Source organism: Rhinoderma darwinii, chromosome 2 (assembly GCF_050947455.1).
Source record: "Rhinoderma darwinii isolate aRhiDar2 chromosome 2, aRhiDar2.hap1, whole genome shotgun sequence".
NCBI classification, from domain to species: Eukaryota; Metazoa; Chordata; class Amphibia; order Anura; family Rhinodermatidae; genus Rhinoderma; species Rhinoderma darwinii.
In genome coordinates this window covers 112,076,342-112,198,237 of record NC_134688.1, presented here as the reverse complement: position 1 = coordinate 112,198,237, position 121,896 = coordinate 112,076,342, and the positions used below count along the sequence as shown (strand labels likewise).

Genomic DNA, 121,896 nt, shown 5'->3' with positions numbered 1-121,896 from the left:
ATCTCACCCCAGTGCTGGATTCACAGCTACACTTTTCAGTACTGCTGTATAATGTCCTGCATGCTGCTCTCTGTGAGCGGTGTACGGGAGACATCATAGCCGCAAATCCCACGCTCTCTTGAGCAGAGTTTAGGGAAAACTGAGAATTAGACTTAGAGCATACTTAGAGCGGTGAAAAATGTATGATACAAATCAAATAATGGGCAGAAATATTATTCTGATTAGTCACCTGAAACGACCGCTAGTAGTGAACTTTTCACCCTACACAGAGCGTACTTAGAATAGCCACTTAAGTTGCTATCAAGTGAAACAACCAATTTCAAACTCCTGTTTGCATTTAGTCTCTTGAAGGGCAACGTTGGCAGGTATGTTAAGCAATGAGTGAGCAAAGCGCGTTGCCGTCTGATTAGTCGGACCGCTGGCCTTACTGCCAGTTAAAGTAGTTAGCAAAACCAGGCTAGGGAAACTATCTTGAGCTTTATATTGGGACCTCTTTTCTGTCCCTGACTACTTGCTCGGGTTATTCCCTGCACCGCATACTAGGCTCTGCTGGACCCTGGATTGCCGGAGGTCCTCTTAACTACTGCTGCTATAGCACGCAACCAGCTCTGCTAAGTTCAGCCAACCAGAACACTGAACTGCTTGACTCTAAAACGTGACTATCTTGGTACGTGTGAAAGACTTTGAATGCGGTTACCCATAGCAACCGTATCTCCAACCTCCCAATCCTTTGTCTGGTTCCCATTTAGCGGATGTAATCTAGAGAATCAACAACCGGGCTAGAAAGAGGCACCGAAGTCTGGGAGCCAGCTGAGTACCTTCAACCCTAACTGAAGTCGTGAGGAAAGCAGGGTGATGTAGCTAACTTGTGCCGCCAGGCTGTTTCTTTTTCTTGTTATCGCATGAACCAGACCGTAAATGTCATTAAAATTTTTGTACATTTAGGATTATAAAATATTATATATATATATATATATATATGCAGAGTTTTCCTTTAAGCTTCTTGGATTTGGGCTTTGATGCAAATAATGTGCAGTGAACAGAAAATGCGCATATTATTTATGTCGAGTGAAATCATAATTCATATCCTACGTTAGTGGTGTTCAGCAACAAAAGCCAAACTACTGACACAGTAAGACCATTTTATTGAATAATATGTAATAGTCCAGGATGAATAACAATTTGCTAATGGAACAAACAGTGTACAAGCATACATAAAAGTACAGATAGTGCAAATGTTGCTTATCCTTCTCACAGCTGCATATTAAAATTATATTTGTGCAATACAAAATTAAATGAAAATATATAAAAAAAAATAAAAAAAATGTTGGCTTTTATTTTAATGCAAACAATTGGATAAGACTGTAAAACAGACCCAAAGCATGACCAGAATTCACAGCGCATGATTTTCAGGCTACTCGCATATCAGCTGCTCCATTTACTAATGTGGTTTATGGCAAATTGGCTTTAAAGGGAATGTGTCTCTAGAAATTTATTTTTTTTAGTTAAACAATTTGTATTTAAGTGATTACACATTTTTTCATATGTCAGGAAATATTATAAATTAGATTCTAATTTATAACATTTCCATGTGCTGGCCACTAGAGGGAGCTGTTCCCAAAATTGCAGCATGGTCACTGTGGTAAAGCAACCTCATTGATGTATGCTGCAAATTTGGGGTGGACACACTCTCCTCTAGTGTCCTCACACAATCCCCACTCCCTTCTTCTGGCTGGTGCCAGGAGAAGGAAGGGTTTGAATGTCTTCAAATCTCCTACACTGTGTGCCGCCATTTTCTGAGCGACTGCACAGTGTAGGATTAGATAAGACGAACATAATACACACGAACATAAATTACCTGCTCCTGCCGCCGCCTCCGCTGGTCTACGCTACTCTGCCTTGCGCCTCGCTTTGTTGAACATATGGCCAGAAGCCGCGGCCGGAAGTCGTCATCTTACTGTCCGGCAGCGACTTCTGGTCCACATGAAAATGGTGCCGGATATCGCTCTACGAACGAGCTTCGTTTTGGTCTGTGTGGGAGCAGCGCATGCGCCGTTCCCACACAGACGGCGTACGCTATAGTGAATGGAACGGCTCCAGTTCGCATTCTCTATGGGGTTGTATGTGCCGTATTCCATCTCTGTATGTGTCGTTAATCGACACATACAGAAATGAAAAAAAAATAAATGGCAGCCCCCATAGAGGAGTAAAAGTCAGAAAACATAAAAAAGTAAAACTTGAGAACACAATTTAATAACATTTTGGAAAATATTACATCAGAAGCAATATGATAAAAAAAAATTCATGACACCTTCCATTTAAGACCAAGCAAAATGTATGGATGTTGTTTCTAACTAATGTAGTACATATCAGGTAACAGAGTAAAGGGCCTTTTACACCGGCCGACAATCGGCTGGTGCAGAGAACGCCGATCAACGGGACATCGGAGCTATGGATGGGAACGAGCGGCTGTTACTCTGATCGCTCGTCCACCATACATTATCATCACGTGGGCAGCGCATCTCCCTGTTTACACAGGGAGATGTGCTGCCGACAACGATAATCTTTCTCTTTTTTAAAACGATACAATCAGCAAATTATTGCGCGTTTGCTCGTTCATCTGCTGATCGCTGCCCTGTTTACACAGGGCAAATATCAGCAACGAGCGTTATACGAACGCTCCTCTGCACGATAATCGGACAGTGTAAAACCCCCTTTAGACCCCATGCATAAGACCGCAAAAATTGTCCGTTACGAACCCGTAAATTATGGAAAACGCGGGCGTGATTACTGGCACGGCCGTGTGCACGGGCCTAATTGTTTTCAATATATTGAATTTTCTACAGCTCTGTAAAAAAAAAGCGGCCTGCAGGACGGACCGCTATTTAGAAGCAGAATTGGCAATGCAAGTGATTTCGAAAAAAAAACCTATTATTGAACACACTCTTGCACTATAATCGTATTTTCTATGTAATTGGCGCTACACTTTAAGAACTTTGCTAAAACAATACTTATCCATATGGTGCTTTAGTGGATGTAAAGGCGGACATACATTAAACATAGCAGTTTGTTGTAAAAGCAGGTATTGTCCCCACTTAAAACATGCATGCTTGGATGGGCTAAACATGCATGTTTACTGCCATAGGCAGGGATAACCCTCTGCCAGACACCTGGCAGCGCTTGCAACTTGGGGGAGTGGGCATGTTGGCACCTAGTGTGGCACTTTTCAGGGTCACAATGCTATCTTATACATTACGTTGTTGTCAGATCACACTAAAACTGTCGGGATCTATCTAATGTGTGTGGCCAACTCAACTGTTCATGAAGCATCACCACTTGTGATACTTAGCAGGGTCCTGGCTATCGTAAAATGGGATCTTTGTTAACCACTTCTTCGATTCTTGTATCTCTCTTCAGCAGAACAGGAGGAGGAATGATTTGTTTCATCTGACAGCTAATGTGTATGGCCACCTTAAAGGGGTTAATTACTTTTTGTTATAAGGGTCCCCTGACAATAAGCTGATCACAGGGTATCACTGCTGGAACCTCCGGTTATCAGCTGTAATCTGTGGGGGAACTCCGCAGCAAGTGTTCGACTTCCATGCATCACCATCACAGTAGAAATTAAGCATTAGACAGTTTCCATTTAAATCAATGGGTTGACTGTGTAATTCGCAGAGCAAGAGACACTCTTTGTATCCGCTGTCTGCTCGGACTACTAGATGAGGTCGTGAATGGTAGACCCCCCCCCCCACCTCTAAACTCATATCCTTAAAGGGTGTTTGAAAAACTATTTTAAAACTATTCCAAATGATATTTACTTAACACAGAAGTTGAGTTTGAGAGGATAGTAGAACGGTTAAGTAACTAAGATTTAGAGGAGTCACAAGTAGCATTGGCAGAAGTTATCATGTAGTACAGGGAGCCTTTCATTTCCGAATACATGCACTAGGCATCAGCTTGCAGTCTATGAAGCAATAAACCAATAATTATGACCCGTAGACATATTTGTCTCTTGACCTGCATGGAACATCCCACAATGGAACTTGAAAACAGACGATTCTAAATCAATATAAATAAAGTTATAATATGTATTCCAGTATTTTCATTGATTCGCTGGAATATGGATGGAATAGATCACTTAACTAAACCTGGAGTTCTCCGCCTTGAACGGCGATCCTAATTAAACAGCAGCGACTTATACACCAGTAAAGATTAGATCTTAGCATAAGATAAAAAAAATAAAGATATGTTGGTGCACAATAAGAAAATTCACTGGAATGCTTTGCTATGTTATATAGCCGGCGGATTGTATTACAACATGATGAAGCACGTGAGGCACTAGTTTGCAGTGGATGGAGTATCTAAAGCTTATTCTGTTACAAAAACAAAAATTAAACATAAAATATTCAATAATGTAACACTGAAATGTTATGAGGACAGAAAGTAGCTAGAACGGGTAACTACCTATGGCTAGGTTTACATCACGTATGTCTTTTTAGACTTCAGCTCAAGGGAGAGAGGAAACATTCCCTAAAAACATCCTTAGGGGATCCGGCCCGTCTATCGTGGTGCATATTCGATGCTATTTTTTTGTGTTAAAAGACATGCATGAGGGATGGATCTCCTGAACGGGATGTAAACCTAGCCTAACTGGTAAAAGGGAATTATATACCTTTATACAAAAAATAAAAAAATAAGAAGACCGTTAAAAAAACATACCAAAAAGCTGTTAAAAAGTAAAAAGCTATAAAAAGGGGTAAAGATGCAAAACATTAACACAGTATGTAAAAGTGGGTGTAACTGGGGTATATTGAATGGGGTTTGAAAACATATGAAATGATCTTACGTGGGGGCGTTGGAACACATGTAACATGATATGAAGTATTCCCGCCTGAAACCACATAAAATAAAATGGAAAAAAAATAAAATCAAGAACATCCGAGTCTGACAGATTCCCAGCTGCCAGTATGTCTACATATACGGAATACTACTTTCAAGTGGATGTTCCTTTTTGTAAACTGAAAGTAAGCACTAGACCCTTGTACTAGAATTCACCAGACATTTTAATAAGGTGGTCTTCATGGTCTTCCTTCTTCTCCCCACCTGTTCTATAGCAGTAACACCTACACTTACAATTTCTATGACAGAAAGGATTAGCAGACGGTCCTACATAACTTGGGTTTGTTCCCATGTGATATCAACAGGATCAGTATCCCAACAACAAAATGGTCCCATCCTATCTTAAGGTGAAGCAGACCCCAGCAATGTCCTCGCTTTTCTTGTTATTAAGAAACGTTCTTTTCTGCTAGAGATGCCGTCAGATTGTCCATCACTCTTCCTTGTGGTGGGTGATGTGGTCAGCAGGTAACTTCTCTCGGAAGACAACGACGACTCACCTCATTTTCACTGAAGATATAGTTTAGACACTTGTCCTCTCTCCCTGCAAGTCATACCTGACAAAAAAAAAAAGAGTTTGTTAAAAAAAAAAAAAAAGGGAAAGTAGATAACATGGTGGGAAGCGGGGAGGCAATAGAAGAGAACATATACGGTTTGCCCTGAGTATTCCATTACAGTGGATAGGACTTTTAAACATAGTATCGGAAAACTCTTACAATCTTCTTAAAGGTTAACTTCACATATGCAGTTTTTGGTGTTTTTTTTTTTTTTTTCCCAACATAGAAATGAATCCAAAATGGAGATCAAGTACGCAATTCCTTTCTTTTTGGATTTACTCTGGGCTTTGACTAAAAAAATTACACATCAAAAACTGCATGAGTGAAGGAAACCAGAAGGTGTTTACATACTTCACTTCCATCAAATATCCAAAAAACAAGGATATCAATGTTCCTTTATGTCCCTGTAACCAACTATGCGTCCAAAACAGCTGGCATATTGTATAGATACAATCTTTAGGCACAGAGCCATTTATATCAACCTGCTTACAACTGTTTCTGGTTTTTTAGGCTTCATCAGTGCAAGATATGGAAACTTTAACTTTTGTTATCAGACTATGCAGGTTGGGACTGGTCCGCTCTCCTATCAGCCCAAATGGCACAATAATATGTTGTGCCTTTCAGCTGATAGGAGCCATCAAAGACCACAGCAGACTTCCCCGCCTCCTCCCTCAAGCAGTGATTGACAGGCTGCTGTGTATCGGCATCTAGCCTGTCAGTCACTGCTGCCAAAAAGGGGAGGAGACGGGAAGAGTGCTCCCCTCAGATAAAGGGGACTCAAGACTATGACTAAATGTATTCTTCAATAGCCCCTATTAGCCATTAAAGGGGTTTTCTTTTTTCTATTTATAAAGAATAAGAGGGATTTCCCATTGTATGTTTTATATGCAGCGGTGCTCATGTCAGTGGGTACCGTAGAGAGATCGGACATATTTTTAAAACCTATAATGGGAAAAGTGCTCGTATTTTTCATGAATAAGAGGGCTAGATAAAAGAAAAACCTGGAAAATCAGTTTAAATTCCTGCATTCTTGGCATTACAAATATAGCAAGCTTGTATATGTGCTATATAGCAGGTGTTCAGGATGCATAGTGGACCAACATGGCGCACAGGCACAACTAACATGTCCTTATGATCAGTAAATGGGGATTAATACACTTGTTTTTTTTATTGTTTCTTTTAGATATGTGACTACCTTTAAAGTAGTTTTCCAACTAAGCACATTTATCACCTATCCACAGGACAGGTGATAAATGTGTGATTGCTAAGCGCCCCATTACTGGGACCCTCACCGATCTCTAGAACAGGGGTCCCAAACCACCATTTCCTCCTCACTGCTTGACCATAGTGAAGAGAATTTTGAATGGAGGGGTGGGCAACCATGCACGCGGCCACTCTATTCAAAGTCTATGGGAATTATAGAAACAGCCGAGTAGTGTTCAGCTGTTTTAGTCTAATCCATAGACATTGAATGAAGCAGCAGCGTACATGGGTGACCAACGCTCCATTAAAAATCCTCCTCTCTCCGGTCGAGCACTGAGGAGAAACGGGGGTCAGTATTTATACTCTAGTAAATCGGTGGGGGTCCCAGTGGTCCGGTTGATATGTAATAAATGTGCTTATTGGGAAAACCCCTTTAAGGCGGCCTGCATTCTACATAGTATTCCATGAATTCTAACAAATTTATTTGCAAAGTAAAATAAAAAGTAGTGTTTGGATTTTTTTTTTAACCTCCCATTTAGAAAAACAATTGTCCAATTGTCCAGTGATCTGATACTTAAACTTCATTTTCCATTACTTGTTATCAAAATATCAAGGTTTTAATTTGCACCCAGGTGGCATATACATGACAGCAACTCAATAACAGCTATCTGTAATCTGCAAAGTCTCAATTTCCCCTGGCACCACTGCAGATTACCGCTGGAAGCATTCAAAGAGTCAGAACGCTTGCACCTGGGAATGAGACACCTATAACAGGACACGGCATGGCATGGAAAGCTTAAAGAGGATCTGTCACTAGTTTATTAATTCCCTATCTCCTCACTTATCTAATAGGCGCTTTGCTGCTGATCACTACAGTGTGATTTGTTGATTTCAAAAACGTTTATTATTTGCCAAGTTATGAGCATTTTTCTAAATATGCTAATGTGTCTATACTTGCCAAATGGGAGGGGACTCTTTCTTTTCACTCTGGGCGGTGTAATGTTTTCTGTATGACGCTGTCCAATCAGAATACAGCTTCTCCCCCTTCCCTGCCCAGCAACACAGAGTGATCATATAGCATACAGCTTCCATTCTTGACTGTGTTTTCAACTGGCGATCTCTCCGGTTGTTTCACAGCTAGAACTGCGATCCCGGGGTCATATGAAAGGTATATGGCTGTTCAGTGGCGCAGCTATAGGGGTCATATGAAAGGTATATGGCTGTTCAGTGGCGCAGCTATAGGGGTCGCAGCGGTCTCATTTGCGACCGAGCCCCTAAGCCTGGGGGGCCCACGGGCACCCGTTGCCATACAGCATGCTTGTTAAATACATTTTCTGTGCCGTGAAGCCGGCACTTCCTGGTTACGGTCACATGGTACACTTCGTGTACCATGTGACCGTGTTGTCACATGACATGTCTTCCAGCCAGTGCAGTGGGAAGACTCCAGGTGAGCTGCAGTCTGTATTGTGTTGTGTTGTATTGTGTTGTCTTGTAATGTAATGTATTGCGTTGCCTTGTATTGTAATGTAATGCGTTGCCTTGTAATGTGTTGTATTGTGCTGTTTGCGGTGGAGGGGGGCCCCGTTAAATTACAGCCCCCCTCCTCTCTCCACTGCAAACTGCACAATACAACACAATACATTACAAACTGTGGGTCGCGTCCCCCTGGGTGGTCGTGTGAAGACCCCAGGGGGGGTCGCGAGTCACTCACCGAGGTCCCAGTTCCATTCAATGCTGGAGCAAGGAGCGGACGTCTTCTTGCTCCAGGATTCACTCTGCCCTGAGCGGCTCGACGCAGACAGGCGGGATGTAGCAACATCATCGTGCCTATCTGCGCCGAGTCACTCATAGCACACACCGGAGGAGGCGAAGGAACGGGGATAGGTAAGTAATTATGCTATTTTTCTATTATGCACATATGGGGGCATTATCCTGTATGGGGGGCTGATATGGGGGGACATTATACTGCATGGGGGGACATTATACTGCTTTGGGGGAATTATACTGTATGGGGAGCGGATATGGGGGCATTATATTGTATGGGACGCTCATATGGGGGCATTATACTGTACGGGGGCATTTTACTGTATGGGGCAGCTATGTGGGGCATTATACTGTGGGGGCTGATATGGGGAGCATTATACTGTATGGGGGGCATTATACTGTATGGGGGCAGCTATGGGAGCATTATACTATGGGGGTTGTTGGGCAAGGGGTCTGGGCATAGGCGCGCGCAGGGGTCTGATGATGGTGGTGTTGGGGAGGGGTAGGAGGGCCCAAGCCGAATTCTTGCACCCACGCCCATGAGCCTTTAACTACGCCCCTGTGGCTGTTTAAAGTGATCACCCTTCCCTCTAGCCTCAGTCTCTCACGCTGTGTGAAGCAGCTTCATGCTGATAGGACAGGGTCAGAGGCTGTGAGGAGGCTCCACCTCAGGAGAATCTCTGCTGTTACCTCCCACTTGTCTAGTATAGCCTCATTTACATATTTAGAAAAAAAACTCATTTTACAAATAAACGTTTTGCGACACAATTTTCACTCGCATTATCAGTGTGACAGTGTCGATCAGATTAGCTATGAGATTGGGCATTACTAAACTACCGTAGTGACAGATCCTCTTTAAAGGGGTTGGCCACTTTGTAAACATATTAGCATATGCCTTAACATTAAAAATGATAAGACTTCCTTAACTTAAGTTGTGTTAGTAAGTTCCCCGCCTGATCTGTAAGGGTATGTTCACATGCTCAAATAAAAACGGCTGAAAGTTATGGAGCTGTTTTCAGGGAAAACAACCTCTGATTTTCAGCTGTTTTTGAAGCTGAAATCCTTTTTTTAACAGGTTTTTCTATCGACACAAAACAGCTCCAAAAACAACGCAAGAAGGGACGTGCTCCTTTTTACGTGCCGTTTTTCTAAAAAACGCCTTGTCTGAATGAAACGAAATACGCCTGAAGACACAGCGTGTGAACATACCCTTACATGCACTGCATGATAGGGATCATGTAAAAAATTGTGGCGGCGGTTATGAAGGCGGTGGTCACACGATGTATCACATGACCACTGCGTCCATAGGCAGAGGCAGGGGATGCTATAGTCTAAATTTGTTTACTTTCTCCCCCATCCTGTATGGCATGTTACAGATTGGGCAGGGAACGCAGAGCTTAGGCTACAGTATGTTCACATATGCGTTGGAGGCTCCTTAGGTTCTGTCAAAAATGCTGGAGAAAAAGGCAGAATGCTGCGCTTATTTTTCTGGTAAAATGACAGACTATGACAGAAACCCAACAGTACCCATTAAATTCAATAAGATGCATTAGGCGCTGCTGGTGTCAGTCATGTGACGGATCAATCACGGCATTGAATTCTGTTTTTCTGCTCCTACGACAGAACAGAAAAACGCAATTCATAGCACAGATGTAAAGAGAGGCTTCTGAAGATAACTTATAATGTTAGGGCATAAGTTATGAGAATTACTCATAAGTCAAGTATGTTTACAACCGCTTTAATGATTAATAGCGCCTTTTTCAGAATTCTTTTGGTAGATCTCCTTTAACGGTACACCCACACACGTAGCCGATTTACTGAAGCGCATCTGCTGCAAAAAACACACATTATGTTTTGCGGATTTCACCCATTCTACATTTTTTTTAAAAAGGGTGAAATGCGCAGTGAACATCCAGAACCGAATGGGCGCGCTGCAGTTAAGAAAATCCACTGCAGAAAATGTTCAGCAGCATGTGGATGAGGTTTTTTTTGGTTGTTTTTTTTAAAATCTTATCCACCTCTGTTTTCTGCTGCGGATTTTCCTTCCACAAATCCAGACAGAAAATCCGCAATAAATCAAATACGTGTGCAGGAGGCCTAAAAAAAAACACCAAAATGTGCTCAAGCTAAACACAAATCAATTCTACAAAATGGAACAATGAGATGAGCAGTTCTGATATTCAAGATCGAATCCTATTTCTAAAGCTGGATTTACACATAACAATTATCACAAGACTTTGATGTGTAAAGCCTATAAACAAACAAGCAAGTTTATTCTATATGGAGGAGAGCGATAAGCTGCTGCCAGGGGTTATCTCTCAGCAGAACAAAGGATCAGGCTTGTTGAAATTGAACATACCTGGTCCTCGTTTCAGGGAACCCCTCATGCACATTAGTTTACTATGACGAGCGTCATCAGATGAACAAATAATAATCTATTCCGAAACATTACAAAACTTACCATTGATTCAGTCCCTTGGACAAGTCCACCTGAGAAAGGTCAATAAAAACCTGTAGAATGAGGGGGGAGACAAATCTCATCAGTATCAAACGTAGATCATAAATCCTAAAACAGGACTGTGCATTGTTTGCACCCAGGATTTGTAATTTTTCCTTTTATGCTTGAAGGATCAGCACGATGGTTTAAGGTCCTATTACACTGCCCGATCATCGAGACATCGTTGATCGTCGCTCATTTGCTCTTTTCACAAGGAGCTATGTATGGGGATGAGCACTTGTTACTACGATCGCTCGTCCTCATACATTTCTATCATGTCCGCAGAACGTCGACCCTGTTTACACAGATAGATGTGCTGCCGAAAACCATAATATTTCTTGCTGCATAAACGATACGATCAGCCGAAGAGCGATAGTTTCCCCGTTCATCGGCTGAATATTGCCCTGTTTACACAGGGCAATGAACGGGAACGAGCGTTTATATGAACGCTCGCTTGCCCAATAATTGGCAATGTAAAAAGGGCCTTTAGTCTGGCTTATATTTGATAATCAGCAGCGGCACATGTCAGCAGACAGCAATGTGAAAAGGTATATGCACCTTCTTCCATTTGTCCCGCATTACTGCAAACTTGTCACACTAAATGGTTTTTGGTCTTTAAAAAAAGTGTAATATAAGACGGAGAGTAAAAACATACAACAGTATTGAAATGATTGCTGCATTGATTTAAGCAACAAACTATCTCATCCCCGTGTAAAAGAGGACCTATCACCAGGGGGTCACCACTGTTTTTACTTGGCAAATTATAAGCCCCACGAAAACAATACATTCTTTAAATATAACTAATAATTTTTTTTTTTTTAAAAAGTAAAAAAAAAAAGTTTAAGTATTTTATCAGGGCTAGTAGTGGTCAAGCTTGGCTGTGTTCACTGACTTTAATCAAATAAATGTGGTTGTTTGATTATTTGAGTAACGAAGGCTGCAGTTAGAGTATTTTGCCACATTGTTTTGCTGCGCGGCCAAAATCCGCACTGAAAAAATACATGTGTTTTTACCGTGGTTTCCGTGCGGACTGCAAAACCGTGGAAAATTGTAGTAGAAAAGCATGGGTGATATGAATGTAAAATAGCGTAAATAAATGCAGATATATTCATAACACCATGTTACTGGATTAGTCAGATTACACTCATTTAGTGTGACGAATGCACAATAATTACGGACACGTGGAAGGGGCGGATCATTTAAGTTATTGTATTGTAGTAATTCCATTAGCTTTCAGTCTCTCTGGTTTGGCCACTAGAAAATTTGTGTAGAAAAACGGACTGGCAGGCGGGCATAGATGTAGTAAGAATCTCTCACGATTAGAGAAAAGATCCAATATTTATTGAACACTATCACATTAATTGAAAAACTCCACACGTGTAAAGATATTTTGTAACAGTTGGGCCATTTTTCCCATGGAAAATTATTCTGACCATAAAATAGAACAATGTAATAATTTTTAAATGATCGTTAAAACACTACTACTGTGGAGAAAAAAAAAAAAAGAAAAAAACGACTAGTAACCAAAAATGTTTTAGCACATTGTTCCGTACGTACACGTCCATGCTTAGTGCGGATTCTTTTCTCCCCTACCTGCTGCAATGAGTCCTGCAGAGGGGCTGGTAGGGTTACTTGATGGCGCATGCGCAGAGCCCACAGCCAATATAGAAGCGCGCAGCCAATATAGAAGCAGCCCTTAGTCATGTGGCCATTCACTGCCAGTTATGTGGTTTTTATATACCCTAGAGAAAGGCAATTTGCTCTTGTGTTTTCCTTAAATGGTTTGACTACTGTTTGACCCAACTTCACCCTCTGTACCACATACCCGGCTCGACTACATCTTTGCCCTTACTCGTCTGACTACTACTATGTTACCACATACCAGCTCTGCTTCATTATTATTATTCCGACCCTTGACTTCCTGACTACGTTTATACCGGACTCCCGTTGTCAGCTTCTGTGCTCTCTGACCTTGCTTCTTTCCTTCTTTGTGTTATACTCTTCCCGGTACGTTACAATAGACTTTGTTTGCCGTTCCTCATTAAAACCGCTTTTCCAATCACACTTATTTTTTATTTGCTTCTCCAGCAGCCACCGGACTAGTTAGTGTCAAAGTACTGGCCCCACGATATGGGTGCCTCTAACAGAAGTTGTGGGGAGAGGGGCTGCAACAGGTGAAATTGTACCGTCTGGGTATTGTGGAATCAGACTGTTCCACGTGTCAGGAAAAATTGTTTGACAGAGGGAATACATTTTGGACCATCATAACAGATAAGACTATGTACCAACCTGTGATTTACTTGGTCGATACCAACACGACTGTGCCTATAAAATTTAAGTCTCTGCTTGAACGTAAAATAAGTACTGTAGATTTATTAAAAGGGTTTATTTTTTGGAATATTGTTAGGCTCCCAGCTGTCATGGCATCCCATCGACACCCCACGATCACATTGTGTGGATGACCATAAGCTTGCAGAGAAAGGCCCCCTCCCTCTGTAAAAACTTTTTGGTGCCAGAGTCGCTATTGACTGCACCCGCTGGAGATGGCGCAGCTCCCGAGTCCGCACCATATCTCTATGGCACTGTGCGGTAAGTACATCCCCCAGCACTGTAAAGCGGTCCAACAATAAAGCACAGTAACTTCAGAAAATTCAATCCCAGTAGCTTCCATTTCCGCCCAGAGCAACTACATGGAAATGTAGTTCCCTGCAGGATCACTATCAGATTTCTCAGTCTTGTAAAGAGATCAATTTCAATAATAAGCATATATTTGGGAATTCCTGCTTATAAAATCATACAAAATAAACAATAAAGTAGGTGTAAATTCTTAACAAGATATTGCTGTGGATAATAAAATGTTCTACTCATTAGCCAGAAGAATGAATGATGTCCGGCCTCCTGAATTCTGCATTTACTATACCTTTCCAAGCAGCTCTTTTTCTCTGGACATGAAGGACACGCTGTTTTTCACGGAGATTTCTAGCTTTTTCTTAGATACCTCCTCCAATGGTATTTCCCACTCCAACCTGCGGTGATCACAATCACATATGTAAGGGCCATATGCAGCACACTACATACATTTACATTGTACCCCTGACTCACTGATCATTATGGGAGTACTTGTGGGACATACAGGAGATATTCTCACTAAACTAATGAGAATGTCACACAGCTTGAGGACTCATGCACATGACGGACCTGTGTGGCTCATGCACACGGAGTCCCTATGGCTACGTACTGTAGTGCCTTCGGCCAACAGCTATTCCGAATGACTCCCCCATACACGTGCACGTTCGGCCGGGCATGCGCTTTCAATAGGAGGAAGGGAGAAAGCCACGGCCTGACTCCTACACCGGACTGTGGCTGTTTAACAGTAGTCACAACGGTTAGCATGTAAAGAAAGTGCTTACTTTTCATTAAACTCTGGATTAAAGGTCCGTTTCTTCACACTTGTCTTCCGTTTTGTGGCACGGTTTTTATCTGGTAACAAGATGGCCGACAGGTATGGATCAGGAAGCTCCTTGGATCCGACACTTAAATTTCTGACAAAAAGGTTCATACAGAATAGGGGAATATTAAATTCACATCACAATGAACACAAAAATAATAAATTTGCAAACATACACACACATTTTATATACATATTTGAATGCAAGTTAGAAGTATTAACCAATAAGGATTAAAGATGGCTGTAGTCATTAGATGACCGTATGATAGACAGACACCCTGGCGTACTCGGATGAAAACGGATGACGGCTGTAATAACAAACACAAGAATTTTCCAATATGTTGAAATTTGGTCACATGATTCTCGCCTTTTGTCATTGTAAAAGGAAGAGTCCCCTTGTGTGCCGAGAACATTAAGACAAATGATATATTGATAAACAGTGCCGGTAAATAATAACGGAATAAAACTAAACTGTTTACTGCGGAAGGAGAATTCTGATTAGAGGCAAACACATCATAGCAGAAATACCCAGAACAGTCCATAACAGAATTCATCATTTCTCATTCCATCTACATGTGGTTCCAAGTATCCACTAAGTATTAAAGTGAAAATTATTTCAGTGACGTGAACGTTCTGACAAGTTCATCAACATTATTACTTACCGCACAATGCAGAAAAGTGTTCAGTAGCGGTAGCAACGACTTCTTATAGTTTTCCCTTCGTTTGCGTACTTTTTTTATTTAGATATTGGTATATATTTGATGGGACGAAGATGCGCATTTCCACGCAAACATATAGTATAAAGCTACAGTAGAAATCATTGTATTTCATCTGTTTTCCTGAAGGTTCTCTACCCTTAAAATTGATTTTCTATGACTGTCCGATAATTCTACATTTTTGATATTCTGGCACCTATCAGACACCATTTATGCAGGATTAAAATAATTTGACTGTATATCTGTGTAAGGATACATTAATATATAAAATGTGCTATTAATCTGAACACGTAGTCATGAAAAGCCATATGAACCTTACCTGCAGCTGTGCATCACTGCTAACAGCTTGCCCTCCTTTGCCGGGTAATACACGGTCACATTTAGCTGACTTGCTTTGGATTCCTTGGGATCTGGATCACTGCGGGAAGACAAGTGTTTTTTTTTTAATTGAAGTTCTTGACTTAGGTCTTGTCCCGATTCACAAATAAGTGTCCATCAGCAATATCTCTCAATATATTAAAAGGAAAAGGACCTCCAGTCAACCATCAAAGCCTCTACGGGAGGTTCCCATAGGGAGGTGAACTTACAAATCAATCAAGAGGGATCAATATAAACTACCAAAAATAGATGAACTCTTTTTCTTAAAAAGTGTAGCATCACGCTTGACAAACTTCTGACATGTTATAGTGATATGTCAGAAGTTTGGATTGGTGGGGGTCCGAGCACTGAGACCCCCACCAATCGCTAGAACAAAGCAGCTGAAACCCTCGTGTGAGCGCTCAGCCGCTTCGTGTCTGTTCGGCTTTTTCCGGAAAGCCGATGTATCGGAGTACGGGCTCATAGACTTTGTATTGAGTCCGTACACCGATACATTTATTTCCGGAAAAAGCCGAACAGACACGAAGCAGCTGAGCGCTCACACGAGGGTTTCAGCTGCTTTGTTCTAGCGATTGGTGGGGGTCTCAGTGCTCGGACCCCCACCAATCCAAACTTCTGACATGTCACTATGACATGTCAGAGGTTTATCAAAAGTTTAGCTACACTCCAAAGTCAACTGACTATTCTTACCGGAGCGGATGACATTTATTCTCCGCGTTATTAAAGGCGGAATGAGTGCATACAGTGTAGCTGTACTGTGGATTTATTATTTAAGATTTATGAAACTGGGATAGTTCTCACCACACAAACTACTCAGTACAGTCACAGTAGGAGAAATCTTTAAATATGCGCTAGTTTTATTTTTAGAATATATATCATTGCAATCACCTCATCACACTCACAAATAAACCTTGGAATGATGTGGCCACTTCTAACCCCGCTGTATGGATGGTGACGCTCACCTGTTAGAATTGGGTAGCCTTTGTCTCAGCTCCCCTGTAGAGATCTCATCATTGTCCACAGCAGACTCCAAGGTAAATGGTGCATTCTGAGGGCTCGGGGGTCTTGGAGTTACAGAAGATATAAGACTAAGAGCATGGACCTCAGGGCTGACATTAGGAGAAGAGAGAATCTGAAAGGAAGCGGAGTTTCAGTGTAAAATACCCAAAAACTGTATGGTCAGGAATTTGTGCGCTTTGTAAAAATGGGCTCAATTTGAGGCCCAGTTCACACTTTTTTTTTTTGCAGGCAGTCCCATTTTTTTAAAGTAGTTTTGCACCACACGCGATTTTTGCCACTTTTTGGCTAACCAATTTAGGCGCTATTCAACATAAGTAAGTACTGCGCAAGATTTTAGTCATATTGATGGTACATGGGTTGTATAGAAGACCACGGGTTCTCTAGGATCGGCTTCAATCTTTAATCCAATGTAAAACTGTGCACATGTCACAGTTACCTCTGGCTTGTCACTTTTTAACTCATTAGTGTGACTTCTAAATGATTATATTGATGCAGACAAAAATAGCATGCTCCTATAGAGCAAGAAAGGTGCCCCCTTGTATTATGTCGTTCACTGCACAAAGCCAGGCTCCGTCCGGGGTACCAGGTATGTTAATTCATAGTTTAGGGAAGCCGGCTCAGCAGACTGATTTATAGTTCATGGTTAGTTTATGGTTCCACTACTACATTGTTGTTCCTTTCTGTATGGTGGGATCATTTTTAAATCACATTATCAACGGTTATGTCATTTTATAGTATCACGTCTATTCCTTTTGGTAAATCCAGGTTTAATTATTGCTGTTACATGACCGGATTAGACGTCATAGGAGCAGCACGACAATAGCAGCAAGCTGTAGATGCCTTGTTTGTCTAGACTGGAATGTGGCGAGACCCTCATCGACTCACCCTCATTTTAAATCTCATGAGAACCTCGCTGTTTGCTCCAGGTGAACTCAGAGGGAACCAGCCATCAAGTGTCATAGATTCAGCAGTCAAGACATCAGAAAGCGGCATTGTGAGGGACCCCAGAGTCTTGTTAGACTCATCTTGAACCTTAAAGAAAAAAAACAGATGTCACAATCTGACAAGGTAATAAAAAAAAAACTTTTTATTCAAGAACTACAACTAGAATGGACTCTCTAGAATACGGTGTACTGACTTGAAGCTGCAGGGTCTCGTTTTTAGGGTTCTTGACAAGGAATGCACAGCTTTCATCCCATACTGGATCGCTACTCTTTGAGGTGACCTGAGGAAAACGATTATTATTAGTAGAAATGAAAACCCACAAAACCCATTTTGCTGCACTTTAATTTAAAAAAAATAATAAAAAAATTAAAATTAAGGTAACACTCCAAGCAAGAGTTAATCTGGGTTTACAAGCGCCGATTTTCGATAATTACAGGTCGATCAGCGCTCGCTTAACGGCCCTTTACACGGGCCATGTAAACTGTATACGATCGTTCAGTCCACATGTCGGCAGCACGTCCCATGTTTGCATGGGGAGATGTGCTCCGGACAACAACGATTTTCAGGGCAGCAGAAAAGATTAAATCAGCAGACAAACAAGTGTTTGCTTATTCCTCGGCTGCTCGCTGCCATGGTTACACAGGGCAATGATTGGGAACTAGGAATGATACGAACGCCTGTCACACAATCATTGGCCTGTGTAAGTAAATGGGCCTTTATACCCACGTGTTATCCTTGAATCTGTGTGACGCTCCCCCGCCTCAGGCTCTGCATAACCGCCAGAACACAAGTTTTGCCTGGAGAGTTCCTTTAATGTCTTTACAGATAAATTATCAAGCGGAAAAGATGAATGTCCTCAAACAGGAAAGATTAGGAGAATGGGAAGGTTCACACCATAAAACCTGTAGGGATTTGTTCATATTCAGTACCTTAGTCTTGTAGGTATTTTTTCTCACAGTTATCTGTGCACTTGCAGTAGGTAGTTTTACACCTTTCTTCACCTATTTAGATGACAAATTTAACAAAAAGTGAAGTAAATATGCAATAAATAATAGATTAGACGATCAAAAAAGGGCTCCATGAAAGTGCCGGGTTTTGCTATCCAGGACAGAAAGAAGGACCTGGCATTTGTTTCACCCCATTATTCCTTTCCCATGACCTTTGGACCAACATCGCTCCACTTTGTTTGAAAATAATGCAATTTGGGAGATAGGAGTCCTGCACAGTCCCGCCGCCCGGCAGCAAAGGGGATGGCGGAGAGTTAGCAATAATGCTGGAAAAAATGCATTTTAATTGGCGGATTTGCAGTTTGCCCTTCCTTCAGCCATCTCATGGCTGGAATACTATAGATAAACATATGGTACAACTCCTTAGCTGCTCCCATTTTTCTAGACACTTTCAACAGGTTTTTCCACCTTCCTCGTCAATTTTGTAAAAATTAATATCTTTGGTGCGCAGAATACACTTTTTTGGCACAATTCTCTCACATTTTGTTAGTTAATCTTCCTCATTGTTTGTAATACACAGATGAAAAGGAAGTACTTCCCTGATATTCCAGAACTCACCGGCAGGTCACTAGCTCGTTCTAAGAAGACACACAGGAGGGCAGTAGAGAACTCTTCACTATGAGCGGATTGGGAAAGGTTGTTCACCATCAACACCTTAAAAAAGAAAAAGAAAAAGCAAACAAAAACCCGTTTAACAACATACGAGTATTAAAAGCAGAATAAGATTACCAGCATAAGCGGAGGAGAGACAAAAAGAGTTTGTGAACCATAACATTATGCGAGCAGAATAAAGGAACAGCTGTAGAGAAAAAGCAGTATATTACAGGCCATAGCAGGCGGCAGCGCGGGCATTACCTGATCTAGCTGCGCGGGATCTGGAAGAAGAGACAAACACTCTGCTTTGACATGCAATCTTCCCGATTTTACTTCCTCCAGGGGCAGCCACTGTCACGGAGTAACAAATATAAAGATAGAGCAAGTAAAAACAGCCATTTCACCTAAGTGTAACGCAACATTTGTTAGAAAATAGGTAACAATTAAAAAGTTGAAATCACCAGACACAATGCACATGTAAGGCTGTGTTCACATCACCGCTCCTTTTCGCTGAGGGGTTTCCACGGAGGTTTCCGTCGGGTTAACCACTCAACGGAAAGGCAAATGGAAACCTTAGCGTCCGTTTCCCTCACCATTGAACTCAAGGCGACTGCGCTATGGATTCCGTCAAAACAACGGAACCCTGTCACAACGGTGACAAACGGAAACCATTAGCAAAGTTTCCGTCCCCATTGATATCAATGGTGAGGGAAACAGAAGCTTAGGTTTCCGTTTGCCTTTCCGTTGCGGGGTTAATCCGACGGAAACCTCCGACAGAACACCTCAACGGAAGGGCAACGGTGATGTGAACAGGCCCTAAAACGTACAGGATTCCTTGAGTAAAGATAAGCTACAAGGACGCACGACCCCAGTTGGTCTTTTGTTTTTGTAAGTATACAAAACACCAATGACTTTTTGTACCTCTTTGTAGTGTAACTCGGTCCATATAAAAAGCATACACTTACCATATAAAAAATCATGAAGATAAAATAATAAGAGGAGTTATAATGGGGTCTGTGGAGAGATCCGTAGTTTTAATGGCAAGAATTGAGCTGCGTGCTGCGCTATTCTTGCCATGAAAGTGAAAGAAACCCAGACAGACTGTTAGGCCTTGTTGACACGGTGTATTCGACGCGTTTTTCGTGCCGAAAAAAAGCTTGCTTTAAGTTTCCCATCGACATCAATGGGAAAACGCATTGTAGTGCATATGATGCGTTTTTTTTTAATGCTCGCATGTTTAAAAAAACACGTCTTGTAAAAGAAGAAACGCCATAGTCAATGGGAGTAGTAATTCCGCGCCGAAAACGCATCAAGAAACGCTGCGAGAAAGCGACAAGAACGCATGCACTTTAAAAAGCGTTTTGCAAAAACGCTAGCGTTTTTACACGTTGTTTTTTTTAGCGCCGTGTGAACAAGGCCTTATAAGCATTTGTAAACATAGCCTTAGTTGTCTGTTGCTTTTTTCCCAGTTCTAGGATTTTCAGACCTGTTTTCTATCGTTTTGTCCATTAATAAAAGTACACGTATTTATGGTTTATGACTACAGAAGATCAGGGGACGTGGAGTTTTACCTCATCAATGGATTTCTGTTTTAGCACGTTTTTCACTGCAACTTTACAGCTGAAATAAAAAAGGCATGAAAAATCAGTAATAATTCATTGCTAAATAGTGAAGGTCTTTCAATACTAAAAAGGAAGTGAAATTATTTTGAACAGTTAAAATAGGCAAGAAATTTCTCAAATCTAGCATCTAATTCTCAATTCTGATAGTTCAACACTTGATACATAACCACCTAATAATCTGGACTCTCACAAACCTGCAGGAGAAAGACTGAATAATGCCATTTTGGTCACATATTAATCTGTATAGGGCTGGAGAATCTATAGCCGTTAAAGAGGACCTGTCAGTAGGTCCTACAAAGTGAGTTAGTAGTCTTATCTTAGAGCCGCGGTGTCTGAGCCCAGCGGTGTTTGTCCTGTACTTGTGCGTCCCCCCCATTGCTGAGCTATGGACAACTCTGGACAACTCTTTATTTAGCAACCAATATGCAAATGGCCCGCTGGCTAGCCAAGTGGGTTTTGCCACCAGCGACACTCAATGGGCGGAGCTACCACTGAGCCACTGACACTGACCTATCAGCAGAAGACTGTTTCCTTCAGACACGCTAGGACGCCGGCCTAGGTGTCTGGAGGAAACAGCCTTTAGTGTTAGTGCCCATTTCAAGCTTAAAACTCGAATAAGTTGGGTCCTTGTATGCTCTAAAGAATCCATAGGTCTCTCCTAAGAGTGGTTTAATCATTTGACTGCTGCAGAGTAGAGTGCGTGTGGGGTACCTATAGGTACGTAACTCGGTAGGGGTGGCGGCAGCAGCAGCGTGTGGACTATGTTGGGTTGCGATTTATGCTTAATTTGCAACCTGAGTGGAAGGCTGGTGCAAGACTGAGAATAGATTAACCCCGTACAGTCGGTCCCACATCACGTGATGTGAAGGTGTGTATGAAGAAAGAGTTATTGCTACATTGTGACAACCCCTTTTATATTGAGCCAGTTAACGATCAGCTGATCAACCTGGCTCCGGCTACTGGCACACAGCGGATTTTGCTGGGGGAAGCCTTCAATGGCCACACATTTCTCCTGCAGTGCCATTTATATGAATAGCCATCCATTTCATACATGGACGGCTCAAGTCAGCTAGAACAGGAGCCGCTTCTACAGAGCGGCATTCAATTCCGGCTCATAGGGGGGTACCAAGCAGGGGTACCAAGCAGATCAGAAAATGTTATTAACTAGTGTTGATGACTCCTTTCCCTAATACGTTCTTTAAAGTGGACCTGACATGGGCGATCTCTTTATAAACATATACACTGACCTTCCAAGAGAATCATCTTTGTCAATATCTTTATCGAACAAGACAAACTCAATATCCTGTCCAGGGACATCCGTGACCATTATCTGCAGAATAAGCACAATTTATTTGTATCATTCATTGGTAAAAGCCTTCCCAGTATAAACCATAAAGGCCCTGCATGTAAATAATACCTCAAATGTCTGATCCCAGCGGGGATTCAAAGTCTCCTTTATTACTCTGGTTTTCACAGCTTTTCCTCCAGCTCGCACTACAACGTAGGGGTCAGACTTTCCTTTAATCATTCCTCCCATGAAATTATCCTTTGCGATTAAATTTTCCGCTTCGAGAACAAAGACACGTAGCACATTCTAGCCCAAAAAAATATAAAAAAAGGTTTACCATGTATATTATAAGCAAAGAGGTGGATGTACAACCACTTATCAGAAAAGGGCCCATCTCCCACTGTCAAAATACTGACGTAATACATTCTTCCTAAATACACATGGTATAGCTACCATTCTGTTCGGAGAGAACAGCAGCATCTCTATCTTGGTGTGGGCACTGCCATCCCCATTTTTGCAGCAGAAAGATTTACCTTAATAGGGCTTTGATTTCAATAGATAGAGGCCTGTGTCCAGCTCCTGGACCCTCATCAATGTAGCCCTTTAATTTGCTATAATAGAAAAACCCCTTTAACAGACAGAATACGGAAGTTTTTTTATTTTGCACGGTTAGGTGGCATTTTGCAAAAGGTTGAATTGCCAGATCATATTATGGTTGGAAAAGAACAATCTAACTTATCCGTTGGCAGTAATAATTCAATGCTCTGTACTACAGAATGGAAAACGGTCACAAATAAATCTTCATTTTACGATAAATAATGATGTAGATAACAATGCAGTTCTGTTTCAATGATCATTTTATTGGATTTTCTGAACAATATGCAGTAAGAGGTGAATTCTGGATGGTATGTCCACCTGCATTGTGCTCTGTCTGGCCTTATGTGCTCTGGGCAGCAAAATGCGTCAGTAACAATAGAGCTCTGATCTTCTAACCAGGATGTTTATTCTGGTCGGTTTCTTCAATAATTAACAATACCAATTTTATTGTGTGTGGCACAAAGCTCCAAACATTTTAACATCATTGGAAGAGACCAACTGAAGGAGATTTATTATTCCGGTCCTAAAGTAAGAAGGGTTAAACTAGACCAGACAGGCAGAAACCATTAATCAGCATGATAAATTAGACGTTAGACGCTTTTCTCAGCCTAGGCTACCTCATGGCCAACGGTCCTAGATCAATAGTTTGCGCTAAAAGAATGGCGACAGAAATAAATCTGCCGCATTTTACGAATCCTCTTAGCCACGCCTTTTTTTCTAGACACTTTTCAAAACCGTCGAGTGAGGTGTAAAAAGTATCTAAAATAAATAATACTTGGCCCACAGCCAAATGTACGGCAGTTTTTTGGTGCAATTTGAGCCAGAATTCGAGTGCGTTTGGTATTTAAGTGTCCCCCAATGTTAAATCTATCAATAAAATGTCTTGCATCGTCTAAAATTGGGGTGCACACTTTGTGTTCCCTAGCATAATAAGGCAGCAGTAAATAGTATGTAGCATAGATAAAAGAATGGTGATGTGTAGATGAGTAAAGGGGGATTTACACTGGGTGATTATCGTGCAGACAAGTGTTCATATAACGCTCGTTGCCGATAATTGCCCTGTGTAAAAAGGGCAGCGATCAGCAGATGAACGAGCAAACGCTCGATCATCTTCCGGTCGTATCGTTTTAAAAAAAAGTTAAATATTATCGTTGTCGGCAGCACAACTCTGTGTAAACAGTGAGACGCGATGCCGACATGATAATAATGTATGGGGACGAGCGATCGGGGTAACGACCGCTCATCCCCATCCATATCTCCGTGTCACAGGAGAAAACGAGCGACAATCAATGAGGTCTCGTTGACCGGCGTTCGCTGCACCTGCCGAATATCGGCAGGTGTAAAAGGCCGTTAAGAAAAATACATAAGGCCATCTGCAGGTATACGCATTTCTAGACACAAGTGAGTGTCTTTGTTTGGGCAGTTATACTACAGACAGCAGTATCTTCAGAAAGAAACAGATCATAGAAGGTCTCACTGCTAGGAGTCCCCATGATCAGATGTTATTTATGGGGGAACTCCACTGCAACGGTCGATTTCTCCGCAACCGCTCATCTACTGAAATCAATGGGCAAACATGGTTTAGAACGGACAACAGATTTCCTCTGGTAGGCAAAAACGGTCAACCTGCCGAGTCATTAGGCATGGTTGATCGCAATATATTTCCAGAAACAAATTCATAGGGTTATATATATTAGGTTAAATGCACTAGATCTATATTCCTTCTGGGAAGAAGTACACTCCCTATTAATTTCTTCTGGGAAATAATTCTTAACACAGAAGTTGTGATGAGTGGCATCTATTTTTTAGCAGTGGAACATATACAGGAGTCATTTATATTAAAGTGGTTTTCTGCCACCATAGCTCAGTAGTTTTTTTATTTTTATTATGTTGTCCAGCACAGTTTTAAAGTTTGCTAGGGCTTGTACTACAGTTCTCATGATACTTCTCCCCTTTCACAGACATTGCCTTTATTTAAAGCTACCTTTATGCCCCTCTCTTACTCACTGTCTGCACTATCTGGTGCCCAGCATGTGAAACACTATCCCTCCAGAGACAAAGAAGGAGGAGGGAGAGCAGGGAGTAGTAGAGATAAGAGGCAAATGATGTGTGACGTCCTGTACTACAGGGTGAAGGAGAGGGAGAATAACCACATGTTTAGTGTACACAAAGTCAAACACCGGGAGCATCATCATGTGCCTACATGGGAGACTGGCTTTTGAAAAACCCCATTAAATATAAGATGCGTTCGTTTTCAATGCCTCTCCTATTGCATCACTCTTGGTCCAACATGAGTGCAACCAATCAAATTCTAGGACATATCAAAACGTTTTAGTAAAGGAATTAAAGTACATTTAAATATAATATCTTACCTCTGTGCCAAAGTTCTCAGGAGGGCTGGTTTTATTGGGTCTTGGGGGCAAATCCACACTGGAGCCACAAGTTGCCTGCTCGATATCAGAAGTTTCAGATCCTGTGACCACACATATAGCTGGGTCCAAATACAGAATCTATGTCAGAAAAAGGGAAACGGGTTCTTAGCAAGCATGAAAGACAGATTGCTCTAAGTTTTGTGACTGCACTTGTTGCTGAATGACCTACAGCTGAACATGGAAAGTGATGTCATCAGAAGGAACAAACGTCAAAGCTGACTGAGGAACACAAGGGGTTGATACCCTATACATTCAATTCTTTACAATCCCAATAATTATGACTATGCCCTTTTAAAACATATTTTGGTCCGTATTTACATACATGCAATCACTATATGCTTGTTTTATAAGCTTATAATTTATTTTTTTGAAAGTAAAATCAACATATTAGAGATTGTTAAAGAGAATGTCACCAGTTTATCAATTCTCCTTACTATCTAATAGGCGCTTTGCGGCTGATCACTACAATGTGATTTATTTTAAAAAATGTTTATTATTTGCAAAGTTATGAGCATTTTTCTAAATATGCTAATGCGGCTATACTTGCCAAATAGGAGGTGAATTTCTTTTCACTCTGGGCGGTGTAATGTTTCTGTATGACGCTGTCCAATCTGCATACAGTTCTCCTCTTCCCTGCCCAGCAACATAGTGTGATCATATAGTTCAAATGTTGATACCTCCGGTTGTTTTACAGCTAGAACTGTGATCCTGGTGTCATGAAAGATTAGAATCTCCTTTGTTCTAGATGGTCCACAGCCCGAGATATGGCTATTTGAAGTGATCCCCCTTCTTTCCTTCCTCAGTCTCTCACACTGTATGAAGCAGCTTCATGCTGATAGGACAGTGTCAGAGGCTGTGATGTAGCTCCACCTCAGGAGAATCGCTGCGGTTACCTCCCATTTGTCAAGTATAGCCTCACTTACAGATTTTGAAAAAAGCTAATAACTTTACAAATAATAAACTTTTTGGGACACAAGTTTCACTAGAATTATCGAAGCGCCTATTAGATTAGCTAGGAGATGGGGCATTACTAAACTGGTGACAGATCCTCTTTAACAGGTTCCCGACCGCTGGCCGTATTTATACGGCCAGCGGTCAGGGTCTCTAAAGTCCGGCGTATAGTATATATACGGCCGCCTTCAGAGACTGTGCACGCGGGATCGCGTGCACACAGCTCTATGCCCTGGCTGTTGCTAACAGCCATGGGCACTGGGCAGAATGTCAGGGGTCAATCTTTTGGCCCCTGAACATGTGATCGCTGTGACAACCAATCACAGCGATCACATGCATTTCTGCATAGAAAACAGTGTGCACGCGATCGCGTGCACACAGCCCTGTGCCCTCGCTGTTACCAACAGCTCTGGGCACTGGGCAGAGTATCAGGGACCAATCTGATGGTCCCTGAACATGTGGTCGCTGTGACAACCAATCACAGCGATCACATGCATTCCTGCTTATAAAACAGTGTGCACGCGATCGCGTGCACACAGCCCTGTGCCCACGCTGTTACCAACAGCTCTGGGCACTGGGCAGAGTATCAGGGACCAATCTGATGGTCCCTGAACATGTGGTCGCTGTGAAAATCACAGCGACCACATTTGTTTTATTTTGACTTTTCTGGCAGTAAATCTCCTGCCTCTTTTCTTCTCCTCAAACATTGTTTCAGTTTGAGGAGAAGAAGAGACTCGGGAGAATTGCTGCCAGAAGATTACAGTTACAGTTACAAAAAAATACAGTTACACTCTAAAACATTCTCTGTATAGATAGATTTCTATCTATCTATACAATCTATCTATCCATCTATCTTTTTTTCTATCTATCTACCTTTCTTTCTTTTATTCTATTAGAATAGGCAGGTAGGGAGTATATAATTATATATATATCCACATATATATAATATATATAGCAATAGCGGTTTATTTTTTTGTTAGCGGTAGTGTAGATATATATAGCAGTTAGTTTGTGTGTTTTATAAAAAAAAAAAAATAAAAAAAAAAAAAATTTGTTTAGTTAGTGTTAGTTACGTTATGGCGAGGAAGTTGTTTAGCGCCGAGGAGGCATACGCCATGCTGTGGTCTGAGTCGGAGACCGCATCAGAGATGGCGTCCGAGATGGAACCTGTTTTAGGTAGTGACGATGACAGCGTCACTTCAGGTTCATCTTCAGGGGACGTGGTCCCTAATGCAGTCGAAACTGCAGAACATGAAAGCGCAGGGCCAAGTAGCGCTGTAGCACGGGACAGCCTGGTCCCTCCAGTCCAGGCTCTTGTATGGGCACCTGCCCCATCTTTTGGGCCTAGAATCCACGGATTTACGGCCACTCCTGGCATAACCGTGGACAATACAAATTTTGTCCAAATGGATTACTTCCATTTATTTATAACGGACGACATCCTAAATCAGATTGTCCACGAAACAAATTTATATGCCACGCAATATATAAGGCAGAAACCTTCATCCACCCATGCCAGAGATTGGACGCCCACCAATTTGCAGGAATTAAAAAAAATTTTGGGGCTCACCCTAAATATGGGTATTGTCAAAAAGCCCTCCATTAGGTCTTACTGGTCAACAAGACCCACCCAAGCCACCCCAGTATATTCTGCAGTAATGCCCAGGTCTTGTTATGAGACAATAATGAGGTTCCTCCACTTCAATGACAACGCACAGGCCCCCCCAAGTACCGATGCAAACCGGGATCGGTTGTTCAAAATAAGACCGCTAATAAATTCCCTGAATAATTTATTTCTGCAACTCTACACCCCTGAGCAGAATGTAAGTGTGGACGAATCCCTCCTCAACTTTCATGGCAGACTTAGCTTTCGCCAATATCTACCTTCAAAAAGGGCAAGATATGGTGTTAAGCTCTACAAATTGTGTGAAAGCGGGTCAGGATATACCACCGCCTTCAGAATTTATGAAGGGCGGGACCGCACAATAAATGTTCCTGGATGCCCCCCTGATCTTTCCACCAGCAGTAAGATCGTGTGGGAGATAATGCAGCCTCTGCTTCACAAGGGGTACCACCTGTACGGTGATAATTTTTATTCAAGTGTGCCCCTGTTTAGGCATTTGCATGCTGCAAGGACTGGGGCATGTGGTACCATGCGCAAAAACAGAATTGGTTTTCCACAGCAATTAGTGGGGAAGCGCATGGTAAAGGGGGACTCCTGTGCTTATGCATCTGAAGAAATGCTGGCGGTCAAGTACAGGGATCGCAAAGATGTGTATGTGCTAATCACGATTCATACCGCAGGAACAGTGGCAGTGAGGGAAAGAGGGGCAACATCGGACAAGCACAAACCAGTGAGCGTGTCCGAATATAACAAGTACATGGGGGGGGGTGGATTTAAGCGACCAGGTTTTACAGCCCTATTTAGTAAAACGCAAAACTAAAACCTGGTACAAAAAAGTGGCCATTTATTTGTTACAGGTGGCCATCCACAACTCATTCGTGCTCTACAAAAAAAACAGAGGCAGAGACACATACCTGGATTTCCAGGGAAAAATTATTGAAGGCCTCATTTTTGATGTTCAGGACACCCGAGAATGCCCCCAGTCTGAGGATGTCACGCGACTGACTGAAAGACACTTCATCAGTCGGATTCCCCCAACAGCAACCAGAAGCAACCCCCAGAAAAAGTGCCGCGTCTGCAGAAAAGACGGGCACAGCAAAGATTCCCGATATTTCTGTCCCTCATGTCCCTCGCAACCAGGCCTGTGCATTGAGCCATGTTTTAAAAAATACCGCACTGTTCTGAATTATTAGATTTTAGTTAATTTGTTGAAAATATATTTGCCCTACATTACGTTTTTATTTTTCCCATGATTTTACTCCAAGGGTGAGGGAGGGAATGGGTGGGGGGTGGATGTCATGTTTGATGTTTTCTAAAGTTCATCTGCTGGAGAGCTCCATTTGCATTAAGCTGCAATTTCTTATTTTAGAAAACCCCAAAAAATAAATTCCCATTATACCCCTAGATGAATATTTTGGGATTTCTGCTTCAAGAGCAGATATTTTGGAAGTGTTATAGAAACTCTGTTGAGTTTTGTAAAACCAGCTTTGAAAAAAAGCGATATGTGAAATAATCTTCTTCTATCCTCCGCCCTCCTACATCTCTATGTGATAAATAAGGCCACATATTTGGTATCCCCGTGCACGGGAGAAGTGGCAGAATGTGAACGGAGATTAATTTTGACCGTGGTCTATACCGTGTGTGAAAAATGCTGGTATAAACTGAAGCATTTGCTAAAAAAGTGCTGATTTTATTTTGTTCCATCTTATTCAAGAAACTTTCAGAAGAAAACTGGACTGTCTAAAAATATGATAAACCCCTTGAAGAAAACCTTGTGGGGTCTACTTGTGTGAATGAAGTCATTTATGGGGTGTTTCTAATGTTTCAGCAGCATTACGCCCCCCAGAAAACAGTATGCGGCTCTAAAATCAAATGCAAAATTCCTGGACCGAAAAGGCCAAAAAGCCTCCTTTTATGCCAAGCCCTGGCACATGCCCGCACAGCGAATAAGGCACACATATTTGGTATCCCCATGCACGGGAGAAGTGGAAGAACGTGAAAGGAGATGAATTTTGTCCGTGGACTATACCGTGTGTGAAAAATACTAGCCTAAACTGACGCATTTGCTAAATTCTTGCATTTTTTTCCAATTTTGCCCACTTTAGAGAAAAAAATAAAAATGATATATACTGACAAATGCCACTAAAACAAAGCCCTATCTGTCCTTTAAAAAGAGTGTAAAATTCAAAGATGAACTTTATTCACCTACAGAGTTATAGTCATCTAAAGAAGCGCATAGCAAAATTGTGAAATTTGCTCTGGTCATTTAGCTGTAAAACAGCCTAGTCCTTAACCGGTTAAAACAACAGTGCCCTAACATACACTGGATTATCTGAACAGCTCCTATTACAAGTATGAGTGACCCACTGGATAGGTTGCACGGATTTAATAAAACCCTACCATTGCCAGGCATATTTGCAAACAAAATACAGACGGTCACTAACAAGTATAGTATTGGTTTTGTTATTTATGCAATTCCCTATCATATACGTTTAGGTTCACCAAAAGTGATCTATACCACACACGCCACATACTTTGTAATTACGCTAGTTTTTCTTCGCTAATATGGGTAGCGGAGTTTCTGGCAGATCCCATAGAAATTAGATAATAGGCTAAACTGAAAACCATCAAAAGTGCCCAAGATTAACAATGGCTGTAAGGTGAATTGTAAGTTAAATGTAAGTGTCTAGACTTGACTGATATCAGTATTACCCTCATAACAAGCTTCAGATAGATCCTGCTTCTTTGTCCAGAGTTCTCAAGCTGAAACCACTGGTCTAACGTCAATTGATCAGCAGAAAGGATCCTCCCTAATGGAATGGACAATGAGCCCAAAGAGTGCTGCCGATCATCATCCTTCACCTGGTAATAAACAAACACATCTTTTTCTAACCCAGCATGACAACTAGCAGAGTCCAGAAAGTAGTACTTGGAAATATCTGACCTCACCTGTATGTCAAGGTCATGAAGGCTAGGATTACGTAGAAAGAATCGGAACGGCTCTTCCCAAACAGGACTGTTTGTGTTGTACACAGTCTGCGGGATCAAACACCATAGTGCATTACTTCACTGCTATAAACATAAGAGGCAAAACATGGTAAAATCAACTATACACAACAACACTTTGTTAAGGCCCTTTTACATCGGCGCTCGCTTGCTCCTGTCACCCGGAGCTATGGATGGGGACGAGCGGTCGTTACTCCGATCGTTCGTCCTCCTCCATTATTATCATGTCCGCAGCGCGCCTCCTTGTTTACACAGAGATGTGCTACCGACCGATAATCTTTTACTTTTCTAAGACTATACAACCAGCAGTTGATCGAGCATTTGCTCGTTCATCTTCTGATCGTTCTCCTGTTTACACAGAGCAATTATAGGCAACGAGCGTTATATTAACGCTCGTCTGCACGATAATTGCCCAGTGTAAAACCCCCTTTAATCTCCATTCAGATTACAATCCATCATGGCTTCCGTTCTAAACAAAGCAATGACTGGTACGGCGGATCCATTTCCAAATGTATCCCAAATAACCCGGACAGATGTCAGTGGCGTATAATAGCACCTATTGTTTTAGAGGGAAAAAAAATAAGGGAGATTTACGAAGCCTAAAGCGCCAGAAATCTGGCACAAATTGTGCCAAAAAAGTGGAGTATATGTCATGCGCCAAATTATGTTTTTGACATTTTTTACAACTCCCTACAGAGTTTTTAAAACATTCTAGTTGCGTCAAATTTATCATACAGTGTACGCCATTGCGCCGTGTCTGGTCAAGTTTTATCCTGTCTTTGTTTAGGTCAGTATTAATAAATTTGCTCCAATGTTGCAGACTGTTGCATCGGAAATAGCATAGATATAAAAAAACGCTGATGTGAACAGAGCCTTACATTGTCACATCCGTGCTGTGCATTGTGAATAACGCACCGTGATCAGATGACACAAGACACCGTATGTTCATCCGGTTTAAGCTAAGAATATTGTAGGGCGAGTTTGATATACTGATGCTTTAGACCAGGGGTCTCAAGCAAGCGGCCCGCGGGCCGCATGCGGCCCCTGGGGCTGTCATCTGCGGCTCGCGGGACACAGAGCCGCTAGTATCGGCTCTGCTCCGAGACTCTGGAATTCCCTGACATCGCTGTCCACATATGAACAGCGATGTCTGGGGCTTCCCCAGAGCCGTTGTCCCGAGCAGAGCGCTGGTGTCGGCTCTGCTCCGGGACTCTGTGGAATTCCCTGACATCGCTGCCCATATATGGACAGTGTGTCAGGGTCTTGCCCAGAGCGGAGCAGAGCGCTGGTGTCGGTTCTGCTCCTGGACTCTGTGGAATTCCCTGACATCGCTGTCCACATATGAACAGCGATGTCTGGGGCTTCCCCAGAGCCGGAGTCCCGAGCAGAGCGCTGGTGTCGGCTCTGCTCCGGGACTCTGTGGAATTCCCTGACATCGCTGCCCATATATGGACAGTGTGTCAGGGTCTTCCCCAGAGCGGAGTCCCGGGCAGAACGCTATTATCGGCTCTGCTCCGGGACTCTGGGGAAGCCTCTGACATCGCTGTCCATACATCGACAATGATGTCAGGGGCTTCCCCAGAGCAGGAGTCCCAGTGATGTCAGGAGCACAGCTGGAGTCCCAGGAAGAGCCTACTAGCGCTCTGCCTGGGACTCCAGCTCTTGGCAAGCCCCTGACATCACTGGGGCAGCCTTTACAGAGGGCACTGTGGCAGCCTCCACAGAGGACACTGGCATTATCTAGGGGTGTGTTGCATTATCTACAGAGGGCACTGTGGCCTTCTCTACAGAGGGCACTGTGGCCTTCTCTACAGAGGGCACTGTGGCCTTCTCTACAGAGGGCACTGTGGCCTTCTCTACAGAGGGCACTGTGGCCTTCTCTACAGAGGGCACTGTGGCCTTCTCTACAGAGGGCACTGTGGCCTTCTCTACAGAGGGCACTGTGGCCTTCTCTACAGAGGGCACTGTGGCCTTCTCTACAGAGGGCACTGTGGCCTTCTCTACAGAGGGCACTGTGGCCTTCTCTACAGAGGGCACTGTGGCCTTCTCTACAGAGGGCACTGTGGCCTTCTCTACAGAGGGCACTGTGGCCTTCTCTACAGAGGGCACTGTGGCCTTCTCTACAGAGGGCACTGTGGCCTTCTCTACAGAGGGCACTGTGGCCTTCTCTACAGAGGGCACTGTGGCCTTCTCTACAGAGGGCACTGTGGCCTTCTCTACAGAGGGCACTGTGGCCTTCTCTACAGAGGGCACTGTGGCCTTCTCTACAGAGGGCACTGTGGCCTTATCTACAGAGGGCACTGTGGCCTTATCTACAGAGGGCACTGTGGCCTTATCTACAGAGGGCACTGTGGCCTTATCTAGGGGTGTGTTGCATTATCCACAGAGGGCACTGCGGCCTTATCTAGGGGTGTGTTGCATTATCCACAGAGGGCACTGCGGCAGCATCCACAGAGGGCACTGCGGCAGCATCCACAGAGGGCACTGCGGCAGCATCCACAGAGGGCACTGCGGCAGCATCCACAGAGGGCACTGCGGCAGCATCCACAGAGGGCACTGCGGCAGCATCCACAGAGGGCACTGCGGCAGCATCCACAGAGGGCACTGCGGCAGCATCCACAGAGGGCACTGCGGCAGCATCCACAGAGGGCACTGCGGCAGCATCCACAGAGGGCACTGCGGCAGCATCTAAAAATGGGCTGCCCAATCTTGACATGTGTGCTAACTGAGCCGCCGGACTGCATTTAGCGACACTTAAACTGGAAAGCTGGATTATTGAAATAAACACGTGGAGAAATATCTCAAATTTTAAACCTAGCGCTATTATAGTAATGTAGTATTATTATTCTAGTAATATAGTGTTATAGTAGTTCAAATAACTAATTGATTAACAATAATTTTGTATTGTATCAAATTTTTGAAAGTAATGCGGCCCGTCAACTTCCCATTTTTTCTATATGCGGCCCACTTACCCGGCCGAGTTTGAGACCCCTGCTTTAGACCTTTGTTGATACTCGGGGGCCATACATTGTTTCTCCGCTGCCTACTTTGGGGTGATTGAATGTTCCTGCTCCGACTGTTACGTACCTTGCTTTCCTGCGTCACGTCCTGTATTGATAACTGTACCATAGGATTTGTCTGTTTTACTGCCTTCTTTAACTAAAAAAAAAAAAAAAAAAAAAAAGGACCACAAATTATATAAAGCAGTGTGAAAACGATAATATTAAGTCTTGTTATCAGGTAAAAAGTCACAACCTCTTTATCAATTGATACTGAAAGCGGTTAGGAGATAATTTTTACCTCAGGGTAATCGCAGGAAACACTGGTCATTTCTTTATACAAAACTAGTTACATGAGACTTGATATCCCATGCCAGATACCATTACAATAATGAGGTCATACAAAACAAAAATGTAAAGAATTTTTTAACAGAAGGACCACAAAACTAGGTCAGGCTAGGTACACTTCACGTTTGGGTTGACGTTCAGCAGGAGTCAATGCCAGACGTATGAAACGGTATGCCAGTTTCAACTTGTCTCACTGAACGCAGTCCACATACGTGGTGCGACTCTAGCCTTAGCCACCTATGGCTATGTTCACAGTGTTGTGGAAAAGTGCAAAGCTTCATCACTGCTACATAAAAAAAGAAAAATATAGCAAAATCCACTAGTACCCACTAGTTTAACCCTTTACAAACATTTTGTATGTACAGACTGGGGCAGGTTTACAATTCAAATTGAGCCAGAATTTCGGCGTACATGACGTGCGTCATTCTTCACAGTTTTAGCCATTTTTTTCAACATGCACAACAAGGGGATGTGGGTTAGCGGGAAAGGGGTAAGTTCTAGCAAAAGGGGTGTGGCTTAAATTTTACACTGCGCCATAAGGTTGGCACAAAAAACCTGGCATAAACGGATCTAACTTATAAGTGGCAAAAAGAAGATAAAAAATTGTCTAGCTAAATGCGCCAAATTTATCATGCAGCATGCACTTTGATAAAATTGGCGCATAGTCTGATTGTCTTGTCTAAGTTTACACGGTCTAAAACTTAACCCCTTAGTGACCACTAATACGCCTTTTTACGTCGGTCACTAATGGGCTTTAGGCTAGGCTGACGCCTTTTCACGTCAGCCTAGTCTAAGTCCTGCACGGGTCTCCCGTGCAGGCAGGACCCGGGGCTCTGCTGTCTGATGACAGCTGAGCTCCTGCTCCAACGCCCGCGATCGAAGTTTACTTCGATCGCGGCCGTTTAACCCGTTAAATGCCGCCGTCAATAGCGACCGCGGCATTTAACTTTGTTTACACCCATCGGCGGCCTTTGTCACTTTGTCACCCATCGGCGGCCCGCGAATGAAATCGCGGGTCTCCGATGGGGTGTCATGGCAGCCGGGGGCCTGATAAAAGCCCCCAGGTCTGCCCTGGACATATTCCTGTTAGGACACGCCGGAGGCACGTCCTAACAGATTGCCTGTCAGATTTACACTGACAGGCAATAATGCTCTGGTATACGAAGTATACCAGAGCATTATAGCAGCGATCGAAACATCGCACAGTAAAGTCCCCTAGTGGGACTAATCAAATAAGTCATCAAAGTGAAATAAAGATTATTAATAAAAAGTACAGTAAAAAAAAACAAAAAACCTTTTTTTCCATAAAAAGTGGTTTTATTTAGTAAAAGTGTAAAAAAAAAAAAAAAAAGTACACATATGTGGTATCGCCGCGACCGTAATGACTCCATTAATAAAGTTAATATGTAATTTAAAACGCAAAGTGAACACCGTAAAAAAAAAAACGCAAAAAACCATGGCGAAATTGCAATTTTTTTTCATTGCCCCCCAAAAAAGTCATAATAAAAATGAATCAATAAGTCCCATGCACCCCAAAACAGTACCATTCAAAACTACGTCTTGTCCCGCAGAAAACAAGCCCAAAAAATCACTACATTGATGGAAAAATAAAAAAATTACGGCTCTTGGAAAGCGACGAGGCCAAAGCAAATAATTTTAGTTCAAAAGTGTTTTTATTGTGCAAAAGTCGTAAAACATAAAAAAACCTCCACATATGTGGTATCGCTGTAATCGTACCGACCCATAGAATAAAGGTAACATGTTAATTACGTCGCACAGTGAACGGCGTCAATTTAAAAACGCATAGAACAATGGCGGAATTTCAGTTTTTTTTTATAATCCCCCCCAAAAAGGTTAATAAAAGTTAATATAAAAATTATATGTACCCAAAAATGGTGCCATTAAAAAGCACAACTAATCCCGCAAAAAACAAGTCCTCATACAGCTATGTAGACGAAAAATAAGAACGTTATAGCTCTTTGAATGCGACTATAGAAAAACGAATAAAATAGCTTGGTCATTAGGGCCTAAAATAGGCTGGTCACTAAGGGGTTAAGGGGGTTTTACACTGGGCGATTATTGTGCAGACGAGTGTTCTTAGAACGCTCGTTACCGATTATTTTCTTGTGTAAACAGGGCAGCGATCAGCAGATGAATGAGCAAACGCTCGATCATCTGCTGATCGGATCGTTTTAAAAAAGTTAAATATTATCGTTGTCGACAGCACATCTCTGTGTAAACAGGGAGATGCGCTGCCGACATGATGATAATGTATGGGGACGAGCGATCTGAATATACATAACGTATGGGGATGAGTGACCCCCATCCATAGCTCCGTGTGACAGGAGCAAACGAGTGCCGATCAACGATGTCTCGTTGATCGGTGCTCGCTGCACCGGCCGATTATCGGCCGGTGTAAAAGGGCCTTTAGATAATATTAGTAAATCCCCCCCACTGTTTATAGTGAATCTGCCTCATGACACTTGACCTTTAGCGCAAATGATAGTCACAAAAGCAGATTTGACCAGCTAAAGTATGAAGTGACTGGATATTACACCAGTAATCTAAAAGTATTACACTGTAAAATGGATTTTATTGTTTTCTCCGCTCTGACTTGTTTGACAGCTAAAAGGCTGGAATGCAAATGATCTCGTCTGATACAAGTGGCTCTTTGTCTATAAATGTCACTCTCACAGACCCTAAACAGAATTTAGTGGCAGCCTTGAAGTGAAGCAAACTCATGTCAACAAAAAATGACAGCCATGGCAATACAAGGGTGGTGAACATTTGTAATGTGCAGCATTTTTATTATGTTCATGGTAAAAGAACACGCAAGCTTCAGGGTTATCCTTAGAAAATAAAAGTTCTGTCGTTTTTCTAAAAATAGGTTTTACAGTTGTTTGATCTCTCTCTGTAGATAGAGAAACTTGAAAGCCACTTCACAGCCTGCACACTCCACCATAGTTTGCTACAGAATTCAGAATTGACCAGATTAGGTTTACTAGTCATTTTATGTGCAACTTACTTGTAACGCATAATATGTGCAATATTACCCATTATGTAAAACATATTTTATTCATGTTCCTGGGTATCGGGTAAGCTGCTACACTGCTCATTGCTCTCATCCATTGTCTGTATGGTGATAACTTTTATATGAAAATTACATAAAAATGTTTTAGATATGTTTAAAGGGTCTGTTAAGGACGATCCCTTGTAAAACGCTCCATTAGGGTATATTGAAATAATACATTATGGTCCACTGACCGAGACCTCCTCTTATTTCCATAGCTGCACCAAATAGGACTCTGTGCTTTGATTGAATCAACAGACGCCCCCTTAATTTCAATGTGTTATGTGTAATGGATCACTTTCCTTATAATCTTGATCAGACAAAATTCCATTTTTTATCAATGGCCAAATTTATGTTAAAGCGTACCTAACTTTTCAGGATAAGCTGTCATGCGTGTGTACATGAGGAATAACACAATTACTCATCATTATAGGACTTGTATTCTACATATTCTAGCAGTTTTCCCCTCTGCAGGCTCCATCTCCAATTCTCAGCTTTGTCTGAGCTAGTGGGCGGAGCCTAACTGCTATTATATGTTCTATACATTCCACACATAGAAGAGGTGAATCCTGCTCTCCTATCACACATATATATATATATATATATATATATATATATATATATATATATATATATATATAAAAATAAAAGCTGAAGCAACATGGAGAACATTATACAGCAGTACTGAGCATTATAGATGCGAGTCCAGCACTGGGGAAGATAGAACACTGATCAGAAGCTGCAGCAGTCTGTGTGTGTGCCTTTGTCTCCTCTCTGCTCCTGCTCCCCCCTCCCCAGATGTCTATGGGCAACGTGTTTATGATTCTGTCTCTCACTCCCTCCTCCCTCCTCCCTCCTCCCCTCTCCATAATCTTTTATAGGCAGGCTATGAAGAGACACCCCCCCACTACCTGTCTCCTCTGCTCTGTAACCAGGGATGGACTTTGCTTGACAGCAGGAAGGAGGTGGATAGCAGATTACAGGGGAAGGGAATGGCAGTCATTTCACACAGAATTTGCATGGATAAAAACAACAACATTTTAACAGTAAGTAAATGACAAAGTTGTTCTATACTATCAGATCAGCAAAGGTTGTTAAAAAACTTAGTGTCCATTTAAACTGTGTGCAGACAAATGGTGTTTGCCTACATGTTCACTTACAGGGAGCTCATCTGCCCGGTCCAAGTATACTATGAGAATAGCAGCAGAAGGTCCTTCATTTGTTTTCGATGTTATCTCCTTGTTCATTTTCATTACCTGAAGAGGTAAGCAAACAAAGATGTGAAAAACAGCAAGCACAGAACTTACAGTGTACATAAACATGAGATTGTAGTTAAATTTGCAGGATCTAAAATAAATATCTAAAGCCATCTTAAGGCTGTGTTCACATCACCGTTGCCCTTCCGTTGAGGGGTTAACCCGATGGAAACCCCCAACGGAAAGGCAAACGGAAACCTAAGCTTCCATTCCTTTCCGTTGAGGAGTTAGTTAACCCGACGGAAACCTCCGACGGAACCCCTCAACGGGAGGGCAACGGTGATGTGAACAGGCCCTAAAAGTGTATCTGCACTTTTTATCTTCATATGATTTTTATATGCAAAGTTCTGTGTCAATACATTTCTTAATACAGTTTAGGCCTAAATCACACCATGTTTCGTTTGGTGTGCGTGCCAGGAAAGCTCCTGGTGCATAAGTAAAACGTAACCATAGGAACTCATTTTCAGACGGAGGCCAAAAGAGTGTCCTTTTGGCCTCTGTCAGGCTGGTATACGTCAGTATAACTTTTTTCAACTATAAGGAAAAAAGTAGCCTGCTGCTCTATTCCATACAGAGGCATCCCATATAAAAAAAATAATAATTATATACAGTACCACGCGGCATAGTTTTTTTTTGTGTAACATGGGCGCATATGGGCATTGAATGGAATTGTATGCCAATAAAGTGAAATTTATTGCAGGTATAAGTTGGGAAAACCTACCGATGAATACTGCAAACACCGTGTGAATAGATCCTTATCTAGCGGCCTGAGCTTTATTTTTCTGTTTTTCAGTGAGATGGGTGAGATGGGTTTGACTGATCCCTCAAAATTCTGTTTGCTGTACCTACACATCTTTCCTCAAAAATACCCGACGGCTACTCGGATAACAACAGTTTCAAAACTTCCAACTACACATTTTCATATCTTGGTAGCCACTGTTTGATATTATTATACTCCTATGTGCCTTATCTTTTTATTGGGTAATCTACCTCCGTTTACATGCGTTTGAAATTTAGGATGTTTTGTAACTTGATGAAAGACTGTCACAGATAAGCACATTCACGACCCTGAAGACATCAGAAACTTTTGTTTGTTAGGCTTTGTTCACATCTGCGCCAGGGTCCTGTTCCGACGTTCCATCAGAGCTTTCCGTCGGAACGGGACCCTGACTGACACGAACGGAAACCAAAGGTTTGTGTCAGTCAGGGTCCCGTTCCGACAGAAAGCTCCGACGCATCGGGACCCTAGCGCAGATGTGAACGAACGCTTAGTGATTGTAAACGTTAACATTTTCAATAAAAATGTATCTAATGAAAAAATAAAAGAACAGCCGATGACCAAGCATTTGCTGAATCATCGGCTGACCGTTGCCTTGTTTACACATGCCAATGATTAGGAACAAGCGTTTGTATAAAACGCTCAATTGCCCGATCATTGGTTTGTGTAAAAAGGGCCTTTAAAAGCAGTGTAAAGACGTCCCTACACTTTAGACAACGCTCAACTAAGTGCTTATTTGGCCAACAGTTGCTGCTCTTCACCTCACCATAAACATGCAAGCTTGACTGGGGGGGGGGGGGGGGGGGTGGGTGGCATGCATGCTTATTTTATTGGGGGAGGCTAATAAACAGGGCGGACAAATAAATAAAAAAAACACGATTGTATGTCTTTGGCGCAGCAGACTAGGACTGTGCCTCCTGACAGTCTAGCTGGGATATTTAAATTTGTTACTCTTCCCTGTCGTCTCACAAGAAAGCCCCACTGGTAAAAGGAGTGGTTCAGATCACAAGTGCCATACATATTATTCTAATGAATTGTATACATTTCAATTCTATATAGGTAAGTTCATCAAGTGTAAACCAAGCCATTAAGCTACTTTTACACTCTTACATAAAAATAAGCAGCACACCCCAAATTACAGGAACGATTCTTTACCTGCTCCAGTTGGGAAGTATTGGGCAGAAGAGTAAGCCATTCCAGTCTGAGATGTATCTTCCCGCTTTTGGTATTATTGAGTTGGTACCACTGAGAAGAGAGAAACCATGAGATACATGGAGGTTACAATTTTCTTGTGGTTTTGCTCTGTCACAGGATTCTTACCTTGTCAAGTATTTGAGCTTTCTTCACCTCGCCGAGATCTAACTTCATTCTAAAGGAGGGAAAACATGATGATTTATACTGAGCTGCAAAAACAATTGCAATTTTTAAAAAAAAATTAAATTAGTTGAGCAATAGAATAGAACAAAATACACAATTCCCAAAAATGATTATAGACGTTCAGTTACTTGATAAAATGAGAGACAATAGTGGCAATTGTAATAATGTCTTACATCATGAAAAAAAATACAAAATCACGTCACACACCACATATATATATTTAACATATAAAACACACATATAAATAATCTACATCAAGCATGTAAACTTGCAGCTCTTTCTCTACTCGTATAGTTCTTATACCCTGTCGAATTGTCCACCCCCATTTTTCAATGTGAGGTGTATTGGGTTACCTATGGGACTGCAATTATCAATTTGACGCATTTGGTCTGGATGTATTCATTCAGGTCTTCTGCTGATTTTTCTGCGTTTTAAAGAGGACGTCATGTTTTAAACCACATACCTCGCCTTATTCCAAGCATCCTCTCGATTCCAGCAATGTAATTTAACATTTTTTGGCCCTCCTGTTGTCCCGCTAAGGCACCTTTTCCATTTGGCGCCTAATATGCTAATTTTGGGTAAAGGTACAGAGAGGATGTGACCTCATCTCTCCTTAGTAGGCGTCGCCTCCTACATTACTATGGCACTGTCCAATCAGATCGGGTCTTCTGCATCACTGTGAGGCTGTCCGCTCTATATGGAGAGATACGGTCTCCTCCACTCTGTACCTTTCATCAACATTAGCATATTAGGCGCTAAGCGGATCAGGGGCCGTAGTGGGAGAACGGGTGTTCCAAACATTTTTAAATTACAACGATGGAATCGAGAGTACACCAGGAATAAGGGGAGGTATGTGGTTTAAAAAAACAAAAAAACGCCATGACAGGTCCTCTAAGTCACATTGGATCCTGCCCACCCTCCCCCCACCTTTTTTTTTTTTAAACGTTTTGTTTTGAAGGACCTTTTAGGTTGTTCTTTATTTACTTCGTCTTGTTTCTACTGGCACAGTTTACCTTGCACTTCTGAGTCATTCCATATTAAAAGGACTGATTTATGGTTCACATTCTACAGTATTACTCATACACATGTTTAAGTACTTGGTATTCCTATCTTAGCATAGATGACAATATGTTTTCTATAATACTGTATTCACTATTCGGGCCTCAGTTATCCTACTCATTTGTTTTTGTACATTTTGTACTTTTATTAAATTTTGCACTGGTTTGTATTTTATTTGTAAAATCTTTAATAAAAGGGATTAAACATAAATCATTCATTTCATAGTGAGATAGCTCTATAGCAGGGGTCTCAAACTCGGCCGGGCCACATATAGAAAAAATTAGAAGTTGACGGGCCGCATTTCAACAATCCAGTTTTCCACTTAAAGTGTCGCTAAATGCAGTCCGGCGGCTTAGTTGGCAGCGTTTGGCAGACACACAAATGTCAAGATTGGGCAGCCCCTTTTAAGATAGTGACACAGAGCCCTCTAGATGCTGCCCACAGTGCCCTCTGGAGATGCTGCCCACAGTGCCCTCTGGAGATGCTGCCCACAGTGCCCTCTGGAGATGCTGCCCACAGTGCCCTCTGGAGATGCTGCCCACAGTGCCCTCTGGAGATGCTGCCCACAGTGCCCTCTGGAGATGCTGCCCACAGTGCCCTCTGGAGATGCTGCCCACAGTGCCCTCTGGAGATGCTGCCCACAGTGCCCTCTGGAGATGCTGCCCACAGTGCCCTCTGGAGATGCTGCCCACAGTGCCCTCTGGAGATGCTGCCCACAGTGCCCTCTGGAGATGCTGCCCACAGTGCCCTCTGGAGATGCTGCCCACAGTGCCCTCTGGAGATGCTGCCCACAGTGCCCTCTGGAGATGCTGCCCACAGTGCCCTCTGGAGATGCTGCCCACAGTGCCCTCTGGAGATGCTGCCCACAGTGCCCTCTGTAGATGCTGCCCACAGTGCCCTCTGTAGATGCTGCCCACAGTGCCCTCTGTAGATGCTGCCCACAGTGCCCTCTGTAGATGCTGCCCACAGTGCCCTCTGTAGATGCTGCCCACAGTGCCCTCTGTAGATGCTGCCCACAGTGCCCTCTGTAGATGCTGCCCACAGTGCCCTCTGTAGATGCTGCCCACAGTGCCCTCTGTAGATGCTGCCCACAGTGCCCTCTGTAGATGCTGCCCACAGTGCCCTCTGTAGATGCTGCCCACAGTGCCCTCTGTAGATGCTGCCCACAGTGCCCTCTGTAGATGCTGCCCACAGTGCCCTCTGTAGATGCTGCCCACAGTGCCCTCTGTAGATGCTGCCCACAGTGCCCTCTGTAGATGCTCTGTAGAGCCCGGGACTCCGCGCTGGGGAAGCTCCAGACATCGTGTGTCCATATATGGACAGCGATGTCAGGGAATTCCACAGTGTCCCGGAGCAGAGCCTGTATTAGCGGCTCTGTGTCCCGCGGGCCGCATATGACAGCCTCAGGGGCCGCGTGCTTGAGACCCCTGCTCTATAGCATGGTTCAATTATCATGTTCAATTATCATTGCATACATTTCTGCTCTTTTACATAGCATTACGGGCTTATTTGCCTTATTATTTGGGGTCTAGTGGTGACATCTCTGTAGAACGCACAGAAAAAAAAGATTCACAACAAATGCGCAGTAATATCTATATTAGGTAAATTGATTTGAAGCGGGTCAATATGTGAACAGGAACTTAGAGTTCTGTCTACATATGTGTTTAGCAAAACAAAAATAACCGTAGGGCACTGAAGGGAGGTTTTACACAACCTGCTTCTACATATTTCAATGTATAATGTCACAGCCTGCAGATCAAAGATAAGAGAACATGTAATTTACAAATAACTATGCCTGCATGCTGGTATATAATGTTATGTTTGTATCTTGGTCCCACTAACTAAAGATAAATGAATATTCCCATTGAATTTAGATGAAAATTTATGCTGAATCATATCCAAATCTAACATTTGCATAGTTTTATCACATTTCTAAAGTAAAAGCCTTGTTAATTGGTTGCTATGGTGCACTAATAACACCACCCTATATACAGACAACATACCCAAGTCAATAAATAGGGTCGAAGGAAACCGCACCATAGACGAGCACAAGGATCAAGTTTTATGAGAAAAGCCATGATCTGCAAGAAGTGTGCAAGGTTAAAGAGGACACCTCCGTGGTATCCACAGATGGTTTACTCTGCGGATATCTCAATTTCTGAAATATCTGACCAGGACGGAATACTACAAGGATTTAAATACAGCAAACCTTGCAACAAGGTTATTAGACAATAATAAAATAATCTATATCAGGGTCCTCAACTGGCGGATCAGACCGGTCGCTAGCACCGGGCATCTGAAGCAGGAGCACAGAATTTTGGCCCGATGCCACGGGCGACTGCCACATTCAATTGTATCTGCATCCTCAGGGCTCAGATACAATTGAAAACTACGGTGGAGCAGGGAGATATCAGCTCCCTGCTCCACTAGGCTACGCTGGGTCAGGATCCCTGCACAGGCCAGCACAATGACGTCACTGCGTCACGCCAGCCTACACAAGGGTCCCAAATTGGAGTCTCATAGGCAGCAAGCCTAACGAGGCCGAGGATGCCTGCTGTCCAGCTCCGTTCATTGTGGGAACGGGGCTGGGCGAGTACACGTTTGTATTTTTTGTTTGGGCAATATTTCCTAATGAGGGCATTATCTACATGGGCACTGTGGCAGTATCTACAGGGGGCCCTGTGTGTGGCACTATTTACAAAGGGAACTGTGTGTGGCACTATACAGGGGGTGACTATCTACAGGGGGCACTCTCTACAGGTGTCTGTTTAGGGCCACCAGACCTAATATTGCTTGTGGCCCCAGAAGTGCCAAATCTGCCCCTGAGGGTAAGGCAGTCACTCCCTTTGTACCTAATATCAAAGGGCTGGTGAAAGAGAAGTGTTGCCAGTTTTCCCTCTAATAAACCATAAATCTGGATGTAGGTAATGCGACAAAGATTGCAAAAAGATAGAAAGACAACCTCTTTACTACTGGTGTTCAGCTCGGATCTTCACCTGACCACAGCCCCTGGTAAATGGACCTTTATTTAAAAGTAGTTAAATAACCCTGACCTATATAGTAAACTAGAAATTATATTATACTTTTTGCACATTTACTGACAAATTATTGTTATGTGTCAGCTCATTTCATAAACACTTTTGTAATGAATTATTTGTTTTGTCGGCATATTGCAAATATTGATAAAGTTTAAAAAAATAAATAAAAAATCCTGATGTTCTTAAAGTGGTTGTGAGTAGCGACACTGTGGCTCTAAGGCTATGTTCACACGGAGTATTTTGCCGAGTTTTTTGACGCGGAAACCACGTCTCAAAACGCGGCAAAAACGGCCCGAAAACGCGTCCCATTGATTTCAATGGGAGGCGTCGGCGTCTTTTTCCCGCGAGCAGTAAAACAAATACAAAGTAATAGCCGTTTAACGAACACGTGCTAAAAATGGCTAAAAGGTGCCTGGTCCGGAAAGCTCAAAATAGCCCGATCCTGAACCCAATAAAGTGCTTGAATCCTCTCATCCAATCACATGTTCTGAGGGGGCGCAGACTAGTTCATTTCTGAAGGTGCTTTATTTTCAGCACATCTAAGCAAAGAATGCCTGTAAATAAACAAATGCTTCGAATATATAGTGAACACAGAGGGACATTTATAAAATATCCACTGGATATGTCATAAATGTCAGATAGATGTGGGTCCCATCTCTGAGACCCGCACCTATCAAGAATGTGGGCCCCCTAAACCCTATTCTACTCTCGCTGCCTCCCGGACACTTCCTGACTCTATGGTCGGGAGTTAGGAAAACAGTGTATCTCGCTGAGCTACGCTGTTTCCGTAAGTTCCATAGTAGTGAATGGCAGTTAAGGAAGCAGCATAGCATGCGAGCTACGCTTTTTCTGTAACTACTATTCAGTTCTATGGTAGTGATGGAAACAGCGTAGCTCAGCGAGATACGCTGTTTCCTTCTTTATGGTCAGGATTCACCTGCTTCAGCCGCAACACAGAGCAGTAGAACCGGGTTTAGGGGGCCCCGTTCTAGAGATGGGACCCACATCTATCTGACATTTAGGACATATCCTGTGGATATGTCATAAATGTCCTTGGTGGGAAAACCTCTAACTACAAGATATTATGCAAGTTATTAATTTAGGAGACGTTCAGTTTCATTCTCCATGAATATCATTGCATTTTGAAATTGAAGATTATTTCGTCTCACCTTCCTAGGAAATCATCTTGATCAGGGTCCTTATCAAACAACTCCACTTCAAGCTCTTGGCCCGGCACTTCATGTACTATGACCTGTACAAAGAACCAAGAAGACCATGTGATGAAAAGTAACATACTACATAGCTGCACATGTGATATAGGGATCTTCAAACTAAAGTGACAACTTAACTAGATACAATTTATTATTTTTAAGTATTAAGGTAACTTTAGATCATAAAGAATATTAGGGCTCATGTACATAGCAGCAGAGCAATACAGAACTACTGCATCAATAAAACCTTGACGCAATTTTTATTTTTTTATGGCAATCCAAGGCTGCTTTTTTTTTTTCAAGAAGCATTTCTGTTTCCATGGAAACCAGCAACCACATGCGTTTATGGTTTTAAAAGTGCGGTTTTTCTGGAATGTGTTTTCTTCCACTGAAATAAATAGGGGAAAATATGACAAGGCCATAAATATAAAAAAAAGAGGTCATAAAGCTTTACAGCCTCATAGCACTGTGGATAGTTCAAAGTCAATTTAGAAAATATTTGACACGGTAAATTTTCATGGTTCGGGTTTATTAGAAGAAGTCCGTGCTGTGACCACTGTGGCGCAATGTGCTGTACCTCATACATTTCTTTCCATACAGGGTTCAGATTTTCATTTATGACGCGGCTGGTGAAGACCTGTGTCCCAACACGCAGAATGGCGTAAGGATCCGATTTTCCTGACAGCAAACCCCCCATCTGAAAATCTTTAGGAGAGAGATTTCGGGCCTCTATAAGATGAATGCGCACAATCCCCTGAAAGAAGCAGAGAAACATGCATATGAGTGATGAATTTTGAGCATTTTGGCCTTAGAGACAGCAATCATGTTATTAAAAGCAACGTAAGATTTCTATAGAAAAGAAACATTAAAGGGGCTATCAAGACAACCCCTTGCTGATCGCAGGAGGACCGGCTCCTGGAACCCCCCGCTCATTAGCTGCGATTGCTGTGGGAAGCAGACGTTGGCCATACATGACAATCGGCAGACCATGTAATACAAGACAGATCAGGTTTGAGTAGGAGCCGCATTTTTTTTTTTTTTTAAAGCAACAGTCCACACTGGCTTTACGAGGGGTGTCCAAATCAGAAGACACCCCCACATTCTATGCCCTAGAGGCCCCCAGCTTGTCTGTGCATAATATGGGATAGCCCTTTGATTTCAAATAAGGGCAAATGAGAACTCTGGTGAACCCATATTAATATATTAGGGAATTCTATACACAGCAATTACCGAATGTTTTTTTTTAAATCAAAATTATTAGGATGCAAAGATTTATCTGATCTTACAAATACTTGACATATATACTAACAAAGAGCTGCCTCATTGGTCACAAAACTTATTTCTATTTTAAAACTTTTATCGGTCAATAAAGCTAAATGCTGTGATTGTAACAGTTCCTTTACCGTTGTCTGAGGAGTGCATGTGAGGCAAAGCAAAGACAAAATATTTCCCACAATTCAATTTTTAATGAAAAAAAAAAAAAAATCAATCAGTCAGAAATTTTGGAAATACTCTTTTCCAGTGAACATTCATCGTATTGGGGAACTATATGCTTACGTATTTTAGCTTTAAAAAAAATAAAATTGAAGAAATAGTATTGAGACCTAAGGCATGTAGGTTAAAGAAAATGGAAAAATGGATTTACCCTAGGCAATGGGGAGCGTAATTCTGCGGTATGAAGATCACTGGCAAGAGGGATGGTGAGACGATTTGGCAAGACAAGGAACCCAGAAATGATGTCCATAATCATGGTGTCTGATATTGCACTAAAGATATGAAAACGTAATGTTAGGATGATGTCAGAAAAAGACAAGGGCACAGATCACACAGCTTATGGATTGAAAAAACATTGTAGACTTTAGAAGCCATTACACCACTCCAGGAGCCAATATGAATTTATAAGTTGCACAAAAATAAGAACTTGAATAGACATCAATAAAAATATTTGTCCTACCCTGGTCTCAGAACTAAAGATATGCATGGATCCAGTAGATTACAGTATAATGGATCCGCAGCAGTTCCACCCAAAATATCTCATTTAATAAAGAAATACAAGTAAAAAGCAGAAGAACATGAAATTGGAGATGGCAATAATTTAGAGGTAAACCGATAACCACTTACTTTAAGCCAGGGATGTCCAGTAAATTTGTAAGCCCCGTCCAGTTTAAGTCTAACATCTATCAACAGATAAAAAACCAAAAATGTTTTGCCAAGAGATATAGATAGATAGATAGATATATCCAGAGAAAAATGCAGTAGGGTGGCACTGTACAAAGGATTTTAAATCCCAGAAGGGTGCTCAGCTCACCAGGTTGCCCTCCAAGCCTGGATCGTAACAAAATACAGCAAAGAGAGCGGCACTCCAGCCATCAGCCGTTGAAAAAGCTCCAGTGTGAGGAGCGGAAACGTTGCACTGAGGGTAATAAAGTACCCCTCTATTTTAACTTGAACTACGGAGTGCTGCCTGTTTCTTTGGTGTATATAAAAGGGACATGGGTCTGTTCCCGAAGGCCTGCACCCACAAGCTGCCTGTGCTGCTGGATTTTTATATATCTATATAGATATATATTTTATACCACATTATCTTATATAACATAATAAACATCTGGACTATTCTATAATAAACATCTGTGTCTACACAGCTTAGCCATAACATAAAAAAGACCTGCCTAATGTTTGGTAGACCCCCCATGTGCCACCAAAACAGTTTTGACCCGTCGAGGCATGGACTACACAAGATCTCTCAAGGTGTTCTGTGTGGTCTGCTGGTTCCTTCCACATTCCACAGATGATCAATCGAATGGAGATCTTGGTAATTTGGAGGCCAAGTCAACCCCTTAAACTCTTTGTCATCTTCCTCAAACCAATCCTAAACGTTTTTGGTTTTTTCATTGTGGCAGGCCAAATTATCCTGCTAAAAGGGAATACCCTTGCCCTGAAGGGGTGCACTTGGTCTGCATGGGCAGGCACTTTGACTGGTCTGCAGCTACGCAGTCCCAAACACAGCAAGCAGCAAAGCACTGTTTTTACGCCCTTCTATCATAGCCAGCAGTAACTTTCAGCAATTTATTCTACAGTAGTCCTTCTGTGGAACACATGGGCTAGCCTTCGCTCCTCACAAACATCGATGAGCCTTGGGTGCCCATGACCATGTCGCCGATTCACTAGTTGTCCTTCCTTTGACATCTTTTGATAGGTACTAACCAATGCATGCTGTGAACACCCCACAAAACCTGCCGTTTTGGAGATGCCCTGACCCAGTCAACTAGCCATCACAATTTGGCCCTCGTGAAAAGTCATTCAGATCCTCACACTTGCCCATTTTTCATGCTTCCAACACATCAACTTCAAGAACTGACTGTTTCAATTGCTGCCTTACATTTCCCACCCTCTTTTGACAGGTGCCATTGTACGGAGATAACCAATGTTATTTACGCCTTGTAGAACTACATTTCCAACTGCAGTAACTGTTGCAGGAGAAATGTATGAACAGATGTTGGTTCTCCCGGCAAGAAATGCTGATCGACCGCTGATCACGAGGGTTAGAAGCCAAACCTGGGCAGCTTCTATTTAAAGAGATAAGCCCTTTAACGTGAACTATGACAAATTTTCTATAACAAATATCTTTATAAGTTAAGGTAAAAGAATTGTTTTGGGATCCTGAATTGTCATAACAATGCACAATATATCTTCAGATCAATTAAATTGCATTATGTATAGATTCCTAAAGAGGTTGTAGAAGTCTTCTTTAAATGTTAACCTACCGGTCGCCGAATGAAGAATATGGTTATAGCTCCGATGATCGGAACATCACCTATCAGTGGCTCCAAGATTACACGCATCATCCCATGCAGCTGATAAAAATAAAATAAAAAAAAGTCATAAACAGGTCACACAGTTATGGAAAATCTAAAGGTCTTTTTACACAGGCAGATTCCCGGCCCGTAATGAGCGCTGATCGACAATATAGCAAGTTGATTGGCACTTGTTTAACTCCATGTACATGGAGCACTTATTGGCACTGTAATGTGACCGAATGATCGTTAATGCAATCAATCCGGGCACACACATGCGTATATTTCTTTATTGCGGGCAGCACAAGCCTGTTTACACGGGATGAGGTGCTGCCGTCAGATGATGCCTGCATAAAAGATTAAATAGGCCGACAAACGAGCATTTGCTCATTTGACGACTGATCGCCGGGCATGTTTACAACTGGAAATTCTCAGTAACGAACGTTTGAAAGTTCTACCGTTCACGGGCCCATCTAAAAAGGGTCTTGACATTCAATTTACAATTCATGAAACGTATGCTCTGGTTCCATTGACTTTACTTACCTGCACACCGTTAACTCCAGCTTTACAGAAATATTTCTTCACCTCAACATCTATTTCCATGTCTCCAACGTAACTGTAGAGAGTAGAGTCAGGTCAGTATGGCAATGAGAGACAAGCAATAATGAGGAGTCGGGCACGAGGTACAAAGAGTTTGGTTGTTTGGCAGCTAATCCCTAAAGCACAGGACATCCTCAATATCTGTAAACATTCCGATGGTAATGTTGCAAGTAATCGACGGTAAACTAAGCCATGCTGTCTGCTAAGCAACGGGCCAAGAATGTGCAGGAAGTTGCCAGGGTCAGACTGGCATGACAGGCCAACTAGAGGAAATTATTCTGAGGAGCCACTTATAACATTATTATGCGGTTCTCATTGTGCACACAGGTCAGATCATCAATAAATTCTAATAAAAGGTATTTGTGAATCAGCCTTCTGCTTGGGGCTGGGCAATTAATCGACAAAATCAAAATTCAGCGCAATTAATCAACATCATCTTACGAATTTTGATTCGATCAATTATTCTTTCCCGGTTGAAACTGTATCTGGATCTTAAAGATGCAGATGCAGTTGAAACCAATGGTAGAGCAGGGAACTGTAAGGTCCCTAATCTACCATTCACTGTTTCGCTGGACGCGAGGCAGTAACATCATCGCGCCTGTCTGCGCCGTGCCGCACAGACCAGAGGAGCAGAGGGATCTCCTCCACTCGTTATTGAAACGGGGTTAGGGGAGTATTCATTTTATTATTTTTATCAGGCACTATTGGGCGCAGCTGTGGGGGCATTCTACACCGTGTTGGGGCAGCTATAGGGGCATTATACTGTGTGAGGGCAGCTATATGGGCATTATACTGTGTGAAAGTCAGTTGTAGCGGCATTATACCATGTAGAGGCAGCTTTGGGGGCATTATACGGTGTGGAGGCAGTTATACAGGCATTATACTGTGTCAGGGGGTATATTATATAAAGTAGTATGCATCAGACTCAGGGGATAAATATGAATTCAATAGCGTAGCATGCAAAAAGGGTCTAAATAATCGTTCAACAATCGTAATCGAGGTTACATGTTCAATTAATAGTGATTTTGATTTAGGTCATAACCGCGCAGCCCTACTTCTGCTGGACCATTTGGCCCAGTCCGACCCTGGGTGTGTAGAAGTCTTCCAAGCGACTGCACAGTTTACGCAACCTCCCATGTGACACAGTTGAACACGACGGTGTTGTCTTCACTTCTATGGATGGTAACATTGTGGGAAAACACAAAAGAAAATTCATTTTTAAGGTGAAATTTTCCTTCAAACGACTTACCTCAGATTCAAGTCCAAAATAATTTGTTTCTTGTCCATTTCTGTATGAGCTTTAACACCAATCACCTTTGGGGCCTGACCAGCACAGACAAAAATCAGTATTCCATATATTAATTGTGACCTTCCTTCATTTAATGTTAGAAAAGCAGAATATTTACCGACGTTCAGTGTCATTGGGATATTCTCACTAAACATCAAATCTAATAAATTGAATATACTTCAAATCTGTGTGTGTTCATATGGCCGCTAATGTAATCTAAGCTAAAGTTTATTCAATGACCTACTCATTCTAATGCATGGCTTTCCATTTAGGGAAAGCTGGTTTTAACACCCATACCTAGAAGGAGGATATAATAGATTGGGTATCTTTATCGAAGCTGATAAAGAACTACGTACATATGGTAGATGGTGCTACTTCTGGTGCAGTAAACTACCACATTTACATGAAAATAATTTATTTTTAGATGCATCCCTTTGTAGACCATGTCTACGGTTAAAGATGCTGTATGGGGTAAGGATGGGCAGACTCAAATTATATAACACGAATGAGTGACTGTCTGGTCCTGCTTCACTCACTAGATTCTGCTGATGTCTAGCATTAGGCATTAGAAAAGAATATTGGGGATGGCGGGTGTCAGAGCGTGCGGTTTCCTAGAGCACATTTAAAGGGGTTGTCCAGTTTCAGCAAATAATGTTGTTTTTTTGTATAATTAAACGTTATACAATTTCCCAATATACTTTCTGGATTAAATCCTCATAGTTTTAAAGATCTCGGTTTGCGGTTATTCAGTAGACATAACCATTGTTTATTTCCAGTGGACACAATTCGGTCCATGGTCATGTGATGAACACACAGGTGATGGGATCGTTAGAAGACACAGCTCTGATACACACACAGTAACGAGCTGTGCACCTGTGTGTCCATCACATGACCATGGACAGAATTGTATCCACTGGAATTATAAACAATGACTGTTCCTACTGAATAACAACAAGCAAAGATCTCTTAAAACCTTGATGAATACAGAGAGTATATTGGAAAATATAACTTAATTATACAAAAAACTATTTGTTTAAACAGGAAAACCCCTTTTAATAGATTTTGTCATGGAGAATGTGTACAACAGACCACAACCAGCCCAGAGTTTAGTTGCAATAGAAATGTTTATGATGACCTGCACGATATTCTTAGGGTATGTGCGCACACACACTAATTACGTCCGTAATTGACGGACGTATTTCGGCCGCAAGTACCGGACCGAACACAGTGCAGGGAGCCGGGCTCCTAGCATCATACTTATGTACGATGCTAGGAGTCCCTGCCTCTCCGTGGAACTGCTGTCCCGTACTGAAAACATGATTACAGTACGGGACAGTTGTCCTGCAGAGAGGCAGGGACTCCTAGCATCGTACATAGGTATGATGCTAGGAGCCCGGCTCCCTGCACTGTGTTCGGTCCGGTACTTGCGGCCGAAATACGTCCGTCAATTACGGACGTAATTAGTGTGTGTGCACATACCCTTAGATGTCGGACATCACTCAAATGAATGACAGGTTTTACATCGCGCCAGAGCTTGTCCAGCAGCATTACTGAATACTCTGCCATTACGGATTTTACTAACTTAGAATACAAAACATTGTCATTTATTTCACACCATTCATGCAAAAATCTGAGCCCTGCCAATATCCAAATCCTAGCAAATATAGAAATGCAGATATGATGAAGCATGTACCGAAAATACAAATAGAATTCATCAAATAGTTTACCTTATCGCCAACACTGATCTTTGTGAAGTGGAAAGTGGAGAGGTGAGTGTTGCACGAACGGACTAAAGGCGCTATAGTATCGATGAGCAGCTTCTCTAGGTACTGCCCAATAAAAGGCCACATCTGTGCCAGAATCTGAAACACAAGAATTCACACGTGAAAACCCTACAAACCGCTTTACAGGATCAAGTGCCTTTCATTTATAGGACCAACATATTCCACAGCACATTCAGGCTTGTTCCGCAATCTACAGACTCAGGTGTTAAAACATATAAGAACAATCCAATGGAAGCCAAGCGACCTTACAAGATGCCTGCAGACATGAAGGCTATGAAGAAGCCCATGAAACAGGAGGACATGCCAACCTTGAATACCTGCGCCAGTGATATTAAACAGTATTGCAAAACACGATTCAATAAAATCTAATGTGTGTATTATTTTAACAATTTAAAAAAAAAAAAAAATCATAAAAATCCCTCTATCTTATATCCCTCCCTCCATCCATCCCTCTCTCCATCCGTATTTCCATTCAGAGAAGCCATGCTTTAAAAAACAAGTTTATAATCCTACATCATTCTGTTGCATCTACTGGTTATATGTGTCCTAAGCAGAACAATTCAGCATTTTGATATATAGCAATTTACTAAAATAATCTTATGATCAGATTAAAGGTCTGTTTACATGTAACAATTATTGCGGCGATTCATTTCCAAGTGATTGTAACAATAACTGCAAATGTTCAAAATACAAATGTCATTATTGTTAGTCATGTAATTGGTGTCCTATTGAATCGCATTGAAGTGGCGATCATTTGACAGCACTTTATAAAACTTGTGACATGTAAACGGCTTAGACTATGAGCGTTACCATGCAATGCAGTCCTGTGGATTACAGGCTGCCAGAAATGTAACATTCTCCATAGCTTTGCATATTATCGGAGAACTTCAGCTGTGATTGTGTAATTATATTACAATTTTATGTAATGTCCCAGTATATTATTTAATATTGCGCCTAAGGTAGAGTTTAAAGAGGCTCTGTCACCAGATTATAAGTGCCCTGTCTCCTATATAATCTGATCGGCGCTGTAATGTAGATAACAGCAGTGGTTTTTATTTAGAAAAACTATCATTTTTTAGCAAGTTATGAGCTAGTTTAGATTTATGCTAATTCGTTTCTTAATAGACAACTGGGCGTGTTTTTACTTTTTACCAACTGGGCGTTGTACAGAGGAGTGTATGAGGCTGACCAATCAGTGATCAATCAGTGTCCTACACTTCTCATTGTTCCAGCCCAGCTTCTTTCACTGCACAATCACACTGTAACAATGGGCTGGGACAATGAGAAGTGTATGACGCTGATTGGTCAGCGTCATACACTCCTCTGTACAACACCCAGTTGGTAAAAAGTGAAAACACGCCCAGTTGTCTATTAAGAAACTAATTAGCATAAATCTAAAATTGCTCAAAAATGATTGTTCTTCAAAATAAAAACCACTGCTGTTATCTACATTACAGCGCCGATCAGATTATATAGGAGACAGGGCATTTATAATCTGGTGACAGAGCCTCTTTAACAAATTATTGGCGCTTTCCCCATACACTTCTACTGCCCGGATTGTGCCAATTCTATACCTGGGAGAATTATAGCAAAATGTAACGCGGTCATTCATATATAAATGTTTAACTTACCTTGTTCAGCCATTCTACTTTCTCTACGTCAGGAAAGGTGACCTGCAGGAATATAACCAAATGGATAAGGCTTCATTCAGAACTAGTTGTCCAGAGCAACATGCATAGATACATCTTCAATAGCATGGCGCTCCCAAATTCTATATGCTAATGGAAGGATTTTACAATTTCTGTATAAAATTCAGATTATTACTCTATATACCTATTTTGGGATATATTTAAAATATAGTCAGGGTATATAGGGCAAGAAAATTTAAAATGTTGTACACAACCAGATCCCGGAGAATATTTTAAAACATCAGTACCGATTTGTGCACGCCTTATAGAATAGTCTTGGTCAAATCCTGCTGTATAGACCTTAGTACCCACTGTTTGTCTGCAAAATGTGCCGTTTGCCTACTGAGAATTATATGCACTTTTTTTTTTTTTTGCTTCCCACACCCTTTCAATGTTGTGTTCTAATATAATAACCTCCCCAAATATAAATTGCATATAGTTGTATACAGGCTGGGTGACTGGTCTGAACAAAATTTCTGTTGTTGGGGCAACCAGTTGTATTTTGATACATAGTAAGAAGGACACAAGCACATGTGTTTTATTATTTGGGTAGAAAAGTACTTTAAAAGTTTCTTCAATGGTAACAAAAGAAAAAGTTATTGCGTTGCACTGCTTAACATAAGGGGACAGTTATTGAGCGCCTCCCTCCTCAGGCTGATTGATGCCCTCAACTAATGAGCGCTTCCAGCAGTCTGACCTAGGGGGCACTCCGTTTAAGAAGCCCTGGAAGCATGGCTTGCATTACTCATCACTCCCTGGTCCATTTCTGCTTCGGGCACCACCACACACGGTCCTGTGTGGTGGAAAGCAAAACATCTTGACTCTGGACGGCATTAGGACCCAATGCGCCGGCAGCCAAAGCAGAAGCGGACTGGGGTAACTGGAGGCTTTTTTTTTTGCTCGGGTTTTAGGTCTGAGTTCAAGCAACTGAATATATTTAGGGGTCTGAATTAATTTAGGGGTTTGAATAAATGTAGTGGTCTGGCACAGCCTAATAGGCATAGAGTCATGGCAGGCCTGGGGCCTTTGTTAGGCCCCAGACTGCCATGGCAACTTAACATGATTGTGGGCCATTGAGAGGGAGCCCCTCCCTCAGTCACACAAATGAAAGGCCGTGGTCGTTATTGACCGCAGTGTTTTAGGGGGTTATCTCCGATCCCGGCTATTACATTGGGAGACCGACTGTCCGGCAACTAACACCTCTGGATGGCGTACACGTACGTCATTCTGTGCTGAGGGATTAAGGAACTGGCAAGGAGTATGACCAAAGAAAAAAATTGCCAAAATAATCAAATTGGCTACTAAATAATTTTTTATTACTAAATAATGGAATAGTTGAATAAATGATAAAAATGTAAAAAAAAATATGATGTCTGCTGAACGGTTTATACTTTGGGTATAGATAAATAAGTCATAACATTAAAACCAGCTGCTTAATATTTTGGAGGACCCCCTCGTGACGTCAAAACAGTTCTGAACCCTCGAAGCAAGAAGTCCACAAGATCTCTGAAGGTGTTCTGTGGTATCTGGCACCACAACATTAGCAGCAGATCTATGAAGTCCATTAAGTTGTGAGGTGGGGCCTCCATGGATCGGACTTGTTTTTCCAGCACATCCCACAGATACGGATTGAGATCTGGGGAATTTTAAGGCCATGAAAATACCTTGTACTCCTTATCATGTTCCTCGATACAGTTTTTTTTTTAAACTAAAATTGCTACTAAAATGATTAGCAAAAACATCACAATGACGACATTTGAATACATACGTATTAGATCTGCTAGCAGTGGAGGAACTATATCTATCCCCAACCCCATGCAAATTACCCTACATGCATACTTGGGAGGTAGACATGCGCAAATGGCTCTGTCACCAGATTATAAATTCCCTATATTGTACATGATGTGATCGGCGCTGTAATGTAGATTACAGCAGTTTATTTAGAAAACCGATCATTTTTGACGGAGTTATGAGCTATTTTAGCTTTATGCTAATGAGTTTCTTAATGAACAACTGGGCGTGCTTTACTTTTTGACCAAGTGGGCGTTGTAAAGAGGAGTGTATGACTCTTACCAATCAGTGACCAATCCGCTTCATCCACTTCTCCCCATTCATTTACACTGCTGATGGCGATAGATATATCGATATGTGCAGCCACATAAACACACTATAACATTACTGCAGTGTCCTGACAATGAATATACATTAACTCCAGCCAGGACGTGATGTGTATTCCGAATCCTGACCACTTCTGTAGCGTCTCTGTGAGACTACAGCACAGCACAGAGAGATCTCGCTGTAAATGAGAGTTTACATCGTAATCTCACGAGACTACGCCTGCTATGCTGTAACTCAGAGAAGTGCAGAAATTGTTTTTCTAAATAAGAGACACTGCTGTAATCTACATTACAGCGCCAATCACATCATGTACAATAGAGGGAATTTATAATCTGGCGACAGCGCCACTTTAACCACAACAAAAATGTCCAGCAACAGGTCACCGGTTTAAGCTAGTTGGAAAGTCCTACTCAAATGGTGTCTGGTTTCCACCAGACGGTCACACATGTTTAGCTTCCGGAAGCCTCGCCAATGAGCTCTCGGAAGTGCGGATAGAGGTTCTTATACAATGTATTTGTTTACATTTTTTGGCAGCCAAATTGGCTATAGTTAGGAGCTTGAAAACCCTTTCAGTTCCCCTAGATATAGTTAAATATAAATTAGGATGGATAATGGACTCTTAAACTAAGTTCCACAATGTATGGAAACCTTGGGTGTCCTATCTTGAAGGCCATCTCAATGGATAGTTTTAATCTTATGCATATGGTTTTAAGTGCATTCCGTTGTCTGTCTCGTCTTTCTCCCTTTTGTGTGTCGAAATGTCCACAACTGGATACGTGACTGGAGATTGGTTCTTTGACCTTGTTCAAACAACTATCGCCATAGTTCTTTTTTCTGTTGTATTTTCCACTATGTTGTATTCCATAATGTCAAATTGCATTCATATTATCCCCCGACAAGATGTATGTACTCAATTCTTAGAACTATTACCAGATTCTGGTTTGTTTCTGTTGTAAACATTGAAAAAACATTTATTAAAGCCTGTGAAAGTAAAATGATTAGCAAGTAAGGGCTCATTCAGACGAGCGTAAAACTCATCCGTGTGCCGCGCATGGAAATCACGCACATCACACGGACCCATTGATTTCAATGGGGCTATTCACACATCTGTCTGCTGCGTGAAACTCACTGCATGTCCTCTATTGGTGCGTTTTCATGCACCTACGCGCCCATTGAAGTCAATGGGTGTGTGAAAACCACAAACTGCACACGGATGCACAACCGTGTGCGGCGCGTGATTTGCACATCAATTCCATTTAAAACAAAAGTGCTTTGCGAGTACGTGAAAAACACATGCTACTTGCAAAACACAGATGCAATAACGCAACGCACACGGACCAGATTTACGCGCGTAAATCTGTCACACTCGTGGGAATGTAGCCTAAGGGAGGTACTAAATGGATTCTACAGGGTAGGCTGAAATTTGTCTATCCTGCCTATGACACGAAAATACCTGATCCTTGATGCAAAGTAGTCTTAACCGACTAATGGCCATATATTCACCTAAAATGTATATGATGACTGGGTTTTGGTAGCACAACACTAAATCTGAAGCCAGATTGTGATTTCCGTTTGTTTGTTTCTAAGACATGACTATCTCGTGCCTACGATACCATCAGTGTTTGTGAGGAAACAGAGGTTACGTGTGTTAAAGCAGAAAGGGAGGGCGCTGGAACTGCGAAATGTAATGTGGAATAGATTGGACTCAAAAGATAAAAGGCAAGAATTGAAAAGTAAAAGGCTATAGCTGCAGAAAGGTCTTTTAGAAATACATGTCTACATATTATATCCCTGGTGAAAGATAATCTTAAATTGTATTTAGTATTTCTGTATCTCATCAGAGAGGCTGACCTCATGTCCGGCTAAAATGCTTAGCCAAGGCCAAACCTTAACGCAGTATTCCCCAGGGACCACTGCAAAAATGTATAGAATTCCATTCACTTCTAAGACATCGCTCAGCGGAAAATAGAGCCGTAAATTAAACTGGCTCTCCGGCTGTGGTATTAACTAATCTATGTTAAAGCTCCGTTCCGTCAGAGCCATCAGGTGGAATGGAGCCCTGACTGACACAAACCATAGGTTTCCGCTTCCATCACCATTGATTTCAATGGTGACGGATCCGTTGAAAATGGTTTACGTTTGTCTCTGTTGTTCAAGGGTTCTGTCATTTTAACGGAATGAATACCGTAGTCGACTACGGTATTCATTCCGTCAAAACGACTGAAAACCATTGGCACGAGATCCGTCACATTTCAATGGCGATGGAAACAGGAAACCTATGGTTTCCGTTTGTGTCCGTCAGGGCTCCGTTCCGACAGAAAGCTCAGACGGAACGGAGTCCAGACGCAGATGTGAACGAAGCCTCGACCTTTGGTAATTTATGTACTACTTTTTTCAGGGTTGGTTGCAGTTTTGCATTGCTTTATTATTGAGCACATACGGTCAGGAACTGCCGCTTTCGATTTCAGAAAATCCATATTTAAATACACTAATATTCATGAAGTATTTATTAGTCAGAGAAAAGAGTGGCTACAAAGAGTGTCTCTCGCTCTGTAGGACCAGGCGTGTCTGTGCATTAGAGACAGTCCATTGATTTTAATGGGAACCGTGTAATGCTTCATTGCACTGAAGGGGATCAACAGCAGAACCACACCCTGTGATCGGCTTATCCTCAAGAACCCTTCCAAGAAAAAGGTATTCTCCAAAACAGACGACCCCTTTGAGGCTGGGTTCATACGAGCATGTTATGTCCGTAATGGACGGAACGTATTTCGGCCGCAAGTCCCGGACCGAACACAGTGCAGGGAGCCGGGCTCCTAGCATCATAGCTATGTACGATGCTAGGAGTCCCTGCCTCTCCGTGGAACTACTGTCCCGTACTGAAAGCATGATTACAGTACGGGACAGTTGTCCTGCAGAGAGGCAGGGACTCCTAGCGTCGTACATAACTATGATGCTAGGAGCCCGGCTCCCTGCACTGTGTTTGGTCCGGGACTTGTGGCCGAAATACGTTCCGTCCATTACGGACGTAACATGCTCGCGTGAACCCAGCCTAAGCGAACCACAAATGGTCTAATTTTTGTAGCGGATTCAAACGAATATAGTTATTTTTCAGTGATTTGTTTGTAAAAGGAGTATAGGAACTTGCAATACGATGGGGACCCTTGACGCGGGTTGCGAGCTTGCGTATCTTGGCCAAAATATTTACCAGTACCTCATGTTTATCATTGATATTTATCATGTGGACATCTTTTCAGGATGCAGCCAGGTCTAGTGCTGGGGGAGAATGGTATGTCAATATGTTGGAAGGTGCTGGGCAGCCCGCCTTGTCTAATATTATGGGCGTGACGAATAGGCTGTAAGCCGCATGTGACGGACACTCTTATAAAAGCGACATTTGTGTGCAATGATAATACTAAGCAGCCACCCCCCTGATGAATAGTAGGCGTGAGTGGGTGTTTTATCAGTATATTGCACCTGTGTAATCTCCCTCTATGTAACATTGTGGTTTGTATGCGTCCTGCCGGGAGGTGTTAAACCTGCCTTTGTGAGTAAAGGGGGTTTTACACTGGGCGATTATCGGGCACACGAGTGTTCATATAACAATCATTGCCGATAATTGCCCAGTGTAAACAGGGCAGCGATCGGCAGATGAACGAGCAAACACTCGATCTGCTGGTCGTATCATTTTAAAAACGTAAAATATTATCGTTGTCGGTAGCACATTTCTCTGTGTAAAGAGGGAGACGCGCTGCCGACATGATAATAACGTATGGGGACGAGCGATCGGAGCAACGACGGCTTGTCCCCATCCATAGCTCCGTGGGACAGGAGAAAACAAGCGCCGATCAACGATGTCTTGTTGATCGGCGCTCGCAGCACCGGCCGCTTATCGGCTGGTGTAAAAGGGCCTTAAGTATGGCCTATTCAGTGATCTTAAACTAATATAGCTCTTTTTCAGTGATTTGGATTTAACAATTGGGATGAGAATCATGCCATGTAAAGGGCTTCGAACAGTCACTTCTGTCACTCAAAATCACTCATTACCTACACAAAGATATATTTCACGCATTTGCACTGGATTATTCTCAGACAACAGTAAACAAAAATTACGTAAGGCTCTGTGGGGTCTCCGTGAGGCTCCTTAATTTTTTCTAGGGGAGAGTAGCTCCATAACGGGGCATGCCACAGTATAGGTCCATAGATTTCTATGAGCACCAGATTCTGGATTTGTATCACATGAACACAGCCATGTACATGGAGTCTTAAGGGGGTTTTACACTGAGCGATTATCAGGCAGACAAGCGTTCATAAAACGCTCGTTTCCGATAATTGCTCTGTGTAAACTGGGCAGCGATCAGCAGATAAACGAGCAAATGCTCAATCATCTGCTGATCGTATGGTTTTAAAAAAGTGAAATATTATCGTTGTCGGCAGCAAACAGGGGGAACGCGCTGCCGACATGATGATAATGTATGGGGGGGACGAGCGATCGGAGTAACCACCGCTCGTCCCCATCCATAAGTCCGTGTGACAGGAGCAAACGAGCGACGATCAACGATGTCTTGTTGATCGCCGCTCGTTGCACTGGCCGATGTAATAGAGCCTTTGCACTGCAACTCAAACAGCCTGTTCAGTTAAGCTGTGTGTATACCGCGATCTCATCCCATCCAGTAAACATATACTTCAAAAATTACATTTTTGGTTTTTTTAACAAGGTAACCTATGGGTGACGGATGCCATGGTTTCTGAATGTACTTGCCAAGAGCTGGATTCTTGATGTATAAGAAATACCAGGTGCATTGGGATTTCCCTGTATCCATTTGAAAATGTACTGGCATAGCCATGACCTAGTGCTTACAAAGCCTGACACATTACAAATGTGAAAAAAAAAAATTACAGTTTTGGTTAATTTTTTTACAGATCCCCCCCACAACGTGTACAATCTGGCTGGTGTGGAATTCCACATATGATCTCCCATATCAGATAAATGCTTAGAATTGACATGTTTTACTGGAACACATCTTTATGGTGGTAATAAGATTACAGCAAAATATTAAAACATATGCACTTTGTCCATTTTCTGTTTTAGTGATGTCAATGTACAAAAACAAATTGGCTGTGTGAACAAGGCCTTACAGCAATTTGCCAACAGTAAATTTTGGAAACAGAAGTTAGCGCCTGGCTCATTTTCCACTCTCACGGACCAGCGCTTATGTTATCGTCTGACATATCTCAATGATGTGTAAGAGGATACATTTACAGTACAAAACCCCTTTAAAAAGCAGTTGCAAGGAAAATAAAAATGAGAACATTTCCTGATAGTTTGACAGGTGACAATACAAATGGCAACTTCCGGCAAGACTTATGTGCCACTTTGTGGTTTAGGGCAACTATGGAAACTGAACTACAACAGTCAGATAGAAACTAGGGGGACGCACCGCATCCTCTTCAGATGAAGCATTTTATCTGTGCTTCTCAAAAGACATTCAGCACCGGGGTGGGGGGGGGGGGGGTGAGACATTTTTTGAGTGAGCAACAAATATATAATTTTGTTTCATTTTCTGCAGAAACCAGGAATGAAAGAACAAAATAGAAAAATAGATTCCAAAATTATATTGTATTACGTTTTATTTTCTTCAACAGAAGAAATAAAGCACTAAATTGTTATGTTTTCTTCGGTCAGAATTAACGATTTTTGTTATTATTCGGGCCACCCCAGCCCCACCATGTATGTCATTTGAAAAATCATCTTGCTGAAAGAGGGGGGGGGGGGGGGGAGGTACTTTCTAGGGCAGCCGGGAGAGCAGGAGGAACAGAAACTCTCTGAAGGGGTTATCCAGGAAGGGAACAATTTGTAGTTGAGGCTGTAAATTAATCAAAACCAAAAAAAGCAATACTTGCCTATCCTTGCCCCCCGGTGACCCAGCGCTGAGGCTCCGGCGGCACTCCCGGTGGTTGTTTACATGCATGTAACATGTGATTGCTGCAGCCAGAGGACTCAGCAGCCATATGTTGTATTTCTAGAATTATGCCAGAAATACGATTGTCTGTAGCGGTTTCATGCCTAAAAACAACCACTAGGTGTGCCGCCGGAGCCTCAGCACTGGATCGCCGGGGGAGATAGGATAGGCAAGTATAGCATTTTCAGGTTTATTTATTTCATTTACAGTCCCTACGAAAAAAAAATTCTGGATAACCCTTTTAAGCTTAGAAAGGTAATAAAGTAATTGGCAGAGCTGCAAGTATAGGTGCCCATACACATTAGATAAAACTTGGCCAAACCAGATTTCAGCCGGCTCAATCAATGATCTAGTGTGTATGGAGGCCATTCGACTCTTCCCTGACAGCAGATATGTGGAGGGGAAAAAACAAAACGTTGGGCACTTTGGATTTAAACATGCCTGATTCATTGTTCCCAAAGAAGATAAATAAATTATTCCCCTTTAGAAAAAACTAAAACCATGCTTGAACATGTTTTAGGTGGTGAGGGGAGAGTTGGAAGAAATAACTTTTGTCCCATTCTGCAAACCATTATTTAAATGTGTATGGCCACCTTTAAGGCCAGTTTGCACAAAGTAGTCTTTCAGATTTAAAGAGGCTCTGTCACCACATTATAAGTGCCCTATCTTGTACATAATGTGATCGGCGCTGTAATGTAGATTACAGCAGTGTTTTTTATTTAGAAAAACGATCATTTTTGACGGAGTTATGACCTATATTAGCTTTATGCTAATGAGTTTCTTAATGGACAACTGGGCGTGTTTTACTATATGACCAAGTGGGCGTTGTACAGAGGAGTGTATGACGCTGACCAATCAGCGTCATACACTTCCCTCCATTCATTTACACTGCAGATAGCGATATAGTTATATCACTATTTGCAGTCACATAAACACACTATAAAGCTACTCATGTGTCATGATAATGAATATACATTACCTCCAGCCAGGACGTGACGTGTATTCATTCTCCAGACCACTTCTGTAGCGTCTGTGTATGTTACAGCATAGCAGGCGTAATCTCGCGAGATTACCCTGTAAACTGTCATCCACAGCGAGATCTCGCCGTGCTGTGCTGTAAATCACAGAGACGCTACAGAAGTGACAGGATTCTGACTAGACATTACGTCCCGGCTGGAGGTAATGTATATTCATTGTCAGGACACTGCAGTAATGTTATAGTGCGTTTATGTGGCTGCACATAGCGATATAGCTATATCGCTATGTGCAGTGTAAATGAATGGGGAGAAGTGTATGACGCTGATTGGTCAGCGTCATACACTTCTCTCCACAATGCCTTCTTGGCCATACAGTACAACACGCCCAGTTGTCCATTGAGAAATCCATTAGCATAAAGCTAATATAGGCCATAACGTCAAAAATCGTTTCTAAATAAAAAACACTGCTATAATCTACATTACAGCGCCGATCATATTATGTACAAGATAGGCCACTTTAAGGAGGCTCTGTCACCACATTATAACTATTGCAAGCAACTGTTGGCTCTGTTCACATTTGCGTCCTTCTCTCCATTTCTCTGTGTCTGTCATAGGAACATAAATACTAAAATAATGGACGTACCGATCAGTCATATAACGGACACCAACACCGGAGAAAAACGATGAGGGGGGGGGGGAATTCATTAAAACTGTGCCAGTGTTAATAAAAATCAAGCTGCTTCTTAATAAATTTGTCGCATTTTTTCGGTGCAACACTTAATAATATCTACGCCAGCCAGGGTGGTTGAGGAGAGGTTGTACAACCCAAAAGTATGATAATAATAACCCCTCAAAAGGCAAGGTGTTTAAAGGCAACCTTTGAAATATACATTTTTATTAAAAATAATTAAAAATAAATAAATCCGTGTGTTTGGTTAAAATTTCTTATTAAAATCATTTTTACTTTTGGAGATACAGCTGCTTTGTATCCTGTATAGAGAGCAGCTGTATCTAGCCCTGAAACCTGTATCCGCCCTGACACGTAGGATCCACCTGTTATCGATAACATCTAAGTTATGAACGTATATGATCGGTAACAGCAAGAGACCCGCTGACCCTGAACTCGTCAGTGCCACTGACCTGACGGATACATTTCAAATGGTACAAAGCCTTATGTTATTAAGAACATAGCCTTTAAGTTATTACTAACCACTTTTTGGGGTTTGTAGTGGAGGAAGCTTTTACTGGGTCTAGCTTTTATAACACATTACTTGGCAAGCATTAAGTGTGTCACATTATCTCGATCATAAGAAGTGTTGCGTAAAGAGGAAACACATGCAGAATGATACACAGAATAGCTCTTAAAGGGCAGCGGGACGGGTCTAGAGTAACAATGAGCAATACAGAAAGAGTATACCAGCTGCTATTTATCTCTGTAACTTATGTTCACACAGGGCAAATACGCTGCGTAAAAGCACATAGCGTATCCGCCCTGTGTGCCGCAGGGAATTCCGGCGGAAAAACTGCACCAAATTGTGGTGCAGTTTTCTGGCTGGAATGTCCGCTGCAGAAAATTGCCCAGAAAAACTAAATAAAAATGGATACTTACCATGGTGACGGGTCAATCCGACGTCCTGAAGGCCGGGGGTGACGTTTCATCCCATGTGACCGCTGCAGCCTGTGATTGGATACAGCGGTCACATGGGATGAAACGTCACCCCAGGAGGAAGAAACAGACTTTTTCAGGCAGTTTTTTTTTTTTGCGGCGGAATCGCTGTGAATGCAACGCAAAAAACGCAACATCTGCTATTTGTTGAGGGATTATTTGTTGGGGAAATCCCACAACAAATAAGCAGCGATTACGCAAATACAATTAAAATGCGGCAGATTAAAAAAACGTGCCGCATGTCAATTTCCGTAGCATGTGGATGAGATTTATGCGCTCCCATTCACTTAGCGGCTACTGTATTAGGCTGCAGACTTTCCTCAACAAAATCTGTTGCGGAAAATCAGCAGTATTTACGCTGCGTGTGAATTGACCCCAAGTCTTGTAATATGCTACACTGAGAAGTCATGAAAAAAACAAAATGTAAGGGGTTATCCACATATGAAAAAAAACCACGGCGGCTTTCTTCCAAAAACAGTGCCACACCAGTCCATGGGCTGTGTTTGGTATTGCAGCTCATTGAAGTGACAACCTGTGGATAGATGTGGAGCTTTTTATTTGAAGAAAGCAGCCATGTTTTGCTAATCCTGGGCAACCCCTGTAATCCTCCATTTTACCACGTGTGCCTTGGCATACTGGATACAAACCAGTTGATCTGCCCCTTCAGCCAAGTTTTTAAATAAATTATAGACTCAAGGACACCTGTAGGCACGATAAGATATTAACCAGACACGACTACTGGGTGTAATTGAATTTCCCCAGACAGCTCTGCTGTAGTCCAATAATTATCATTTAAAGTGCACCTCCACTTCTCCACTCCCGCCTGAGCTGACGGTTTCTGAAACTTGCACAGTCACAGTCAGTCATCTGTATGAAAAGAAGAACGGTCTAATTGTCTAGGGTGAGTCAAGGACAGGTCCAGTTCTGTAGATTATTTTTTTTAAACATCTGACTGCTGTTCTGGCAGATGGTGAAGCCACACTGCAAGAAGAAGAAACAGCTCCGCAAAACAACAAAGCAAGGCCAGCCACGAGCCCTTAACCCCTTAAGGACAATTTTATGAATTTTTTTTCCTCTTTGCATTCACGCATCAAAAATGTTTTACTTTTTTGTTCTAACTAGCTGCATGAGACAGTTTTTTTTTGTGTGGGACGAGTTGTACTTTATGTAGGTTAAATTTTTTGGTAGTTTCAGTTATATAAAAAATTTATTTTGGCAAAAAATGCAGAAAAAAATTAGTTCTGCTGCGGTTTATTTTTTTCAAATTTTCTTACAGCTTTCACCGATTCATTCATTGCGTAGATGTGAACGTAGCCCAAGATGGTAGGACTGGAACAATACAGGCGAGTATTCTGCTTCCAAGATGGCAGACATGTCCAGGTTGGGGTTTGTTTGATCCTAGTGCTTTACAGGAGTGACTCCTGGTTCCATATCAGCACCAAACGTTGAATAATCTAAGCACTTTTTACCCCTTTTTTCCCTACGGACTACATGCTGTGCAATGAAGAAATGTGTTACTCCCTGGGTCAACAATGTATCTTATTTAAATTACGCAGAACACTACATACTATTGTATTGTTTGCTTAACTTAAAAATCTGCCAATGCAAACCTCTTTGGCAGAGACCAGTTTCTGTTGCGGATGAATGCCATCTCATATGAAGTGTCAAATATTTCTTCTGAGATAAGAATTAGGCAAGCTGTAAGGCCTTATTCGCAGGAGCGTTGAATACGTCCGTTTTAACGGTCGTCACACAGACCCATGTTTTTCAATGGGGCCGTCCACACGGCCGTTCTTTCAACATACCGTGTGAAGGGTCCATTAAAAAAATAGAACCTGTCCCATTATCTGCTCTTATCAGGGATCCCTCCATAGGCTCATGTCCATGGGGATCCATGAAAACGGGACCCGCACTGGGGCACCACGAACGAGAAAAAATACACGTTTTTCACATCCAACGCTGGTGTGAATCTAGCCTAAAGTTACATTCACACGAGCGTGACAGATTTACGCATGTAAAAAGCGTGTGTAAATCTGCTCTTTGTGCGTTGCGTTAGTGCATCTGTGCTTTTTTTTCATGGAATTGATGCGCAAATCACACACAGCACACGGATGTGGGCACGTAGGTACATGAAAACGCACCAATATAGGAAATGCAGCGAGTTTCACGCAACGGACTGTCGCTGTGTGAAAACTCACATGTGTAAACGGACCCATTGAAATCAATTGGTCCGTGTGCTGTGTGTGATTTCCACGCACAGCACAAAGACGGGTTTTACGCTCGTCTGAATGAGCCCTAAGGGCGAGTCTTGTTTTAATGGGAATGATCTCAGCAACGAGAGGATATATGCGATTAGTAATGCTATATACTAGCTCCAAGCAGTAAGTAGAAAATGAATAAAATAATAAAACAACACTAGCTGATGCCATGCTATAACCTGGAAAATACAATAAAAGGTTTTAAATGGACTCCATAAAAATGTTGGAACTGCACGTATAACAATTCCCTAAAGTATTTGTCTATTATGTGCCATGCAGATGGATTTACAGGGTAACGTCATAGAATTAGAACTCCATTGCTAATAGCAGAACAGTCCTGCTAATAAAAGGGAAGGATTACAGATGTATATAAGGGAGCTGTTGTACATGTAAAATCAAACCGAAACTTTGACCCGTTCCTGACCGCCCACTGTCTTGATGGCGGGCGGTGAAGGTCACGAGTCTTGATGTCGTTGTAGAAAAATCTAAGGGTATGTTCACACGCAGTGTTTTCAGGCGTATTTTGGGGCATTTACACCTCGAAAAACGCCTGAAAAGACGGAAGCTGAACGCCTACAAACATCTGCCCATTGAAATCAATGGGAAAACCAGCATTTAGTTCATATGGGGCATCTTTTATGCCTCTGTTTTAAGAAACAGAGCGTAAAAAGACGCTCCGTAAAAAGAAGTAGCATGTCACTTCTTGAGGCGTTTTTTGGAACCGATTTTCCATTGAACACTATGAAAAACGTCTCAAAAAACGCCTCAAAAGAAGCCTGAAAAGAAGCTCCGAATTAAGGGTATGTGAACACGCTAGCTGACATTTAGGCTGGGTTCAGACGACCTATTTTCAGGCGTAAACGAGGCGTATTATGCCTCGTTTTACGCCTGAAAATAGGGCTACAATACGTCGGCAAACATCTGCCCATTCATTTGAATGGGTTTGCCGACGTATTGTGCAGACGACCTGTAATTTACGCGTCGTCGTTTGACAGCGGTCAAACGACGACGCGTAAATTGACTGCCTCGGCAAAGAAGTGCAGGGCACTTCTTTGCCACGTAATTTGAGCGGTTCTTCATTGAACTCAATGAAGCACAGCTCAAGATTTACGAGCGTCACAGGCGCCTCGTAAATTACGAGGAGGAGCATTTACGTGTGAAACGAGGCAACTGTAAACAGTCTGTCTTTTCACACGTAAATGCCTCTCAGCGTGTGAACATACCCTTACGGCTGAAATGACAGACTGTTTTCAGAACAAAACAGCTGCCTCGTTTCAGCCGTAAATGCTGCTCCTCGTAATATACGAGGCGTCTTTGACGCCTGTAATCTTGAGCTGTTCTTCATTGACTTCAATGAAGAACGGCTCAAATTACGTTGCAAAGAAGTGTCCTGAATATAATGTATATAAGTGTCCTGCACTTCTTTGCCGAGGCAGTCAATTTACGCGTCGTCGTTTGACAGCTGTCAAACGACGACACATAAATGACAGGTCGTCTGCACAATACGTCGGCAAACCCATTCAAATGAATGGGCAGATGTTTGCCGACGTATTGTAGCCGTATTTTCAGGCGTAAAACGAGGCATAATACGCCTCGTTTACGCCTGAAAATAGGTTGTGTGAACCCAGCCTAAAAGAAGCTTCATGGTCCACTTCAAAAACGTCTAAAAATCAGAGGCTGTTTCTTTGAAAACAGCTCCGTATTTTCATACATGTTTTTTGCTAAGGGTATGTGCACACGGTAGCAGGCTTTTACGTCTGAAAAGACAGACTGTTTTCAGGAGAAAACAGCTGCCTCGTTTCAGACGTAAATGCTCCTCCTCGCATTTTGCGAGGCTTCTCTGACAGCCGTAAATTTTGAGCATAATACGCCTCGTTTACGTCTGAAAATAGGTCGTGTGAACCCAGCCTAAGGGTATGTTCACACGGCAGCGTCCGTGACGGCTAAAATTACGGGGCTGTTTTCAGGAGAAAACAGCCCCGTCATTTCAGCCGTAACGGCATGTGCAGGCGCTTGAACGCCGCGTCCATTACGGACGTAATTGGCGCTGCTTTTCATTGGAGTCAATGAATAACGGCTCCAATTACGCCCCAAGAAGTGACAGGTCACTTCTTTGACGAGGGCGTCTATTTACGCGCCGTCATTTGACAGCGGCGCGTAAATATACGCCTTGTGCGAACAGACAAACGTCAGCCCATTGCTTTCAATGGGCAGATGTTTGTCAACGCTTTCAAGCCGCATTTTTCGGACGTAATTCGGGGCAAAAACGCCCGAATTACGTCCGTAATTAGTGTGTGTGAACATACCCTTATAAGCAATGTTCCCTCTAAGTCTTGGCATCTCCTGAGGGAGCAGAGTAAGTTTCCATCAATGTTGTGCGATCTGATGACCAACAGTAAGCGTAAGTCCACATAGTTTTGAGAAAGGTTTTTTTACGAGGAAACCGCGTCGGAAAACATGCCCAAAAATTTCTGAAAATGCCTCATATTGATTTAGATGGAAGGCGGAGGCATTTTTTCCCGCGAACGGAAAAACCATCTCGCGGGAAAAAGGGACATGCCCTATCTTCGGGCATTTACGTCTCTGACCTACCATTCACATCAATGGGAGGCAGAGAAAGCATATCTCGCTGCGTTTTTTGCCCACTGCGCTTAATGGTCGCGGGTGATAAACGCAGCGAAAAACGGCGTGCAGGTGGAGCAAAATCTGCCTCAAAATTCCAAACGGAATTTTGAGGCAGATTTTCTGCCTGCAAAAAACTGAGTGTGAACCTACCCGAATACCCCCAGTAACTCTAATATAGCGACTAAATAAGAGAATAAGAAAACTTAAATTAGTTTTAATCACTTTTTTAAATACTATAATATTACAAGTACAGAAGTAAAATAGACGACAGTTATCAACACCAATTATAGGCATCAACAAAATAATCCCTCATTACACAACTGCCCCTATAGATCGTGCCACACACATCCCCCTGTAGATCCTGCCAAACAGACCCCTTGTACATAGTGCTATGCAGCAATTCCCCTTGTAGATTGTGCCACAGACACCTTTCCCCTTGTATATAGTGCTACACAGCCCACCTCTCCCCTTTTGTATCGTGATACATAACCCCTCTCCCCTCGTATAGTGCTAGACAGCCCCCCTCCTCCCCTTGTGTATATAGCACTGCACAGCCCACCTCCCCTTGTATATAGCGATACACACCAATTCACCCTTGTATATAGTGCTACACAGCCCCCTCCTCCACTTGTGTATTTAGTGCTATACAGCAATTCTCCCCCTGTATATAGTGCTACACAGCCCCACTCCTCCCCTTGTATATAGCACTTTATAGCCCCCTCCCCCACAGCTCCTTAAAAAAAAAATAATAATAAATTGTACTTAACTTGCCCCGTTCCCGCGACAGACAGAGCGCTACACTGCCTCTCCGGCGGGACGCATGCGCAGGCCGGCATGATGTGACGGCCTGTGCGACTCCCAGCACCTTATAGGCAGCAAGCTTAATCTGGCCTGCAGCCTATAGTATTAATTTGTATGTGGCTGACGCTAGTACCGGAGCCCCCTCTGGTGCTAGCGACGCCACTGCATCCACAAGCTTTACAGAAGACGTCAGGAGAATGAATACACATCACGTCCTGGCTGGAGGTAATGTATATTCATTGTCATGACACATGAGTAACGTTATAGTGTGTTTATGTGGCTGCACATAGTGATATAGCTATCTGCAGTGTAAATGAATGGAGAGAAGTGTATGACGCTGATTGGTCACTGATTAGTCAGCGTCATACGCTTCTCTCCAACACCCACTTGGTCATATAGTAAAACACGCCCAGTTGTTCATTGAGAAACTCATTAGTATAAAGCGAATATAGGTCATAACTTCGTCAAATGATCGTTTTTCTAAATAAAAAACACTGCTGTAATCTACATTACAGCGCCGATCACATCATGTACAAGATAGGCCACTTATGTGATATATCCATCCTCAGCAGCTGCTAGTTCGCGCAGGACGACGGATATATCCGTCCTGTGATGGCGCGGGTACTGCCAGTGTACCCACGCGATCAGCGGCAGGAGCACGGCTATTCTACTCAGCCTGGCTCCTGCTGCAACTGCCGGAATCGAAGCGCGCTACGATTCCGGCAGTTTAACCCATTAAATGCCGCTGTCAATAGTGACAGCGGCATCTAATGTGTTTGACAGAGGGAGGGAGCTCCCTCTGTCACCCGATCGGCGCCCCCGCAAACAAATCGCGGGTCGCCGTCGGGTTTCCATGACAGCCGGGGGTCTAACAAAGACCCCCAGGTCTGTCTTCCGCAAATTCCTGTTAGGCGATGTCGGAGGCATGACCTAACAGGTTGCCTGTCAGTTTTACACTCACAGGCAATAATGCTTTGGTATACGAAGTATACCAAAGCATTATATATGCGATCGGCACATCGCATAGTGAAGTCCCCTGGTGGGACTTAAAAAAAAAAAAAATGACAATCAGTTAAATAAAGTTTGTGGAAAAAAAATAATAATAATTAGTCAAAATCAAATAAAACTACTTTTTTTTGCCAAAAAAGTGGTTTTATTCAGTAAAAGTGTCAAAACAAAATCACACATACACATATATGGTATCCCCGCGATCGTAACAACTTGACCAATAAAATGGACACATTAAATAAACCGCCGGATGAACGGCGTCCAAAAAAACGCACATAACGGCAAAATACTCTCTTTTCTCCCATTCCCCCCATAAAAAGTAAAATAAAAGTTAATCTATAAGTCCTATGTACCCCAAAATAGTACTAATGAAAACTACACCTTGGCCCGCAAAAATCAAGCCCACATACGGCCACATCGACGGAAAAATAAAAAAAATGACGGCTCTTGGAATGCGGCGATGCAAAAACAAGTAATTTTTTTCTAAAAGTGTTTTTATTGTGCAAACGTAGAAAAAAAACATATAAAACCCTTACATATTTGGTATCCCCGTAATCGTGCTGACCCATAGAATAAAGTGAATATGTTATTTACGCTGCATAGTAAACGGCGTAAATTTATAACGTGAAAATTAATGCTGGAATAGTTGCTTATTTTCAATTCTCTCCTAAAATAAAGTTAATAAAAGTTAATCAATATATTGTAAGCATCTAAAAATGGTACAATTACAAAATACAACTCGTCCCGCAAAAAACAAGCCCTTATACGGCTATATAGACGGAATAAAAAAAAAGTTACGACTCTTGGAATGCGACTATGAAAAAACAAAAAATAATCCTTGGTCATTAACGTGCAAAATGGCCCGGTCATTAAGGGGTTAAAAAAGGGTTAGATAATTTCCTAGAACAATAAAATATTAGCTCCTATGTGTAGAAATTTTTCCCTCCCCTTTCCCATCCCTTGGTTGTACTTGCTGGACATGTGTCTGTTTTCAACCGTAATAACTATGTAACATTATATGTATAAAATAAAGTTGTTACAGTTATCCCGTCATGAGATTAAAAAAGTCACTTAATATAAAATGTATATTTTATTGCCCGTACATTACATTAAAAAAAAGAAAACCAACACATATTAGGTATCTACAGGCCCGTAATAACCAAAAGAATTAAACAGGTTATTTAGCGCAAAACATGAACAATATTAAAAAAAAAAAAGAACTAAAAATAGTTTTTTTTGTATATTTACGCCGCAAGAATAAAATGACACAGGAATGTATTTTATTTATCCCCAAACTGCAGAGAAAAAAAATAAATTCTCCTGCATATAGCCAGGCCTCATATAGCCACATCAATGCAAACATTTGAAAAGTTACGGCTGCTGAAAGGAAGAAGGACAAAAACAAAATTAACTTTATCTTGTCATTAAGGCCTTTTCAGGCCTGGCCACTAAGGGGTTAAACATGGTCTTTAATCAGACAAGAAGGGTATGGCACCACGTGGCATAGTCTATCTGGCTCTACGGCTATCCTCAGCCTAAATGATGCATCCACTGCAATGCAGCTATTTCATGCATCAAAGCATGCGTACAACAGTGTCTGCATATAGGAGGGGTATACAGAAACGTCCTCATCCGGATTATTTATTCATAGATTTCTATTTACCTGGAGTAGAAACATTTAAAATAGTAAAGGGCTCTTTTGCATTAACTCAGCCATTACACAACGGAGGAGAAACGGGACAGTGGTCGCCACAGACTCCATTTTCTAGATTATACTTGGAAACGGATAGAAACATGTTATTATACCACTTATTGATAATTAATGCCTCCCAATACGATGGTCTCTACTATACATCTGTGGTTACTTTCTAGTCTGATGTTTAATGAGGACTCTAACCACTGGCTAGCTGTGTCTCTCCTGTACTGTGACCCCAGGGGCGTTGCTAGAGTCTTAAAAGATCAGGGGCACAAGCCCCAAGACATATATTAACCCATCCCTCCCTAAAAATAAATAAATTTTTACATACTTACCAGAGATAGCAGGTCTAAGACTATAGCTTCACCGCTGGATAGAATTATATGCATTGTCTAAGCAGACGGTATCATACATAAGCTTAGATGCATGGCCCCAGCAGACAGTATCACACATGATAGGCTTAGATACAGTGCCCCAGCAGACCGTATCACACATGATAGGCTTAGGGCTCATTCAGACTAGTGGGAATCTCGTCCGTGTGTTGTGCGCTGAAATAACGGACAGCACACGGACCCATTCATTCCAATGGGGCCATTCACACATGCGTGAGTTTTCAGGCGAATGTCCATTGCGTAGAACTTACTGCATGTCCTATGTTGGTGTATTTCACGCACCTAGTGGCCCATTGAAGTCAATGGGTGCGTGAAAACCACGGTTAGCACATGGACGACATTTGTGTTTCAAGCATCAATGACACTGAAAAAAAAAAAAGAAGTTGCGAGTGTGTGAAAAACACATGCCACGCGCAGAGCACACGGATGCAAAACGCAACACACACGGACCAGATTTACGAGCGTTTTTTTTTATGCACGTAAACCTGTCACGCTTGTGTGAATGTAGCCTTAGATACAGGGCCCCAGCAGTAAGTATCCGTGTACTAAACCTCAGGGGCAAAATTGGAATTTCTGGGGCCCCAAACAAAGTTATGTCTCGGGGCTCTAATCAAAGACACCTGTAGAGCGTACCCCACACAATGCCCCCTGTATATAGCATCACAACCCCCCTGTATGGTTCCAGACTCAGTCCCCCTGCCACACATCCCCCTTGTAGACCGTGCCATTCAGTCCCCTGTAGGTAATCCCACATACTTTCTGCTGAGACAAGGTGGGTATCATACATGATCGGGCCCAGCAGACAGTATCACACATGATAGGCTTAGACACAGCGACCCAGCAGTAAGTATCCTTGTACTAACATATGTTCACCCCCCAAAAAAATGTTGCATTTGTGTTTTTTTAAAGGTTAGGTCGTTGGACTACATCGGATTCGAGGACTACTTCAATGACGGCTTTTTTTATTTTCAATAAAATGTATAATGAGGGTTGTCTGGGTTTTTTTTATTTCAATAAAATATATTTTTTCTATGTCCTTGTATTTTTTTTAAACTTTATTACTACCGATTTATTAATAGCCGCTGGCTGATTGACAACGTCCATTACTAAGGCGAGGCTTGGTGTTAGGCGGTGCAGAGGCCAACAATAACCCCGCTCATTATTACCCCGGTACCCACCGCCCCCAGGGCTATTGGGAAGAGCTGGGTGCGATCCAGAACCCAACCATCTGTAGTGTAGGCCAGGCACTGGGGCGGCTGCAGGCTGGTATTATTAAAACCAGTGGCCCTTCCCACCCTGGTAATGCTAGCCTGCTGCTGCTATGTTGTATCTGGCTGGTTATCAAAAATGGAGGGGGGGACTGTTCAAAGTTTATTCCATTTAAAAAAAATAATTAATGACGTGGAGTCCCCCCCCCCCCCCTTTTTTTTTTGATAACCAGACAGATTCAACATAGCAGCAGCAGGCTAGCATTACCAGGGTGGGGAGGGCCACTGTTTTTGGCCTTTCCCAGCCTAATAATACCAGCCTGCAGCCGCCCCAGTACCGACCACCACTGCAGACGGTCGGGTACTGGATCATACCCAGCTCTTCCCGGCACCCCTGGTGGCGGTGGGTAATAATGGGGGGGGGGGGGGTTAGTACTAGCCTCTGTACCGGCTGACACTAAGCCCCGCCTTAGTAATGGATGCTGTAAAATAGCCAGCGGCCATTACTAAAGCGGTAGTAATGAAGTTTAAAAGAAAATACAAAAAGACATAGAAAAAATATATTTTATTGAAATAAAAAACCCCCACACAAGCCTCATTAACCATTTTATTGAAAATAAAAAAAGCCGTCCTCGAATACGAAGTAGTCCAACGACCAAACCTGTAAAAAACACAAATACAAAATACAATATACTTTATAAGATTACTGTCTGCTGGGGTCCTGTATCTGAGCCTGCTTTGTGGTAAGCTTCGATACATGGTCCAACAGGCAGTATCACACATGGGCCATGTATCCCAGCAGACGGGGATCCAGGGCACAGAGCCAAAGATCCGGGGCTTGGGCGCCGGAGGTCCGGTGCTATTGACACCCCTGCCTGACTCCATTACAAATTTTCAGAAGAGCCCCAGACTCCAAGGCCTCATGCACACGAACGTGTATTTTGACATTAATTTCTATGGAACCATTCACACGACGTGGTTTACATGGACCGTGTGGGGGGGGGGGGGCGCTATTGTGGACCGCAAAAACGCAGGACACACCATTTTACAGTCTGCAATTGCAGTCCAGCCCCATTTAAATAAATCCACATCTTTTATGTGCATGGTCTGTGATTGCGGATGGCCCGCGGATGACACTCCTCAAGCCTTCCGTGCCGTAGACATGGATAGTCCACACGGCTATGGCCGTGTGCACGAGGCCTTATCAATGTAGATCAACACTTGCACCAGGCCTTTTCAATTGATGTAGACACTTGGACATTACCAAATCATCAGATTAGAGATAATTTTTGCATTGTTTACTGACATCCAGTGACTAATGGCTCTTTTAAACGTGCCAATGATTGGGCAAACGAGCATTCGTATGAACGCTCCTTTTCCATCGATGCTCTGTGTAAACAGGCCAACACTCAGCCGATGAAGGAGGAAGTGCTTGTTAATCGGATGATCGTATAATTTAGGCAGCATAAAATAAATGGTTGTCGGCAGGACATCCCCGTGCAGCCGACACGATGGAAATGCATGAGGACGAGCGATCATTGTAACAATCTCTCGTCCCCATACGTAGCTACCTGTGAAAGTCGCAAAAACGTGCAGATCAACAAGCTGTCTCGTTGATCTGCGTTAGTTTTTTACGGCAAATATTGGCCGGTGTAAAAGGACCCTAGTGTTAATGCAACTGAGCACCCGGACAGCTCCTGAAGTGCAATAAGACTATCTTCACATCACAATTTTTGTATCCATGTATAACGTGTATGCCAGGAAAATCTTCCGACATATACGTTAAACGGAGAGTGTGACGCATGCCAAACAATGGCATCCAACACCCATAGGCTATAATGGCATCCGTATAACGTATACATCATGAGCTTTACATAGCTTTTCATGACATATCCATTAAACGGATGCCATTATAGCCTTTGGGTGACGATTGACGCATCAGTCACCTATAAAAGCATTAGTTTAACGGTTTAGTAACGAAAATCTCATGGAGTTATACGTTTAACAGATGCCATACAATGCCATCCATCATCCATGGGCTACAATGTTGAAAAAAAGGATACATTTAACTGGTAAAAACAAGGGTACTTAAGCGATTTGTGCAAATCATGCGCTCTCCGAACTTGAGACGCATCAGCAGGTTTTTAATACCGTCCCCACCCAAAAAATAAAAAAATGGTGCAAAAATACATTTCACGGTAGCTACTGCTGTGGTGCCCCATTGCTTACAACGATGAACAGGTCAGTGCTCCCAGGTCCTGCTATACCAGAGACATGTGTTAGGTGATCACTGCACAAATCATTATAAAACCAGATTTCTACCGATGTCTGCCCGCAGGAGAGGTAGAGAAACATCAAAACCAGCAAAGAGAGAGACCTATAGGATGGGCTAAAACAAGCTACAGTGTGCCCACTCCACCCCTGCCCCTTACATACCAAAAATCATATTCTGGAGGCTGAAGCCAATAATGTTAATGTGGGAAATAATTGGAAATTTGTGAAATTCTGGTTTTTAATCAATAGATTGTATTCTTCCCCTCCAGCGAAAATATTATTATATAAACAGGCACGAATGGACAAATCCCAAAAGCCAGGTAGCCAGTGCTCCTAGAGTTTTTTCTCTCGGTTTAGGTCTATGGCCTCATTCACAAGCTTCCATAGCGTGCCACATGGTCAAGAAAAAATAAAAAATGTTTCCAATGCAGTGTTTGGCAGATGTTCACCTGTAACAAATTCCTTCACAAACTTCACTAAGATTGCATGTGGTTTTTAAAGGGTGCAGCGCACTACCGGTTACTCAAGTCTACAGATTGGTGGGGGCTAATCTAATAGGTGCTGAGCAGATACGTGTGCCATGAACAATTTCCGGCTGATCTGTTCCATTTTGGCCTCGTAAAGAGCTGGGGGAGGGGGGTTTGTGTAGGTGAGATGTAGAGCTTGATAATATTTGTGAACTATTGGGGAAGGCACCTTCTGCAGCCAGTTGTCTTACAGCCAGAAACGGGATTGTGAGAAGGATGGAGTAAATCTTTATGTATTTATCTGTCTTAATTGCAATAGGAGATAAAATAGGAGTAGAAAGTGGGATATTAGAGGAGGAATTGCTGGGGTTTTTTTGTGGCCGTTTTCTATATTTAGTGTTCTTATACCCATACAGCTAATACTGCATTTTCATAGCTGTAGAAAACATGGTACAGGGAATGCTTAGTCACTATTTTACATTCCTACACCAGAACGCAAACTGCTGTGGGGCAGGTTTAGTAAATAAAGTCCTTACAAAATAGAAATCGCCCTAGTTTAGTTCTTTAAAGTCCCGGAATACTTTGCTGCTGGACAGTGCTAAACAATCACTCACAAGAATCAAGCAACCATGGGGCACATAAGAGCAAACCAGTTATTCCGGATATACACAAAACAAACACAAGTTGGATTAAATGTAATGAGATACAAATAAAAAATAATATATATCCGACAATTACCGAGTTCATTTGTGGCAACCGCTGGAAGATACAACAGAAAAAAAATACAGGAAAATGAGAATATACCAAAAAGGCATCTGCTACGGTTTACTCAATAGTGTAAATTCTCATAAGAGTATTCAAGGAAATAATATTTGTTACGTTTTTTAGTGTCCTATTGAGTAATTTTTCAGGAAATTTTACTTAATCAGACCAACCATCAAGAAGATACAGTAAAGTGTTTCAGCTTGTACTGGAAGAAAGGGAGGAGAAAGCGTTTCTATGGAAAACTAAACAAACACCCGTGCTGGGGTAATTTTATCCCAAAATAGGCCGTGAGGAGAATTCCACATATGTTACATTCCGATTCTAAAAATTGTGTACAGGCTGACGTATATACTACACAGAAGAGAACGGGCGCACGCAGCAGACATCGGACCTTATGCAAAAAAAAAAAAAACGTAGCAAGTTTCCGTAGTAACCAGACTGGCTTTCATTATACTAGTCATTTTAGAAAATGAAAGTGATCTGATTGGATGATATGGACAGATTTTTTTTTTATCAGCAGCCCAGTAGGTTGAGGCCCTCTTACACCGGCCGACGCTCGGCCGATCAACAAGACATCGTTGATTGCGCTCGTTTGCTCCTGTCCCATGGAGCTATGGATGGGGACAATTGGTCGTTAGATTGCTGGTCCCCATACATCATGTTGGCAGCACGTCTCACTGTTCACACAGGGAGATGTGCTGCCGACAAAGATAATATTTTACTTTTTTAAAACGATACGACCGGCGGATGATTGAGCGTTTGCTCGTTCATCTGTTGATCGCTGCCCTTTTTACACAGGGAAATTATCGGCAACGAGCGTTATATGAACACTTGTTTGCACGATAATCACCCAGTGTAAAACCCTCTTTAGTTTTGGCTAGCGCAACCAAACCCTGATGACATCAGACTATGTACACATTGATAAGACCTACTAGTCCTAACAGTTCGCCCTCATGCACGTGGTCATATTTGAGATCTGCATCACAGGTACCGAATATGGAAGCCATAGCCTGCTTTAAGTCCATAATGTACCTCTGTGTGCCTCCAATTTTATGCCTTAAAGAGGCTCTGTCACCAGATTTTGCAACCCCTATCTGCTATTGCAGCAGATAGGCGCTGCAATGTAGATTACAGTAACGTTTTTATTTTTAAAAAACGAGCATTTTTGGCCAAGTTATGACCATTTTCGTATTTATGCAAATGAGGCTTGCAAAAGTACAACTGGGCGTGTTGAAAAGTAAAAGTACAACTGGGCGTGTATTATGTGTGTACATCAGGGCGTGTTTACTACTTTTACTAGCTGGGTATTGTGTATAGAAGTATCATCCACTTCTCTTCAGAACGCCCAGCTTCTGGCAGTGCAGACACAGCCGTGTTCTCCAGAGATCACGCTGTGTCGTCACTCACAGGTCCTGCATCGTGTCAGACGAGCGAGGACACATCGACACCAGAGGCTACAGATGATTCTGCAGCAGCATCGGCGTTTGCAGGTAAGTCGATGTAGCTACTTACCTGCAAACGCCGATGCTGCTGCAGAATCAACTGTAGCCTCTGGTGCCGACACGATGCAGGACCTGTGAGTGACGTCACAGATCTGCACTGCCAGAAGCTGGGCGTTCTGAAGAGAAGTGGATGATACTTCTCATCAGAAAGCCCAGCTAGTAAAAGTAGTAAACACGCCCCGATGTACGCACATAATACACGCCCAGTTGTACTTTTACTTTTCAACACGCCCAGTTGTACTTTTGCAAGCCTCATTTGCATAAATACGAAAATGGTCATAACTTGGCCAAAAATGCTCGTTTTTTAAAAATAAAAACGTTACTGTAATCTACATTGCAGCGCCGATCTGCTGCAATAGCAGATAGGGGTTGCAAAATCTGGTGACAGAGCCTCTTTAAATAGGACCAGTCAGGTACTATTTTTCTCTTAACCACTTGGCGCCATATGCAGTTTACGGTGTTGTAATTGCGGAGGCACAACGGTTGTACAGGCTCGTTCAACCAGGGGGACAAGCTGGTCTGTGATTGTAAAAAAGATAAAAGTTATACCGCTCTGACAATTTTTTGAACGGCAATGCAGCGAAATGTCCTTAGAGAATGTCACTTTCCCCGGCACATATGCAGATAGGAAATAAAATAAAGTCCACATGGTGCAAGTTCCTCCTGAGACCTGTAGTTCTACGAGGGCTGGCAAACATCTTCCAAAGTTTGCCACTCTGATTAGTCACCACAGGTTTAGGATTGTATACTTCTACAGATTTAAAGAGGCTCTGTCACCACATTATAAGTGGCCTATATTGTACATGATGTGATCGGCGCTGTAATGTAGATTACAGCAGTGTTTTTTATTTAGAAAAACGATCATTTTTGACGGAGTTATGACCTATATTAGCTTTATGCTAATGAGTTTCTTAATGGACAACTGGGCGTGTTTTACTTTTTGACCAAGTGGGCGTTGTGGAGAGAAGTGTATGACGCTAATTGGTCACTGATTGGTCAGCGTCATACACTTCTCTCCACAACGCCCACTTGGTCAAAAAGTAAAAACACGCCCTGTTGTCCATTAAGAAACTCATTAGCATAAAGCTAAAATAGATCATAACTCCATCAAAAATGATCATTTTTCTAAATAAAAAACACTGCTGTAATCTACATTACAGCGCCGATCACATCATGTACAATATAGGCCACTTATGTGGTGGCAGAGCCTTAAAGTATAGTATAGTTTTTTTTGTCTGTAATGGACAGCCACCACACCGTGAAAACGGCAAGGTAAATGCAAAAACAATCACACCCTCGCGGTTTAACCCTTGTGATGCCGTGATAGTGGTCATGACATTACAAGGGCCCCTGATAGTGAGGCCCAGCAGTAGCAATCACAGGTGTTGATGGTTTTAAGGGAGTCCTAGGCCAAATAAAGGGCCCCAATGGCACTTTAGGGCATACCTTGCCCTATCAGCAGCCTGTACATTTTACATGCACCGGCAGTAATGCACTACAAAACATATATTCCAATGCATCATAATAAAAAAGTATTATAAATATAGGAGCACGGTCCGTAAAATAAAAATATTGGACGTGTCCCATTTTTTTCGGCAGGTTTCTACGGCACGGACACCCTCCCGTAGACATATGGGAAGGTGCCCGTCCACCATTGAAATTAATGGATCCGTAATTACGTCCAATTTTACGGGCCCTACTGTGCTAAATATTCACTTTTTCCACTTTTATCAACAGTATTTTTTGGGGCCTATTAAATATATATGCCATGGGGACCATCGTTTGGAATACTTTGGACAGGCTCTACAGAAGTATAATGTGGCCTGCCTGATCTCACTGTTTAGGGAGGAAAAAACGTTGCTTGTAGTCTTTAGTCTCTTCAGTAAATTGAAAGGTTTCTTAAAGGGAATCTGTTATGAGGACAGAGCCCTTTCTAGGAAGTCACCAGACTTACCCTGCACGTTAGAGAGCCAGGGAGAGTCCTAAGAAATTGATGGCCTGTCCTTACTTGGATGGGAGAAGGCTGTAGTACTGTGAACTGCTGCTACAAGCGTGTCCGCGATTCACAGTACCAGAAGATATGGAATGAAGGGGAAGCAGCACTCATATGAGCGCCACGGCCCATTCAAAACAGGTGATCGGTGGGGGTGCCGAGAGCGGCATCCCACCGATCAGGTATTGATGGCATATCCTGATGATCGCATATCAATTTGTTAGGACTGAAAAACCTTCAAGTTAAATATATGCAAATACTTTGAATAGCCTCCCCAAACAGGAATTTCTTTGTGCGTTTTTTACCATATATTCTTAGTTTTATGTGAAAATAAGGGACAGGTTCTCTTTAAAGGTAAGGTGTCGCGAAAATTTTTTTTTTTTATATAGGTTATTGCTTTTAGTAGATTAAAATAAATTTTAGTTGTGTTTGTGTTGTACTTTTTTCTTTCTTTTACTTCACTATGGGGGCTGCCATTTTTTTTTCATCTCTGTATGTGTCGATTAACGACACATACATCCCCATAGAGAATGTGAACGAGAGCCGTTCCATTCACTATAGCGTACGCCACCTGTGTGGGAACGGCGCATGCACACAGTCCAAAAGGAAGGTCTTCGGCCGAGCGACATCCGGCGCCATTTTCATGTGGACCGGAAGTCGCGGCCGGACAGTAAGATGACTACTTCCGGTCGCGGCTTCCGTCCATATGTTCAGAAGCGAGGACTCGGAGCGGACGGAGCGGAGGCAGGAGCAGGTAAGTTATGTTCGTGTTACAGTGGTAAATACACAGTATATCTAATCCTCCTACACTGTACATTCGCTCAAAAATGGCGGCACACAGTGTAGGAGGTTTGAACGTTCAACCCCCTCCTTTCTCCTTGCACTAGCCAGGATAAGGGAGGGGGGATTGTTTGAGGACGCTAGAGCGAGTGTGTCTTCTCCAATTTTGCAGCATAAAGCAATGAGGTTGCTTTACCACATGCCAATGCTGCAATTTTGGGAATTGCTCCCTCTAGTGACCAGCACATGGAAATGTTATAAATTAGAATCTATTTTATAATATTTCCTGACTTAGTATATAAATTATTAAACATTGTTCTAATTTTTTCACAACAGTTTAACTTAAAAAAAAAAACAAAAAAAACATTTTTCTAGCGACACATTCCCTTTAAGGATTCTCATGTATCATGCTGACTGTAACAAAACTTCTGGAAAGGAAACCGTTATTATGAAAAAAAAAAAAAGATTAAAGTGCTATTCCTGGAGGTCTCCAGAGATTGTGGCCACAGATGGAGCATTACTCACCAATTATAATTGTGCACTGAATTTACAAAATGCATCTATCATTCCTATCAGCTCATAACTAGGCCATGATTAAAGAGTTTTACAAATAATGCTGGTCTGTATGGTTTCCAATAAGGTTCTGGAATCTTCTACAGCAATATCATCGCTCCAGACTAAGCTATTCCTGTGGTCAAAAACATCCGAACCCTTGATGGAAACCTAAAAACGCTAATGTAAACAGCGCTCTTTCAGTAAGGACTGTCCTATAGCAGTGTTTCTCAATCGGGGTTTGTCAGAACACAGTGTTTTCATGAAATTTGGGAAGGGTTTTCACTGTAGGCCACAACAGCAAGCACTGTTGACACTTGGGTTTTCCCAAAATCATAAAATTATCACCTATACACAGAATAGGTGATCATTTTCTGATCCCTGAGGGGTCCCACCACTGGGACCGCCACCGATCGTGAGAACAGAGGTCCTGAACCTCCAGATCCCCTTCACTGCTCGGCAGCAGTGAGGAGAACATTGCATGGAGCAGCGGTCGAGCATGTGCGCTGCCGCTACATACAGTGCTTGACTGTTTCCGTTATTTTTCTAGACATTAAATGGAGCGGCGGGCGCATGCTCGACCGCCTCTCCATTCAAGCTCCTCCTCACTGCTGTTGAGCAGTGAGGAGATTCTGGGGGTTTGGACCCCCGTTCCCACGATCGGACAGGGTCCCAGCGATCAAAAAAAAAAATCATCACTTATCCTATAGGTGATAATTTAGGATTGTAGGAAAAAAAACCTTAACTGCAGGAATGGCTGGCAGATTATCATCAATTACAAAACGCTTTACATAGCGAGTGGGTGAGGTCATTGTGATGAGGTGATGCCAGAGCGGATTCTGTGTTGGTGAGTTCAGTGTGATCAGGTTGAAAAGCGTTTTACATTTAGCTTTGTGTAAAATCAGGTCATGAATTCAGCTTTTGTCCAAAAAAACAAGAAAGTGCTGGAATCAAAAGGTAAAACTTTTTCTATAAACAGGCTGATAAATGTAGTTAGTTGCCAAGTAAAGGCCCTTTTACATCGGCTGATAAGCAGCCACTGCAGCGAGCGCCGATCAACGAGACATCGATGATCGGCGCTCGCTTGCTCCTGTCACACGGAGCTATGAATGGGAACGAACGGTCATTACTCTGATCGCTCGTCCACATCCATTATCATCATGTCGGCAGCGCCCATATAACCACTCAGATGCGGCACTCAATAGCGAGCGCTGCATCTGAATTGTTTTGGAGAGAGGGAGGGAGCTCCCTCTCATCCCACCGACAAGATCGCCGAGTGTCTGTGTCTTCTATGGCAGCCGAGGGCCTAATAAAAGGCCTCCAGGACTGCCTGTAGTGAATGCCTGGTAGGTCATGCCAGAGGCATGGCCTAGCAGATGCCTGTCTGTTTTAAACAGACAGGCAGTAATACACTGCAATACAAAAGTATTGCAGTGCATTATTAAAGCGATCGGATGATCGCATATTAAAATCTCCTGGTGGGACTAGTAGAAAAGTGAACATTTTTTTTTAATAAAAATAAAAAAAAAAAAAGTGAAAAAAATAAAATATGAAAATCCCACTTTTTCCCCTTACAAAATGCTTTACTATTAAAAAAAATAAAAGTAAAAAGTTACACATATTTCGTATCACCGTATCCGTAACGACCCCAACTATAAAGCCATTACATTATTTAACCAGCACGGTGAACGCCGTAATAAATAAAAAAAACAATGGAAAAATTGCTGTTTTCTTTGAATCCTGCTGTAAAAAAAATTTGATAAAAAGTGATCAAAAAGTCACATCTACTCCAAAATAGTCCCAATAAAACCTACAAGTCATCCCTCAAAAAAAAAAAAAAAAAAAAAAAGCCCTCATACAGCTGCATCAGCGGAACAATAAAAAAAAGTTATATATGTACCCCAAAATGGTGATATTAAAAAATACAACTTGTCCCGCAAAAAACAAGACCTTATACAGCTATGTCTACGCAAAAATTAAAAAAAAGTTATAGCTCTTGGAATCCGACAATGGAAAAACTTAAAAAATAGATTGGTCATTAAGGTTTAAAATAGGCTGGTCATTAAAGGGTTAAGCAAATTTACAGCAAACGCCTGTTGCACTATGTTTACTGCTAGCCGCAGTGTTAAAGTCCAGTTCACACTTAACATTTTGGTACAGTTTTAATGGATGCCAGAAAGAGAAGTGGCATACATCGTTTCTTAGCACGTATATTTTATAGCAGTGCAAGAAAAGTGGTTGACTGCCTCCCAGCTGGAGTTTTCCTTTAAGGCCCCATGCACACGACCGTGTTTTTGCGGCCGCAATTCCCTCGAAAATCCACGGGAGAATTGCGGCCCCATTCTTTTCTATGGCGCCATGGACACGACCGTAGTTTTTGCGGTCCTTGCACGGCCCGGGAGCCCGGACCGCAGAAAGAACGGGAATGTCTTATTACGGCCCGGTTCTGCGGTCCGGGCTCATTGAAAACAATGGCGGCGGCCATGTGCATGTCCCGCGATTTGCGGGCGGCCTGCGGCTGACAGTCCGCAGCCGGCCGACCCGAAAATCACGGCCGTGCACGCGGCTACGATCGTGTGCATGAGGCCTAAGTCTACATTCAGACGAACGTAGCAAACCTCGGATGTGAAAAAATTACAGTTTTCCACGTCCGAGGTGTACCCGTGCTGCAGCCCTGCGGGACGCATTATCACGCATCCCCCATAGACTAGAGTCTACGGAGGGATGCGTGAAGCGCAAAAAAAAAATGGGACATGTCCCATGCCCACGGAATGGGAATTGCAGCCATAATATATATGCAGAAATGCGCCCATATTACGCTCAGGTGAAACAAGTGAAAATGTATGGCCTATTGAGTCCCACTGATACAATTATGACGGGAGTGATAGAGGTATTGTGTGTTTATTGCAATGAATTTTTTATTGCACTAACTAAGTAGATGTAAAGTGTTTGTTATATATAGTGAGAAGAGCTCCGCTGTGGATATTAAACAATAGCGTTCATGTCTCATTGTCCTTTTAATAAGGGAAACAATAGCTATCTAGATAAACCCGGAGGATTGTAATACTGGATTATGTTATGTGACCGCCAGTAATTGAGATGAGGGCAGTTTTGTTTGCTTTCCCTCAGCTCTAAACATACATGACAGGAATTTTACTCAGAAGATGGAGGAAAAATGTTTTGAAAAAATGCCAGCAGAAGCAGAACTCCATAAATGTCCATGTAGGAAAGGTTATACAAACACGATATTCCCAAAATGGATTCACAAAGCTCCACCTTTAGAATGGCACTAAAAATATATCATAGAATTGCATAGATGGTAGTTCCCTAATATAGTTTCAGAAACACCAATAATGATGTGTGTGCGCATGCGTTTGTGTGTCATTGTGACCTACCTATGATACCATGGGACACTGGCAAGTGTGTGTGTGTGTGTGTGTGTGTGTGTGTGTGTGTGTGTGTGTCACTGACCTAGCTATGATACCATGGGATACTGGCAAGTGTGTGTGTGTGCACATGCGTTCGTATGTCACTGTGACCTAGCTATGATACCATGGGACACTGGTAAGTGTGTGTGTGTGTCACTGACCTAGCTATGACATCATGGGATACTGGCAAGTGTGTATATGTGTGTGTGTCACTGACCTAGCTATGACATCATGGGATACTGGCAAGTGTGTATATGTGTGTGTGTCACTGACCTAGCTATGACATCATGGGATACTGGCAAGTGTGTGTGTGTGTGTGTGTGTCACTGACCTAGCTATGACATCATGGGACACTGGCAAGTGTGTATGTGTGTGTGTGTGTGTGTCACTGACCTAGCTATGACATCATGGGACACTGGCAAGTGTGTGTGTGTGTGTGTGTGTGTGTGTGTGTGTGTGTGTGTCACTGACCTAGCTATGACATCATGGGACACTGGCAAGTGTGTGTGTGTGTGTGTCACTGACCTAGCTATGATACCATGGGACACTGGCAAGTGTGTATGTGTGTGTGTGTGTGTGTGTGTGTGTGTGTGTGTGTGTGTGTCACTGACCTAGCTATGATACCATGGGACACTGGCAAGTGTGTGTGTGTGTGTGTGTCACTGACCTAGCTATGATACCATGGGACACTGGCAAGTGTGTGTGTGTGTCACTGACCTAGCTATGATACCATGGGACACTGGCAAGTGTGTGTGTGTGTGTGTGTGTGTGTCACTGACCTAGCTATGATACCATGGGATACTGGCAAGTGTGTGTGTGTGTGTGTGTGTGTGTGTGTGTGTGTGTGTGTGTGTGTGTGTGTGTGTGTGTGTGTCACCGACCTAGCTATGACACTGTGTGATACTGGCAAGTGTGTATATGTCACTGTGACCTAGTTATGACACCAGACCATGGGATACCGGCAAGTGTGTATATATAGGTCACTGTGATCTAGTTATGACACTAGTCCACGGGAAACTGGGGGGGTGTGTGTGGTCATTTTGTGTATTTGCATTGGACAATTTTCTAATTGATCAATCATCAGTATGCAACATGTATACAAGCCTTTACTGGAGACCATTGTGTGCCTGCAGGCCCCTGAACGTCAATTCTGGCTATAGGAGAGCGATTCTCTACTTCTTACCACGGGGCAACTCCTTATCACCCTCACTCCTTCTCATAACTAGGAGAAGCCTGGTGTGGAGAAAGGTAATGTTCCAGTGCTAGGTTCTGGCCAAGATCTGCTTTGCCTGCCGCCACGCTGAGTATTTTTGAGTATGCTAATAGATCAGCCTGCAATTCCTGCTGTAAATGTGACACCTCTTGCTTGCGCGGTCTTCCACAGAACCCCAGGGCTCTGTACACTCCTGGTTGCAAAACACTTGTTATAACAAAAAAACAAAAAAAATATTTTTTAATATGTACTGCTCATTTCAGGTTATTCTGCAGCATCTCCTTTTAATTTCCTGCTTTCTGTCACTAGTTTAGTAATGCCCTATCTCCTAGCTAATCTAATAGATGCGGTCACACGGATAATAGTAAAAATTGTGTCCCAAAAAGTTTGTTATTTTAAGTGTCAGTTCACATCTTGCTCAAATACTGCGGTTTTCCTGCAACGGAATTCCTTGCGGAAAATATGCAGCAAATACAGTCGCAGGAAAGTGGATGAGATAAAACAACTCCCACCCACGCGCTGTATAAATACTGAGCGAATTAACTGCTCAGAAATGAACCTGCGGTGCAGAATTTTATTCCGCAGCAGGTCAATTGTATTTGCGCAAACTCTGCTTATTTGTTGTGGGGTTTCCCCAATGAATTCAATGGAAAGGGAAATACCGCAACAAACAGCAGTTATTGCGTTTTTGCAGCGGGTTCGCAGCGATCCCACCGCAATGAACACAATTCCGAAAAAACAATAATCTCATACTTACACAGAAGTCCGTGTTCCTTCCCTCAGCACGGCCTCCTGGGATGACGTTTCATCCCACATGACCGCCTTTGCAGCCAATCACAGGCTGCTGCTGTCTCCTGGGATAAAATGTCATCCCAGGAGGCCGCCTGCTAGCAGGCCAGTAAGTGCTGCAGTTTTCCTCAGCAGACATTCCGGACGAAAAACGGTTTGGTGAACTTTTTTGCCCGAATTCCCTGCGTCGCACAGACCTTACACGCTGCGTTCTTTTACACAGCGTATCAGTCCCATTTGAACTTAGCCTAAAAGTAATGAGTTTTTTCTAAATATGCAAATGAGGCTATAAACAAGTGGGGGTCAACACCAGTGATTCTCTTGAGGTGGAGCCCCCCCCACAGCCTCTGACCCTGTCCTATCAGCATGAAGCTGCTTCACACAGTGTGAGAGACTGAGGCAGGAGAGAAGGGGGGTCACTTCAAACAGACATTTCTCCGGCTGTGGTTCTAGTGACATATGAATGATGACATTCTAATCTTTCATATGGCAATAGGATTGCAGTTCTAGCTGTGAAACAACCAGAGATATCACCAGTTGAATACACAGTCGGGAATGGAAGCTGTATATTATATGATCACACGGTGTTGCTGGGCAGGGAAGAGGAGAACTGTATGCTGATTGGACAGCGTCATACAGAAAACATTACACCGCCCAGAGTGAAAAGAAAGAGTCACCTCCCATTTGGCAAGTATAGACACATTAGCATATTTAGAAACATGCTCATAACTTTGTAAATAAAAAAGTTTTTTGGGAAAAAAATGTACGCTGTAGTTATCAGCATCAGAGCGCCTATTAGATTAGGGTGTCCTGACATCAGCGTTCGGTTTCCATTGATGGGTTACGTCAAACCTCTAATTCAGAAGAACCCATCAATGGAAAGGCAAACTGAAACCATAACTTTCCGTTAGCATTAGCATTGATTTCAATGGTAATGTTTCCGTTGCTAATAGTTTCAGTTTGTCTCCGTTTCGTAAGGCTTCTGTTTTTTTTACGGAATAGCTCAGCCAACTGGGCTATTTAAAAATCTTGTTTTACCTCAGACATTCAGATGTAGGACTTTTTTGTTGTTGTTAGGACCATTGTCTTGCAATTATATTTCAATTTACAGACAAATGTCTGGACATTTTCGGAATTCTCAGGAATTAGTAGGCACAGCGCAGTATTCATGGTTGCTTTAACTGGTTGCCGACACAGGACGAGTATGCTCGTCCTGAGCGGTGAGCACTTCGCACATTAGGACGAGCATACTCGTCTTGTGTGACAGCCGTCTGTGCGCGCGCGATCGAGAGCGGGGCAACGGCTGTAATACACAGCCACGGCCCCGCTCTGACAGCGGAGAGGAGAGAAACATCTTCAGTCCGCCGTTAACCCTTTGAACTCTGCGATAAAAGCTGATCGCGGCATTCAAAGAGGGGGGACTACACATTGATCGCGTCACAGAAAATAACTGACGCGATCAAAGCCCACAACTCGTATGGCCAGACAGCCCAGGGTCCATTGAAGGACCCCAGGGCTGTCTGAACATATTTCCTGTTAGGGCATACTGAGGTCAGGGGCGTGGCTAGGGGGGGCAGGCGGGGCATGTGCCTCAGGCGCAACCCAGAGGGTAGGGAAGGGGGGGCGCTGAAGAGCAGCTGATCGCTGCTGATAGGCGCCCCGTATGTCGGACACCTGCAGCAGCTTAGGAAGAGCCAGGACATTACGGCACTCTGACTGGAGTCTGACGGCCAGGGAGTGGACCAGTCCAGTCACCTGACCTCACGTCAGTGACATGAGGTCAGGTGACTCAGGTCAGGGGCAGGTCCACTCCCGTGCTGCAGCCTCCCTGCATCTACTCTGTGCTCTGCCGAGAAGCAGAGGAGGAAGCTCCGCCCACAGCCCGTCCTGACCTGTCAGCAAGGAGACATGGTGAGTGTCTGTGCGTCTGTGCCTGTCTCTTACATCTACTACATTATCTGTACTCAGAGAGTTATCTCTGTTATCTGTGGTGTTACATAGGACTGCAGGTAACATCTACCACATTATCTGTACTGTGTTCTAAATTACAATCTCAGCTCTGCTACACAGTACAGATAATGTAGTAGCTGTTGCCTGCAGTCCTATGTAACACCACAGATAACACATTGTGCTAAATTACAATCTCAGCTCTGCTACAATGTGTTATCTGTGGTGTTACATAGGACTGCAGGCAACAGCTACTACATTATCTGTAATCAGAGAGTTATCACTGTTATCTGTGGTGTTACATAGGACTGAAGGTAACACTACTATCTGTATTTAGAGAGTTAACTGTGTTATCTGTGGTGTTACATAGGACTGCAGGTAACATCTACATTATCTGTGGTCTTACATAGGACTGCAGGTAACATCTACTATATTATCTGTACTGTGTACATATGTGCCTGTGTGCGTATATATGGGTCTGTTTGTGAATGTCTTTGTACTTGTATATTTGTGCCTTTTATGTATTTGTATATGTTCCTGTGTATTTATCTGCCGGTGTGTGTGTATATGTGTCTGTACGTCTATATATTTACCTGTATGTATGTATTCCAGATGTGTGTATGTATATTTGCCTGTATGTCTAAATATCAATCTTTATGTATGTACAGTATATATGTTCCAGCGTGTCTATATATGTGGTTCATTTTTGGTTTGTGTAGGGGGCGGCAATAGAGAGTCCCGCACAGGGCGCCATCCAACCTAAGGCCGGCCCTGGCTGTCACCGACCCTAGTCAGAAGAAACTCCGCCGCATGACCTCCTCGGCTCTTCCGTTAAGTCACACCAGGCAGAGCGGAGAGTGGTAGCGGTAGGCTACCGCTCACCGGTCTGTTCACAGTGTGGCGCTAAGTACAAGGGGTGGGAGTGTGGCGCTATTTAAAAGGGGGGAGAATGTGGCACAATTTAAAAGGGGGTGGGGGGGGGGGAGTGTGGCGCTATTTACAAAGGGGCAGCGGGCTGTGTGTGGCACTATCTACAAGGGGGAAGCCGGCTGTGTGTGGCACTATCTACAAGGCCGGCTGTGTGTGGCACTATCTACAAGGGGGGAGGGGGGGGGGGGGAGTGTGCCGCTATCTACTAGGGGGGAGGCGGGCTGTGTGTGGCACTATCTACAAGGGGGGCTGTGTGTGGCACTATCTACAGGGGACTGCGTGTGGCACTATCTACAAGAGAGGGGCTGTGTGGCGCTATCTACAGAGGGCTGTGTGTGGCCGCTTTAATTTATTTTCTTTTAATTTATTTTTATGTTAATTACATTATAGAACTACATCGCTTGTAAAATGTAGAAATGCTTTTATACTCGTTACATTAGAAAAATTGTGAAAAAAAATTACATCTCATTGATTGGTAGGGTAATAATACATGGCGAGGGGGAAGGAGATGTTGGGAAATAAATTGGCGGGGGGGGGCGCCAATCTGAATCTTTGCCCCGGGTGCAGGAGAACCTAGCTACGCCTCTGCTGAGCTGTGCCCTAACAACTGCCTGTGTACAATCAGTAACAGGCTAATGTACTGGCATATAGTTCTATGCCAGTAAATTGCAGTTACAAAATCAAAATAAAAATGATAAATCCCGTTATGGGATTAAAAAAAAAAAAGTTAAATGAATGTAAAAAAAATTAATGATAAATAAATAAAAAGTGAAAAAATACACAGAAACACTTTTTTTTATAATAAACTTTTTAAAATATCCCAAAACATGAAATATAGACATATTTGGTATCGCCACGACCGTAACAACCTGTACAACAAATGTAAAACATTATTTATGATGATCGGTGTATGGTGTAAAAAAAAATATATATTAACTGCAGCGGAACTGCTTTTTTTTTTGCATTTTCGACAAAATAAAAATGTATAGAAATTAAACGATAATGTATTTGTACCAAAAAATGGTACCTACATAAAGTACAACTTGTCCCGCAAAAAACAAAGTCTCATACAACTATGTCGTACAAAAAATAAAAGAGTTATGAGCGTCGGGATGCAAAGAGTAAAAATGTAAAAAAATTGCTCTGTCCTCAAGGCCAAAATTGGCCGTGTCCTTAAGGGGTTATTAAGGGCAATTTGCCGGAGTTCCATCACAACATTTGTGTTTGCTTTATGGCAGACATAATGGGACCTGTGTTGTCCAGAACACCAGACCCCGCATGGTTCTTCTGAATCTAACTTAGATCATCATAAAATCCTACAGTCAACCATCTGCCAACAAACATGTAATGGATACGGGCAGATTTAGACATTTATGGCATATCCAGGACATGCTCTGGAACCTGCACCTCTCTCGAGAACAGGGGCCCCCATACACGCCTAGCAAAGTGGCCAGGATTAAGGAAACAGCAAAAATGGCTGAGCTGCATGGTTTCCCTGACCCCCATATAAGTAAATGGGAGGTACGGAAACCGCGTAGCACAGAGAGCTGTGGTTTCTGTAACAACGTTTCGGAAACACCGTAGCTTGCGGTGCTACGCTCATTCCGTAGCTCCCATTTACTTCTACGGCTCTGGAATTTTCTGCTACAATTAGATGGGGGATTTTAAAACCCCATACATTGTACTGTAATTTGCTGCAGATTTTCATTACAAAATCTAATCTGCAGCAATTATGCAGGGCGTGAATTCACCTATGTTGCCCCATGAAGATAACCCCTTTTAACAAAAAATTTGGCGCAGGGCTCAGCTGATAACTGCAGGACCGGCTTCTTTCACCCCTGGCGGTCAGCTGTATTCACGGGGGAAAGCTTTGGCCAGCTGCGTGGGAAGTGTAGGATTAAAGTGAATTTGTAAGCAGTAACGAGACAAAACGGCTTAAAGCGCTATATACACGGTGAGCACCCTCAGAAGAGCGTCCAATCAGATCGCTAGAGCCATCACTGCGGGAGAAGCTGGCGGTGTTCAGTGAGCAGAGCCTGGAGTACTTGAACATGAAGGGGCCGCTTCCATAACACCTTCGATTGTGGCGGTAGGGCCATTATAACATTGACTTCTTGGTGAATCGACTTGTATGATCGACCCCACCGGTACGCAGTAGTTACGTTACACTCCCCACCCGGTTTATAGCAGTCAGAAATTCCATTTAAATTGCGGCCATTCAAATGAATGGAGATCCATGTAATGCACATGGACAGGGGTCGTCCTGATGAGACAACCACTTTACCAGCTGCCGATCCTAGCAGCGGTGACCGGCTGAACAGACTGGTACTGGGAGCAGAGACTTGTGCGTCTACGTCCGATGAGCAGATATTGATCACCGCACATCAAATGCAATGAAATTATTTCTGCCAGCCCTTGATTGGCTCTCTCATGAGTAAGGCTACATTCCCACGAGCGTAAAAAAACGTGCGTATAATCTGTCCGTGTGCATGGCGTTATGCATCAGTGTGCTTTGCGAGCGCCATGTGTTAATCACGCACGCGCAAGCACTTATTTTTCTATGTAATTGATGCGTAAAACACGGACAGCGCGCGGATGTGAAAAAGCACCAATAAAGGACAGTAAGTTTCACTCACCGGACACGCTGCGTAAAAACTCATGCATGTGTGAAGAGCCCCATTGAAATCAATGGGTCCGTGTGCTGTGCGAGATTCATTGGTGTGAATGGGCCCTAAGCCAGAATGCTTCTAGACAGAGGAAGACTTGCGTCTACTTCATCAGCGCTGGATTTTCTTCCGTTCAGACGAGATAAGACTTTGCATAATAGGAGAAAATCTGAAAAGCGGTACCGGGCGATTTGGACGGGATAGACCGAATAAATTTAGTACCATACCACCATAATCAGTACACGTGAAGTTTCATGTCACAATGTGCCATCACCCCATCTGAATGGGCGATGACGCCTCCATATAGCCCCAACCTATAGTATCGTGCCATGATGGACCAAGTTGAAACTAAAAGAGGAAAGGAAAGGAGAGGGGCCACAGATGATGGGGCCACAGATGAGTGACTTACCCAGGATGGCAGCTCTTTACTCTTGAATACGGTGCGAGCAGTGATTCGTTCTTCATTCTCCAGGGACTCGCAGGCTAACTTAAAACTGCTCCATTTGTTGTTCCTTGTACTTCTCCAGCACAAAAATGCCACCAATCCTAGTATGACAAATACTATACTGAGCCCCAGGTATCCACACAGGTACACGGGCAGCAACAGCAGCAGCTTCTGCCCCACAGACCACAGAATAGACACCAGTTCAGAGCCCGGGACGTGCTGCGCATCGGGCATGATGAGCTCAGTGCGGTGATGCTGCTGTACATGGACGGACTGTCCGCCCCTCATACCCTGCCTACCAGATACCACATCCCCGTTACACGCAGAGATGTTTGTGGGGGCGTGGCATCTAGTCACGTGAACACATGGGGAGGAGTCACGATCTCAATTGAATGAATTATAGAAGGGCGGTGTCTGAGGCGGCAGCTGCAGGGGGGAGGTGGTGTCAATAAAGACTGGCGGGCCGAGTTCCAGTGATATGTGAGTGAAGGTTTGGTCTACGAGACAGGCTCGGCCGAATGGACTCCTGTATAAAAAAGAGGGCACTTTACATCGGCGCCTAATTTCTACAGCTGTGCCTAAAAATGGGAGACCAATCGCTTTTGATACATTTTTGGTGCAGAGGGATATTGCCGCGGCCGTGGTGAGCTCATCAGCGCATGCGTGCGTAGGAGAGCAGCTGGAGACGTTGCTAGGATGTAGAGGGGGGAAGGGGGCGTTCTTTTAGGCGGGAAGTGAGTGATAGGGACTTTATAGGAGTGGGCGATATGAGGACCGAATACTGAAGAAATAGACGAGAGCAAGGCCGGGAGGATAAAAAAAACCCCATTGTTATACAAAATAGTAATAATGGCGGGTGACCGGTTCTACCACTTTCTGTATAATAGCATAACATTTGAGAGGGGGCCACACAAGGTCCAGGTAAATGCCAGGCTAGGGTTGCCACTTTACCACTGGAATATGCGCACTACTTTTATGGTTCGTCACATTGGGGGGTATATGCTGTTGCCACAAGGAGGCGTAACGCTAAAAATAAGTGTTTGGCCCCTCCTACAGTGTATATACCCCACCTACAGGCACTGAGCTAGTCAGTCCTTCAGTCCTGAAGGTGAGCTGGAGGTTCCCTCCTATCTTTTTTCTCTATTCTAGTCAGTCCTAGCTTAGTGCCAGCAGGAGGCCATCCCAACTGCTGGCACATCAGGCTGACTTTACCTTTTTTATGTTTGTTTCTCTTTTTTTCTTCCGGCGCGGTATTAACCCCTTTAGGACGCAGCCTGTTTTGGCCACAGACTATTTTTTTCAAATATGACGTGTCACTTTATGTGGTAATAACTCCGGAATGCTTTTACCTATCCAAGCGATTCTGAGACTGTTTTCTCGTGACATATTGTACTTTATGATAGTGGGAAAATTTGGTCTATAAATTCAATATTTATTAGTGAAAAACACCAAAATTTAGAGAAAATGTGCATTTTTCTAAATGTAAATGGATCTGCTAGTAATACCACACAAAATAGTTACTAGTTAAAATTTCCCAGATCTCTACTTTGTTTTCATCATTTTATTAACGTCCTTTTATTTTTCTAGGACGTTACAAGGCTTAGAACTTTAGCAGCAATTTCTCACCTATTTTCAAGAAAATTTAAAAACGCAATTTTTACAGGGGTCAGTTCAGTTCTGAAGTGGTTTTGAGGTCCTTATATATTAGAATCCCCCAATAAATCACCCCTCAAAAGTATTCAAAACAGCATTCAGAAAGTTTCTTAACCCTTTAGGCGTTTCACAGGAAATAAAGCAAAGTAGAGGGGAAATTTACAGATTTCTTTTTTTTTTTTTGGCCGAAATTCGTTTGTAATACAATTTTTTTTCTGTAACACAGAAGGTTTTACAAGAGAAATGCAACACAATATTTATTGCCCAGATTCTGCAGTTTTTAGAATTATCCCAAATGTGGCCCTAGTGTGATAATGGACTGAAACACAGGCCTCCGAAGCAAAGGAGCACCTAGAGGATTTTGGGGCCTGTTTTGTTTTATTTTTAGAATATATTTTAGGCACCATGTCAGGTTTGAAGAGATCTTGTCTTGTGGTGCCAAAACAGTGGAAACTCCCCAAAAGTGACCCCATTTTGGAAACTACACACCTCAAGGAATTTATCTAGGGGTATAGTCAGCATTTTGACCCCACAGGTATTTTGCTATATTTATTGGAGTTAGTCTGTGAAAATTAAAATCTACTTTTTTTTCTGAAAAAAACAGAAGTTTGTAATATTTACAAGGAATAAAGAAGAAAATGCACCTAAACATTTGTAAAGCATCTTCTCCCGATTACGGAAATACCCCATATGTGGTAATAAACTTCTGTTTGGACACACAGCAGGGCTCAGACGGGAAGGAGCGCCATTTGGATTTTGGAGCGCAGATTTTGCTGGATTGGTTCTTAGTGCCATGTCTCCTTTGCAATGTCCTGGAGGGACCAACACAGGGGAAACCCCACAAAAGTGACCCCATTTGAGAAACCACCCCTCAAGGAATTTTTCTAGGGGTATAGTGAGCATTTTGACCCCACAGGTTTTTTGCAGAATTTAGTGAAATTAGGCCGTAAAAATGAATATCAACACTTTTGTCCACTAAAATGTTGAATTTTTTCATTTTCACAAGGGATAAAGGAGAAAAAGCCGCCTAAAATTTGTAACGCGATCTCTCCCGAGTATGACATTACCCCACATGTGGTAATTTTTTTTTTTAATAGAAATTAATTAACCTTTGCAGGACTGATCCTTTTTTGCTTTTCCATTTTAGTTTTTCACTCCCTGCACTCCAAACGCCATAACTTTTTTTATTTTTCAATCAATAGAGCGGTATGAGGGCTTATTTTTTCCGGGAAGAGATGTAGTTTCTATTAACACCATTTAAAGTACCATATAATGTACTGGGAAACAGAAAATAAAATTCTTTGCGGGGTGAAATTGGAAAAAAATGTGATTCCTCCATTTGTTTTTTGGGTTTCGTTTTTACCGCTTTCACCGTACGGTAAAAACTACAACTTAACTTTATTCTGCGGGTCAATATGATTACGATGACACCTTCTTAGAGCCGTAACTTTTAATTTTTTGGACGATAGAGCGGTGTGAGGGCTTATTTTTGGCGGGACGAGCTGTAGTTTTTATTGGTACCATTTTTTGTACATACAACTTTTTGATCACTTTTTATTACATTTTATTTCGTGCTAAGGTGACCAAAAAACAGATTCTGGCGTTTTAAATTCTTTATTTCTTACGGCGTTCATTATGCGTGAAAAATTACAGTTTTACTTTTATTCTCCGGGTCAGTACGGCGTTACCATATGTATATAGTTTTTTTTATGTTTTGCAGCGTTTGTACAATAAAATCACTTGTTTATAAAAGAATACATTTTCTGTGTCACCATATTCTGAAAGCCATAACTTTTTTTTTATTTTTCAGTCGAAAAAGCGGTGTAAAGACTTGTTTTTTTCGGGACGAGTTGTAGTTTTTACTTGTACTATTTTGGGGTACATGCGGCTTTTTGATCACTTTTTATTCTATATTTTGGGAGGGGTGGTGACCAAAAAATTGATTCTGGCATTGTTTTTAATTTTATTTGTAATTTTTTTTTGCGGTGTTCACCGTGCGGGAAAAATAACATTATTTTATAGTTTGGGTCATCACGAATGCGGTGATACCAAATATGTGTACGGTTTATAATAATGAGACTTATAGGAAAAAAAAATATTTTATTTTTACACTTTTGTAAAACATTTTTAAACTTTTTTTTTTTTTTGCTTGTCCCACTAGGGGACACTTAGACTTGCAGCTCTGATCGCTGCTGGGATACATTACATTACCTACGTAAGTGTGACTCATACAGTAAGGGTATGTTCACACGGCTTATTTTCAGGCCGTAAACGACGAATAATCGGAGGCAGAACGCCTCCAAACATCTGCCCATTGATTTCATTGTGAAAAACGACGTTCTGTTCCGACGGGCCGTTTTTTTACGCGGCCGTTTTGAAACGGTCGCCTAAAAAAACGGCCGCGATAAAGAAGTGCTGGTCACTTCTTGGGCCGTTTTTTATAGACTTGAAAAGCAGCTCAAAAACGCGAGTGGTTTAAAAAAGACTGAAAATCAGGAGCGGTTTTCCCTTGAAAACAGCTCCGCATTTTCAGACGTTTTTGCGTTTGTGTGTGCACATACCCCAAGTCTAGGAGGACCAGCCGGAGGCCTCCGGATGCCATCACAAGCATCAGCAACCCCCACAATTGCATGGGGGGCTGCTGATGTGCTACAAACCCCCTAAATGCGGCGATCGCAATAGATTGCCACATTTAGGGGCTAATTGACAAAATCAGCAGCGATGAGCCGCTGATCGGCAACAGTGGAATGTCAGCTGTCACCGACAGTGTGCATCGGGAACGACACAGTGACTTCCTATCAGGAGGCTCGTCCTGATAGGCTTCCGTACATGGCAGACACGGAGGCCATTGTTTGGCCTCCGGTCGCCATGCTAGCCATCGGCAAACCTAACGATTTTATTGTGAGGTCTGCTGATACGCTAGAAACCCCTAAAATGTGGCGATTGCAATCGATGGCCGCATTTAAGGGGTTAATTGCAGAAATGAGCCGATGATCGGCAACAGTGGAGTGTCAACTGTCGGGGACAGCTGGCCTCCCGGTGCACAATGTCGTCTAAAGTGTGCACCAGGAACTGCGCAGCAACTGTACGTCCTCGTGCGCTAAGACACTGGCCACCAGCACGTACAGTTGCGTCGTGATGCGCCTAGGGGGTTAATGTTTCAACGTACTGTTGTCCCACTGCCATGCTGAAAACAAGGGCACAGGCTCCTCTCCTGCCAGCCAGCCTAAAGGTCGTTCCTGGAGATAAGTGAATTTACTGAAATTTATTTCAGGTCCATAAGATTCAGTTCAAATAAATTTGTTACGAATTGAAAGTGCCCCGATTGTCATGAAAAGTAATTTGACACTCCACGCTCTTCTAGGACTGTATCCAACCCCTTTCAAGCTCTTTAACGCCAATTCCGCATTAGTAATATCAAAGCGAGACCAACAAATATGGCTCTGGGTAAGTGGGTGGTAGCTGGTGGTCACAAACAGCCTGTTTAACCCCTTGACGCTCCATGATCAAACTATACGTCATGGTGCGGAGGGGTAAAATATGGAGCGGGCCCACAAGCTGAGCTTGCTCCATACGATGTGGGTGTTAGCTGTGTATTACAGCGGATACCTCGCACTAAGGCCAGAGAGCTCTCTGATGCTGTGGTCAATAGTGATCGCGGCATCTAAGGCCTAGTTCACACAGAGTTTTTTGCAGGCAGAAAAATCTGCATTTTGAGTCAGATTTTGATCTGCCTGCACTCTTTGCCACGGCCACTGAGCTCCGTGCGCAAAAAAAACTGCGAAAATCGCTTTCTCTGCCTCCCATTGATGTCAAAGGAAGGTCAGAGACGGAAACGCCCGAAGAAAGATGCCTCCACCCCTCATTGAAATTAATGGGAGGTGTTTTCAGACATTTTTTGGCGCGATTTCCGCGTAAAAAAACTCAGTGTGAACTAGGCCTAAGCCATTACAAAGAGGGGGCGGGGTGCTGATGGTTGTCATAGTAGCCCGGGGGCCTAATGAAGGCCCCCAGATCTACCTTCTTTCTGCTCCTGTTAGGCCTCATACACACTTCCATCACCGTTTTCACGGCCGTTTTTCACGAATCCGTGTGTCGGTGATTGGAACAGTGTGCTTCCCGTGTGTACTCCATGTACACTTCCGTGGTTCAGTTTCCGAGAGGAAACTGAAACCCGTTCACACTATGTACACGATATTGTGAGTGCCGCACATGCTACTCCCTGTCCAGCGGTACTCACTGTCCAGGGTGCTGGAAGAGTTACTGCCGATCAGTGCAGCCCTTTAACTCTTTCAGCACCCTGGACAGAGACTACCGCTGGACAGGGAATACCATGCGCGGCGCTCACAATATAGATTAATGGTTCATCAAAAAAAAAAGTTACTACTTACCCAGAACTCCCCGCTTGCCTGCTTCTTCCACAAGTCCGCCCTCCAGAGATGACGTTTCAGACCATGTGACCGCTGCAGCCAATAAAAGGCTACAGCGGTGAAATGGACTGCCAGGGAGGTCGGACTGGATGTCAGAAGAGGGACGCATCACCAAGACAACGGCCGGGGTACTATGAACTTATTTTTCTTAATATCGCTGCATTCCAGCACTGATCAGCAGCCTCTTCTCTCTATCAGTGCTGACAAAGAGAGGTGGCTGCCGATTAGTGCAGTGCAGTATCTGTCTGTATGTGTACCTCTGCCCGCCCGGCCGTAGCTAGGCAATGGCTCCGTCACACACGGTCGGAACACGGATGCCTTCCGTATGCTTTTCGTTTTTTTGACGGCCCCATTGGCTTGCATGGGCCTCACGGTCACGGAATCTTGGACCAAAGTAGGACATGCTCTACTTTTGTCGGAACGAAGCAACGGGACCATTAAAAAAACTGAAGTGTGCATGGCCCCATTGAAATGAATGGGTCAGGGTGCTAGCTGTCTGAAAAACGGCTAGCACCCTGAAGAAAAAGACTGAAGTGGGCATGAAGCCTAAAGCTCTGGCAGGGCTTAACAGGAGCCTAGAAGGGTAAGTTCGCATGTAGTGTAAATACTTAGGATTTTCCGCAACGGATTTTGTTGTGGAAAATCCGCAGCATAATACAGCAGCAGCAAAGTGGATAAGATTTGAACAAATCTCATCCACACGCTGCATAAATGATAAGTGGAAAAAACCGCTGCGAAATTGACCTGCGGTTAAAAATTTGCAGCATGTTAATTGTATTTGCGTAATCACTGCTTTTGTGTTGCGGATTTCCCTATTGAATTCAATGGGGAGGCAAAACTCGCAACAAATAGACGTTGCGATGGAAAAGCTGCGATTCAACCGTAACGCAACTCAGAAAGAACACCAACTTATACTTACCCAGAATTCTGTGCTTCGTCCAGGCTGGCCTCCTGGGATGACGTTTCATCCGATGTGACCGCTGCAGTCAAGCACAGGCTGCAGCGGTAACATGGGATAAAACATCATCTCAGGAGGCCGGTCTGCAGGACGTCAGAGGGTTAGTATGCGTTTTATTTTTTTAAGGCTGGTTTCCCACGGGACGGATACGCTGCGTAAAAATCATGCAGCGTGTCCGACCTGGAACACATACCGACATACCGTCTGAAAAATCGAACCACATTGTGGTGTGTTTTTTTTTTTTTAAGATGGAAATTCCGCTGCGGAAGAAAGCACTCCCTCGTCTGATGTCTGCTTCGGACATGGGATGAATTCAATGGGGAAAACTCGCAATGGAAAATCAACAAAAACGCAGCATAAATTGACATTCTGCGGAATTTAAATTCCGCGATGCAGGTCAATTTATTAACGTTTACGGTGCGTTTTCACCCAATTTGCTGCTACAGTAAACGCTGCAGAATTTCTGCACACAATTCCGTTGCAGAAATTCCGCAGCGTTTACACTACATGGGAACCCGGCCTAAACGTGCAGTTTTCTGCAGCAGATATTCCAGCCGAAAAACTGCACCACAATTTGGTGTGTTTTTTTTTCGGCCGGAATTCCCAAAGGCCGCCAGGGCAGATACGCTGTGTACCTTTACGCAAATGCAGAGAAGTTCGTTTTTAGTAATGTACAAAAAATAAAATACTGTTAAAAAACAAAATTGGTATCGCCACGTCTGTAAAAGTCCAAACTATTACAATATAACATTATTTGACCCGCACGATGAAGGCCGTTGAAAAAAAAAACACAAAAAAACCAGAATCTCTATTTTTTGGTCACCTTAGTTTTAAAAAAAATAGAAAATTTAATGAAACGTGATCAAAAAGTCATATGTACCACTATGGTACAAGTCATATGGTAATAATCCAGCAGTCTCATTCATTCCTCTTCTGCCCACCCACCGCCGAAAACTGGTCTGCCCTGAATGCCGAAATGTTGTCTGTGTTAGCGCCTATCACGTATGGTCCAACACCCTTCCCTGCTTCGCCCGGGCCTCAAATCTAGTTGCTGCGCATGCGCCGCTATGGTGTCTCGTTGTGCGCACGCACCGGAAAAGGACAAATGCGCAAGCCCGGGATTTCGTGTGTGCGGGGGGAGGCGAGGAGCTGTCAATCAAAAGTAAGGAGGCGGGGTTAGCTCGGAAAGGCTTGAGGAATGAAGATATAACTCTTTTTATGTTTCAATAATTTTTATTGAAGGTTTTCAAGAAAAGATAAACGGTACATCAAACAATGCAATAAGCATCCGGGGGCAAGCCCCATAAATTGAATAATGACAGACAGATATATTCCAAATATTGCCACATTTCAAAAAAGAAAGAAGGAAAAAAAGGGACGGAGAGGAAGAGGGTGGAAAGGTAGGAGATTGAGGGTCAAATATCTTCTAGGCAAAATTAACCTAAGGGTATGTTCACACTGAGTTTTTTGCAGGCAGAAAATTTTGCTTCTAAAAATCAGCTCCATTTTTTTTCAAGAGGTTTTGCACCACACGCATTTGACGCATTTTTCGTCTTTTTTTCAGCTCTCTCTTCAACAGAAAAATTGAATAACCGCGAGCGTTTTTTGCCAAAAAGCGCATTTATTTCTGTCTCCCATTAAATTCAATGTTTTGTTTTTTTTTAAACTTTCATTTTTATTTGCCTTTTTCCAATTTTACATAATAACATTTCAATACAACATTGAACTTTGAAAAACAATTGAACATTTGCCTAAATATATCGACATCGTTACCTTCACAAAATATTACACAGTAGAACGTCCATACAAGTAAGAATTTAGAGTTTACAATTATTTCCGACACTTAGCCAACCATCCCATTCCACCTCCAGTATTCCGTCCCACCAAAAAGACCTGTGCAAGTAGTCTAACAATACCTGGTATTGTCCTAATATCTTTCTCCCTGATACCTTTCTAACGGTCTTCCACCCTTTCAGTATAGCTTCAGCTATATCCGGATCCCCCGTCACTCTCTCCCACATTTTATAGCAATCCTTAGGATTCTGCTTAATGACTATTTCTAATGATGTTATATAATGAGGATATCGAAGCTTTTTCCAATCTTGGGCCTATAATTTCATCAAAAGTGTGTACTAGCGCTTCCTCGTTCAGCGACTGCAACCTCTCTCTGCAAAACGCCACAATCTGCATTATGGGAAAATTATGTTTATCAGCCAAATTATATCTGTCTTTGATTTCCCTCATCGTAAGCCACCTTGGATGTTCAGAGTTGCAAATGTATATAGTTTATTATGTTTTGCTACTTTTACACAGTAAAAAAAGGGAAACCAGTCCCAAAAAACAAGTAATAATGACACGGTTAAGTGTAAATTTTAACACGAAGTTACATAAACACAAGACGACAAAGGGAAACACGAACGGACAAAAGCACACAGATTTTGGCTATATGAGCAGGCCATCCAACCAGAGAGGCAGATCAGCACCACCCCGGAATCCGGACCAAATTGACCAAGTTCGAACAAAGATCTCTGATGTACCCCGATCAGCAGACATCAATTCCTCCATCCTCATAATCCCGTTCAGCTCAGTTACCCATTCCTTCAAAGAAGGCACAGTACTAGACTTCCAATGACGTGGGATGACAGTACTAGCTGCAGTCAGAAAATGCCTAAAGACACCCTTTTTGAGGTGTGGGAGTGATCCAGGAACCATGGAAAGCAACCCAATAGAAGCCGAGGTAGGAACGTCAGGGCCAAAATGTTTGTTGCCAAGATCAAAGATTTTTACCCAAAAGGGACGTAGCTTGGGGCAATCCCACCAAATGTGCAACATAGTTCCAGGAGCCTCCCCACACCTCCAACAATCGATTCTGGGGTGTCTCGATAGACAATCCAACGATGCGATGTTTTATAGAAATGGTCATGTCAATTACATGGAGGTCCTCCATGTGTTTTAATTTCCTCAATCTTGAGAAACCGGAGTCGGAGAGAGGGGGGTTCCGTGCTCTTCCACATAACCGGTATACAAGCTCGTGCAGTTAACCAAATGTCGGAGAATAGACTTTTTGTATGATGGCAAAGGAATGTCACTTAAATGAAGCAGGAAAAAGGCGGGAGTAAAAGGTATGGTGTGGTCAGAGAAAGAGGAGGTAATTCTCCATACTCCCTGCCAGAAAGGAGACAACACTGGAGAGTCCCAAAAAGTATGTAGAAGGGTATCTTCAGCAGACTAGCATCTCCAACAGTGCGATGCGACATTAGGGAACAGAACATGCAGTCTGGATGGAACATAGTACCATCAAGATAAGTTTGTATCCCGCTTCTTGGATGCGACTAGAGATTGACGACCCATGCGTTAGATCATATATTCTTGTTAATTGGGAGTCAGAAAAAGACCAATTCAAATCATGTTCCCATTTGCCCATAAGAGGAAGTGGAGGTTGCGTCGAAGGGGACACCAACATGGCATAAATAGCAGACTAGGCATGTCGAACCGGCCCTTTTTCAGTGCAGAGGGTTTCAAATGGTGTGTAGGAAAGGGAGGTTGGAGATGGAAGGGAGATAAGGAAGTGATGAAGTTGATTCGCCCTCCAGAATCCTAATGGACACGGGTCAGGTGCGGAAATAAGAGATTCCAGGGATGGCCAAGAATCCCCTACCAAAAAATGAGTAGCTCGATATCGGCCAGAGGACGCCCATCTCTGGAATACAGGATCCGACAAGCTCGGTGTAAAAGAGGGATAGCCTAATATCGAAAGTAAAGGTGTAAAGGATCTGCCAGGCACAGCTTCGGGGTTAACGCCCATAGATAATCAGTTTGCACCTGCTTCTATGTCTGTGAGACTGACTCCATCTTCCACCACTCAGGGTGGCAGGCTTAGGAGTGGGAGAACCTATCAGCCTGGCCAGACGGAGCTAGCTCCCGCCTTCTGTCTATTTATACCTGCCTTTCCTGTTCCTCCTTTGCTTGTGATTCTTCTCGTTTGGTTTGAGGCAGGTATTCAATGATGGAGATCGGCTGTTCATTATTGTTCCCTTTTTTTTGTCATTTTGTACTTAATCCATCTCCGTCCCTGTGCCTACTTCTCCAGGAAGTTTTCACCCACTGAGAGTAACTATGATATTGGCAACCGCGAACTCTTAGCCATTAAATGGACATTTGAAGAGTGGCACTACTTCCTGGAGGGGGCTAGGCACCAGGTAACGGTCCTTACCGACCACAAGAATCTGGTTTTCCTAGAATCTGCCCGGAGGCTAAACCCGAGACAAGCTCGTTGGGCGCTATTTTTTACCAGATTCAACTTTGTGGTTACCTATAGGGCTGGGTCTAAAAATGTTAAGGCTGATGCACTGTCACGTAGCTTAATGGCCAGCGCTCCTTCGGAGGAAGATCCTGCTTGTATTTTGCCTCCAGGTATAATCATTTCCGCTATTGATTCTGATTTAGTTTCTGAAATTGTGGCTGATCAAGGTTCAGCTCCCGGGAGCCTTCCTAAGAACAAGCTGTTGTTCCCCTGCAATTCCGGCTAAGGGTACTTAGGGAAAATCATGACTCTGCACTATCTGGCCATCCAGGCATCCTGGGTACCAAGCACCTCATTGCCAGAAACTATTGGTGGCCTGGGTTGCCTAAAGACGTTAAGGCCTACGTCGCCGCTTGTGAAGTTTGTGCTAGGTCCAAGACTCCCAGGTCCCGACCAGCGGGCTTACTATGTTCTTTGCCCATTCCCCAGAGACCTTGGACCCATATCTCCATGGATTTTATCACCGATTTGCCTCCATCTCAGGGCAAGTCGGTGGTGTGGGTTGTAGTAGACCGCTTCAGTAAGATGTGCCACTTTGTGCCCCTCAAAAAACTACCCAATGCCAAGACGTTAGCTAACTTGTTTGTCAAACACATTCTGCGTCTCCATAGGGTCCCTGTCAATATTGTTTCTGATAGAGGGGTACAATTTGTTTCATTGTTTTGGAGAGCCTTCTATAAAAAGTTGGAGATTGATCTGTCCTTCTCCTCTGCCTTCCATCCTGAAACTAATGGCCAAACTGAGAGGACTAATCAGTCTCTAGAACAATATTTAAGGTGTTTTATCTCTGACTGTCAATATGATTGGGTCTCATTCATTCCCCTCGCCGCATTTTCCCTTAATAACCGGGTCAGTAACTCGTCAGGGGTCTCCCCCTTTTTCTGTAATTTTGGGTTTAATCCACGGTTCTCTTCCGTTTCACCTGGTAGTTCCAACAATCCCGAGGTAGAGGTCGTTCATCGAGAACTGTGCACAGTCTGGGCTCAGGTTCAGAAGAACCTAGAGGCGTCCCAGAGCATACAAAAAACTCAGGCAGATAGAAGACGTTCTGCTAACCCCTTGTTTATGGTCGGGGATCTGGTGTGGCTATCGTCTAAAAATTTGCGCCTTAAGGTCCCGTCCAAGAAGTTTGCTCCCCGGTTTATAGGGCCGTACAAGGTCATTGAAGTCCTCAATCCGGTCTCCTTCCGACTGGAGTTGCCCCCATCTTTTCGAGTACACGACGTGTTCCATGCCTCCCTCCTTAAACGCTGCTCCCCGTCCTTGGCTCCCTCGAGGAAACCTCCGGTCCCTGTTCTCACCCCTGAGGGGGCAGAATTCGAGGTGGTCAAGATTGTGGACAGCAGGATGGTCCAAGGCTCCCTCCAGTACCTGGTCCATTGGAGAGGATACGGGAGAGGAGAAGACTTGGGTACCCGCTCGGGATGTTCACGCTGGGATATTGGTCAGGAGGTTTCACCTTAGTTTCCCCAGTAAACCAGGTCCACTTAGAAAGGGTCCGGTGGCCCCTCATAAAAGGGGGGGTACTGTAAAGGATCTGCCAGGCACAGCTTCGGGGTTAACGCCCATAGATAATCAGTCTGCACCTGCTTCTATGTCTGTGAGACTGACTCCATCTTCCACCACTCAGGGTGGCAGGCTTAGGAGTGGGAGAACTTATCACAGCCTGGCCAGACGGAGCTAGCTCCCGCCATCTGTCTATTTATACCTGCCTTTCCTGTTCCTCCTTTTCTTGTGATTCTTCTCGATTGGTTTCCTGTCCCTGCTGCAGCTTCTTGTACCATTGTCCTTGCTTCATATTGACCCCGGCTTGCTGACTGTCACGGGCAATGGGTTTGTGGACCCACTAGGCCGCTCCGCCGTAGCGGGAGGCAGCTGACCAGGTCACAGTCTATGTGAAAGTAGATAGCAGACAGTAATGTTTATTTACCTGTAATAGTCCGGACGGTGACTGTTGCCTCAGCACGGATGGAGACAGGTGCGGAAAGTGGCGCCAGACGTGGCGGGCAGTATCCGATGAGCCGATGGTACTTGACGTGGCAGATGGCACTTGACGTGGCAGGTGGCACTTGATGTGGCAGATGGCACTTGACGTGGCAGATGACGCTTGAACACGGGTAGGCACAGGAACAATGCGGAATACAGGAACGGTAACAGGGCACGGGTAACAGCAGGAACGGGAGATACTAAGGGACCATTTGCGAGACAGACAGGGATAGACTAACAACGCTCAGGCAAGGATCAGAAGGGCTGGGGCATTCTTATAGAGCAGGGAATCACGTGGGTTAATAATCATTGATTCCATGTGCGCGCGCTGGCCCTTTAAGAGAGGGCGCGAGCCTGCGCGCGCACCCTACGGGACCCGGACGGAGCGGAAGCGAGCGCTGGCATGTCCTAGGAGGGAGACGGAGGCCAGCGCTCACAGATCCATGGCTGCGGGCGTCGGGAGGTGAGTGAACCCGACGGCCCGCGGCCATGGGCGCTACAGTATCCCCCCTCTTACGCCCCCTCTTCTTGGGGCCAGAGTGAGAGAGGAACTTTTTAATAAGAGCAGGAGCACTGAGGTTCTCTTCTGGCTCCCAGGACCTCTCCTCAGGACCAAACCCTCTCCAGTCCACCAGATAGAAAGTCCTTCCTCCTACCCTCTTGCGGTCCAGGATCTCCTTTACCTCGAATACATCGGAAGGGCCGCTGGAAGCAACTGTGGAACTAGAGGTCTTGCTGTAGCGGTTCAGGACCACTGGTTTCAGGAGGGACACATGGAAGGAGTTAGGGATTCTGAGGGTAGGGGGCAGCCGCAGCTTATAGGAAACAGGGTTAATTTGTTGCAGGATCTCGAAGGGACCAAGGAACCTGGGAGAAAACTTGTATGAAGGCACCCTCAAGCGAATGTTTCGAGAGGACAGCCAGACTTTAGTCCCAGGAAGATACTGAGGCGGCTCTCTTCTTTTGGTATCTGCCTTACGCTTCATACGTTCGACCGCCTGCAAAATAGAGGACCGGGTCTGTTGCCAGATTTGCAGGAAGTCCCCATATGCAGAGTCAGCAGCGGGTACCTGATATGAAGTCGACACTGGAAGAGGAACTCTGGGATGTTGACTGTACACGATGTGAAACGGAGTGGAGGTGGTGGACTCACTTGTGTGGTTGTTATATGAAAACTCTGCCCATGGAAGAAGCTGTACCCAGTTATCGTGCTGTGAAGAAATGAAGTGGCGGAGGTAATTTTCCATGAGCTGGTTGATCCTCTCAACTTGCCCATTGGACTGGGGGTGATAGGCAGAGGAAAAGTCCAAACTCACATCCAGGAGTTTACAGAGGGCTCTCCAGAACTTGGAGGTAAACTGAACCCCCCGGTCGGACACAATGTGAAGAGGCAAGCCATGCAAGCGGAAGATGTGCTGAATGAAGAAGCTTGCTAGTCGAGGAGCAGAGGGTAGGCCGGTTAGCGGGATAAAATGTGCCATCTTAGAGAACCGGTCCACCACCACCCAGATGGTGTTGCATCCTGCTGAGAGAGGAAGGTCCGTGACGAAGTCCATAGCGATGTGCTGCCAGGGGGCACTGGGTACAGGCAGGGGTTGAAGCAGGCCGACAGGCTTGCTGTGACCCACCTTGTTAGAGGCACAAACCGTGCAAGCAGAGACAAAGTCCAGAACATCTTTAGGTAGCGTGGGCCACCAGAAGTGACGAGCGACCAGGTCTTAGGTTTTACGGACACCAGCGTGCCCAGCCAGTTTAGAACTGTGTCCCCAGCGGAGAATTCTTTTTCTGTCAGCCAACCGAACAAAAGTTCTCCCTGGAGGAATATCTCTAAGCTGCAGAAGATTGGCGGTGACAACACAGGATGGGTCTATGATCGTCTGAAGGGACTCCACCGTGTCTTCCGTTTCGAATGATCTGGACAGGGCATCGGCCCTCACGTTCTTGTCCGCGGGACGGTAGTGGAGCAGAAATTGGAAACGGGTGAAGAACAGTGACCACCTGGCTTGATGAGGGTTCAGTCTTTGAGCGGACTGAAGGTAAGTGAGATTCTTGTGGTCGGTGAAGATCAGGATGGGGTGAGCAGCGCCCTCCAGAAGATGTCTCCACTCCTCCAGGGCCAACTTGATAGCCAGTAGCTCCCGATCTTCAATGGAATAATTGCGCTCAACAGAGGAAAATAGTCTTGAGTAGTAGCCACACACTACTGCCTTTCCTTTGGAGCTCTTCTGGAACAGAAGTGCGCCTGCACCAACAGAGGAAACGTCCACCTCCAGTGAGAACTGCCGAGATATGTCAGGGTGATGGAGGATCGAAGCTGAAGTGAAGGCCTTCTTGAGGCTAATGAATGCGGACTCTGCCTCCGGAGTCCACACCTTGGCGTTCACACCCTTCTTGGTAAGGGTAGAGATGGGGGCCGTCAGAGAAGAAAAGTTCGGAATGAACTGCCGGTAGAAATTGGCGAAACCAAGGAACCGCTGTATGGCCCTTAGGCCTTGAGGACGTGGTCATTCCAGGACAGACTTTAACTTCTCAGGGTCCATCTTAAGGCCTTGATCCGAGATGACGTAGCCCAGGAAGGGCAGAGACCTCTTTTCAAAGGTGCATTTCTCTAACTTGGCATACAAGCGATTCTCTCTTAGTCACAGAAGAACTTGACGAACGTGCCTCCGATGGGTCATCAGATCTGGGGAGAAGATTAGAATATCATCGAGATAAACTACAACACATGTATAGAGGAGATCTCGGAAGATGTCATTAACGAACTCCTGAAATACTGCGGGAGCGTTACACAGTCCGAAGGGCATCACTCGGTATTCGTAGTGCCCATCGCGGGTGTTAAATGCCGTCTTCCATTCGTCACCCCGGCGAATCCGGATTAGATTATAGGCCCCTCGCAGATCTAGCTTGGAAAAAAATTTGGCTCCTCGTATGCGATCAAACAGCTCGGAAATGAGTGGCAACGGGTACTTGTTCTTGACCGTGATCTGATTGAGACCACGGTAATCAATGCAGGGTCGGAGAGATCCATCTTTCTTTTTAACGAAGAAGAATCCTGCCCCGGCCGGGGAGGAAGATTTTTGAATAAAACCCCTCTCCAAGTTCTCCTTGATATAGGCTACATCGATAAAGTCTCTGGCAAGGAGAGAGGATATACTCGTCCACGGGGAAGAGAAGCATTGGGACCAGTTCAATGGGACAGTCATAATTCCGATGTGGAGGCAACGTCTCAGCCTCTCGTTTGCAGAAGACATCCGCAAAACTGGCATACTGAGGAGGTAGATTGGAGAGTGACTGCGGCAGAGGGGGCACAACAGGACGGACTTGTGACAGGCAATGGCTATGGCATCTGGAACCCCATTAAAGAACTTCTCCAGAACTCCAGTCGAGTGTCGGGCGTGTAGACGGAGCCATGGCAGACCCAGCAGGATAGGATTGATAGCCTTGGGTAGTACCAGGAAGGAGATCTGTTCTGAGTGAAGAGCTCCGACCCGTAATGTCACCGGATCAGTGATGAGCATGATTGGATAAGGCAGCGGTAGACCATTCACAGAGGCAACTGCCAGGGGTCTCTCCAGACGGACTGTGGGTAGTTGAAACCGATCCACTAGATCTTGGTGGATAAAATTAGCAGCCGCTCCAGAGTCAAGATAGGCGGAGGAAGGATGTGATGCCTGTCCGGTGACGATGGCCACAGGTATCGATAATTTGGAAGAGGTTTTAACGTTTGGAGACGTTCCACCTAGAGTTGCCTCTCCAACCAACCCTAGGTACTGGAGTTTACCGGTTTCTGTGGGCATTGACGCACAAAATGACCCTTGAGGCGGCGATACATGCAAAGTCCAGAGGAGCGTCTGCGCTGCTTCTCCTGTTCAGATAACCGGACTCTGTCTACCTGCATGGGTTCCTCAGGTAGCGCACTAGGAGTGAACAATTGTGTTCTCTGGGCAGGGGGTGCTGGTCTGTGGACCCGGCTTTCCTGACGAACCTCTTGAGAGCGCTCCCGGATTCTCATATCAACCCGGGTGGCTAACAGGATGAGGGCATCCAAGGTAGAAGGAAGGTCGCGGGCTGCCAGTTCGTCCTTGATGTGAGAGGACAGTCCCTGCCAGAAGGTCGCCACCAGTGCCTCATTGTTCCATGCCAGCTCGAGTGCTAGGGTACGGAAGGAGATTGCATACTCCCCTACTGTGGAGCCTTCTTGCTTGAGGGTCAACAGAGTGGCTGCGGCAGAGGATGTTCGACCCGGCTCCTCGAACACGGCACGAAAGGACTGCAGAAACAAGGCTAGGTCCGCGGATACAGCACCTTGTTGCTCCAAGATTGGGTTTGCCCATGCGAGGGCCTTGCCAGCGAGGAGGGAGATAATGAACGCTACTTTAGCCTCCTCGGAGGGGAAGAGATGAGGCCGTAGCCTAAAGTTCACCGTGCATTGATTAAGAAATCCTCGGCATGCTCTGGGATCACCGTCATAGCGAGGAGGAAGAGGCAGAGGAACTGAGGATCCGGAACAAACAGGGGGAGCAACAGGCAGTGGCACGGCAACAGCTTCTGGAGGAAGATCCGGGGGTGGAACAGCGAGTAGATCCAGGCGGACCAGAATAGAATTCACCGCCTCAAGGAGTTGATCCTGACGAGTGCGTAGGTCATGCATCTCCGTCTGAATTTTCTGTACTGGGGTCTTGGGCTGGCCAGCGGGTTCCATGGCCTGAGCGTACTGTCACGGGCAATGGGTTTGTGGACCCACTAGGCCGCTCCGCCGTAGCGGGGAGGCAGCTGACCAGGTCACAGTCTATGTGAAAGTAGATAGCAGACAGTAATGTTTAGGTACCTGTAATAGTCCGGACGGTGACTGTTGCCTCAGCACGGATGGAGACAGGTGCGGAAAGTGGCGCCAGACGTGGAGGGCAGTATCCGATGAGCCGATGGTACTTGACGTGGCAGATGGCACTTGACGTGGCAGATGACGCTTGAACACGGGTAGGCACAGGAACAATGCGGAATACAGGAACGGTAACAGGGCACGGGTAACAGCAGGAACGGGAGATACTAAGGGACCATTTGCGAGACAGACAGGGATAGACTAACAACGCTCAGGCAAGGATCAGAAGGGCTGGGGCATTCTTATAGAGCAGGGAATCACGTGGGTTAATAATCATTGATTCCATGTGCGCGCGCTGGCCCTTTAAGAGCGGGCGCGAGCGTGCGCGCGCACCCTACGGGACCCAGCCAGACGGAGCGGAAGCGAGCGCTGGCATCTCCTAGTAGGAGATGGCTGCGGGCGTCGGGAGGTGAGTGAACCCGACGGCCCGCGGCCATGGGCGCTACACTGACTACTCTCCTGCTCTGCGTTTGGCACCTCGTACTCTCCTCTTTTGACTCGGCTTGTTCACTTCTCTTGTTGCTCACGGTTTTGCCGTGGGCAACTGCCCTTTCTCCCCCTAGCTCTGTGTACCCTTGTCTGTTTGTCTGTCGTGCACTTATTGAGCGTAGGGACCATCGCCCAGTTGTACCCCGTCGACTAGGGCGGGTCGTTGCAAGTAGGCAGGGACTGAGTGGTGGGTAGATTAGGGCTCACTTGTCTGTCTCCCCACCCCCATCATTACAAAAGGAGAAGAATAGGGTAGAAGTTGATTTCTAATGGAATTTTTGAGTATTGCCAAGGTAGGGGAAATGGTGGGGAGGGTAAGGGGAAGTTTGGTAACCAGGGTAAGATGTGAAGAGGCGAGGAGCAAAAATGTGTTTCCAAATGGACCCATAATTTTGTATCGGCATTACGATGCCAGTCCACTAACCTATTAAGGTGAGAAGTTCTGTAGTAGGCATAAATATCGGGCAACCCAATTCCCCCCTGTCGTTTAGTTCTATACATTAACAACTTCGAGATTCTGGCTAGTTTGTTATTCCACACAAATTTGGAGAAGAGGGAGGCAATTGCATTGAAGAAAGAGCGGGGAATATTAATAGGCAGGGCTTGTAACAGGTACAGTATTCTAGGGAGAACATACATCTTCAATATTGAGCAGCGACCAAACCATGTCAAGGTACCCCGAGTCCATCTATCTAGATCTTTCTTAACTGAGGACAGTAGGCGAGGAAAGTTAGCTTGATTAAGTCCAGACGCACGCGTGGTAAGCTGAACCCCCTTGTAAGGTAGGGTAGAGGAAGACCATTTGAATGGAAAGGAGGATGATAAGGATGTAAGGGCTGTGTGTAACAAGGTAATATTAAGGGCTTCTGACTTCTGTAGATTGATTATGTAGTTAGATAAGGTCGCGTATTGAGAAAGTTCAGACATTAGGTTCGGAAGAGAGACTAACGGTCTGGATAGGAAAAATAAAAGGTCATCGGCATAAACAGCAATTTTAAGTGTCCCCTGACTTGAACTCCCGTAATATAAACATTCTGCCGAATATTTCTAAGGAGGGGTTCTAACGTAAGGATAAAAATAAGAGGGGATAGGGGACATCCCTGGCGGGTACCATTCAGGATAGGGAAGTAGTCAGCATGAACCCCATTAATACTAACTGCCGCAGAGGAGTGTGAGTACAAACTACCAATCCACCGGAGCATGTTGGATCCAAGCCCTATGTGCTTCAAGGTCTGGGTAAGGAATCTCCAATCCATTCAGTCAAAGGCCTTTTCGGCGTCAGTGGATAGAAAGACACCCGGGATAGATGAGATGGAGAGGTAATGTAGGATATTAATAGTCCTAGTGGTATTATCCCTAGCGTCTCTGTTGGGCATGAATCCAACCTGGTCACGATGAATGATATGTTGCAACAAGGGGGTTAGGCGGGTGAAGAGAATTTTTGCAAACAGTTTAAGGTCTACATTCAGGAGGGAGATGGGTCTATAATTCGAGCAATGAGGGAGATCTTTACCTTCCTTGGGGATAACTGAAATGTGAGCCCTAAGAGTGTCCGAAGGAAGTGTAGTATTTGTAGAAAGGGAATTATACGAAGAAAGAAAAATGTGTCTGAAGGTCCGGTAGGAACGTTTTATAGTAAACTAACGTGGGGCCATCTGGGCCTGGGGCTCTGCCCGTTCGCGATTCTTTTAACAGCAAGCTCAAGTTCAGAAAGTGTGATAGGATCCTCAAGAACCGAGATAGACTCCTAAGAGAGAGTGGGAAGGCTGGCACATTGCAAATAGTTATCTATAGAAGTTAGTCACTCAGTAAGGGCCTGTGGATGTAGTGGCAGACTAATCTTATAAAGCTTGGTGTAGAAAGACTGGAAGGTGTCTGCAATGCGTGAGGAAAGGGTATGTTTATGGCCGTGGTCATCCGAGATATGAGGAATAAACTAGCGTGCTCTCTGCAAACGCAGGGCCCGCGCCAAGGTCTTCCCCGGCTTGTTCCCAAACTCAATAAAGTGACGTCGACATTTAGCTAAAGAGGCTTTCGCATGGGAAAGGGATACATTTTTGAGTTGTTCCAGGAGGAGGCAAAGTTCAGTCTTAGTCTGAAGCGCAAGGGACCGTTTATGAGCTCTCTCGAAGTCTGTGACTTGAGAATTCCTCAGGCATTTGAGCCGGGCCCCATGTTTAATGAGAGTCCCTCGAATAAAACATTTATGCGATTCCCAAACTATTGGGGAGGAAACATCTGGGGTTGCGTTATTAGTAAAGAACTCCTGAAGGTCATTACGAACACAATTCAACACGGTTTGGTCTTGTAAAAGACTTTCATTGAGACGCCACCTCCAAGAACGTGGTTGAGAGGACAGGAGGGAGAGTGACAGGGATACAAGGGCGTGGTCTGAAAAGGAAATGGTATCAGTATGAGCCGATTGCAACAGAAAAAGGTGAGTATGGGAGAGGAACATGTAGTCAATGCGCGAGTAGGAAACATGTATGTTAGAAAAGTGTGAGTAATCTCGGGTGGAGGGGTGTAGCATGCGCCACGTGTTCATTAGTTGATAATGCTGTAAGGTAGCTTTAGCCTTTCTAAGGGAGACATACGGTAGATGAGAGGAACCAGACGAAGTATCCTGTAAAGGGTCCAGTGCCATGTTGAGATCCCCCCAAAGACAACCACCGCCTCCAGAAAATCCTCCACATCCCTGAGCATGCCGTCCAAGAAACGGGACCGTCCAGTGTTCGGAAGATATGCCGCACCAAACGTAAAAACAGAATCCGCCATCTTACCTTTGACAAAAAGATATCGTCCTGCTTCATCACGGCGACAATCCACATAAACCCATGGTGCAGTACAAGCAATCAGAATAGAAACTCCTTTACTTTTGGAATCGGGAAAGCAGCTGTGAAAGACGTCCGAGACATCCTGTCTGAGAGTCTCAGAATCTGATCTTGTCGAAAATGAGTTTCTTGTAAGAAGGCTACAGAAGCTCGTTTTTTCCACAGAAGGTGTAGCAAGGAGGAACGTTTCTCAGGAAGATTAAGGCCCTGGACATTCAGGGACACCACGGTGAGCAGATCCATCTATCTAACGGTGGGAGAGAGAAAATAAAAAAAAAAGGGGGTGGGGAGAAGATAGAAGAAGAAGGTTGAAAGGAAAATGATAGGACCTAAATCAGTCCTATGTATATAACGGGAAAACCGTAAGTACAGAGACTGAGAAATATAGGAAAGAAAGGGTGAAGAATGAATCTCCAAGTAGACAGGGAGATATAGACATTGCTCTGCAAATAAGATACCAGCTGCATATGACATCTAAGCCAGAGGTAGCTAAAAGATATGTCTAAAATTATCATGTAAAGGAAATATGAGACCAACACCTATGTTAGACATAATACTGTTCAGGAATTCACAGTGCAAGCATGGCAGGTAAGTTAGAGTACAGTATCAACAGGAAAACACAAGGTCTACATCCCAATAAGGAGAAAGTGCCATTGAAAAATACAACAAAAACTGTCCAAGGGTAGAGGACATAGTACTCACAAAGTTCCATCAAATCTGAAGGAGAAATGTTAGTGTTCAGGCCGTGGGGGGGGGGGGGGGGTAAGGGGGTTCCCAATCAGGGGGGTCCCCAGCCATAGCACCGTCCACAGGATGGATCATCTTAACTTGTCGAGGAAGGGTCGGCGGTCTGTCCAAATTAGGACGTTGAGGGGCATGCAGAAAATGTCCAGGGACTGTCCAGTCCGGGATTGAAACGGGGTCCGACCCCAAAAAGGCAAAAGCATCGTGTTGGTCTTCTGGAGATCTCACAGCAAATTCCGTGCATGCCTTGCATATGATGATGTGGAAAGGATGGCCCCAGCGATATGAGGCATCTGCTTCGCGGGTCTTATCCATTAGAGGTTTCACCATTCTTCGGATGTTAAAGGAACAGTGTCATCACAAATTATTTTTTTATATGTTAAAGATGTTAGTGCTTTATTAAAAACGTTTATATTCATTTGTGTGTTTGTGTTTTACTTTTTCTTATTTTTACACTTTTTCTTCCCTATGGGGACTGCCATTTTTTGTTCCATTTCTGTGTGTGTCGATTAACGACACATACAGACATGGAATACGGCAGCCACAGTCCCATAGGGACTGCGAACGGCTCCCGTCCCATTGACTGCAGTGTACGGCGTCTGTGTGGGAACTGCGCATGCGCCGCTCCCACACAGTCCTATTCGAAATTGGCGCCGTCCGGCGCCATTTTCCTGTGGACCGGAAGTCGCGGCCGGTCAGTAATATTACTACTTCCGGTCGCGGCTTCCGGATTTGTGCACTTGCACCAGCGGCAGCAAACGGAGCGGACGGGCCGGAGGGAGCCGCGGCGGCAGGAGCAGGTAAGAGATTTCAATGTATGTTCGTGTTTGTGTGTGTTTACTACTGTATGTAAACCTACTACACTGTGGGTTAGCTCAAAAAATGGCGACACACAGTGTAGGAGGTTACATCGTTCAAACCCCTCGTTTATCCCGGCACTAGCCAGGATAAAGGAGGGGGGGATGCTGAGAGCTCACTAGAGCGAGGGCTTTTAACCCAATGTTGCAATGCTGCAATTTTGGGAACAGCTCCATCTAGTGACCAAAAATGGGTAGTATTATAAATTAGAAATAATTTATAATATTACATGGACTCGTGCAAAAAAATAAAAAAAATTTGAACAATGTTTAATCACCCACACACTAAATGTTTAATTTTTTTAAAAAAAACATGTTTTTCTGGCAACACATTCCCTTTAAGGGTTCGTCATGATACATGCTTTTCGGAGCTTCTTTTTGCTGATAGAAATGGACACGGCCGAGGACATCACGCGGGCCATTTCTATTCCGATCCTGCAAACTAGCGCTGTACACCCTATTAACTCTATCGAGTTCCAAATCATCGTCATCAGTTAAAGAGGCTCTGTCACCACAGTATAAGTTCCCTATCTTGTACATAGTGTGTACGGCGCTGTAATGTAGATTACAGCAGTGTTTGTTATTTAGAAAAACTATCATATTTGACGGAGTTATGACCTATTTTAGCTTTATGCTAATGAGTTTCTTTTTTTTTTTTAAATATCCTTTTTATTATCAGTTTTCACATTTTCTTACAAACATTTCACGTAAAAGTTACATCATGAGTGCGCAGCACTCTACTGTAATGGAATTAACTTTGAATTAAATTCAACATAACACATAAACATATAAACATATGAACATGGCATAATTGTCTATCTTCAGATGGACCGAAAGCATGACTTCCCCCAACCCCGACACGACCTAGGTCATTAATAAGTTCCTACTCATCCTTTTTTTTTTTTCCCCCAGCTGATTCAGAGTTGCAACCCCCCTAAAGTGCCTGCCAAGAGCTGTGTACAATACCACTTTGTGTACTGGAAGGGCCTAACAATTTCCGCTATTTCGGCTGCTGTACATTCCGATTCTATGAATGTTTGCCACTTATCAAATAGCTTCTTCGTTCCCGTTTCCTTCCGCCTTTCCACCTCCACCCTCTCAAGAACCAATAACTGTTTCAGCCGCGACACAATCATTTCTAATCCCGGCATGTCTGCCTCTAGCCATTTACTCAGGAGGCATCTCAAGGCTACCAGTAGAACCGTGTGCACCAGCACGGGAGGTGATCTCACTCCTCGAACACCCTCTTCCTCCGGCGGCCGCGCCTGATTGAATAGTAGCGCTTGCGGCGTCATTGGGAGATTCGTTTTCCAATGGTCCTCAATATATTTCTGTACCATCCCCCAAAATCGTTTCGTATGTACACACCCCCACACTCCATGCCACAAATTCGTCAGTGGTGTATTGCACTTGGGACAACTTGTAATGCGGTCAGGGAAAGATTGTGAAGGCAGAATATTAAAGCCATATATAGCTGCATGCATCAACTTAAAATAGGTTTCCCTCCAGCTCTCATTTATCACACTCTTCCGTACCGTCTCCCAACCCCCCAGTATGATCTCTCCTATACCTGGATCCTGAGTCCACCGTTCCCAGCTTTTAAAACTAATCCTTGATTGCGGCCGAACAAAACCACCTCTCAATGCTCCATACAGCCCCGAAATGGTCGCCCGCCCAGTTGTTGGACCCATGACCTCATCCAGAGTGTGCGAGGTAGCTTCCTTACTCAGATCCCTGAGCCTGGAGGTGCAAAATGCTCGTACCTGAAGTACTTGCAAAAAATTGACCCTCCCTGCTATGTGTCTGAGTTTAGTGGTGATTTCCTCCCCAGTTAACCACCTCTTTTCCTCTGTGTGCATAAGATCCCCTGCATTTCCCATGCCTACCCTCCCCCATGAGGCAATTCCATCCCCCTTGTCTATTCCCGGTAAAAACTCTGGATGTCCGCTTAACGGCATATATTTCGAGACCAGGTGAGGCAGCCCAAACTGTTTACGTACCACTTTCCAAGCTAGGACTGTATCTCTCAATACAATGGAGGTTTTGAGACGGCACGGAAGAGAAGCAACTCTACAATGTAACAAAGCTTTTAGGTTCCAGGGTGAGGCATACTCCCCTTCCAGATCTAAATTGGAATAATTGCTTGTCTCATGAAGCCAATCTACTACATGGCGAAAAAGACAGACCACGTTATAAGCCGTGACATTCGGAAAGTTCACACCCCCTTCTTGTTTACCCATCATAAGCTTGGTAAGTGCTATGTATGCGCGGCCTTTTTCCTGCCCATATAAATTTAGTGAATGAAGCCGTCAGTTTCGAGACATCCACATGCTTCAATAATAGAGGAAGTGTTTGAAAGGGGTATAGCAATCTGGGGAAACTAACCATCTTAATCAGATGGCATCTTCCCAGGAGGGACAACGGCAATTGGCCCCATCTAGTGAGTTCCGCTTGTATTTTTTTAATTAACGGGGGATAATTTAGGCCATACAGAGTGTCTGGTGCCCTCCCTATTTTGATACCCAGATAAGTAATGCAGTGCTCAACCGGTGATATCCCGCAACCCAAGGATTGCCAAAAGGTCTTAGGCAATGGCCTGCCCAACTCCAGCAGTTTGCTCTTAGCTATGTTGACTTTATATCCCGAGCATTGTCCAAATTCCTGTAAAAATTGAAAAACCTTCCCTAAATGCTCTTGAGGATTCGACATAAAAAGTATGACATCATCAGCGAACAGGGCTAATTTCACTGCACAAGACCCTACTTGAATGCCTCTGAACATATCCGATTCCTCCAGGTATCTAGCCATAGGTTCCAATGCCAGATTGAATAACAGGGGTGATAGGGGGCAACCCTGTCGTGTTCCTTTATGTAATTGGAAGGGATCTGATAGGAACCCTGAGGAGTGAACACGTGCTTGCGGGCTATTGTAGACTCCCTTCAGGAAGACCTGGATTTCTCCCTGAATGTTCATTTTGTCTAGCACCATCCCCAGCCATTCCCATTGTATGTTATCAAAGGCTTTCTCTGCGTCTAGCGCTAAAAGTGCCGGCCTGGTACCTGGCTGGGGATCATGCCTGACTGTTTCTAGCACCGTCAACACCTTGCGTAGATTTGTCACTGCTGCCCTGCCCTTTACAAAGCCTACTTGGGACTTTCCCACCAGTATGGGTAGATACATAGCCAGCCGATTGGCCAGAATTTTTGTGAGCAATTTCTGATCTTGGTCTATCAGCGAAATGGGACGGTACGCCCCCGGGTCAAGAGGATTCTTCCCCTTTTTGGGTAGCACCTTTATATGCGCTACTTTAGCCTCTGCTGGTAAAGCCCCCGTGCCTAGTAAAATATTATAGTATGCCACCAAGGTAGGACTGATTTCCTCTCTCAGAGATTTAAAAAATTCCCCTGTGAATCCATCCGGACCCGGGGCCTTTCCGTTAGATAAGGTCTTAATGGCTCTCCAGAC

General features: G+C 43.6%; 1 protein-coding gene and 1 long non-coding RNA gene across 3 annotated transcripts; one reads left to right on the top strand and one right to left on the bottom strand.

Moving 5' to 3' along the window:
* Nucleotides 1-1,125: 1,125 nt before the first annotated feature.
* ESYT1 (extended synaptotagmin 1) lies at nucleotides 1,126-95,660 on the bottom strand. The gene is made up of 31 exons (XM_075852138.1): nucleotides 95,266-95,660; nucleotides 54,782-54,823; nucleotides 53,094-53,228; nucleotides 51,328-51,401; nucleotides 50,022-50,094; nucleotides 49,449-49,538; nucleotides 47,806-47,861; nucleotides 47,330-47,450; nucleotides 46,262-46,438; nucleotides 45,643-45,725; nucleotides 40,320-40,368; nucleotides 40,155-40,244; nucleotides 38,126-38,221; nucleotides 33,636-33,707; nucleotides 30,492-30,578; nucleotides 30,255-30,404; nucleotides 24,908-25,045; nucleotides 22,068-22,244; nucleotides 21,898-21,980; nucleotides 20,600-20,648; nucleotides 19,290-19,379; nucleotides 18,993-19,088; nucleotides 18,357-18,428; nucleotides 17,621-17,707; nucleotides 17,368-17,514; nucleotides 16,425-16,594; nucleotides 15,404-15,502; nucleotides 14,331-14,462; nucleotides 13,841-13,946; nucleotides 10,885-10,934; nucleotides 1,126-5,456 (listed from the first exon to the last, which is right to left on the bottom strand). The coding sequence occupies exons 1-31, from the start codon at nucleotides 95,587-95,589 to the stop codon at nucleotides 5,423-5,425; spliced, it is 3,249 nt and encodes a 1,082-aa protein (XP_075708253.1). The 5' UTR covers nucleotides 95,590-95,660; the 3' UTR covers nucleotides 1,126-5,422.
* On the top strand, nucleotides 37,919-47,075 carry LOC142742420 (uncharacterized). 2 transcript variants are annotated; one of them, XR_012881376.1, is made up of 4 exons: nucleotides 37,919-38,011; nucleotides 39,015-39,150; nucleotides 45,651-45,760; nucleotides 46,285-47,075. It is a non-coding gene; the product is annotated as an uncharacterized LOC142742420 (long non-coding RNA). The 2 variants fall into 2 exon arrangements; XR_012881375.1 differs by lacking the exon at nucleotides 39,015-39,150.
* Nucleotides 95,661-121,896: the final 26,236 nt, after the last annotated feature.

Bases quoted from the DNA above. Each gene is read 5' to 3' on its own strand.
- ESYT1 (XM_075852138.1), bottom strand. From the start codon at position 95,589: ATGAGGGGCGGACAGTCCGTCCATGTACAGCAGCATCACCGCACTGAG. The intron at 54,824-95,265 runs GTAAGTCACTCA...ATATTCCTGCAG, and splicing joins GTAAAGAGCTGCCATCCTGG to GTCACCTTTCCTGACGTAGA. The intron at 38,222-40,154 runs GTAAAGAATCGT...TTACCTCTTCAG, and splicing joins ATACTTCCCAACTGGAGCAG to GTAATGAAAATGAACAAGGA.